The 109,307-nt window shown below is 38.4% G+C and overlaps 1 long non-coding RNA gene across 3 annotated transcripts; it reads right to left on the bottom strand.

Annotated features, from left to right (window-relative positions):
* Nucleotides 1–18,806: 18,806 nt before the first annotated feature.
* LOC148005685 (uncharacterized) lies at nucleotides 18,807–99,345 on the bottom strand. 3 transcript variants are annotated; one of them, XR_015620149.1, is made up of 7 exons: nucleotides 99,115–99,332; nucleotides 76,580–76,667; nucleotides 51,713–51,851; nucleotides 51,159–51,276; nucleotides 30,368–30,483; nucleotides 21,797–23,923; nucleotides 18,807–20,481 (listed from the first exon to the last, which is right to left on the bottom strand). It is a non-coding gene; the product is annotated as an uncharacterized LOC148005685 (long non-coding RNA). The 3 variants fall into 3 exon arrangements; XR_015620150.1 differs by having other exon boundaries at nucleotides 19,680–20,481; nucleotides 23,351–23,923; nucleotides 99,115–99,345; XR_015620148.1 differs by lacking the exon at nucleotides 18,807–20,481 and having other exon boundaries at nucleotides 21,692–23,923.
* Nucleotides 99,346–109,307: the final 9,962 nt, after the last annotated feature.

Here is a 109,307-nt window from a genome sequence, read left to right as displayed (position 1 = left end):
CTTGGGGTGGGATAAAAAGAAAATGGACCGGATGCTCTTAATTTTTAGCTTTTAACAAGAGAGTCAATTTGGGGAAAGTAATTCCTGAAATGTGACCAACGACTGTAACTGAGGGTCAGGAACTTAGTTTTGCATCTTCAAAACAGGAACAAACAATATTGAGGTATTAAACATTTGGAATGGTTTTGATAATCAACTGCTTTCTAAATTATGCTTTTACAATCCTGAAAACGCCTCCTGGAAAATGTTATAATCCGTAGGGTATGAGGCACAAACTAGAAGCAGTTCAGTTTATTTAATAACTGAGCAGACCACTGAGAATCAGCTGTGATTCTCTTCATACTGATGTAAACTAAATTTAAAACCAAGACGGTAGGAGTCGTAGGGGATGGAGGACACCAGGAGAACATGGCCCACCAAATCAATTAAGCAGGTCTCACATGAACTCACCGAGTTAGTCTGTGTGGCTGCTGCACGGGTCTGTGGCAGGCCCTCTGCATATGTTAGAACTGTTACTGTGTTCTCCTGAGACTCCTTACACTGGGAGCCAGCATGTCTCTCACCCTCTGGCCTGCTTTTGTAACTGCTATTGGGTTTCTTTGTCCAATCTCAATATGAGCGTTTTCACCTTGTGTTACTATATCATGTTTTGTCCAGTTTGGCTGTTGTCTCTTGGAGACCTGCTCTTTTCTGAAGAGGAATATGAAGGAGTGGATGCAAGGGAGGAAGGGGAACCTGTGGTTGTGATATATTGCATGATAGAAGAATCTGTTGTCAATCAAGACGTAAATATTAAGATAATAATATCCCTTCAACTGTTAAAAAATTTGTAGAAGGCAAAATATCATGCAAAAAGAATGTAGCTATGTATATAAAAATAGATTTTTCTGAAGTCTCCCATGGTATCATTGAGAAATGACACCCAAAATGTGATTATTTTCTATACTTTCTGGTATTAAGGATCTTTAAACCTAAACAAAGATAGAATTCAATAACACTAAATTAATGTTCTTAACAAAGCTTCGTGTGTAGTGTGTTTCTTGGAGGAGGGAGGAAATAGTGAAGCCCCAATGTATATGCTTCCTTGTTCAAATAAAATGGCCATCATGCTGTGACAAAAATCACTGGAATAAAAGGAGTATATTTTGTGGAAAATGACTTAATTTTCTAATCTTGCTGAACTTCCAAATTCTTCTTACAGCCTGAACTTAGAATGACTCCACCTAAAACTTTCTTGATTATGTGTAACCTATGCTCCCATTTCAGTTTCTTTAATCTTTTAAAAATATTTCATTCTGAAAGACTTATGATTGTGTAATAAGTATATTGTATAAATAAATACTGTTAGCTTTAAATAAATGTGGAGAATGGCTGTGAGGCACTTTTCAAACGCGTATTCACATAGAGAAAATGCCCTTGTTTGAATTTCTCACATGCATAAAATATACATTTAAGTAAATGTATTGTAGGCATGTAAATGTGTTATCTTTGGAATAAACACAGCTGTACGCTCCACATATGTATAGCTGCAGATGTTTGAGGCATTTGTTCTGATTGCTGGAACTCTCCACCTTTCTATTTAGTCACACATCCAGTGGAACACACTTGTGCTCCACCAGCAAAGAACAGCAAATAATGAGTCTCTGCCACTGAAATTCTGACTGTGAACATCCTCTAGAGAGGGACGTTGTTGTTACCTGCTGCACGAGCACTTCCTGCTATCCAAAGTGGCATTGGCCACTTTAGAGTATGTATAGTAACTACTACAAAGTAACCTTTAAAACAATTATGCTAAAATGTTATCTTCAACACATACACACACACACACACACACACACACACACACACACACACACACACATATATATATATATATATATATATATATATATATATATATATATATATATATTGACCTAATGTAAATGACCAATTGCCAGCCAAATAAACAGGCAATATATTCATTGCAAGGCACTGTGGTGCTACATGCTGCTGTTCTCAGCATATAGGAGGCCAGGGCAGAAGAATCCCTGCAATTTCTAGATCTTAGTTGATGTTCTTTTTGCTCTGAAAAGACACCATGACTAAGGCAACTCTTATAAAGGAAGGTATTTAATTGGGACCCATTCAGAGGTTTTTGTCCGTTATTATGATGGCTGGGAATATGGCAGCATGCAGGAAGGCAAGATGCTAGAGAAGTAACTGAGAGCTTTGCATTCTGATTCTCAGGCGGCGGCAGCAGCAGACAGACAGACACACACAAGGGCCCACGAGCATGAGCAAACACACACACACACACACACACACACACACACACACACATACACAGAGAGAGAGAGAGAGAGACAGAGAGAGACAGAGATAGAGACAGAGACACAGAGAGAAATTGATAGAGATAGAGACACAGACAGAGTCAGGGACACACACACACACACACACAGAGAGAGAGAGAGAGAGAGAGAGAGAGAGAGAGAACCAAAAAGACACATATAGGAGAGAGTCATGGACAGACACATAGAGACAGAGAGAGACTGGGAAATCTGGGCTTTCTCTGGCCGTGGTATGGACTTTTGAAATGTCAAAGCCCAACCACAGTGACATACCTCCTCCACTAAAGCCACATCTCCAATCCTTCCCTGAATGTTCAGCCAGGGACTAAGCGTGTAAATAATACATAGGCTATAAAGGCCAATCTCATTCAAACTACTCCAGTCAGCGTGGACTAGACAGTGAGTACTAAGACAGTAGAGAATACATAACTAGACTGTCCCAAAAACCCAAACCTGAAAACATCCAGATGGACATTATGAAGTGTTCTTTGTTTCTGACATTATCTGCTATGAAGCAAAATTTTCTGTTATTAGTATAATTATGTCTTGTGTCTTTATTATATTATATTATTATTATTATTATTAAGATAGGTTCCCTCATGTTGTAAAAATATAAAAAATAAAAGGATATCTTTTATCCCCACTAGGTATATACCGAAGTGCCCCAAGATATCTGCTAGATATCTTGGCGGAAACACATCTCAACTCTGAAGTGGTGGCCCAGTGTCTCCAGCCGCCTTCTATCCTGTACCTGCCCCACACCTGTATTTTACAAATTCAATGGGAGAGAAGGTTCTGGTGAAGTCACCTGAGACCTGAGTAAGTGACTAGGCACCAGTCCTTGGGACAGTGGAATATAGCCCAGGTTGACCTGGAACTCATTATGTAAGCCTAAGTTGACTTTGAACTCATAGAAATCTTCCTACCTCAGCCTCAACAAATAAAAGATTACATGCATGAGCCATCACACCAGGCTCTACCTTCTTTTGCACACTGTTGAATTATTTCAATTTCCAAGTTTACTTTAACCAGCCTGTGTCCACATATCTAAAAGTGTTTATGACTTCACTTACCATGTGATGAGGCGGTAAGAATTTCCCGATTAATACACTTCTTTAAATGGTTGGGTTTTCTTGCTTTCTTGTTATTTTTTCTCTCTCTCAGATCTTTGTATTTTTGTTCTCCTTTGTGTTCTATTAGGGAATATTCTTATAATCCAAATCTTTTTCTTTTACTGGTTTAACATGAATAAAATTTAATGGTTGACACATGGCTACAGACTTTACATTTACCCTGCCAGCACCTATCTGAGTAATATTTGTAATTTCGTACTTAATGAAATGAACTTCACTCAGTCCATACCATATTTTTAGCTCGTGATATGCATTTTGCTTTTAGATGTGCCATAAATGAATAATGCATGGGTCTACTGGGGGGAAGGTGTCTTCCTTTAAAGCAGTGGATCTCAGCTTTCCTAATGTTGCAGCCCTTTAATACAGTTCCTCACGTTGTGGTGACCCCTAGCCATAAAATAATTCTCATTGCTACATCATAACTGTAATTTTGCTGTTGTTCTGAGTCATAATGTAAGTATCTGTGTTTCCCATGGTCTTAGGTGACCCCTGTGAAAAGGTTGCTCAATGCCCACAATGGATTCGTACCTACAGGTTGAGAACTGCTGCCTTAAAGAGCATTTTAAAACCTGAAAAATGAATCTTGAGCATTCACCCAGACAGTAATCACAGTTCTTTTCATTACTTTCTGTAGATAACCATTACATCATGTAATATTATTTGTCTTCTACTTCGCTGGCTTCCTTGAACATTTAATATTGCATTTGTCTACAGCTGTGGTTTTAAGCCGTTTTGTGTGTTATAATTAGTTTTCATTTTACCTTTTATTTTTTTCAAGGATATTGCAGTTGAGCATAAAGTCCATGTGCTGGTTTGTATTAGTACCTTCAAGATCATGTCTAAATTCCTTCTGTCTTGTATATTTCCAACAAAACACCTGTTCCTTTGTAACTACTGAACCTTTTTTCTCTGCCTGCTCTGATTTTTCCCTTGAGCCCACCATGGAGCAGTGTTAATTTTTCTTGCCTTTTGTGTTTCTGGTCTGTATCATTTCTTACAAGGATTTATAATTGTCTTTGAATTTAAAAATATTCTAGTCACAATTTTAAATATTTTTATTCTCAGGGACAAAAATGTATTCTGAGTACTATTTACTTTCAGGAACTTTGACATGTGTGTGTGTGTGTGTGTGTGTGTGTGTGTGTGTGTCTGTGTGTGTGGGAGGGTGTGTGTGTATGTGTATGTGTGTGTGTGGGGAGTGTGTTTCTGTGTGTGGGGGGGTGGGTGTGTCTGTGTGTGTCTGTGTGTGTGTGTTTGTGTGTGTGGGAGGGTGTGTGTGTATATGTGTGTGTGTGTTTGTGTGTGGGTGTGTGTGTATGTTTGTGTGTGTGTGGGTGTGTCTGTGTGTGTGGGAGGGTGTGTGTGTGTTTGTGTGTGTGTGTTTGTGTGTGGGGGTGTGTGTATTTGTGTGGGGGGGTGGGTGTGGGTGTGGGTGTGTATGTGTGTATATGAAGTCCATATATATATTTGACTTCTTAGTTTTTACTTATCTCCATAAGTTTTAATAGTTTTTATTGTTTTATATTCAAGCTCATTGCTTTATCTCATTCAATGAATATTTTTATGCCATACATTGTTCATTCTTGTATTCATAACTTTGAAGTAGTACTGTTTAAATGACATACATGTTCTCTGCTTAACATTTCAATTGCCTTAGTGGGTTCAGATACTGAGGATCCATGAGACTTTGTATGCCTCATACTCTCTTGATTTTCATAATCCTGTATTTGTACCTTACAATTGCTGCAACTGTTCACGTGGATAAATCCTTCAGTTTACATGGGGATCTTTTCTTAGTAGGCAGCCTTCACTTGTAACATCAATCCCCTCCTTTACTTAGGGGGACAGAAAACAAACTAAACTGACATTGACAACTCAAAAATGTATGTGCTATAAAAAATATTTAGACTATATTTTAAAACTGTAAATCAATTGCTGTGAAACTGTCTCTCCTAGACACGGCCGCATAAATCAGACTGGAAAATGGCAGTATCAATGGACATGTTAATGTGGAAAAGGGAGAAGTTTTCTGGGTCTTACCATAGACAAAGAAATGCAGGAACTAATGACTACCAGGGCAAGAGGCCTCTCTTGAGTGAGTCCCCTTACATTGAGAAACACTGAGTGAGCGTTTCTCCAATACTCAGTCCTGAAGCCACATACATACAACCAACAAAAATAGCCTTAGCAAATTACATGTTTATATATCTGTGCATGTGTGTGTGTGTGTGTGTGTGTGTGTGTGTGTGTGTGTGTGTGTGTGTGTGATTGTGAAAGAAAAAGAATAAGATATATAAGAGGAGTTTGAGGGATGGTAGCTAGGAGGGTTTGAGGGAGGGAAGGGAAAAGGTAAAGTGATATAATTCCATTTCAACTAAAAACATATTTTAAAAATAGGCAACAATAAATAACGGAAGATTGCCCAAAAAAGATAAATGACTGAAACAACACTTTGTATTACATTGTATTAGTTACTTTTCTTGTGGCAGTGACAAAGTACCGGATGAAGTTAATTTGTGAAAGGTTGCTTCAGTTTGCCGTCTGAGAGGATACTATGGTGGTTCGAGTGAGCGTAGCCCCCAAAGGCTCGTGAACTTGGATGTGTGGTTACACGTTGGTAGGATTTAGAAGGGATTATGGGATAATTATTGGAGAAGGTGTGTCCCTGGGGATGAGCTTTGAGGTTTCAAAAGCCCATACCATATCCAGCCACTCTCTCTGTCTGATGCTTGTGGATTAGAGTAACCTTTCAACTTCTGCTCCAGCACCAAGTTGCGTGCCTTTGGCCATGTTCCCTGCCATGATGTCATGGACTAATTCTCTGAAACTGCAAGCAAGACCCCAACTCAACTGCTTTCTTTAATAAATTCCCTTGGCCATGATGTCTCTTCACAGCAATTGGAGGGTAATTAAAACAGAAGTCATACATCATGAGGGACTGTAGAGGCGGGAGCACTGCACAGCTAGTTATATTTTAGCTGCAGTTAGAGAACAGAGAGGGACACATGCTGGTGATCCACTAGCTTTCTCCTTCTGTTCAGCTTGGGCCTGAAGCACACTGGATGGTGCTGTCCATAATCAAGGAAAGCATTCCCTCCTTGGTTAATCTGCTTTTGAAATACTGTCAGAGAGGAGCCCAGAGGTGTCTCTCTCAGTTGATTCTGAATCCCATTAAATGGAAAATCAAGATTAAACATTATAAGCCCAACCCTTGTTAGTTTGACACAAAACACATCGTGTTAAATTCTAACACCCTAGCTCCCAACCAGCCCCCAAACTCCCATCAGACTAGATTATTAAGTCTTGTTTATAGATTCCAGAATGTCTCTAGCCCATCGTCGCAACCAATGTTAAAGGCCTATATTTGTTAACACTCTATTAAACCATGGCTCCATTCCTAGTGCCAATTTTCTGTATTAATCACAGTGCTTTTGCTATTGAAAGAAAATACCCATGAATGCTTTGTGTTTCAGGGTGGGTTTGAGCTAACCAATTTAAAAGGAAATGGTCTATCACTAACAAGAACGTCTCTAACTAAAGTGTCAGATTATATTGCATGTACAGTCAGGAAGGATAGAGAAGTGCACGTCTCCTTTCCATTCATTAAGGAGAGCCCTCTAGGATACCATAGCACTCCCTTCTTCAGTTAATCCTCCTGAGAAATAGGCTCAAAATCCAGAATGTATCTTGTAGATAATTTCAAAACCATCAAGCTGATAATCAGGACTAACCATCATATTTGTGATTTCTAGGAATCATCGGCAATTCAAGATCTGATATTATAAGAGGTAATTTAGAATAGAGAACTGTTGTCACAGTGTTCAGAACTGGTCAGAATGGGGCAAGAAACCCGGAATCACCTGCCAACCAGTGTAGCATGCTTATTGTTCTTTGATACAATGAAGTGACAGAGTTCATAAAGCGTTTCTCAAATGTTGGAGGCTTCTTGTCTTATTTGTCAATTTATAAAAATATTAAACTAACCAGAACATCTGTGGCTCTAAGTGTTCAGTCAATTATGTACTAATATGGATGCTATTTTTGCACTGATGCTCTTTTTCATACTCACTGTGTTTTATGTTTGTGTCTGCATGATGTTTTGTATGATAAGACTTGCCAAGATCAATTTGTATCATTGGTGTTTAAGTTAAAATGTAGAAAACATTTTTTTTATTTCTTGTACCAAGCAGGATCTGCTGATAACAAGTGAAAAAAAACTGATTTTGATTCAAAATAAAATGTATATGTGCGTGTATGTGTGTGTGTGTGTGTGTGTGTGTGTGTGAGAGAGAGAGAGAGAGAGAGAGAGAGAGAGAGAGAGAGAGAGAGGGAGAGAGAGAGAGAGAGAGAGAGAGAGAGAGAGAGAGAGAGAAGTCACTGGGGAATTCACAGAATTGCAAACCATGAAGGAGGTTTTGCTAGCTAGTTTTTATAAACTGGACCCAAATTATAGACACCTGGGAAAGGGGAACTTCCGTTGAAGCACTTCCGCCATCAGATTGGCCTATGAGTTGGTTTTTAAAGCATTTTCTTGGTAATGATAGGATATAGACTGCTATGGGTGGTGCCCATCCTGTACAGGTGGTGCTGGGTCATATAAGAAAGAAATTTGAGAGAGCCATGAAGAACAAGCCAATAAACTTTACTCCATGGTTGTGTCTGCTTTAGTGCCTCCTTCCAGAATATTGCCCTGAGTTAGTGTTGTGGCTGCCCTCCATGATGGTCTGTAAACTAGAAGCCAAAGAAACTCTTCCTCTCAAGTTGCTTTTGGTCAGTGTTTTATCACAGCAACACAAAACAAAATAGGATGAAGAATGACATGGACCTGGGGAGAAAGGACTCATAGACAAATGCAGCTAGCACTGGGGAGACACTGTATCCCTTTGCTCTCAAAGTCCTGGGATAAAGATTTCAATTCTTTAGCAAATCTTCATTAATTTGAGTAGTTTGTGTATTTTCAGTTAAAATTCCTAGGCTCCCTTGATATATGTAATAATCACCAAGTAACATTGTTTCTTCCAACCCTAATCATGTTGTATTGAATATTACTTTAAAAGTAATATAGAATAAATTACTTCGCTTCTCTATGTATTTGGCCTAGGTAATTCTTTCTCCAAGAGCTAGTCAAAGCCTATAGGATAGAGCAAAGAGCAAAACACAGGAAACTCTCTAATCTCATAATGTTCACATTTGGAGACTATGATATTAACCAGAAACTTAAATAAATAAATGAATAAATAAACACTAATGATGTTTTGCATTTTAAGTGTGAATAATAAAAATAAAATATGGAAAGTCAAGGCCATTGTTGCAAGTGAGCTGATAATGAAATTCGCAAATAATTCCCTGTTTTGTTTCTAATTTCAAAAATTAGAGTCTCACCATGTAGAATGACTGCTGCTTCTATGAAATCAATCTAACTTATATTTCATTAGTTTCACTTTATAAGTAAAGTCAGTGCATGTTGTCCAATTTTTACATTTGTCTTAAGCATAATCAAAATGTAATATATTGATAATGTTTAAGCTTATTCCTTGCCAGTTCTTTAGAAAGCATTAGGATCTTTTTCAGCAGCAATAGTAGCTAGCATTTATATGAAGCTTAACATAGTTCAGAGTTCCATTATTTTATGTATAGAAATGGTCCATCATCAAAGTAACTCAGATGAACACCATCAGCACCTGCATTTTATTGAAATCAGAGAAGTCACTCACCACATCTCCTTAACCATAAGGTTGTGACAGACTCGTTGGGTGCCTCACTCCTGGCTGGAAAATTGCTCTACTGGGGAGCAGCAGTCACCTCTAAGGAGAGCTATTTGATAATAGGATTTTATATTTCCCTTATGATCTACTCCTATGTTCTACCTCTTGAGCTGACACTAGTACCATATATTTTCTTAGAAAGGTACCAACTTCTGTTAACCTTCACTTTCAGAGCAAGTGTCATAACTTTTTTAATTATGATTTTTCATTGTTTTATATTTATTTTCATGTTCATATTCAAATCACAAGTACTTTTACTTTCATGGGGGTATTTAGCTAATTTTTCTCTCCAACAAATATATGTTCAATTTAGAATTTATTATTACATCCTATATTATTTAATGTTCTACTGCTTTATTAAATTCAGATCTGTGGTACTTTATTTTTATATTACATTATCAATATTTTAAAAAGATTGTAAGTCTATAATATTTCCTCCTCATAGAACTTTCAGTTTAGTTTCAGGACACCATGTTCAATGTCGCATTTTGCCTACTAGGTGGTAATAGTTTTATTTTCATAAATATCTTAGAACTACTAATTACAATGAATAATGGATTATAGTTAGTACAGAAATATTTTGGAATTTTATATTATTCTTGCATAATAGTGTATATTCTATACATATTGCATCTTTAAAGTTGTTGATGTTCTCCTTGTATCCAGTTCTGATTAATGAATCTACATTTGCCAAGAGTGTAAAGAATGAATAGAACATGTTATTTCACCAAGTTCTCTGTGTGTTTGCATGTGCAGGAACTCATAATTTTGCATAGAACTGCATTCTCTTTATTATTCATATATGTTGCCCTAGCTTCTGCCCCCAAGATGGTCCTTGGGGATATAGGGTAAGAAGGGACAGAATCAATGAAAGATTCTGGGAGTCAGATGATAAGCAGAAGCAAACTTGCTTATTAAAGTGGAGAGTGCCTCTATATCCTCCACCCATGCTTGCCTGCACAGCTGGCACCAGCTGATTGGCTGCCCAGTCACAAGCTTTCTGTCTTTGTCACTCGGTGTCAGGCAGGTTGTGGGGTTAGTAAATGCAGAAACACTGGGTGGGCATGCGTGGGCCACTGTAGGCCGTTTGTCGGAAAACGCTGAGTCACTCCTCCTACCCACATATTGATTTCAAAGAAAATAAGGAAATTTCACAATTTTTTTTTCTCGGAGGTGAGGACTGAACACAGGGCCTTGCGCTTGCTATGCAAGCGCTCTACCACTGAGTTAAATCCCCAATGAAATTTCACAGTTTAATATGTGTAATCATGACAGTTAAGAGTGCCAATCTTCAAGCTCCTTTAAACTGGATGTAGAGAGAGAAGACATGAAAAGAACTCAAAAGACACCAACAGAAACAAGATGGTTAGAGCAAGCCCACTACAGAATGCTGCGTTCCAGGATTCTTCTTGAGAGCAAGCTCTATCAGGAACAATAGTTTTGATTTCTATCATCTTCACTAATGTTCAGGTCCAGTGTAATCACATTTGTGTATGCTCTGAGACTCACAGGAAGAAGTGGGGTAGAACAGCATCACTTCGTCGCTTCATACACATCCACGGCACACCTGTTAGGTTTTGCCATTGTTTGGTGCTTCATCAGTACTGAGGAATCCTCTCGAAGATATTAAGCTCTTAAGCATGTGCTTTTGTTGGCTGTCCAGCAATATATTCAGTTCTAAATGCAATAGAGCAAACACTCTATTGGATGTTACTAGCACATCCTGAATGCATTCAGGTCCCCTCCTATCCTTTTCTTTCCTTTGTTCCTCCCCATGGTCAGGCAATGCCTAGCTCCATCAATGACTAAGGTAAAGATTGACTCATTAAGCTCCTGGCAAGAAATTTTCCTCAGTCTTAAGATCTCAGAATCAGAATCATTCCACTTAGTCAGTTTTCTTTTTGCCTGTACCACAGCACTGATGTACTCAACACAAACATACTCTGAAACATAAATCTTTACATCCCTATACTAGGAAGTAGCCCAGGGACTTAAGAAGCAAAACATTGGTTAGGAAATCTCTGTAGATACACAGGTCATATTTTTGGAAAATAGTTTGTCAATTTCCCAGCATCATCTTTGGATCCATCTCAAAAGGAACCCAAATAAATAAATAGTAAATCAATAATAAATAAATAAATAACAAAAAGTTTAAAAATTAAATTTGTTGAGAAGAAGAAAAAGGGCATACTTGGTCAAGCATTTACTGTGTGTGAAAACACTGCTTTAGTTCATGGTTGTCTTTCCACACAACTACATGTAACTGTAAAGTGAGAATGGCCTTTGCTTTGTATATAAAGGAACTGAGGAATAACCAAGCTGGAAATTGTGATTCTAGCATGAATGGTATTTGAACCCTGCTGAAATCTAAACTCCTGTCCTAATTCATGTGCCTTCTTCTGTCAAAGGTAATTTCGGGGGATGAAGTGAAGTGACAGAAGCAGACAGTCAAGAGTGGGAAGGAGAAGGCATATATTCATAAAATGGACAAAGAATAAGAGAGGCCATGAAGAATAAATAGTACTTGATGAGAAAGGCAAGGGAGAAAACTGGGAGAGCAGCAAAAGCTGATGGGAGAAAAATTAGAAGTAGTATGGCAATATGGAGGAATATAGTCCACAAAATTGAATAAATCAATTATCCCTTTGTAAGTCCTAAATCAAAGACCTTATTTAATTGGCAAAGGTTTTTTCTCTCCAGTTTTGCTTTTCATATTAAACATAGTCATCCTTCAGTCTTTTCCTTGTCCTATACAATATCTTAAACCCAGCAAATGCATAGGAATTGTCTGTGTCAAGGATCAGGTGTCATGCTGACAGGAACCTAATATTGCTGTCTCCCCAGAGGCTGACAAAGACAGAGGTGGATGCTCACAGCCAACCATTGGATTGAGAACGGAGTGCCCAATGGAGGAGTTAGAGAAAGGACTGAGGTAACTGAGGGGGTTTGCAACCCCATAGGAAGAACAATATCAACTAACCAGACACCTCAGAGCTCCCAGGGACTAAACCACCACCCAAAGAGTACACATGGAGTGGCCCATGTCTTCAACCGCATATGTAGCAGAGGATGGCCTTGTCAGGCATCAATGGGAGAAGAAGTCCTTGGTCCTGTGAAGGCCCCAGTGTAGGGGAGTTCCAGGGTGGGGAGGCGAGAAGGAATACCTCATAGAAGCAGGGGGAGGTGGGATGAGATATGGGGCTTCCAGAGGGGAAACCTGGAAAAAGGAAAACATTTGAAATGTAAATAAAGAAAATATCCAATGAAAGAAAAGAAAATAGGATTGGATGTCTAACATTTTATATGTGTGCTGGTCTCATCCATATATCAACTGGATAGGCCAAAGGTAAGCACCATCACAGAAAGATATAGTGCTTTTAGTATGGTGAGTTCTACAGAATATTTATTAATATCTAGTGCCATACACAGCAGTTCACACTCTGATGCCTAAGAAAAATCCAACTAGACAAATTACAAAAAAAGGGGGGGCTGGGCTTTCACTCTCTTTTGTTGTTATAATATTCAATTTTAATCCAAAATTCAGATATATTCCAGTCTTTTCAAGTACTTGGAGACTGATACAAAGACAGGAACCGAACAACAGTGACAGATCACCACTTGACACAGATAAATTAACTCCACATTGAGCTTAATGTTAACAGCATGTGCTAGTAGATTTGATGCATCAACCCCACCCCTCAAAGCAAAGGTTACAACAGGTTCCTGAATGCTGCAGTTCAGAGATGATGTCATCTGAGAACATGTTAAAAATGCAATTGCTACACTTCTCCCTGAATCCGTTGAATTAGAGAAATATGAACATGTGAACTCAGTATTCTGTGCTTTTCCAGACATTCTGAACAATTCAGATGCATATCAAATCTGAAAGTCACCAATGTCCTGGGTTATTTGTGGGAGGATTGTTGGGGGAGTGTGTGTGTGTGTGTGTGTGTGTGTGTGTGTGTGTGTGTGTGTGTGTGTGTGTATAGTGAAGGACAATGTAGGAAATACTACATTTTACACAAGAGGGAGCAACCAAAGTGGCCTTGCTAAATATGCCATGTTCTCTGACACAGTGTTTGTTCACAGACTTAATTAGTGAGTTTCAGCTCTCTGTGGAGGTCAGAGGGAAGAATAATATACAATATTCATAATAGTCTACCCTCAAAAATCGCCAATAAATAGAAAAACATTTAATGAGGACTTTAATAAGGAATGCTTTAAATATTTGATTTGACCCTCTCACTCAATGTAAAAAATAATTTTCTGGTCTGGAGATGTAGTCCAGTGTAGAATAAAGTCCAGTATGCCTAGGGCCCCTAGTTAAACGCCAGCATTACAAACAGAACAACAGCAAATAAACATAATCATGATTAGTGTATGTGTGTTTTGGCTTATCCTGGAAAGTAGGAATTACGTTGTACGGACCCAAAACATAGTGTGTTGTCAAAACTCATCCACTGAAAGAAGGACATAAAGGGAGGTGGGAAGAAATTAGAATGAAATAAATAAAACCCCCCAAAAAATTGAAGCAAGCAAGGAAGTCCAATAATGATTTTACAGTGGTACATGAATTTTATTTCCCACCAGTGTGGTCTGTGATAAAGGAGCTCCCTCCCATCACTCAACATATAATAAAGCTACAGAAGAAAAATCTGTAGGGAAGCAGATGCTCTCAGTGTTTGTAGATGCCAATTTTACACAACCCTTAGAAATATTATTCATGCAGTTTTCCTGCATGCTTTTTTTCCTATGAAACAATCCATTTTCTTAAACAATAATAATTGCTAGCAGCCTAACTTTAACAAACAACTGGACAGTAATAAATCAGGTTGTGCCTCTGCAGAGGAAGAAAGAGGATGGCTTCAGAAAGCAGATGTTAGCATTCAACTTCCAAGAATTTATTATAAACAGAAAAGAGGAAAGAACATGAAAAATTCTTTGGCAGAGCTATTTGAATACAAAGCTAAGGAAATGCCATTTTCGCCATCAAATAGATGCTAACATCCTAATGGCCAGAAAAGAGCCACTTTTTTTGTGGGAGCAGTAATGCTAAAATACTACTACACTTATTTAAAAAAATGGTTAAGCAAACTGAGAAACAGCGGAATTAACTTTCCACTGGGAAATCCATTGCAAGAAAATAGCATTCTGTTGTAAGAAATAGGAAATATATGCAAATAATGAATTAGAAATCAGTTTTAGATAAGTAAATAATGCCACAGAAAAGGAATTCCAAGAGCGAAGCTTGAGAATTAGCATTCCTTGTTTACTAACTCTTCTTCACTGTTCATTCCAGCAAATACTTTAACAACAAAAAGTAACAGACACATATAAGCCTACCCTAGCTAACTCAGAACAGTAATTTTATCATGGTTTTGTGCTGGCCTTTTTGCTCCATGAATAAACACTAGCAAAAAAAAAACTATCATGTTCATTAAGGAGAGTAATATTTTTTAAAACATAATTCCATCATGTAATTCTTTGAAGCAAATGTTTTATATTTCGCAGGTCGTCCTTCATACTAGTATGCTATTTTTATTGACTGTTGTTACTATTTGTTATTGCCCATGTTTCTGAATACCAAGTCAATGATACCATAAAAAGTAACTTAAGGAATTGTAATCACATATATTTCACACCCCAAATAGGCTATTCTAACAATGAGCTGCTTGAGAGACCCTATTACGATACATAGTAACATGGGGCGAGGAGATGCTACATTTATTTTAAGAGGGAGAGAAAGAAGCCTCTGGATTTCATTTGTTACACTGCTAACTTCACTTTAGGTAATTGCATTCAGCTTTATTATTGCCCAGAGCAATAACCGATTGTTAGTTATTGAAGTCTGAAATGATTTTCTCATTTCCCAGGGGAATCTAGAGATTTACATGGTGCACAGCAGTAACTAATAGATATAATCTGGTCATAATGTATCCATATAATGTGTTATTTACTTGTAGAGAACATAGATGCTCAACATTTTAACATTTCCTTCAGAAGGGTGACAGATTTTACTGAAGATATGTAAACATTGATTGCATACCACAGCACCTTTTAAGACTATCAGAATGGCAGAAATCTTTTGCAAAAGCGGGTTAGAAATAATACTTCGTTAGAATTTGTGAAATTACACATTCATTCACAAATGTATATTTTTATCCTTTGGTGACTTAAACCATTTTACATAGAAACTTTCAAAAGATCTTTGAACTCTGTTTTGTGAGTAACTCTGTGACTGTTACTCACAAAACATCTTAACGTATAAAAATCCCTTTATAATTCTAAGGTGTCTTTAATTCCAATCCCGTTTTGTGTTAATATAATCAAAGTAAATATTATCAAGTAATTTTATTTGTGGCTATGCAACAAGAATGCCTTTTAAAAATTAATTATTTCCTTTATTTCATATTTTAAATCATAATAACCACTTAGTTAAAACATTACATAAACATAAGCTTCTTCTGTTTCTTTAATATATTTTTTTAAAAAAATAACTTAAGTCTAAATTACCAAAAGTGTAATGTACAAATACATACTGGAAAGAGGATTGTCAGGCAAGTTTCTACCTAAATGCTCGCCATTTTTTTCTGTGGGAAACTTTTCCTTTACAAAATAATAATCCTGACATGCTCTCATTCTGGGTAAAATGCACATATCATTCAACTATATTGCATGTGATGTTGAATAAATAAAATTCTAAAGCATTATAATGTAATAGGGGCAAATGTTTTATTAAAGGAGGTTTTTCTTGGCCTTTTTTCCCTCTCCACATGTTATGAATGATTTATGAAGGCTTCAGAGTGTCCCTACTGGAAACATTATGTGGACTGTGCATTTCACAAAGCAGGAGACATTTTTTCATCTTAGTCTCAGTAACTCTGTGACTGTTACTCACAAAACATCTTGTATATTAAAAACAAAATTTCCTCATATTTTTCTCAAAGTAAAATAATGAAATAAAAAATTTGGGGTATAATAGATATTTGGTTTTTTCAGGATTGAACTTAGCATTGTGATGTGTGCTTCTGTTTATTAATTCTTCTCCTAATTTTTAAAGCCCTCACATAGAACTGATGATTCTCAATACTTGTGAGCAAAGATTTATTAGACGAGAACCTCAAGATAGACTCAACTTGTGTAACTATAAAATATAAGAGCTTAAGAGCTCTTCATAAATGATTTAAGCTAGAATACTTACTACAATAAACAAAGAACATTTTGTAAAACAATGCCCCTGAATTTTAAAAAGAATGCCGACTTGCTAATTCAAAAAAAGATATGTCTCCAGTATTGATTTCATAAGGAGTCTTAAGTCAGTGGGCACTTACTATTCTAATCAGAAATTATTCACTGAAACACGTAGACAGGGGCATATTAGATGCACAAAACTGATCTATCAACCATTTGTCTGCTTTGAAATTGTGTTGAAATCCAGTACAAAGTCTTTACCAGTTGGATGTTTCAAATATTTCATCTGTAGAGAACTCAGTCAAGTGTTTTCAAATTTTGGTCCTCCTTTTGGATTGTCAATCTTCTCAACTGTGAGGGGAAGCATCTCTTCAATGATGGTCAGAGAAGGAGGTACAAAGGCAGAATGACTAGACCAAAACCTAAATACTGGAACTAGGCTGGCCTTGGGCACTAGGAATATGGGTGGTACATAAATAGGTTGGCAGAGGGAGTGTGCCTTGCAGAAGTAGCACATGCAAAAGCCCAGAACTGGGCAGGGTTTTCCCAAAAGATTAAGTGGCCTAGCAAAGAAACACTATGACAGGCAAAGATCCTACTACATAAGGAATAATAAAGCCTTTAACGTGAATTCCTACGGTTAATATCATACACTAATTAAAGATAAACTTTCTATTTACACACTAGTGTAAACACAATTTAATAAAAACTTCAGTGGAAATTAGCTACAGAATAATCAATATATGGCACATTTATATAAGCTTGAAATAACATATCAAACAATGCTGTTTTATGGTTAATCATAAATGTGAAAAATTACACAGGCTAGGAACCTTTCTTTTTGAGAGAATGGAACAGAAACAGGATTTGAGGTGCATGGCAAGACCCCACGGGACTCCAGACTTTAGTTTAACAAGCAAAGAAATTAAAAATATAGGGCAGGATATCACAGTCTGGCCATGATTCTGATCAGATCTAAGTTGAACTGTATGGCAGGATTATAGGGAAGCAGGCTTCTGTCTACAGAAAGGACACTGGCCCCACAGCTCTGGGCCCACCCAGGTCACCTGTGCAGGGGCAAGGCTTCTTCCTGTCCACTCAATATTGTGTTGTTGGGGAGCAATGCCTGTATTTCCCGGGAATAGATTTATAAAGGCTAGGAGGGACACAACAACTAAATATTCAGACGATTCTCCCCAACAGAAACTACTTCCTCTCATAAAAGAGGCAAGATGCTGGAGACACTGCCTTGCCCTGCTAATGGAACTCACTTCCATCAGGAGGAAACAGCAGGAGTGGGAAGTCATTATTTCTCCTCAAAAAGGTTGACAAGATATCCCAAGCACCAAGAATAGGAGCTGGCACACAGTAGGTACTCAAATACATTTATCACACCAAGATATTATTCCTTATGAGTAAAGTAAGTATGGTTTACATATACATGGGCATACTATTCAGCATTTTAAAGGGGAACTTTCATTTTTAACAACACGGATGGCTCTGAAGGACTTTTTGCTAAATGAGATAGGACAGACACAAAATGACAAACACTGCTACCAACCTATGTGTCTGTCTGTCTATCTATTTATCTATCTATCTATCTATCTATCTATCTATCTATCTATCTATCTATCTATCTACTATCAATCATCTACCTTCTATCTTAGACCTATCTATAATCTATCATCTATCACTGTAAATAAATAAGTACATATACTTATTCTTATGTAATATAACATTACATATATTTATATTTATAAAATCTTAAAAAGTCAAACTCATAAATAGTAGAAAAGTGGTTAGCAGAATATGGACAGTGGGATGGAGGGAAATGAAACAGGAAGCACAATCTTTCATCTTTGCAGGACTAAGCTTTTGAGATCTACTGCAAAACATGAGAGCTGTAGTCAGTAGTTTCTGTCTCTGAGCTGTAGAGATAACACAGTGGAGAAAGCAATTGCCATGCAAGAATAAAACCAGAGTGTAGAACTCCTAGCACCCATGTAAATGCCTGTCATTTATTGCAGTCCACCAATACTTCCAATGCTCAGAAGACAGAGAGAGGATCCTCAGAGTAAGCTTGCTAGCTTGACTGGCCATATTGGCAAACATGGGTTGGAGTTTAGATACCCTGCCTCAAAATGAGTAAGGTAGAGTACAATAAAGTAAGACTCCTGAGGATAGCCTGGGACCGCTGTGAGATCAATCACATATGTGCACATGTACCAACACACATTTGTGAACCTGCATATATACTGTACATGCATAAACATGCAAGATAAGTATAATAATTATAATTATTATATATTGGAAACTGGTTAGAAAGTGTGTTCTTAAGCTCCTCACTATAAAATCTAAATTCATGAATTATGAAGATAGGTATGTTAGTTCAATTCATTATTCCACATTTATTAATAACATAATTCAGTAAAAATCAGCTGTCATAGTAATTTGTGGAACATAGAGTTAAACAGTGCCAAGACCAGATGCAACAAATGTGTTGATGTGCATAAGAGATGCTGTTTCTGCAGAGACAGTGAATAACCAGGCAATCACAAAGGCAGGAAGCACGCAACCCAAATCTACCTCTAAATCGGTCTCCAGGATTAACTTCCCTAAGTGTTTTCTGCTTTTAATTAGCTTCTTTTCTACTTGCTGAACTTCTGATCACTGAGATACTGAAGAGCCCAAAAGAAAAAATTATCGCTCAGTAAGATCACACAGATAAGCAAAACATCCCTCAAAGTCAAAGTGACCTGTCCCCTGTCCTTTTAAGCATTGCTCTGTCAAACACATCCTGACCCTGTGATGTAGAGAGGCTCTGAATTCAGTCAGGTTGTAACAAAATTCTGACCTCGACACTTGATAAAGAAGATATTGATCTAAGTATTTTAACCTTTCTATAGCGGTTTGCTCATTTATAACTGAACCCAATTAATAACAGCTAGTTATTGGTTTAGAACACTGAGTAAGTTAATTCCGGGTTGGTGGTATAGTTCACCAGCAGAAAACGTTTCTAACATGCTGGAGACCCTACATTTGAAGCCCAGCATCACCACCTGACTAAGTAAATACATTAGTTAACTATGGAGAATATTCTGCACATGATAAGTAGACAAATGTTGGCAAATGGGCTTTTTATTTTACACTATTAATAATAACCCGTGACTTCGCATACTATGTCATGTCCAGTCAAATTTGTATGTTAATGTTATACAAACTGCTAACAATGAACAAAAGGAAAACTAACCATATGATTTGAGTGCATGTTTTTTTAACTTTATTTAATTTAGTCAGAGAAGCAAGTACTTATTGTTTCATTCCTTATTGATAGAGCCTCATGATTGATATTCCTAGAGCCCCAAGCCTTGTCTTTATTTCATAAACAATTTGATATTTTGGCTAATATTCAGTATTTTTACATGAGTTTGTTCAGAAGAAAATGTATTTGCTATTAAATGTGGGTTTATACCTGCTTCTTAGAAAAATAGCAGCATTTTGAAAATAATCTACCTTTTTCTTGAACAAAGAGTACTAGCTCAGAAAATAGAAGAAGTTCCTTACCATACTGGGCAAGGATTAGAAGCAAATATTAGTAATTCAGTAAGTCTCACGCAGAAGGACACCAAAGAGCTGCATTTCAGCCATGGATAGTCATATCCAATACATGGCCCCACTATCTTTATCCCTGGACTTACATGGGCGGGCACTTCAGGTCAGGGTAACAGAAGATGTCTTAGGTATCACAATCAGGAAACCCTGTCTCTAGCCACAGTGACATCTTGTACTAATCAAAGTGTCCCCTGGATGAGAACGAATAGCTACACATTCAGTGGTGGTTCAGTCCTGGTTGGAAACAGAAGTGACAACATACAAAGGAAGGTGTTCAGGTAGACACAGAGGCTGAGGAGGAATGGTCCACTTGCAGCCAAGGCAGAAATGAAGTTAAATGTGGTAGGGTGTGAATTGGCGAAAACTGCATTCTACCAACCACAGTGCTTGGCATTCATGCATCCCTTTTCTTGATGAAACTAGTTCACTTCTCTGGTGACTGGATGATTCCTTAATCAAAAATAACACAAAAATTGCTTTAACATGGGGCTTAAACTGAGTACCACACATAAGTATTACATCGCTATTCCTATGTTTATTGATTAGAAAAATCATAATAATAGTGCTTTGGTACTGGGAAATTCCTTGTATGCTGTACAAGACCTCTTTCTCTGTTACTTGTTTTTGGTGCCCAATTTTTTAACATATTTGAGTAGACTTTCAGAAGCAGTCCACATTTTAATGACTTATGTGGGGATAAAAACCATTGGTCGGGTTGGGGATTTAGTTCAGTGGTAGAGCACTTGCCTAGCAAGCGCAAGGCCCTGGGTTCGGTCCCCAGCTCCGAAAAAAGAAAAAAAAAATTGGTCATCTTTTACTGACTTCATATTGTTCGTTTGTAATAGATCTATGTTTAAAAATAAAAACCTCATTGTTTCATTAGTCTACATCACAGAAGCTGAAGGCTAGAGAATTGCTAAACACACAAATGAACAAAACAGTATGCAATGACTTCTGGGTTTATAGATAGGAAAAGAAATATATCTCCTCAGCTCTAAAATATATAGATTACTGACAAATTACATAAAGCAGTTTCAACTGCAGATTTTGCTCATTTCCTTTAAATCTTTTATTAGCTACTCATTAAATACTTTATATATAATAGGAAGATATATACTCTAGATAAGTATGTATCTATACAAGGGAGAGACCATATAGCGATGCTTTTGTTTAAAATATACATGTGATGTGTATCTGTGAATGGTTTTGTGTTGTGTGTCTATGTGTGTGTGGGGGGGTGTAATTTTATTTTCAAATAAAAAGGAAAGGTAAAAGGAAGGGCTGCTTACCCAGTGTAAGAATAGGTTGTTTTCCCAGCTGATCCCATTGTATTATAGAAATTCCTGTCTCTCTTTTTGTTGTCATAGTATGCCTCTCAAACTATTTATGTGCTTGTCAGTGCCCTTCAGTAGCTAGGGCATTCTAGAAATATAAATCTGTGTCCCCTGTGTCTTGTATCCCCAGTATTAGGATCCTAGTGGGCATCCTATAAATATGTGTTAAGTTACACATGGGAAATACATAAAACATATATAACCGTGGTTTAAAAGACTAAAATTGCTATTCTAAGCAAGCCACTAACTGCTTCCAGGAAATACAACTTTTAAAGCCACTGTTGGACTTAGGAGGCCATTATGCTATGAAGATGACAATGACAGATAGAATGGTTCACTCTTTTATTTCAGGAAGGAGGAAAAAAAAGCAATCAAAATTTACTATTAGAGGGCTAAATTAATAGGGTATCAAAACATCATTTTAAACCTACCTTAACATGTACTCCTGTGGCGATTACAGACTTTAATTTCTGATGACACTCTTGATACTAGTGACCTTTGATATTGAGGAATGGGAAATATAGCAGAGCTTGCCTGCGTGCTCTTTCTTTTTTTGTGTTCATTTAATATGGAGAACTATGTTTGCTCGACTTCATGCTGATGGAGGTGGAAGGGGGAGACGGAGGTGGAAGCCTGCCACTGAATTTGAATTATGTAGGGAACATAGCCGTGTTGAACTGTCTTGTCAATATCTCCTTCCAGCTGGTGCTGACATAATTAGGCACATCAAGCACAGAAGAAGACATTTGAAATTCAAAGCACTGTTCCAAGTCCTGTGAGTAGCTATGAAAGGTGCCTAAAGTAATCAATGACACATGGTAAGGTGTACAGATCTCGTTGGTTATCCACCCACTTCCAAGTCTATTATAAGACGTGGAGAAGTAGAAAAGCCAAGATTTCTGACTTCTTCTGCAGTGGCCTTGTTGAAAGAGTTTGACTTATTAGAGTATGTTTCCTTTTGAAACACACACATACACACACACACACACACACACACACACACACACAAACACAAAAAAAAAATATGACACCAAATCCTCCTGCATAAACACAGAGCAGATAAATGTAATTCCTGAAGTTGGAATGACACCTCCATTCACCTCACATATTTCCCTATGTACTAGCATATATTAATTAGAAACATGCCAATTACTATGTGCTTCAAAGTATAAATATATAAACAGGGTGTCTTAATCCTATTTACTTTATAGACAAAGCAAGAGCATATCTGATCCTAGGGTATTAAAAAGTTGAAAGTAATTCAATAAACTAAAGTTTCTGTAGCACATATGTGACATTCCCTAAAAGGAAGCCCTGTGTAATTATACCAATTGGTTGAAAAGTTGAAAATAAGTCAATAAAATGAAGTATTTCTGCCATATAGATGATACTCTTTAATGAAAGCACTATGTGATTATACCAAGTGGTTGAAATTATACTGGTAAGTATCATCCATTTTGGATTTTACAAAAATAATTCAGGCTTCTACCCATCTCTGTTGCTTGACTCTTGTCTGCTCTTCTTTCTCCCAACTTTCTCCTGCTTCCTTGTCAAACTCTCTAGTCTTTATACATTTCTTTGGCACAGCAGGTTACTTGTCACTTTCAAATGTGATGTCAAAGCCCATGACTTGAGAGTCTCAGCTGCTAGTCTATAAAAGACTTATCAAAGTATTTTGCTAAACAAAGGCAATTGTCTCCCTAGAAGAACTTGGGTGGCAGCTTCAGATATGTAATGTCTACTGTCATTCATAGAAGGTTCTGTCACAGTTGTAAAAAGACACCATATGGAGTAAGGTCCGTAAATACCTTCCTCCAGCATGTGGGGGTATATAAATTTAGTCTGAGATTGAAAAGGAGGCAGTAATCTGAATGGCAGCTTTCAAACTTTAAGGTAAAAGTCTAAAAGCCCCTGTAGGAAAGAGACCTTGAATAGTTGAATACCAATATTCTTAAATATGAAAATTCTCTGTTTGCAGATATTACCTGTTTTACAGGAGATAATCCATGAACAAAGGAAAGATTTGAAAATCACCAGACTAATTACACAAAAGGAATAATCAGCAAATAGTAGTTTAGTAGAAATTAGCAGAATATAAGGTAAAGGTGTTTGATGGTCCTGTACCAATGTGTTCCAGGTTATTTTCTATTTTCTCTTCTATTAGATTTCGTGTATCCAGTTTCATGTTGAGGTTCTTGAACATAGACTTTTCTTCTATGCAGGGTGATAAATACAAATCAAGTAGCATTCTTCTACGTACAAAAATCCAGTTACACCAGCACCATTTGTTGAAGATTCTTTTTAATTCAAGTGTCCATTTGTGTTTGGGTTTATTTCTGAGTCTAATTCTATTCCATTGATTAACTTGTCTATTTCTGTACCAATATCAGGCAATTTTATCACTATTGCTCTGTAGTATAGCTTGAGGTCAGTAATGGTGATACCTTCAAAGGCTCTTCAGTTGTTCAGGATAGTCTTCGCTATCATGTGTTTGTTTGTTTTGTTTTGTTTTGTTTTGTTTTGTTTTCATATGAAGTTGAGAATTGATCTTTAAAGATCTGTAAAAAGAAAAAAAAGGTGTTGGAATTTTGATGGGGATTGTATTGAATCTGTAGATCGCTTTTGGTAACAGGGTCATTCTTACTATCTCACCTATCTATGATCATGGGAGATCTTTCCATCTTCTGGTATCTTCTTTAATTCCCATCCTTAGGGACATGAACTTCTTACCGTAGAGATCTTTTACTTGCTTGGTTAGAGTTATGCCAAGATATTTTATATTATTTGTGAGTGGTGTTGCTTCCCTACTTTCTTTCTGTACCTGTTTACCATTTGTACAAAGGAGGGCTACTGATGTCTTTCAGTTAATTTTATATCCAGCCACCTTGCTGAATGCATTGGTACAATTTCCTGAACAGAACACCAGTAGCTCGGGTTCCATTTTTCCTAAAGATCAACAATTGTTAAGTAGGACCTCATGAAACTGGAAAGCTTCTGTATGGCAAAGGACACTGTCGACAGGACAAAATGGCAGCCTACAGATTAGGAAAAGATCTTCACTAACTCTATATCTTACAGAGGGCTAGTATCCAAAACACATAGAACATCATGGTTTATATTATGTAATCTAAGGTAGAATCCAGGGCCATCAAATGGGTACATATATTTCTACAGCCTACCTTCATATCACCAATCTCTAAGTTGAAGCCAAACAACAGAATTATAGCTTGTCTGATAGATGCAGCACTGGTTTGTCATGGTTGTAAGTTGTATCCTAAAACATCTGATGCTCTCAGAAACCAGACAAATATGAGCTGGAAGGTACTCTATGTGTTTGCAGAGAAAGTCACAACCAGAACTGTATCATTTTGAGAGCTATGAATTCTCTTTTAGATAGGAACCAATTTACTAATACATAGATGAGCTAGCAGGAATCAGTGAACAAAGTTTTATGTATTACAGACCTATAAGACGTAAAGGTAACAGTTAAAATTAACGAGGAGGAAACTTGGGGAGGAAAAAGGGTAGGAAGCTTGGAAACACAGCCCTCAGATCCCAAGACCAATCTAGATATCTAAAAGAAGGACAGTCCTTATGCAGGAAGAGTATTGTTCTGCAGCATGAGCCTAAGAATGCTCTGGTGGATTCAGTGGAGACCCTCAGCCCAAACCACCCTTCAGAGGAGTCCTGACCCTTTTAAACTCTAGAAGCCCCTTAGGGAAAGAGTGTCCCTGAGCAAGCAGTGGCTGTGTGCAGTCAGGGACAGTAACTGGATCTGTCAGTCAACTTCTTCCTGTGTGCAGTCAGGGACAGTAACTGGGTCTGTCAGTCAACTTCTTCCTGGAAGAAGACCTATACAGTGTTTTTCCATGATCTCCATAGTTATCAAATAGGAAGAGGAGCATTTTTAGAGAGTGGTTAACGGTTGCAATTTGATGCACAATGAATCCAGATATGCATTCTTATCAGGTTGTAAAACAAACAAACCTCATTTCTGCTTTCCTAAAAAATTTTTTCCTCCACAAATAACCTATCCTGAAATAACAGAGTCTTCAACTGAGAACTGTAATTGTCTATATTTTCATATTCAGTAGAATTTGTTAGCCCATGGACACAGTTACTCACTTAACATACAGGCAAAGAATACCAAACACGAAGTGAAGTACATATCATTTATCTCCAATCATAAAGTTTATTAAATTAGCTACTATCATTTTCATAATTCAAATTCTAGAATGTACACCATTCATGAGCAGAAAGTGCTCAACATATATTAATGAACAGATGGCTCAATCAACACCATTATATAACATGCAATTCCAGTCAATGTAAATTCTTTGCACTGGAGCGTTGGTAACGTACTGAGAGTTCTGATAAAATTCTCTGCCTAGAATGTGCACTCAGATAGTATATTTTGAATAACAACTAAATAAAATGTTATTGGTGGTTAAGGTATATTATATTTTAACAATACTGTTCTGGGGGTGGAAAGCCCTATTTTTATGTTTATGTCTTTTACACTACATTTTATGGCTATGCTTCCTACAGTTTAATCTTTGAAAATAATATAAATCCAGAAAACAAACCACACACTGAATGGTGAGAGCTCCTTGAACGTGCAAATGATCATTATAAACCAAAGAATATTTCAGTCTGAACTGAGGACTTTTATTTTTCTGTTTTTTTTTTTTTCTTTTCTTTTCAGCTAACCACACCAGGCTTTATAAAGTTCTTCCAATAGGTACCTATTCTATTAAGTTTAACAAGAAACATTAATAAAATAAAACCATAACTTTAGAAGCTGCCATGACATATATTTGACAGTTGTTCTTTGCCAGTAATCCTTGTAGGAAACTTAGTGAAACTTCTATAAAAACAATATTTACTGCTTCTCTCAGCTCTGTTGACATTTAAAAGATGGGGGCGGGGGGCGTCTGTCATCGAAATGAGAGAAAAATTCAGAAGTACTAAAATCAACCTCTACGTTTACACACAATTTTACAAAAACTTACAGAGTTTCCTGCTTCCTTCAAGTAAGAATTCTGAGGGTTAGCTGTGACTTTCTAAACAGAAGGGCACGTTTTGTCTCTACAGGATTTGCACAAAGCATCAGATTCAACCAGGGCTTGTGAGACCATTTATTATGCATTCATCATTTGGCTCATTTTAGATCTTGTCATATAGATCTATACTTTTAAATAATAAAAATCACCACTCGGTAATGATCAAAGAGAGCTTGACGGAAATGTCTACTTTGGGAATTGTGTCTAAGGGCATCTTAATTGCTGTTTTGTGAGCTTCACTCATGCCTGCTAGTGCCTACAGAATAACTAAACCCATTTTGTAGTTAAAGTAAGGATATTTCCCTGCCGAAAATTGCCTGTTTTTATTATCGCAAGAATCGGTGCCCTGAACTAGCTCAGCTTCCAAAGTCTCAGAGAGAAAGCCATGATTAATGAGGTAGCCATTAATGTCAGTAGATTGAACAACCGAAATCTGATTATATCAAAGTGCTTCCCAAACATTAGGGTCACATTAACAGTTTATTGAAACAAGCTGATAAAATTTAAAATGGTCATCTAATTCCCTTGGGTTCCTAATTGTTGTATGATAAATCACTCTGTAGAGAAATCTATTACAATGTTCCAAATGAGAAAATATAATTTACTAGGGTGTTTGAAGCACTTCAGTTCTTTACCAGGAAGATTCTGCTAGAGTGGGAAGGAAATGCTCAGATTTTTTTTAAAGTGTCTGGCCTTGAATAAAAAAAACCTCTTAATGATAAATCTTCCAAGTATGAACTGGCTAAGAAAAATGATGCATTTTATAACCCTGCCTTATGTAAAAACAAATTACATTAAAGTTCCTTGTGAGTCGATTACCAAAAGTTCAGCATGAATGAGCTTTTATTGATGCTCCTCTACTCTTCTGAAGGAAATTGCTGCAAAAATCAACAGCGTCTTATAAACCAGTTGACTATTTCCTCTCTCTGGAAGTCTGAGAATGTCCCCTACAGAAATGATGTCTCTGCTTTGAAAGATAATTTGGGGGAATCTCAAGCATGTGAAGGTTCATGTTCGGAACATTCAATCTCTGAATGTTTTATTTCCAGGAATGGCCTAACGCTTTGATACTATTGTTATGTTGTTCACATTATGTCATTGCTTATTCCTGGAAAAACCACTGGCTAAGGCAGGGGAGGAGGTGAGCATTTCTGGGAATGGCCAGAAGAGGTGATGACTCCAACTGCTTTGCTATAATTAATGATGAAATTAAAGGAAATGAATGATCATCTATGAGATGCTCATATAGAATTGATATTCTGAGCTTAGAGATCTAATCTAATAATTATCATTAAAAACCAAAGGAAAATGCTCTCAAGATGCTTTTGCTGAATCTCTCTCCCTCTCTTGCCTAAGTTGAGATTAAGTTTTAGGCCTTCCTCACTGCTTTCCTAAACGAAGGGTTTCCACAATTAACAACAGTGTAACCACAAATTATACCACAGTAGTTTACGTTTCTACATTATCTACAGATGCTCACGCTTTGAATTTTTTTATAGCAGATCATTAAAACATCCAGATGTTTAACAAGTTCTTATTGAATAAAGAATGGCTTAGTAAATTAAAAAGTGAATGGATATCCAGAAGGATAAGGATAAGTAGCCCAGTGATTTCTTGTGATTTTTTGATGGACACTTTGCCATCAAGATATCTTAAATATTCTTTCTATAGTGTTCTGTACCCATCTCAACATGTTTTCACAAATTAGGACTCTGTTGTCCTTTCTTACAATGTGCTCATGTGACCTACCAAAAAATACTTCGTTGGGTAAGAGATGGTCAGTTTTAATCCATCTGGTGACTTTCAGAAAATAAGCACAGAGTGTCTCCAAGTAACGTATTTGAGAATATACCATGGCACCAATGCCATGCAGTGAGTTTGTGCAACAGTTACTGATGACAGAACACAGAAGTAGGCAGTTGTTGGAGAGGATGGTTGAGATACCTGAAAACTTACGGAGGCCGACCCTTAAATTACCTATTATAGCTTAAACATCCTCACAAACATTCAAATACACTTACTCTAACAGTTTAGGAATTTTTGGCAGAATGTATATGCTTTCTGCTAATATTCCTCTAAACCTAATATTCTTTAAGGTTTTTGTCTAGAGAAGAGAGGGATTTCAGGAAGAAAGGTGTTCAGAAATTATTGTGCTATGCATTCAAAATAAACACTTTCTCTTTGTTCAAAACAAACAAACAAACAAACAAAGGTGACTCACGCACTAAGCAAAATATCGGATCTTTTAAATCATACTCTAGAAAAAGATATTATGGGAATAAAAATTTGGTATATCTGTAAGGGATCTCTACTTTGTTGTGACTCGGGGCTGAAAGAATTGGCAAACCAGAAATAGAGAAGGTTGTTCAGAATTACTAAAGCCTAGCTCCTCCTCCTCCTCCTCCTCCTCCTCCTCCTCCTCCTCCTCCTCCTCCTCCTCCTCCTCCTCCTCCCCCTCCTCTTCCTCCTCTTCCTCTTCTTCCTCCTCCTCCTCTTCCTCTTCCTCCTCCTCTTCCTCCTCCTCCTCCTCCTCCTCCTTCTTTTGCCACTGCTTCTTCAGAGAAATATGCTCTTGCCAGACTGTGAATTTTTAAAATATCTTTTTTTCCGTGCTGGCATGCTGTCTCTGATTTTAGAGTTTAAAACTGGCATAGTGCTAACCTATGGTGTGTACATTAATAACAAACGCAGAGAATTCTCTTTTGCTAACTGCATTGCTTGACTCTTCCCTCACCTTAGGCCTGTACTCCAGTTTTTTTTTATCCAAAGCCCTACCTAAAATATACCTCTCCACCACTCAATCTCAGATTATTTCAATGATAGACTCTCAAAATAATCCAGACACGATATATTGTATGTGATTTCTTTTGCTCTTATATACAAACCTGGAAAACTGATATTTTCATGGCTAGAATATCATTGCCTATAACAATGTTTGACACACCATAGGTGCTCAGTAAACAAAAGTTACGGAATATTTAGAGAACAGTGTCTATCACAAAGATCCTAGTTTTAAAGCAAGTAACTTACAAAGTTTATGGAGCAAATTTTGGAAAAAGCATAGTGACCACATTTTTATTAAGGAGAAATCTTTTAGGTACCTTGCATAGGATCATTTGTCTTTTTATTGGCTTTAACATGTAGCTTTTAAATTTTATTTTATTTTTATGTGTATGCATGTTTTACTAACATTTATATCCATGTTCCATGTATATATCTTGTGTCCACAGAGGCCAGAAGATGGCATTGAACTCCCTGGGACTGGAATGACAGACAGTTGTGAGCTCGTGTGTGTTGGGAATTAAACCCAGCTTAAACTTCCCGGGGCCTCCAGTCTCTTGAGAGTTAGGTGCATCTTCTCTGACTGAACCCAAACCCATGAGATCTTACTTTTTAAAATATCATTCACCAATTATGAAATATTCCTATTATACTATTAGAGTTATCAATATTTTGTCATCTGTAATATATATTAACTATAGACTGTACACTCAAGGGTACTAGATTATTAAAGAAAGGTACAATGGGACATTGTATATCTCTAAATGGAAGAGTCTAGAAAGTACCCTTTCCAAAAGAAAGAAAGAAAAATTAACTTAGTCCTGGCAGCTTCTATTTAAATTACCAATGTAAAGAAAATCAAAAGGCAAAGAAATTGGAAAACAGTATTACAAATAATTTAGAGATTCTGGGCCATGAGAAATGCGATTAGAGAGATAACTTAGTTTCTTCAATAAATTATAGGAAAAACATGTCTATCTATCATTTTAAAATGTGAATGGCTAAATATATAGTTTAAGGTTTTAAATATTTTCTTTATTTATTTTCAAGATTCTTAATTGGCATATAGTTGTACTATTTCTGATATACAGTGTAATAATTCAGTTCATGTCTAAAGATATGTTTTGATCAAGTTAGGACAATTAGGGATTCTCTCACCTTAAACATTTAGCAGGTCTTTGTCTTGGGAAGCTTCCAAAGACTTAATGTTGACTTCAGAGTTGTTTCCAAATCAACAGAAACTGCAGTCACATTTCAAATTTCCAATCCCATAACTGAAAAAGTTTGTGAAATTATTATGAAGTTAACATGAATAGATTAAATATAAAGATATTTGAGTAAAGGAAAAGAGAGTAGAGAGATGCTCACTGTATGAAATATACATGATAGGAAATAGATTGCAATACATCAAGTTTCAAAAAATCATTGTTAAATACCAATAGAATCACAAGAAGTGTGTAGGTGCACACGTACATGACTTTGTAAATGTAATAAAAACCTCACATGACTAAGATCAGTCAACGCCATTTTTCCTGTTTTATTCTATTATACTTTGCACTTCAAGAAAATCAAGACTCACTTTCTTTTAAAACATCACCATTCACTCAAATTGTAACCCACCCACTTGGTGTTCAAATGTTCAAGTGTTTCACAAATGTAAAAATAATTTTATAGTTTTCAAATTCAAATAAGGTCCATGTATTTTAATTGATAGAGCATCTTTTTCCACCAAATGTTTTTCCTATAATTTATTGGCTTATTTCTAAGCAATGAATATTTAATAATAATTATTACTACTGCATCACCGGCCATTTGTGCTGTGTTGTGGTAGGACTAATACAATACCCTACAGCAGCTAAAATACAGAATCAGGACAAGAACAATAGCTGTGAACTGCTAGTGTATTCATTATGTTAGGTGTTGTCCTGTCTAATTACGTCAGTGTTTTTCTCCCAGAGATAGTTGCCCCAGCATGACTATTTTGGACCATTGGTAACTACTCTAAATACTAGATCTACACTTCTCTAAATAGAAAATACTATAACCGTGTGTGAAAGAACTCACTGGAGTTCATCCATCTCTGATGGCTCATTTTAAATGAAGTACCCTACTTCTGTAAGCTTTGATGTTACAATTTGCTACCACAGCAACGAGGGATGTCATAGAGGAAGAGGAGAGAGCATTGCCAAGAACATTGCCAGGTGAAAATACAAGATGCACAATGAAATTTTACTTTAAAATAAACAATAGGTAATAATTAGTTACAGCTATCTCTCAAACATTGCCTGGCCTGGTCATACACCTTAAAAACAAACAAACAAACAAACAAACAAACAAACCCCTTTTAATCATATATTCATTTGTGAACTCCTTAGGAGGCTATGGCAGCTGCTGGCAGTAAAAAGAATGAGAAATGGTGATCTTAGTCGTGACCACTTACAGCCCTAGATACTAACACCTAAATAGTGCCTGCCATGCCTTCCAGTTCTTCTCTGAAGTGCTAATAGTCTTTAGTTTGCTGTAGCTGTGGTGTTGCAATGCTATGCTAGGACAGGTGCAGCCATTTTGACATTGTTTCTGCCCTGTCTCGGGCTACTGCAAGCATTGGAAGCAATCCTAATAGAAACCAAAGTGCCGGTCAGTAGTAAGAAAAAACAGTGCCAACAGCAGCATCAAAAACCACAAGTGCCTCTTGGAGGCTGCTTCTCCACATCTATGTACAGTTCTCACATTTTAAATTTTACATAATGCGTTTGTCTTATTAAAAATGGAAACAAAGAGAGAACACTTTCATCCATTAGCCTCCTCCAGGTACCTTATCCTTTTCCTTCTCCAGCCGGTCCTTGAATCTTTATCTGTTCCTTGAAACAAAATCAACAATGAAAGTCAAGAAGCCATTAAACCAATGAAATCAGGGATATGGTTACAAATTTAAGTAGCACTTCATCTGAATTAGAGCTACTCTCTTAAATTAAGGAGACTGCTAGTTTATCGCAGAGTCTTATATATCTCTTCAGCAATCAATACCAGGTCATGGTTTGAAATCCAGTCAAACATAGAAAGCTTTGCCTTGACCTTGTACAGCCAATGAACCACCTCCTAAACGAAAATAATTTCCCATTCTATTCTTTTATCCAAGTCAAGCAAAAGCCAGCAAATCCATAGACAAGAATCGTATATATTCAGAGGGAAAGGTAGCACCATCACCCACCCCTAAGAGCTTTCCCTGGAGCACTCTGACAAAGTCCTCAGATTTGACAGTACGCACACTTGGGTCCTAGATCTTCTACTTGTTCCACAGACACAGCAGTTTAGTTAATATCCCTAAACTTTGGTTTTCTTACAGGGAAACTGATTGCAGGGGGTCTTTATCTTTGACAAGGCTACTTTAGGAAATGTTTATCTAAAACAACTGATGAAATGTAACATGCTATAATCATTTTGGGAACCATTTTGGAAATTTATGTAATGATAAATTATAAACTTGCTATGCCATCTGGTCATTCCATGCCTAAGTGTTTACCATACAAATTAAAATATGTAATCCTATTTAGCTTGTACATTAATAGTGAGAGCAAACTATCTATTGGCAATAGTGTGGAAATGACCCTAGTGTGCATTAACAGGTGAATGGGACAGTTTGTGATGTTCTCATATCATGTAATATGGGCTTACAAAACATAAAGCTATGTAATGACACATGAAACAAGATTATGAATCACAAGACAATTACACCGAGTAGAAGCCAGAATTTTGCTATATTACTCTATTCATAGAAATTTTTAGAAAATTCAAACTAAGGCATAGCCAAAAGAAGTCCTTCAGTGCTTATGTGTGGATTGGAGTGTAGATGGATGCCGACTTAAAGGGAGCACCAGAGAATAAGTGAATAGCAGACTTGTGTGTCTCCCAGAGTTTGCTGGTCTGAGGAACATACATCAAAGTGAGCAAAATATGCATTTAACACATTTTTCTAATTAGCGTGTCAATACATCCAAAAGAAACAATCTGCAGTGAGACAATTTTTAATAAGCTCAGATACAATAGCCAGAAGTAAATATGTTCTTTGTTGTTTTTATGAAAAATTGGGATGATAATTCTCCTATATATTGTATCCAAAAATTTTCTTATTTCTGTTTTATTTCTTCTCGCCTAAAACTTTATTAATATTTTTGCTTAAAACATGCCAAACAAATATTTTCATAAGGTTTTGGTTCGTTGTAATAATTTTATGCTAATTAAAGTTTGCTGTGTGTATATATTTGTCTAGGTATTTAATATACCAATATTATCACAGTCATAATGTTTATTTTTTATGGTTTCCTTTTTCTATTAAGAAAGGACTCTATTTTACCTCCTTAAAAGTTAATATATTCACTTCCTAGACTAATAACCTAGTATTCAAAATTCCTCTTCAGAAATCATTGTCCTTCCACCTGTAACTTATTCCTTCTGGTTCACGCAACACCTTTGACCTCTCTTTATAATTTCATCTGTCAAGTGACTTTTAATCTCTTCTCCTTCTCCTTCAACAACACCATGAATACAAGGATTCCTTTTAGTTGTCCCGTAAAACCTAGCAGAAGAGCTTGAGAAACTCCTTTTGACTTTCCGGACAACACAAATTTCCTAGGGGCACAACAGATTCTCTTTGATGGTCTCTTGTTGGTGATTTTTGTCTCTTAATGTTTTTTAAGACATGCTAACACTTATTAAGATAGAGGGAGAAACTAAGTGGAAGAAGAGGAAGATACACAAGAGACAAGAGGCCAAAGGAACTGCAGCCAAATTTCACCAACTCCATGCAGATACTGAGTGAGCTAAGCACATAAGCTATTTTTTGAAGTCAGCGCTTTTCCACAAAATTATGATTCCATTTACCTTTCTAGAATACCAGGTCCCTTATGTTTTCTGCTTGGAAGACTTCTGTCATTTCTTAGCTCTACTGACTTGCAAAGCTTCACTGTCTATATGCTCTAGTCCCAGCTTTCCTTTCACTGGCTTCTCCTCCTCACTATCATTTTCTACCCACTCCTCTTTTTTAAGAATACATTACAGCTTACCTCTTCCTTCCTTCTCCTGTTAGTCCTTTTTTCTCACAGTGTCTTAGACAGTGAACTAGGGCTTGATACTGACTGTATCATCAAGCTATATGTCCAGTTCCCCATTCTCCCCTTTTCCATTTTGAAGCAAGACCTTATTTAGTTGTCCAAACAGACCTTGGCATGTGGTCTTACTGTCTCTGCCTCAGGTGCAGTTGGTATCGTCAGGATTTTATTGCATCGTGATCTTTCCATCACTCAACTTTGGCCCACTGCTATTTACTCCTTTGACAAGCATTTCCATGAGTCTGTACTTCCTTCAAGCCTTTGTGGACACACTGGTCCTCTGACAAGTTCCTGTGAGGGGTAGAGATTATCTTTCTCCTCTCTGTCACTGAAAAACCGTTTTGTGTCACATGTGTTTGCATCGCTTTTGTTGGATGGCTGTCCTCCACCTGGTCTATTATATAAAGGGTTCATGATTCGTTTTTATTAGTTTAAATTTTTCAGTTTTTTAAATTTCTTTTTACTGTCCATTAAATTCATAGCCCTTTTTTAGTTTTGTGGGGACCAACATGGAAAGTTCGCTGACGGAGAAGGATCAAAAGATATTTGTTTAATGAGTGAATGAATTAATGGAAATGATGGAAAAATGATCCTGTGAAATAAATTCTTATCCCCTCATTACCCATGAGAAAATTGAGGATCAGAGAGTTTAAATTGCCAAGTTAATAATGTTCCATTATTTCTAAAAGAGTTAACAAGACAATAGGATGGTGAAGGGGGAAGGAAGGAAAACCTCTATGGAGAGAATAGACCCAGGCCATGAACATAAGCTTTATTACATGTTTAGTTGCATAGTACATGCTAAATCAGAGTCCTGATTATATCCATCATGGCTCTCTCAAAACCAATAACCCCAGACCTTTAGTTACATAACTCCCTGTTGCTATGATTCTCTGTCCTGGGTCACATCTCCTAATCCTGCCTGTGACTTCAGTTGTAACTGTGGTGAGGTGAGCAGTTCCATACAAAATCGCAGTCTCCTCTCACACTCTTTCTAGCCCTCGAGATTTTTTCAAACCCCAAGTTCTTACCTAACCCCCATCCAGACATGTTCAGGAAGCAAAGGGAAATTTTATTGATGATCCGAACATATATTCTACAAAGAATTTTCCTTGGGTTTACCTATCGTTTTGGCACACGTCCTTGCACAGCAGCATATGTCTCTATTTTACTCATATGCATAGCTTTTCAGGAATAACAAATCAAATCTTCCATGCCATGCAGGTGTCCAGATCTCTTATGCCCATTCTCTGAGACTGGACATGACATGGAGAATTACATGTAGGAAGTTTATTATGATGTGTTCCTATGCCGAAGAGGATAACATTAGATTATGCTGACAGCAGTTGTTCTAGATGGGGGGAAGCTTTCTATTGTGTGGCATTCATCACAAAGGGCTTAACTAGAGCTGAGGGGGCCATTCAGAGTTCACATGCAGAACCAAGAGAACAGGGCCAGGGTCAGTCCCGCTCCATGGACCAGTCTCTGAATGTGGACTCTTTCTAGGTGAAAGGAATAACCTGAGTCATAAGCAATAGCTCCTGCTTAAGACAGCCTGTAGAAAGGAGGTCAGCAGAACACTGTCAGCCACTGACCCACTAACCTAAAGAGGAATGATACAGGCTGATGGGGCATCAGTAGCACACCACAGGTTCACTGTGTTCTTATTGTTTGCGTTCTCCCATCCCTCACCTCCAAGAGCTGGTATGTCTCTGACTAATTCTTTTAGAGAGATTCTACACAATACAACTCGAGGGCTGTCAACAATTTAAAACGCAAAGACAGAATAAAATATATTTTTATGAAGCTATTTCTACTTAGTAATTGCTTTTGTTTAGAAAATAACCTGAAAATTCTAACTCTTACCAGAATGACTTTAAAGACTTTGCTAAAATCTTCTAAAGTGTCATAAACAACAAGAGAAAGAAGACACCATAGTGTATTTTTCCTCATTTTGTTCAATAGCGACCAGGTATGGTGATAAGAAAAGCTTCAAAAGGTAATTGGGATGTCTCCTGCAATGTTATATGGGTACTAAAGTTTCTAACTGCCTTAATAAAACCAAATGACTAGAGTTGAGTACTTTATGCCACCTTACTGACTAAAAATTAGTTCTTAAGTCAGAATTTTACAGTGTATTAATAACATTAAACTCTACCCTCCAAAAGATCCCCACACAGTTCCCCCAAAGAAGCACTTGAGCCATTAGTTTCTTGAGAACTTCCTATATTACTAATTTTCAAAGAATTTCCATCGGCAGTCTCAAGGCCTGCATTTTTCTGAGACAGGTTGTCCAACAACTCTCATCCTTATCAAAAAGCCATTCATTCTTTCCCGGCACCTTCAAAGTCATTCAAAGTATCAATAGATGTCTCTTCATAATTTGGTGTAAAAAAAGAAAAGCAAATTTTAAACTTTGTTTTCCTAAATATTTATTCCAAAGACTACATTTTCACAGTGGTTTTAATCCTAATGTCATCCCTAAAATAAATCATTATGTGTACTTCATGTGATCTTTTCAGAATGCAATAAAACAGATTGTTTTTAATGGCTGTTCCAGCGATGAAAAATATCTGTGTTAGGTGGGAACAGCAAATTGATGCTTTTTCAATTCCTTTTAATGGCACGAGGATCTTTGCAACCTGCTGTGAAAAATATTCTCTTAATGATAGGCCTGTGGCACAACTTAAGGAGTCATCAAGAAATAAATGTGCTGCTGTCTGCCTGGCAGCTTGGTGTCCCTTAATTGAAGTGTTATAAGATTCTGTGCAGAGGAAGCCTCCAGGGTTTCATAGCTAAATGGCACGGACACCTCTGATAATACATGCAGATGAAGATGTGTCAATACAATCTCCACCAATTTGCTGTAATAGCAGGGACTGATTAATTTTATAACCACGGGTGCTTCTATTAGCTAACCTAAGGAATGATTTAGACTTTATTAAGCAACTTATTTCTATCTTCTTTTCAAGAGACTACTGCAACATAGTTTATCTCTGAGTGCTACACTGGAGCACATTTTCTAATAAGAATTCTAAATGTATTATTAAAGAAAGGAACATGAGTTGGCCCTAGCTTTCAGGAAGCAGTAACCATAGGAACTTTGTGTGACTCCCACTATCTCAAATGCACTTGAGCAAACTTAGAGTTTCTCAAAAACAAAGTAACTTCATATTTGAAGCAATTGAGTTGGAAGCTCTGATATACATTTTTAATGTGCACAAAATAAAGGAACCGAATCCAAAAGCATGTGGCTGTATATTTTTATCTTTTTCGTGAGATAAAATTGCATTAATATTTTATGATAATTGCCCGTGGACATCTAACATCATTTGGTTACACATAATCAACTAATGCTTTATATTTTAAGGCTTTGTTCAATAAAAAATTAATCATCACGCATGGGTGGGCAATGTATTTGGATGTTTGACTACAAGATCCTATGCATAAAAAGGTTCTGGTTTATATACTGAAAATCAAATTGCAGATACATTCAGATAGCAATAAATTTGATAGAAGGACTCATTTAAAAATTGCAAAATATGAACTCAAGGACATACTTTTATAACTTGTGAAATCATAAACAAAGTGAAACTGCATTTTACTATAAGCTGAATGTCCACTACTTTATTTTTAAAGATGATGGAAAATCCATTGAAAACAATTGTACTATACAAACAGTGAGAGCATTATTGTTCCCTATTACTGACTTAGAGCCTGGAATTGAGGATGTGTATGGAATGTCTACAAGTAATTTCTGGGCAGAGCACTCACACTTCCACACCACTTGAGTACTTTATTTCCTTCTTCTACAGCATTTTGGGGTAAAGAGATTAATGACAGCCATTGAGGGAGAGCACATCCTCAAGTGCTTTCAAGACTACTTGCAATAAAAACTTTGTTTGCAGCAAAATTATTCTAAGCATTCTGGGTCTATTTTGCAATAATTATGATTACAGTGTGTTTTACATTCATTCTTTGAAAATTACTATACAATACAATTTTATTATACAACTTTGTCTACAATAGAAGATAAATGTCTTATAACCTCAAAACCTGTAGGAGAGATGAAAACTATATAACTGAGCAATACAGAGAACAAAACAATAAATTCTGAATGACATATGCTATCTAAGTAATATTAATCCCAGCCTGTTTTAACAAGTGTGATAGGTTAGGATTTGAACATACCTGCTACTCAGTAATGCCAGAATTGCTTTACAATCTCTAGTAGCTCTTTAATGTCTTGCTTATCATTTCCTACATTAAATAAAGCAGACATTACATCATATCTCCTTTGAAGTTACACTTCCCTTTGTTATTTTATTATCAGTCACAGCTACACTACTTTGGTAATATGCTTAGTAAATCTATACATGATTCAAAGGGACTGGAAATTTATATTACTTTTAGAAGATCACAAATTTTAGGTCACTTTTGCCTGTGGTACAAAGTCTTTCAGAGCTAAGAAAAATGCACACCAGTATATGACCATTTGTGTTTATGATCTTTATGTTTAAGATAACTGGCAAAAAAAAAAAATCCAGGCATTTTCTATCGCCAAAAAAACAAAATTATTTATTGGTTGCCATAGAAAAATCACACGAAGGTCACCAGTAGGTTTTTTTTGTTTTGTTTTGTTTTGTTTCATTTGCTTTTCTTTTATTGGATACCTTTTATTTACATTTCAGCACTGTTAAGACTGGTGGAAAGAAGCCTTGACTTCTGGGTTTGTGCATTTCTGATAATTTTCACTTGAATTTCAACCAAGTTTTCTCACCATCCATTTTCAATATGAAAAATTATCAAAATGCTTAACATTGAATAAAACACTTAGAAATAACAAGTGCTTGGTTTCTAGTGAATCAAAGATTCCAGGATTATAGAAAGAATAAAACTAAGGTTTGAGAAGACTGTAAGAAACCATAAGATGACATTTTAAAGGAAACATGGGAAGTGTAATCAACTGCACTAAAATAACTTTAATGTATGTCCCACTGAAAGTAAATATTTCGGCTACATTCACAGCATATCAATATGTCCTTATAAGATAGCCACATATCACTCGGGCACTTAAGCTGAAGGAGTGCTGAGGTCCAGACTGTGCCCAGATCTGAAGGGACCCAGTCAAACAGCTCCCTGCACCCAAATCCCGTGGGAGGGAGAGCTAGACCTTCAGAGAGGCAGACACGCCTGAGAAGCCAAAGGAGACTACTCTCTGCCCACATTTCTGATTCTAGAGGAAAATGCCTGGCGCCATCTGGGACCCTTGTGCACAGGGACCTGAGAGAAGGCAGGGCAGGCACTTCTGGTTGCTGCCCTCATGGAGAACTGAAGCAAAGCCCCAAGGAGCAACTTCAGGTCCAAGACCAAAGGTAAGACCAACTTTTCTGGTCCAAATGACCAGCCTAGTGGACTCAGGACACACGCCCACAGGAACAGCTGAAAACCAGTAGACAGGAAAGACTACAGGGCTGAAAGCAGAACACTTTGTTCCCATAACTGGCTGAAAGAAAACAGGAAAACAGGTCTACAGCACTCCTTACACACAGGCCTACAGGATGGTCTAGCCACTTTCAGAAATAGCAGAACAAGGTAATACCAGAGACAACCTGATGGCAAGAGGCAAGCACAGGAACCCAAGCAACAAAAACCAAGACTACATGGCATCATCGGAACCCAATTCTCCCACCAAAGCAAACACTGAATATCCAAACACACTGAAAAAGCAAGATCTTGATTTAAAATCACAATTGATCATGATGATGGAGGACTTCAAGAAAGACATAAAGAACTCCCTTAGAGAAATGCAGGAAAACACAAATAAACAGACAGAAGCCTATAGAAAGGAAAGACAAAAATCCCTGAAAGAATTATAGGAAAACACAACCAAACAGGTGAAGGAATTGAAAATGGAAGTAGAAGCAATAAAGAAAGCCCAAAGGGAGACAACCCTGGATATAGAAAACCAAAGGAAGAGACAAAGAACTATAGATACAAGCATCACCAACAGAATACAAGAGATAGAAGAGAGAATCTCAAGAGCAGAAGATTCCAAAGAAATCAACAACACAACTGTCAAAGATAATGTAAAACAGAAAAAGCTACTGGTCCAAAACATACAGGAAATCCAGGACTCAATGAGAAGATCAAACCTAAGGATAATAGGTATAGAAGAGAGTGAAGACTCCCAGCTGAAAGGACCAGTAAATATCTTCAACAAAATCATAGAAGAAAACTTCCCTAACCTAAAAAAAGAGATACCCATAGGCATACAAGAAGCCTACAGAACTCCAAATAGATTGGACCAGAAAAGTAACCCCTCCCATCACATGAGAGTCAAAACACCAAGTGCACAAAACAAAGAAAGAATATTAAAAGCAGTAAGGGGAAAAGGTCAAGTAACATATAAAGACAGACCTATCAGAATTACACCAGACTTCTTACCAGAGACTATGAAAACCAGAAGATCCCAGACAGAGGTCATACAGACCATAAGAGAACACAAATGACAGCCCAGGTTACTGTACCCAGCAAAACTCTCAGTTAACATAGATGGAGACACCAAGATATTCCACGACAAAACCAAATTTACACAATATCTTTTTACAAATCTAACCTTACAAAGGATAATAAATGGTAAAGTACAACAGAAGGAGGCAAGCTGTACCCTAGATAAAACAAAAAACTAATCCTTTTGCAGCAAAACAAAAAGAAGACAAGCACACAAACATAATCTCACATCCAAATATGAATATAACAGGAAGCAACAATCAGTATTCCTTAAAATCTATCAATGTCAATGGACTCAATTCCCCAATAAATAGACACAGATTAAAAAAACTGGATATGCAATGAGGACCCAGCATTTTGCTGCCTACAGGAAACATACTTCAGAGACAAAGACAGACACTACCTCAGAGTAAAAGACTGGAAAACACCCTTCCAAGCAAATGGTCTGAAGAAGTAAGCTGGAGTAGCCATTCTGATAAATAAAATCGATTTTCAATCAAAAGTCATCAAAAAAGATAAGGAAGGACACTTCATATTCATCAAAGGAAAAAACCCACCAAGATGAACTCTCAATCCTAAATATCTAAGCTCCATACACAAGGCACCTACATACATAAAAGAAACCTTACTAAAGCACAAAGCACACATTGCACGTCACACAATAATAGTAGAAGATTTCAACACCCCACTCTAATCTATGGAAACAGAAATTAAACACAGACATAGACAGACTAACAGAAGTTATGAACCAAATGGACTTAACAGATATTTATAGAACATTCTATCCTAAAACAAAAGGATATACCTTCTTCTCACAATCTCATGGTACTTTTTCCAAAATTGACCATATAATTGATCACAAAACAGGCCTCAACAGATACAGAAAGTTAGAAATAATTCCATGCTTCCTATCAGACCACCACAGGCTAAATCTGATCTTCAATAACAATAAGGAAAGAATGCCCACATATATATGGAAGATGAACAATGCTCTATTCAACGATAACCTGGTCAAGGAACAAATAAAGAAAGAAATTAAAGATTTCTTAGAATTTAATGAAAATGAAGGTACAACATACCCAAATTTATGGGACACAATGAAAGCAGTGAAGGGGAAATCTCATAGCTCTGAGTGCCTGCAGAAAAAAATAGGAGAGAGCATATATCAGCAGCTTGACAGCACAACTAAAAGCTTTGGAACAAAAAGAAGCAAATTTACCCAGGAGGAATAGAAGGCAGGAAATAATCAAACTCAGAGCTGAAATCAAAAAAGTAGAAACAAAAAGGACTATACAAAGAATCAACAGAACCAAAAGCTGGTTCTTTGAGAAAAATCAACAAGATAGATAAACCCTTAGCCAGACTAACGAGAGGACACAGAGAGTGTGTCCAAATTAACAAAATCAGAAATGAAAAGGGAAACATAACTACAGACTCAGAGGAAATTCAAAAAATCATCAGATCTTACTATAAAAGCCAATATTCAACAAAACTTGAAAATCTGGAGAAAATGGACAATTTCCTAGACTGATACCAGGTACCGATGTTAAATCAGGAACAAACAAACCATGTAAACATCCCCAAAACTCCTATAGAAATAGAAGCAGTCATTATAAAAGTTGCCCAACGAAAAAGACCCCAGGTTCAGATGGATTCAGTGTAGAATTCTATCAGACCTTCATAGAAGACCTCATACCAATACTATCCAAACTATTCCAAAAAAAATTGAAACATTTGGAGCACTACCAAATTCCTTCTTTGAAGCCACAATTACTCTTATACCTAAACCACACAAAGACCCAACAAAGAAAGAGAACTTCAGACCAACTTCCCTTATGAATATCGATGCAAAGAAACTCAATAAAATTCTTGTAAACCAAATCCAAGAGCACATCAAATCAATCATTCATCATGATCAAGTAAGCTTCATTCTAGGGATGAAAGGATGGTTTAATATACAGAAAACCATCAATGTAATCCACTATATAAACACACTGAAAGATAAAAACCACATGATCATTTCATTAGATGCTGAGAAAGCATTTGACAAAATTCAACACACCTTCATGATAAAAGTCCTAGAAAGAACAGGAATTCAAGGCCCATACCTAAACATAGTAAAAGTCATAAATAGCAAACCAGTAGCTATTATTAAACTAAATGGAGAGAAACTTTAAACAATCCCACTAAAATCAAGGACTAGACAAGGCTGCCCACTCTCTCTCTACTTATTAAATATAGTTCTCGAAGTTCTAGATAGAGCAATCAGACAGCCAAAGGAGATCAAGGGGATACAGATTGGAAAAGAAGAAGTCAAAATATCACTATTTGCAGATGATATGATAGTATATTTAAGTGATCCCAAACGTTCCACCAGAGAACTACTAAAGCTGATAAACAACTTCAGCAAAGTGGCTGGGTATAAAATTAACTCAAATAAATCAGTAGCCTTCCTCTACACAAAAGAGAAACAAGCCGAGAAAGAAATTAGGGAAACGACACCCTTCATAATAGACCCAAATAATATAAAGTACCTCGGTGTGACTTTAGCCAAGCAAGTAAAAGATGTGTACAATAAGAACTTCAAGACTCTGAAGAAAGAAATTGAAGAAGACCTCAGAAGATGGAAAGATCTCCCATGCTCATGGATTGGCAGGATTAATATAGTAAAAATGGCCATTTTACCAAAAGCAATCTACAGTTTCAATGCAATCCCCATCACAATACCATTCCAATTCTTCGTAGAGTTAGACAGAACAATTTGCAAATTCATCTGGAATAATAAAAACCCAGGATAGCTAAAACTATCCTCAACAATAAAAGGACTTCCAGGGAAATCACTATCCCTGAACTCAAGCAGTATTACAGAGAAAGAGTGATAAAAAAAAACTGTATTGTATTGGTATAGAGACAGGCAGATAGACCAGTGAAATAGAATTGAAGACCCAGAAATGATCCCACACACCTATGGTCACTTGATTTTTGACAAAGGAGCCAAAACCATCCAATGGAAAAAGATAGCATTTTCAACAAATGGTGCTGGTTCAACTGGAGGTCAACTTGTAGAAGAATGCAGATTGATCCATTCTTATCACCCTGTACAAAGCTTAAGTCCAAGTGGAACAAGGACCTCCACATCAAACCAGATACACTCAAAATAATAGAAGAAAAGTGGGGAAGAATCTCAAACACATGGGCAGTGGAGAAAATTTCCTGAAGAAAACACAAATGGCTTATGTTCTAAGATCAAGAATTGACAAATGGGATCTCATAAAAATACAGAGCTTCTGTAAGTCAAAGACACTGTTGTTAAGACAAAACAGCAACGAACAGATTGGGAAAAGATCTTTACCAATCCTACAACTGATACAGGGCTCATATCCAAAAAATACAAAGAACTCATGAAGTTAGAATGCAAGGAGACAAATAACCCTATTAAAATATGGGGTTCAGAGCTAAACAAAGAATTCACAGCTGAGGAATGCCGAAAGGCTGAAAAGCAACTAAAGAAATGTTCAACATCTTTAGTCATAAGGGAAATGCAAATCAAAACAACCCTGAGATTCCACATCATACCAGTCAGAGTGGCTAAGATCAAAAACTCAGGTGACAACAGATGCTGGCGAGGATGTAGAGAAAGAGGAATACTCCTCCATTTTTGGTGGGATTGCAGACTGGTACGACCATTCTGGAAAATAGTCTGGAGGTTCCTAAGAAATTTGGACATTGCACTACCTGAGGACCCAGCTATACCTTTCTTGGGCATATACCCAAAAGATGCCCCAACATATAACAAAGACACATGCTTCACTATGTTCATAGCAGCCTTATTTATAATAGCCAGAAGCTGGAAAGAACCCAGATGCCCTTCAACAGAGGAATGGATACAGAAAATGTGGTACATCTACACAATGGAATATTACTCAGCTATCCAAAACATTGACTTTATGAAATTCATAGGCAAATGGATAGAACTGGAAAATATCATGTGAGATAACCCAATCACAGAAAAACACACATGGTGTACACTCCTTGATAAGTGGATATTAGCCCAAATGCTCAAATTACCCTAAATTCACAGAACACATGAAACTCAAGAAGGATGACCAAAATGTGGATGCTTCACTCCTTCTTTAAAAGGGGAACAAGAATACCCTTGGCAGGGAAGAGAGAGGCAAAGATTAAAACAGACACAGAAGGAACACCCATTCAGAGCCTGCCCCACATGTGGCCCATACATAACAGCCATCCAATTAGACAAGATGGATGAAGCAAAGAAGTGCAGGCCGACAGGATCCGGATGTAGATCGCTCCTGAGAGACACAGCCAGAATACAGCAAATTCATAGGCAAATGCCAGCAGCAAACCATGGAACTGAGATCAGGACCCCCGTTGAAGGAATCAGAGACAGGACTGGAAGAGCTTGAAGGGGCTCGAGACCCCATATGAACAACAATGCCAACCAACCAGAGATTCCAGGGACTAAACCACTACCCAAAGACTGTACATGGACTGACCCTGGGCTCCAACTGCATAGGTAGCAATGAATAGCCTAGTAAGAGCACCAGTGGAAGGGGAAGCCCTTGGTCCTGCCAAGACTAAACCCCCAGTGAACATGATTGTTGAGGGGAGGGCAGTAATTGGGGGAGGATTGGGAGGGGAACACCCATATATAATGGAAGGGGGGTTAGGAGGATGTTGGCCTGAAAACTGGGAAAGGGAATAACAATTATAATGTAAATAAGAGATATCCAATTTATTAAAGATGGAGAAAAAGAAAAAGAAAAAAATATAGCCACATATAGTAAACCATTTCACGTTAAAATAAAATTTTAGAGATGAAGAAACTAAATCTAAATAATGCAGAACTAAGAATTTTATTTTTGTATTTTGAGAACTTTCCTCAACCATTCCCTGGAAGACATTCAGCCTGTTCTCGATAGCCCCATTGTACTCTGCAAGTGCAAGTTTATAGAAGTGAAAAGTAACAGGAAATACTGAAGAAATGTGAGAACATCTGGAAATAAATAGGGAGCATTATCACAGAGGAAATAAGGAAACGCTGCTTACCCTAGTCAGTGGTGAGCTGTAATCCATGTGGAAAAGGCTAACGTGAGAAGTGACGTGAGCATCACCAGGCAAGATGTTGAGTATCACACTTAGACATATGGAGCATGCTCTCGTCATAGAAAGGCTTTGCTTGACCCCCAAACAGGCGGAGCCAATTTCTATTGGGAAATCTGAATTCAAGCTTCCTAGTAAAGCCACCACGTAACAGAGAAATGCACACTCCAGAACTAGTGCACATCTCCCCTATCCTGACAGCCAAGAGCACGTTTTCACAGGTAATCATTTATGAATGACCACGGATTATTCTTTCAGGAGCTTCCTTGTTATAGTCTGTGCCTGAGAACACGTTTGTTGATTGTGCTAATAATGGGATATAGAAGGGAAAATAAAAGCTATGTCAAAACAATAATAATAATGTAAAGATCACATAAACACAGATTTTATGCCAAGGATTTTCTGTTGTTTTTGAGAGGAAAGAAAATTCCCTCTCCAGTCTTCAGAGAGTAATTCGCTAAGTGAACCTTAGTTTACGACAGCTTAGCTCCGTAAATGGTGAACAGAATAAAATGTTAGGATAAGCAGAGGTTAATTTGTATTAGGTATTCTTTTTTAACACTGTTGGTAATATAAAGAATTATGTCTATATCAGAGACACAGTTGGCCAGGATCACTGCTTACTTGAGCCTCAATGAAATAAAACCAAAGCCTTGCAGTTTTGTAAAAGGAAAATCTATTATGAAAATGAGATTTGGGGTATACAAATGATGACACAATTCATGACTTCATTCGGCTGTGAGCATATTTCTTAGTTGTTACCCTTTTATTTGTAGGAGAGATGGTCAGCGGTTAAGTGTACTTGCTGCTTTTACAGAGGACTCAGATTCACTTCCCAGCACTCTTATGGAGGCCCACAACCACCTCTAACTCCTTATCCATAAGACACAGCATCCTCTTCTGGTCTCCACAGACACTATACACACTGTACACGTACTCACAGGCATAAGCTCCAAACATATAAGATAAACATACGTCTGTAAAAGATAAAAGTTAACGCAGTGTTTTATCCCTTCAAATATTTCTGTTTCTTCAAAGTAGAAAGACAATACTTCTCAGATTCTTATTCTGAAAAGAAAAATGCTCTTAAAAATTGCACCAAGGGTTGGGGATTTAGCTCAGTGGTAGAGCGCTTGCCTAGGAAGCGCAAGGCCCTGGGTTCGGTCCCCAGCTCCGGAAAAAGTTGCACCTAACCCTCAAGAAACTGGAGGCCCCAGGAAGTTTAGAGGTCTGGTTGGGTTTGGGAGGTGGGGACATCCTCGTGGACATGGGGGGTATGGGGATGGGCATGGAAGAGGTATGGGATGTGGAACAGTTGGAGGGTAGACCAGGAGGAGAATAAGATCTGGAGTGTAAAAATAAAAATAAATAAATAAACAAACAAAAACAAAAAATTGTCATAGATAGTATTAATTCCCAATGTGGTTGTATCTATTTATAATTGCTATTAGTTTCATAAATATTTGCTTGTTAATTTAAAAATGATATTATGTATTGCTAAACTTTGTACTATTTTAAGTAATTATAAATGTATGACAAGACTGCTATACTTTTCTAAACAAGCAAATATAAATACAGTGGAGAATAATCTTTTTCATTATATTGAATCTCATTCATGTCTATATCAGTAGAACACAACTAGATTATACATTTGTGTCTCTATCTGATCACCTGATGATTTGTTATTTAATTGAAATATATCAAAAACCTCACTTCACACAGATAACAAAAACAAAGGGTATTTTAGGGATATTGTTTTGTTTGACTGGATGTACTTCTTTAGCATTCTACTGAACCTTATCAAACAGAAGCATAAGCTACTTGAATTGACTAGCTGCTGGGATATGTAACTGTCTCTCTGATATTCTGAATAAAAATCCTTCATGTATGTACAATGGAGTGTGACAGTTGTGTCACTTGGGAGTTCTGTTTCTTCTTTGGTTTTGTTTGTTTGTTTGTTTGTTTGTTTGTTTTGCTTTTTAATCTCCACAGTGGCTGTCCAATTTCCCATTTCCAATAGTAAATAAGATATGCTCTTTTATCCCTGTATCTTTACTACAATTTGTTGTAATTTGTTTTCTTAAGAGTACACATTTGCCTTTCCCTGATGGTTAGGGATATTGAATGCTTTTTCAACTATTTAATAACAATCTGTCTTTGTTCTCTTGAGACTTGCCTGCTCAGCTCAGTGGACTCTTTATCAATGTGGATGATTTGAAAGGTTTTTATTCAAGTTTTGTATTTGTTTATTCAAGTTCTGGAGATGAATCCTGAATCCGGTACACAGTTGGCAAAGATCATTACCTTTTGATAGACTATCTCTTTATGCTGGTGAAGGTTTCCTCTGCTTTACAAAGTGGTATTTTCTTAAAGGTTAATGGTAGTATAGAATAAAAACTAAGTCAATAGAATCTTTTGTTTCATGTTACAATGCAGCTCTCTGGTTGGTTCTGTTCCGTGCTTTGGGTGTTTTATTACATGGATGATTTTATAGCATCCTGCATTGACAAATCATCAAATCCTATCTTTGTATATTTATAAACATAGCATACCTTGCAAGACTAAGTACTGGTGTCAGGCCCAAGCTTAGAGAAGTGGTTATCTATACTTTCCTTTTGAGGTCTTTGTGACAAGGAAAAGCAGGCTATTTCTCTAAGAAGCAGACCATCATCCACTTGACCATGCATGCACGGTAGCTATAAATCCATTCTGGACCCTAATGCACTGAAGGCATTCTACTACATGTTTCCTGTTTTTACATAAATTGAATCTTTTCAAACAGAAAAAAGTCATTGAAAGCATCTTTAAATTATTTTTCTTCCTTTTCCTACAGACCTAAAAGCATAATATTCAGTATCTTTGAAGATGAAGATGGAGAGATTAAGAGGGTATGGAGGGGTGGCACATATGAAGACTATGTGTCAGCAGAACAGCTAAGTAGGTGTTTCTGCCCCTCACCTTTCATCCTCCAAGGAAACATCAACTCTGACAATCATCACGGGCAAAAGTAATTTTTAGGATCCTGAGCAGTCCCAATGGCAGAATACCTCAAGGCCAGTAGAGACCATGTGGTCCTGATATTTCTCCCATGAAGAAAGGTAAGAGAGTAGTGAGTGTAGTTTCCACAGTTACCTGAGAGACAACCTTCCTGTCTCACACTAAAAATATTGAAGCATCTTGTGGTTGAATAATATAAAGGCAGCTAATAATGGTGAAAGAGTTGGAATCTGATAGAGAATGGGACAGAAGAGTCAACATAAGACTGCGATATCTACTTGCCAGTTGCATCTAAAGCCACTCCCTTAAGTCTTCTGGGACATATTCAACCATAGGACATGCCTCAATCGAGCATCCCTGAAAATACTAAACATGAACATCAGTGGACTAGGCATGAACAGATGCATGTTTCAAGCTTGGTTGCTTGACTTGGGGGAGATATTTAACTTTGAACACTGCAAAGAAGCACCCTAGAGAAACTAATTAAGATTAGGGGACCGGCACAAGATAAATAAAAAATACACAAGTCTCTGTTATAGATACCGCTAATTGACAACTTGACTTAAGTTAGAATCACCTGGGAGATGAGCCCCTGGAATTGTCCTAGTGGGATTACCTTGATTTCATTAATTCGCGTTGGGGGTCATCAACTGATGATAGTACCAGACTGTAGGCAGAGAATCTTAGACCGCATAAGAGAAGAGAAAACAAGCTGAGCACTGGGACATATGTATGCATTCATTGCTCCACATTCTTCGTGTTGTATGTAATATGACAAGTTCCCTTCAGTCCCTGCTACTTTGATTTCTCTCCCACTATGACTGGCTATCTGAAACTGTGAGCTCAAAAAACCTTTCCTTTCTTTCTTTCTTTTTTTTTTTTTTATTAACTTGAGTATTTCTTATATACATTTCGAGTATATTCCCTTTCCCGGTTTCCAGGCAAACATCCCCCTAATCCCTCCCCCTCCCCTTCTTTATGGGTGTTCCCCTCCCAATCCTCCCCCCATTGCTGCCCTCCCCCCAACAATCTAGTTCACTGGGGGTTCAAACTTAGCAGGACCCAGGGCTTCCCGTTCCACTGGTGCTCTTACTAGGATATTCATTGCTACCTATGAGGTCAGAGTCCAGGGTCAGTCCATGTATAGTCTTTAGGTAGTGGCTTAGTCCCTGGAAGCTCTGTGCTTGGCATTGTTGTAGATATGGGGTCTTGAACCCCTTCAAGCTCTTCCAGTTCTTTCTCTGATTCCTTCAACGGAGGTCCTATTCTCAGTTCAGTGGTTTGCTGCTGGTATTCGCCTCTGTATTTGTGTATTCTGGCTGTGTCTCTCAGGAGCGATCTACATCCGGCTCCTGTCGGCCTGCACTTCTTTGCTTCATCCATCTTGTCTAATTGGGTGGCTGTATATGTATGGGCCACATGTGGGACAGGCTCTGAATGGGTGTTCCTTCAGTCTCTGTTTTAATCTTTGCCTCTCTCTTCCCTGCCAAGGGTATTCTTGTTCCCCTTTTAAAGAAGGAGTGAAGCATTCACATTTTGATCATCCGTCTTGAGTTTCATGTGTTCTATGCATCTAGGGTAATTCAAGCATTTGGGCTAATAGCCACTTATCAATGAGTGCATACCATGTGTGTTTTTCTGTGATTGGGTTACCTCACTCAGGATGATATTTTCCAGTTCTATCCATTTGCCTATGAATTTCATAAAGTCAATGTTTTGGATAGCTGAGTAATATTCCATTGTGTAGATGTACCATATTTTCTGTATCCATTCCTCTGTTGAAGGTGCTTTCGTCAGGATATTTTAGTTCAGCCACAGAAAAGAAATCAAGGCAACTTTCAACTCCAAAAAATCAGAAAGAGGGAAGTGGTGAGTCTATAGATATGATGTAAAAGATCAAACAATTTCTAACTTGTAAGCCAGTCTCCAAAGACTGGAATAGGTGACTGATCTTCCACATACAAGACTAGCAACAAGAATTCAGGAAACAAAAACCATTGGGAACAAAACAAAACCAATGAGTGAGATTAACAGGAACAGGTAAAAGAAAAGATGTACAATCTACATTAAGGAACAAAACACTTGTAAGCCTTTCAAAAAGGCATTCAACACAATAACAAAAAATGTAAATGATGGAAGGCATAGTGCTCCATCTACAGTGCTTGCTACATAAGCTTAAGAAAGTAAGTTCAAATCTGAGCACTCACATAAAAGGATAGGTGCCAGGTGTCTGTAACTCAGCGCTGAAGTGGTGGTGACTGGAGATCCTCAGGGCTTCTTGGATGTCCAGGCTTGCTTAAATTCCATGTTCAGTAAGAGACAATTCTCAAAAAATAAAGTGGAGAATGATTGAGAAAGACACCTATGCAGATTTTTGTCCACATTATGCACTCATGTCCACATGTACAAATACATCCTAATACATATACATACACAAATATGAATAATATGATTGAAATAGACACAATAGACTTAAGTAGATGTTTCTTTTAAGAGCATTAACAACCAGCCAGCATGGATATGAAAAGATGCTCAACATTATATAGTCATAGAGCCAGGCAAACCAAGAGCTAGACATGATGGGATAAGCCTATAATTCTAGCATGTGGGAGGGGACTCTGAGTTAAGGAGAGTGTCACAAAACTAGCATGGTCTACAAGTTAACTGTTTATCAGTTAGGACTGTATAACAAGGAAGGAGAAATAATGAGAAGAGGGGAAGGAGAGGGAAGGGAGAAAAAGAGAGACTATAAAATTATCACCTCATAACTATTAGAATGGCTATTGTTGAGAAATGATGACAACTGCCCATCAGACTGTGAAGATGAAGAAGCCTCTGTATACTGTTTATGCAAATGCATATCATCGTAGTCATATATTGTTTCCTCAAATGGGGTAGATCTGAATGTCCATCAGGATCAGCATGGTGAAGGAAAGAAAACACAATATACAACTGAATATTACTCAATCTTTAAAATGAAAAAAAGTCCCTTATTACATATTGAATTATAAACACAAACAGCAACTATTTAAAGTGAAGGATATGTCATTGTGGCAAACACATGTAAAATGTATATATGTATAAAATATATTTCACATACTAAAACTATGTAATTTGGATTTGTCAATTATACCTTAATGAGCTGGGAGGGGGACATGTATAAAGAGGGAATTAATTAGATATTAAGAAAGTGGTACACAGGTTTGATGCAATGTATAATTATAGTAAATTTAAAATTTTAAGTTATTTTCTAATATTTTAATATAATTCAATATTGATGAATAACTCACTGGACATAATTGTTGTTATAGAATTTCTGTGATGGATAGCAATACTATGTAGCTGGCTCAGTGTTGCCATTTTTCCCATAGTAGCATGACTTGTAGTAACAAAAGTAACTTTTAAACAATAATAGGTATGGATCAATATGTTATGCAAACATGTACTACATTTCTTGAGTTTGCTTTGGGGAGAAGGAAAGTTGAGTGAATGAATGAATGAGTGAATGAATGAAAGAAGGAAGGAAGGATTAAGGAACACTACCATTTCTTGTGTCACTTTCTGTGCATGACAGCATTTTGTCTAATTAAATCTAATGAATAATTAAGGTACTATGAAGCATAAACAGGAAGTAAACCCAAGCTCATACTAAGATTGTAGAAAAACACAATAAAAGGTTTATACTAAAATAAATGAGCCTTCTAATATAATTTTTGAAATTTGACAACTGACCAAAAGCTATTAAATACATTATATGGTTTAATAAAAATAACTACTTGGGCTAGGTCTGAAAAATCTCTGCAGCTGCAGGGAACTTCTTGGAAATAAAGTATGTGTTTACACAGGTGCAGCCATATTTAACAAAAAAAAATCATGCACTGTACAAACAGCTGCCTGTCTGCTTTCTTTGGCAAAGCTCTTTTCAACTGAACCGATCTGTATCAAGAACATCACTCTATGATACCTATGTAAACAGGACAGGAAAATTCCTGCATGTGGAAGAGACTTCTCAGAATGTGTCTTTTAGATAAACTCTTAAACGAGGAACAGCATAAATGGAGCCTGCTAAGAAAACTGTGCGCTTAAGTGAAATATTTGCCGTGGACTCTGCGTGCACATCTGCAAGAGAGACATTAAGCTTTCAGCGACGTGGTGAGCACAGACCTTATCTCACGCCAGTGATTTGAATGGAATAATAGTTGTCAGAGGGGCTCATAAAACCGAACATGGTTCCTTAAAAGTTTATAATTCTAATCTTAATTTTTGTATAATTTTACAGATTAAACTTAAAAATAACCCATTATGGGGGTTGGGGATTTAGCTCAGCGGTGGAGCGCTTGTCTAGCGAGCGCAAGGCCCTGGGTTCGGTCTCCAGCTCCAGAAAAAAAAGAAAAAAGAAAAAAATAACCCATTATGAAATATATGCTATCCCATCATTTCATTATTAAAATGAATGAAAACAATGTATGTTAATTCATGTGTATTTCTATAGTTATACTGAGGTTGATTTTTTTTATTGACTTTCTAAAACAATCAATGGCAGTAAGGCAATGTGGAGTTAATACTATTTAAAAATCAAGTTGGAATTCTTTAATGGCAATGAGAAAGATGGATTTCTCTCTCTCATCCATCCATCTGTTTCCCCTTCATAGTAAAGAGAGAAACCTGACCTCTCAGCAAAGCCCTAACAAGGTGCTGTAGTCAGAGAATTTTTAAATTAACGCTAACTGGTGCAAAACAAAAGCAAAAACAAAAAGAAAACCATTTACATATGTTGATATGCTCCACCTCGGGGTATTATAATTGCATTATGTTTAAATCAAGTTAAACATATTTCTTCAAATTGTTATCATTTTATGATTAAAAATGTTCAAAATCCTTTCTTTGTGCTTTTTTAACCCCATCCCCTAGAACATATATTAACATATTTACTACCCATTCGTCAGCTTCTCTTTCCCTTTTGCCAGCTAACTTCAGTTCCTGGTAACTACCCCTCAAATTCTGTGAGACCACCATGTTTTGATTTTACACATGACTTTACCCATTCATTCACTCAGTAGCTCTTACAGTGTTCCTGGGTACTGACTACTTCTGGTATGGAGACTAAGCAGAAAGAAACTCCTGCCCTTGAAGAATGGACATTTCCTCAGAACATTAGAAGTTTCTACTGGGAGCTATCAGGAAATATGAAACCTGAATGAGAAACTATGAATGACCTAGAGACTACGTACAGTGACTGGCAAAGAGCTGCCAAGTACAACTCTAACCACTGTCAGTAGTTAGGGTGACTTAGCTGCCATGGTGTTCGCCATTGATCACTTCTCCAATGATCTGAAAAAAGTCCAGGAAGTAAAAACTTGATATGTTCCTAAAGTCAAGCAACCATGTAAGTAATCTCAGCTGTTCATCTAGTTACAGGAAGAAAGTTACAGAAGCAGCGTCCTGGCTATGGTATCATTTACCTTCTTGAAACTTTAGACCAAGGCCAGGTTTCAAAGAACCAACTTTGTTCTGTGTGGAGAGATCCTGTTTAGGGCACAAGCACAACCTTAAACCTCTAAGTACCTGTAGCATTGACCTAGAAAAGCTCCATTGTACAAATTACAGACTTTGACATGCTCTGTGATTGCCAATATATTTCCATCAATATTATATTGTTAATAGCACAAATGTAAATATTTAAATACCTTAAACTGGTATAAGTTCTCTGGAATTCTGAGACTGCTGACCCCCTTCTTAGACCTAACTGCTTCAAATCCCATCATTCCCCATATACCACCACCCATAATAGTTCTTTAGAGTGTTCATCTGTGAGCACCTCCCAGGGCACATTTGATGTTCCCACCTACCTTCAGCAAGAATCCTCTGCATTTAGTTTAGATGGAACTGCCCTTCTTCCACTGGTTCACATGCTACTTGGTGACTCTATTTCCACAGCTCTGTGTTTTCTTCAGAAACGAGCCTGACTCCACGCAAGCATCTTTCTGTTTTTCTCAACAGCATTATTTCTGATTAAAATCTGAGTTTATTGCTTTTACTGCTGTTGTGCTATGGGTATTTTGTTTGTTTTGTATTTGTTTTTGTTGGTGGTGTATTACACTGAAATTTTTATTTGTGTCTTTTTGTATTTAAGCTCTACACGATTTAAGCTCTACGCAAACCAAGCCGATACTTGATTTCAATGTTATATTTATTCTTGGGCACATTTGAATTGTCTTTTGTTTAGTTACCAGATCAATCCTTGTTAATCCTAAAGCAAAACAAATTCTCTTCTTCAGTGTGGAGAAGGAAGACAAACAGCTGGCAGAGGGCTCTTTGCAACATTTTAACCCAGAGGAAACAAATTAAGAATTCAGTGTAGCTGCCCTGTGTAAATTAAATCCTAATCAGAAAATAATCTGATAAAAACCAAAGATGCTACATTATGGGATGAATAAAGAATTCAAATAAAACATTTAAAATTAGAATAAGTGGTTTATCCCATTAACTCTCTCATCCTCTCATCTCTCTCTCTCTCTCTCTCTCTCTCTCTCTTCCTTGAACCCCACCTAAAGGCAGCTTTCTCTCTGTGCCTATACCTCAAAAGCAAGTAAAACTGCTTGAAGACCTTTCCAGAAATTGCTAAGGTTTTTTTTCTTTTTTTTTAATTTATTTTTTTCTCCTCCTCCCCCTCTATATGGGTGTTCCCCTCCCCATTCCCCCCCATTACTGGCCTCCCCACAACAATCCCGTTCACTGGGGGTCCAGCCTTGGCAGGACCAAGGGCTTCCCCTTCCACTGGTGCCCCCACAAGGTTATTCATTGCTACCTATGAATTTGGAGCCCAGGGTCAGTCCATGTATAGTCTTTGGGTAATGGTTTAGTCCCTGAAAGCTCTGGTTGGTTGGCATTTTTGTTTTTATGGGGTCTCGAGCCACTTCTGTTTCTCCAAGCATTCAGGGATCATTTCTATAGTTCGCTAAGGTTTAATAGAGAAAAGATAACTGAATTCCAACAGGATTATGTGTGTCTTAGAATGTGCCCTGAAGGATCCTAGTCTCACAGAGCAATTCAGTTGCAGGGAGTAGGTAGGAATCGAAAGTTACGAAGCCACAATTACTCTTATACCTAAACCACACAAAGACACAACAAAGAAAGAGAATTTCAGACCAATATCCCTTATGAATATTGACGCAAAAATACTCAACAAAATTCTGGCAAACCGAATCCAAGAGCACATCAAAACAATCATCCACCATGACCAAGTAGGCTTCATCCCAGGCATGCAGGGATGGTTTAATATACGGAAAACCATCAACGTTATCCATTATATAAACAAACTGAAAGAACAAAACCACATGATCATTTCATTAGATGCTGAGAAAGCATTTGACAAAATTCAACACCCCTTCATGATAAAAGTCCTGGAAAGAATAGGAATTCAAGGCCCATACCAGAACATAGTAAAAGCCATATACAGCAAACCAGTTGCTAACATTAAACTAAATGGAGAGAAACTTGAAGCAATCCCACTAAAATCAGGGATTAGACAAGGCTGCCCACTCTCTCCCTACTTATTCAATATAGTTCTTGAAGTTCTAGCCAGAGCAATCAGACAACAAAAGGAGATCAAGGGGATACAGATCGGAAAAGAAGAAGTCAAAATATCACTATTTGCAGATGATATGATAGTATATTTAAGTGATCCCAAACGTTCCACCAGAGAACTACTAAAGCTGATAGACAACTTCAGCAAAGTGGCTGGGTATAAAATTAACTCAAATAAATCAGTTGCCTTCCTCTATACAAAAGAGAAACAAGCCGAGAAAGAAATTAGGGAAACGACACCCTTCATAATAGACCCAAATAATATAAAGTACCTCGGTGTGACTTTAACAAAGCAAGTAAAAGATCTGTACAATAAGAACTTTAAGACACTGAAGAAGGAAATTGAAGAAGACCTCAGAAGATGGAAAGATCTCCCATGCTCATGGATTGGCAGGATTAATATAGTAAAAATGGCCATTTTACCAAAAGCAATCTACAGATTCAATGCAATCCCCATCAAAATACCAATCCAATTCTTCAAAGAGTTAGACAGAACAATTTGCAAATTCATCTGGAATAACAAAAAACCCAGGATAGCTAAAGCTATCCTCAACAATAAAAGGACTTCAGGGGGAATCACTATCCCTGAACTCAAGCAGTATTACAGAGCAATAGTGATAAAAACTGCATGGTATTGGTACAGAGACAGACAGATAGACCAATGGAATAGAACTGAAGACCCAGAAATGAACCCACACACCTATGGTCACTTGATTTTTGACAAAGGAGCCAAAACCATCCAATGGAAAAAAGATAGCATTTTCAGCAAATGGTGCTGGTTCAACTGGAGGTCAACATGTAGAAGAATGCAGATCAATCCATGCTTATCACCCTGTACAAAGCTTAAGTCCAAGTGGATCAAGGACCTCCACATAAAACCGGACACACTCAAACTAATAGAAGAAAAACTAGGGAAGCATCTGGAACACATGGGCACTGGAAAAATTTTCCTAAACAAAACACCAATGGCTTACGCTCTAAGATCAAGAATCGACAAATGGGATCTCATAAAACTGCAAAGCTTCTGTAAGGCAAAGGACACTGTGGTTAGGACAAAAGGGCAACCAACAGATTGGGAAAAGATCTTTACCAATCCTACAACAGATAGAGGCCTTATATCCAAAATATACAAAGAACTCAAGAAGTTAGACCGCAGGGAAACAAATAACCCTATTAAAAAATGGGGTTCAGAGCTAAACAAAGAATTCACAGCTGAGGAATGCCGAATGGCTGAGAAACACCTAAAGAAATGTTCAACATCTTTAGTCATAAGGGAAATGCAAATCAAAACAACCCTGAGATTTCACCTCACACCAGTGAGAATGGCTAAGATCAAAAACTCAGGTGACAGCAGATGCTGGCGAGGATGTGGAGAAAGAGGAACACTCCTCCATTGTTGGTGGGATTGCAGACTGGTACAACCATTCTGGAAATCAGTCTGGAGGATCCTCAGAAAATTGGACATTTAACTGCCTGAGGATCCAGCTATACCTCTCTTGGGCATATACCCAAAAGATGCCTTAACATATAAAAAAGACACGTGCTCCACTATGTTCATTGCAGCCTTATTTATAATAGCCAGGAGCTGGAACAAACCCAGATGCCCTTCAACAGAGGAATGGATACAGAAAATGTGGTACATCTACACAATGGAATATTACTCAGCTATCAAAAACAACGACTTTATGAAATTAGTAGGCAAATGGTTGGAACTGGAAAATATCATCCTGAGTGAGCTAACCCAATCACAGAAAGACATACATGGTATGCACTCATTGATAAGTGGCTATTAGCCCAAATGCTTGAATTACCCTAGATGCCTAGAACAAATGAAACTCAAGACGGATGATCAAAATGTGAATGCTTCACTCCTTCTTTAAAAGGGGAACAAGAATACCCTTGGCAGGGAAGAGAGAGGCAAAGATTAAAACAGAGACTGAAGGAACACCCATTCAGAGCCTGCCCCACATGTGGCCCATACATATACAGCCACCCAATTAGACAAGATGGATGAAGCAAAGAAGTGCAGACCAACAGGAACAGGATGTAGATCGCTCCTGAGAGACACAGCCAGAATACAGCAAATACAGAGGCGAATGCCAGCAGCAAACCACTGAACTGAGAATAGGACTCCCGTTGAAGGAATCAGAGAAAGAACTGGAAGATCTTGAAGGGGCTCGAGACCCCATATGTACAACAATGCTAAGCAACCAGAGCTTCCAGGGACTAAGCCACTACCTAAAGACTATACATGGACTGACCCTGGACTCTGACCTCATAGGTAGCAATGAATATCCTAGTAAGAGCACCAGTGGAAGGGGAAGCCCTGGGTCCTGCTAAGACTGAACCCCCAGTGAACTAGACTGTTGGGGGGAGGGCAGCAATGGGGGGAGGATTGGGAGGGGAACACCCATAAGGAAGGGGAGGGGGGAGGGGGATGTTTGCCCGGAGACCGGGAAAGGGAATAACACTCGAAATGTATATAAGAAATACTCAAGTTAATAAAAAAAAAAAGAAAGTTACAACCCAGCTTAAGACCAACTGATAGTTGACAGCAACCAGAGGAGAGAGAGTCCCTTTTCCTAGAAATATGCTTACAGATAGGTTGCCCAAGCCCCAGTTGGTAAGTCACACCCATCCTCACATAGTCAGCTCTAATTGGACTCAGTGGGCTATTAATAATGACAGAAATGATGATTACATTTTTAAAATGAAATGAACTCCAGAGGAAAGTGAATTGGTGATACCAAGGGGAGTTAGAGGGGCCAGAAGGTGATGGGTAAGATCAAGAGACAATGTACACTTGTGTAGAATTTTCAAACAATAAATAAAGTTTATTTAAAATGGAGTAAGATAATTAACATCACTAAGAATCTTCTAACTCCACTTTAATATGTCTGAATTTTGATCAACTTTCTCCCAATATCACCACGGTGAGTCTTGGTGTCATGGTACTTTTTCAGTAGCCTTAGTAAGAAAATAAAAATGTGGCTCTTCCACAACCTCCACAGATAACTTTGTGTGTTCATGCCTGGACATGTGATGTGGTATGTGTCTATAACTGTGTGTGGGTGCACGGGGGTGGGGGGTGAGCATGTACAGAGGCCAGAGAAGAACAAAGGGTGTCCCCCTGTGTCTGTCTCTGCCCTTTTCTCTTGTCACAGGGCCTCTGGTTAGATCAGGGTAGACGTGAATACACACGGGCTACAACCAGCTTTTTGTGTGGGTTCTGGAGATGCGACATCATCAACCTTATGGTTGATGAAAAAGTGATCTTTTCCGCTGAGCCATCTCTCCACCTGCAGTAACTCTTTTTATAAAGTGAATGATACTGACTCCTAATTATTTCTTTAAATGGTTTAAAAATTACCTTTCTCTCTCCTTTCTTCTGCTTCCAACTCTGTCGGTGTATACATGGATGCAAGTCATGCTGTGCATGTAGAGGATAAATAAAAACTTATGAAGAGCCAGTTATCCTTTCATTTTATATGTCGGCAAGATCAAATTCTCATCATCAGACTTGGCAAGAAGTGCATTTACCTTCTGAACGATCTCAGAGACCCCTGACTCATACTTTCTGTCTTAGGAAAAAATACTGAGGGGCCCTGTGGTCCAGACTGCACCCAGATCTGAAAGGACCTGGTCAAACAGCTCCTGCACCCAAATCCCGTGGGAGGGAGAGCTAGACTTTAGAAACTCCTGAAGAACTTTAGGAGAACTTTTTCTAGAACTTTAGAACTCCTAAAGAAATAGAAGCAGGCATTAAAAGTCTCCCAACCAAAAAGAGCCCAGATCCATATGGGTTCAGTGCAGAATTCTATCAGACCTTCATAGAAGATCTCGTACCAATACTATCCAAACTATTCCACAAAATTGAAATAGAGGGAACAGTACCGAATTCCTTCTATGAAGCCACAATTCTTCTTATACCTAAACTACACAGACCAAACAAAGAAAGAGAAATTCAGACCAATTTCCCTTATGAATACTGTTGCAAAAATACTCAATAAAACTCTTGCAAACTGAATCCAAGAACACATCAAAACAATCATCCACCATGGTCAAGTGGGATAGAATTGAAGACCCAGAAATGAACCTACAAACCTATGGTCACTTGATTTTGACAAAGTAGCCAAAACCATCCAATGGAAAAATATAGCATTTTCAACAAATGGTGCTGGTTCAACTTGGAGGTCAGCATGTAGAAGAATGCAGATCGATCCATTCTTATCATCCTCTACGAGGTTAAGTCCAAGTGGATCAAGGACCTCCACATCAAACCAGATACACTCAAAATAATAGAAGAAAAAGTGGGGACAAATCTCGAATACTTGGGCACTGGAGAAAATTTCCTGAACAAAACACCAATGGTTTATGCTCTAAGATCAAGAATTGACAAATGGGATGTCATAAAACTACAAAGCTTCTGTAAGGCAAAGGACACTGGTTAGGACAAAACGACAACCAACAGATTGGGAAAAAATCTTTACCAATCCTACAACTGATAGAGGGCTCATATCCAAACCATACATGAACTCACGAAGTTAGACTACAGGGAGACAAATAACCCTACTAAAAAATGGGGTTCAGAGCTAAACAAAGAATTCACAGCTGAGGAATGCCGAATGGCTAAGAAGCACTTAAAGAAATGTTCAACATCTTTAGTCATAAGGGAAATGCAAATCAAAACAACTCTGAGTTCCACCTCACACCAGTCAGAATGGCTAAGATCAAAAACACCGGCAACAGCAGATGCTGGCGAGGATGTGGAGAAAGAGGAACACTCCTCCATTGTTGGTGGGATTACAGACTGGTACAACCATTCTGGAAATCAGTCTGGAGGTTCCTCAGAAAATTGGACATTGAACTACCTGAGGACCCAGCTATACCTCTCTTGGGCATATACCCAAAAGATACCCCAACATATAAAAAAGACACGTGCTCCACTATGTTCATCGCAGCCTTATTTATAATAGCCAGAAGCTGGAAAGAACCCAGATGCCCTTCAACAGAGGAATGGATACAGAAAATATGGCACATCTACACAATGGAATACTTCTCTGCTATCAAAAACAATAACTTTATGAAATTCATAGATAAATGGATGGAACAAAAAATATCATCTTGGGTGAGGTAACCCAATCACAGAAAAACACACATGGTAGGTACTCATTGGTAAGTCGATATTAGCCCAAATGCTCGAATTACCCTAAATTCACAGAACACATGAAACTCAAAGATGACCAAAATGTGTCTGCTTCACTCCTTCTTTAAAGGGGAATAAGAATACCCTTGGGAGGCGATAGGGAGGCAACATTTAGAACAGAGACTGAAGGAACACCCATTCAGAGCCTGCCCTACATGTGGCCCATACACATACAGCCACCAAACTAGATAAGATGGATGAAGCAAAGAAGTGCAGGCTGAAAAGAACCGGATGTAGATCTCTCCTGAGAGACACAGCCAGAATATGGCAAATACATATGCGAATGCCAGCAGCAAACCACTGAACTGAGAATGGGACCCTTGTTGAAGGAATCTGGGAAAGAACTGAAAGAGCTGAAGGGGCTCGAGACCCCATATGAACAACAAAGCCAACCAACCAGAGCTTCCAGGGACTAAGCCACTACCTAAAGACTATACCTGGACTGACCCTGGACTCTGACCTCATAGGTAGCAATGAATATCCTAGTAAGAGCACCAGTGGAAGGGGAAGCCCTGGGTCCTGCTAAGACTGAACCCCCAGTGAACTAGACTGGTGGGGGGAGGGCGGTAATGGGGGGAGGATGCGGAGGGGAACACCCATATAGAGGGGGAGGGGGAGGGACTACGGGGATGTTGGCATGGAAACCAGGAAAGGGAATAACATTTGAAATTTAAATAAGAAATACCCAATTTAATAAAGATGAAAAAGAAAACGAAAAAGAAAAACTGTTAATCTTATCCCTGCCAGAGTGTATACTTGTAAGTATTTTTCTGGATCTAAAGTTATTTAATTTTTCATTTTAATTATGAGAAAGTTACTTATTTGCTATGCTAGTAGTTATTAATATATTCACTAAATCTTTTCTGTCAATGTGTTTTTCAAATATCGATTCTTACTGAATGTTTTCATAAGAGTGATATCGCCATTTGTATTTTTACTCCATCAATTTTAGTGGTCAGGTTATTAATATGCACACAGCACAATGGGTTTATTTTATTTATTTTATTTGGGGCTTTTAATTTTTTTGACACAGCCCTGAATTTATCTGGAAATTTTAATAATTCATAATCAAGGGAAACATGCCTTATAGAAAAATTAGCCATTCATTTTTGCTTTTCATTTTAAATGTCTAGTGAGACTAATACATTTTACATGTCAAATATTACCCTCGATGATTTTATTTCAAAACAACACTATTAAAAAACATTTTGGTGCCTCATACAAGGATTTTCTAATTTGTGTAAAAATGACTTAATTATATCAATTAAAACTTAATTATATGATTAAAGCTTAATTATACCAATTTTATTACTAGTGTATATAAACTCAATAAATTTGTAGACATTTTTCTCTCTTGGGAGGATGAAAGCTCATATATATACATACATATATATATATATTTATATATATATGTGTGTGTGTGTATATATATATAAAATTCAAAATATCAAGGTCATTTCTTTAAATACATTCACTTTTCAATATGATATTTGAAGCATCACTAAGCCTTGAAAGATGATGCTAAATGAATGTTCCTTGATGAAACTGCTGAAGGATTCTGCCAGCGAGACAAAACCAATTCACTGTTGCAAGAAAAAGAATTAGGCATCCTTTATTAAAATGAACAGAAACTGTTCAGTCCAGAAGAAAGATCATGGATTTGAAGTTTCTAAATCTTTCAATATTGCTTTTCTGAAATCTAAGTTCTCCAAGGAATTTTGATTCATTTTCAGCAATCCTTAAGCAAACACTGCAGTTGTGCAGGAAGAATGCAAGGCAGAGAACTAATTGTTTGCAATGAAGTGAAATGTAAATTAAAGTGGAAACCCTCCTTGACTTCTTAACTGCAGTTTACTAGTTTCAGTTGATGTTATAAAGCTATTTACCTAATATCAAACACAAGTTCTTGTTAAGAGAGGACTCCAGCATTGATCTTTCTGGTATGGAGACTAGAGTTCTGCCTTTGTATCTTACCACCCAAGTCGTTGCAAGTGGGTAAAAGACATTTGTTTCTTAAGCAGAGATTGCCATATATTTCATCTAGCTTATCAGTGTTACTTTCTCAATGAGCAGATAGCATGTACTTATTTAATAAAAATCACAAGCATGACTTAATTTTATTAATCATATACCAGCAACTGTGGTATGTAATTACTTTGACAAATCCTTTCATAATCTCATCATGTATTAGGAATCTGAGCCCCAAGAGGTTGATTTTGTTTTGTTTTATATGTCTTCCAGGGTGACTTGTCTGAGGCTATGATCTGAAGGTTTGTTTCCAGCAAAAATTCAAATGCAGACATTTAACCTCTAAGGTGATCCTTTTAGCAGAGAGGGAATTTTGTAGGTGACTAGGTCATAAGGATGAAACCTTCTTGAGGAGCTCCTTACAAGGAATGCAGTCAAGGGAAGTCTCACTCTCCTGCCATTTGAAAGTACAAAGAAATGTTCTCCACCAATAAAAAAGAGCCCCCTCGAGCACTGCCAGTCACTCTCTCTGTTACCTCTCACCCTTCAGAGCTGTAAGCACTAGCTTTGTAAGTCACATGAGTTGTGAGTGACACTTTGTTGCAGCATCCCAGAGGGACTAAGACAGTTGGCAATCTTTGTTGGGCTCAAATGCTGAAATTTCTGCCACAGTCATACATGATGCTTCGACTTTATTCTATCCAGACTGTGATATTTTTATCACTCAGTGAGAAAGGTAGCATCAATTTAAGGTTCAGATGCCCCTAGCTCATTTTTTTTCAAAGAAATAAAACTGTAAGTTAAGAAATACATGCTTGATCTGTAATGCAAGTGGGAATCTTGCAGGACTTCCTGACACGCACATCCCTCCCTTCCTGAAGAAATCAAAGGGGCAACTTTCTCACACCCGTGGGAAGTTCTGGCATGCTTGAAAACATCACAATTTCAAGCAGCTAAATTGAAGTATTTCCAGGATTATAAATGGAAACCAACCAACAAACAAACAAACAAAAACAAAACTTAAAAAATGGCATCATCACTGCAACTGGCATAGTACACACACACACATGCACACAGACACACACACACAGGTACACACATAGGTATACACCCACATGCATACACACAGGTATATACACACACAGGTACACACACATGCACACACACACACACACACACACACACACACACACACACACACACACACTCCTATATGCAAGCATCACTTCAGGGAAAGAAGGGAGGCATGATCCAAGAAAGGTGAAGAGTGAAACTTGAGACCTAATAGAGAGTGTGCCATCTTTGAGAGCACTGGGTCACCTCCTCCAGGGACTGGCCTCCTGATTTACACTTTGTAGACATTTCAACATAGTAAGATTCATGACCCAGAACTGTTACAATAAAAGTGAATTCTATTAGCTAATAAATAGAGTTCAGGGTGAGTCTAAAGGAAAAATAGATTCTATTGGTGGAGGATGTAATGCACACAGGACCTCATTTACAGAAACATGTTCTATTTACTACAGAATTAGGCCCTAAACAATGCTAAGGAGATGGTGGGAATCTGGATGGAGGTTGACTCCTAACAGAATAGGAAGGAATCACCAGGGTGATTGACTACTTTTGACTCTTGGCAGTCCAAAGTCATTCATTTCTGTTGAAGAGAATAGGCATGCCCACATGATTAACAATCCCAGTTTCTCCAATGGTTATTGTAAGTTGTGCTTCCTAATGACATCTTAGAGATCATTAGAAATGATCTAACAAACAACCACTCATTGAAATCTACTCTGTACAAGTTTCTGGGCTGGGGTAAGATACAGAGAAGAGGCCTGAATAGGAGGCCTCAGAAGCAATGAGGACTAATTAACTATCAGACAAAATGCATTATATATTGTTCTGGAGTGAAAGATAACCTTTGAATGGCCAAAGCCATAGTGGCCTCTGAGTCAGCCATGAAGAACAGCTGGAAAGAAGAAAGAGACCCAGGAGTTGTGGGATTAGGGCTTTGGCCTGAGTATGTTACCATCTTGGTTTCTATTGTTACCTGGTCTAACTTCAATGCCTATGTCTGACATGTTTTTTCCAAGAGCATCAAGAAGTGATTGGGAGCAATGATAGTGGTAGAAGGGGCAACGGAGACTGCTGCTTCTTTATATAGCAATGTACTAAAGACAGCACCATTCATATGGCTCCATGCTGTACTGAAGCCTCACACTACAGCACTTCTCATGTTGATTCACACTTCTCCCTGTTTCCATACTGAAATACTCATTTTCTCTACTTCTAGATTTTGGCACTGATTTCCTAACCTATTTTCACAGTGGAAGATCTGCCTATATCTGGGTGGTTTAACACTTGACTATACAACTTATATGTTAATTATTTTCCTTGTCTTTTACTTGTCTTTGAAAGACCAAAATTCTAGATGAACTAGTTTTTTTTCTCAGTAGCTGGCTATACTTAATCCGTGCAAGTTTTCTACTTTTATGCCTGGCTGGACACTGAATTATTTTTGGTTCTTCCGGTGATTTGTGCTCTTCTTCACGCTGTCCTTTGAGTTATATCATTGCCTAAAACCTTTACACTGCGACATCTCTGCTTTGACTGGGCAACACATTTGTCTTTTGGATCCTTGTTTAATGTCACTCCTTATTTTTGAAGACCTGGCTTGACATCAATATTGAGATTAATTTCCCCTTTTTTGGATACTACAATTCCTTTATAACTGCCCGCCATATTACTCTATATTATAGTTTCTCTTTCACTTTCCTATATCGTCTACAAGACTGAAACTTACCATGCCTTTATGAAAGGAAACACAGAGGGAAGAACTTAATATAGTAGATATTAGACCCAAGGCAATATGATAGAACAGGGCATCCATAGAATCTTAGAATGTGTCTCACAAGACCTATATTCTGTGGTGCATTCTACTGGCAAATTGTTGTATGTCATCCTCCTAATTCAAGAATAGAGAGTAGAATGAATACTGTTTACATATCTATTCATGATGTTAAGATTTGCTTTGAGTTTATTATCTAGACTTTATTGGATAAAGGAGAAACAGAACAAAGATTTCTGTATACTAAATTGTATAAATTGAAAACAAATTCCTTGTGCATGAGTGTTGTTCATGGAGTTCACAAGACAAACCTGTTTACAGATGGATTAAGACTTTTCCTTAGTCACTCTGAAGCCCTTTATTAGTTTGTGTGCTGTTTTGTCTGAAATGATTATAAGGAATGTCATCCTACTGGTCTCTATTGATTTTGTAAGACTTAGTTTAGTAAGGCTTATAATCATCCATCCAGTAGAAGTAACTTTCCTTGACAACATGGGTACCATCTTCCTGTCTCTGGATTCTGACTCGTGTTGTTATCTGTTAGCCTTTAGGACTATATCAAGGGACCCACGCCAGCTCTTGGCAGACTTTATTAGATCATTTTCCTCTGCTCAAACACATCAGCTTTGTGGAACTCTCAACAACATCTTGCTGTCTCATTTGGCAAAGTCTTTCATCAGTAACAAGGACATTAAAGGAGGAAAAATGACAAAGAAAGAAAAAAGCATGTGTTTTAAAAAAATTTGAATAAGATATTTTAGTAAGTCGATTTCATGTCACCATCTTGAAAATTCACAGCAGTCAGCAATGTAAACATATATTTGACAAACAGCAGCAGCTTGCAGCCTGCAAAGTTCATCTCCTCATTCAGGAAGGCAGCTGTTTCCTTTACTACTCTTCATGTTATAGATTGGGATTATTTTTTTCTTTCTCTCTCTTTTTCCCCCTCCCCCCTCTCCCTCTTTCTTGAAAGGAGGAGGAGAAAATTCCCTGACATGCTACTAATATCATCTCACACTGTGGGCCAGATGGTGAAAAATGCAAGGATTGCAGCTCGGTTTACGGACTATGTTGTGGGGGGAAGGAATTTTCTTTCAGAATGACTTTCAGATTGTTTGTTTCTAAAATCTAAACATGAGTTAATGAGCAAAGTAGTACCAGCCCAACTTCAGAAAAGTTCCTGCAAATAAGTGCTTTAAAATGCAGTGCATCTGGAGAGTGAGCCCTGAACACCCTACCCTCCCACATCTACCAGAAATAGACAGTTGGTAGGACATTTTACATCCTATGATCCTGTTCTTTTGTGTACCAAGATTTTTGGAATGTAGCCACTTTTGCTTTTTATATGGTTTTATTTGTACTTATATGACTAGCTTTAAAGGTTTATCCAATTTCTTGCATCTTTGTCTTGATAAATGTAGGAGATGAACTATTGTTACGGTCTCCCTTATTAAACATTGGGAGTATTCAAGGGATCTCAGAGATCCTGGCCTCACATCTTCATATGTCTGAAAACACTGAAATAATAAAATTTTCAGTAACATGTACTGCTTTGAAAGACTTAGAAATAAATGAAATAGAAGCCAATCCTTGTCCAGTGTGCATGGTCTGCTATTCTTTTCAAATGCTATACTTGTCTAGAACACTTTCAAATGAAGTCATGGCCCTATTAAGATTAATTTAAAAACTAGAGTCTAGCTACACTGATGTTGTGATTGACCACATCTCATAGCTTTCCATAAATATTCTTATCACTATAGAACAGGTAATGAATGTTAAAAAACTATAGTTTTCCAAAGTCAAGATTTGATATACTACTTAGGTATATGAATGTATATATCCACGTGTCTATGTGCCTGTGTATCTGTGTATGACCTGTCCCTCAAACACAACGGGGCAAATCTTTATATTTTGGAACACATTTATTTATTGGGCCACAGTGATTGACTGCATTTATTTAGGACTGCACTGAGGGAAGCTCCAGGACCACATTCTTTGTGGGGCAAGCTAGTGTTCCATGCTTACAACCATATGCCTGAAAATAAGCATCTTTTCTCATTACTCTTATCTTTTTTCATGACCTAGATAGCATTTCCAAACAAGTTGTCTTTAAGTGTTGGTTTTATTTCCTCAGATGAAGAGATGAGATGAATTATATACCACATGAAGTTTTGTGAATACATGGCTTGGGCTGACCAAAGAGTTTCTGTCTAAGTATCCCTAGGTCTTGGCCTGAAAGCTTCCAGCCTCCATACAATCTAGTCTTCTGCAAGCATGGACCTTAACAGATTCAGCTTCCAGCCTAAGCCAGAATGTTTCAGCACCCAAGACTTACTGCAGAACAAACTCAGCTTTTCTAGCTCTTTTTGAACTTTAGCTGGCTCAACTCTGTTGTTCTGGCTCAAACTCTTCGCCAAGCTGACTGATTCTCATGGCTTCTGACTGAATTGATCTGCTTGGAGAAACTGCCTCTGAATTCCATGAACTGAACCACACTGACTTCAGGAACAGAACTGAACTAAAAGGAACTGCATGAACTTAACTGAACTCAACTCTATTCAACGAACTGCACCAAACTCAACTGAACTCCCCTGCATTAAACTTAACGGCACCAAATTTAACTGAACTCAACTATCACTCCAACTCTGTCTTTGCACTGCTCTTAATTAGTCTTTCTCTTGAGAGTTTGGCATCTCCTATCCCTTATTCATTTTGTCAAATCTTTCTCTGATTCATTACTTTGTATGCACCTCAATAGACATCATTACGGTTTAGGATTAAAGGTGTGTGCAAAAGGTATGTGTATTACAGACAGAGATATTAAAGGTATTTATGCTAAGAGGCTGTCTGCCTTCCAGCTGGATCACACAAACTTAGGTCTTTGGATGTGATCCAAATATGGCAAGAGTAGCCGTATTTCTGGATTAAAATTTTTCCACAGTTGTCAACCTGTCTGCCTCCTCATTCTTGTCACAAAACATTCTGCATTGTACTATTTATCCCTATTTTTTCTACTCTAAGGGAAACATCAGATTTTCAGGCTTGGTTTTCACAAGCTCTGAATTGTTGAATCAGAAATGGAAAGTGGGAGAGGAGAGGAAGAGTGTGGGAAGGAAGGAGAGAGGTGAGAATGAGAGGGGAGATAAAGAGGGAGAGAGCAAGAGGAACAGATAGAGAGGAAGAAAGGGAGAAAGAGAGAGAGGAAGAGAAAGAAAGAGGCAGAGAGGGAGAGAGAGAAGGAGACACAGAGGAAGAGAAGAGAGAGGGAAAGGGAGGAAGATGGAGAAGAGAGAATCAGAGACAAAAGAACAAATGATTTAAAGGTTAAAGATTTTGGCAATGGTGCTGCATAAGAAAGCAATGAAAGGAGGAAACAGGGAGCATGTATATGAGTGCCTAGATAGGAAAAGTCTTTTATAAACTCTAAGTGATATATGGACATCAGTGTGGATTTTTGAATGAAGAACATGTTGTTTGACATATCTGCCTGTCCTAAACTCATCTTCTCTTACTGATAAGCATGCAGAAGATTCATGTCAAGATTGCCAGCCATAAATGATTAGGAGGGGCGGAGGTTCTTCTCTGCCCAGATGAAGCTATTTTGGAGATGTAACTGACTAGGTTAAGATTTGGAGCCTGAGAATATTTATAGCAGCAGTTTTTAGGGGCTTGCCTATTTTAGCAAACCTGATTGTGATTTTTTTTCTTTTCCTGGATTTTTTTTAATTTACATTTCTTTTTTTTCCTTTTATAGCTTCTTTTTTTTAAATTTAGAGAATACTTTATTAGTTTTTGTAATCAAACCCACGTAGATAAGACCTTACATATTTAATACAGTGTGTTACCCCTGTACAAATGGAAAAAACTTAAGTTCAACATTTCTAGACCAATATGGCTGTTAATTTCTGTACAGTGCCAACTCAACACAGTAAACGGGGATACTTTTTTCCAAAGTTGACAGCACAGCTAAAGTTTCAAAAAATTCAAATTATATATCTGTATATATATATTTATATTTATATAAAAAGACCAATAATAGCAGTGTGTTATGCATCAACAGCAGCAACAGCTTTTCCAGGTTCTGCAGTCATCTGAACAAAACTGTAGAGACATCCAGCACACTCCATTAAAAAAAAAAAAAGTAAAAAAACAAAACCCGAGAAAACAGCACAGTTCTGTTACTCTTGTGGTACCTGGCACCATTTTTTTTTTTAGATTAGCTTCTCAATCATCATCTGGAAAGAAAACATTCTGAGCAACATCATTAAAAACAGCTCTGATAAAGCACGGTCACTACTACGTATCATAAAGCAGGTACAAGCTATTTTACATCCACAGAGGTATGATACAGTACTGTCCTACATCTATAATACTAGAGGATACAATTTAAAAGGCATTATTTGAGACTTGATTCTACTTTTCCAGCAGAGGGCCCAAAGGATGGTGTGACACAGCTTTGTAAAGAAACATACTCTAGACAGGATTTCCTTTCACTAGTGGCACAGTTCTAAGGATTCATTCTCTCCATGAATGTCAGCTAAAACCGTTATTAAAAAAATGAAATATCCCTAGAACAAAACCGTATAGCCACCGGATTCACATGAAGATGACCTAGTGGAGACAAGCTGGACCTCACCTTACCAACAAGCTATCAAATCTGTTATGTTTAAACAGTGAGACTTCCAAGGAAGGAGATGCCAAGTAGTGCTTCAAAGCTTCGGACCACAATCAAACACAGCATCCTTTTCAACAGAAGCAGAAGCTCATCTGAATATGCTCAAGGATGCTGACATCAACATTTAATCATCTCCTCACTCATCCAGGAAGAAGGGGAGATCAGTTACTACTGTACTTTATTGTGTTCAACCAAATCACCATGTTACAAAAATAGCAAGCTGCCATAATAAAAAATAAGGCTCCTCTATCCAGCACCAGATAGCATCATTTTACTTTCAAGCTTAGAAATTGCACACTTGTATATAAACCAACCGAAGATGAGGATTGAGAGTTCATCTTGGTGGATTTTTCCTTTGATGAATATGAAGTGTCCTTCCTTATCTTTTTTGATGACTTTTAATTGAAAATTGATTTTATTTGATATTAGAATGGCTACTCCAGCTTGCTTCTTCTGACCATTTGCTTGGAAAGTTGTTTTCCAGCCTTTCACTCTGAGGTAGTGTCTGTCTTTGTCTCTGAGGTGTGTTTCCTGTAGGCAGCAGAATGCAAGGTCCTCATTGCGTATCCAGTTTGTTAATCTATGTCTTTTTATTGGGGAATTGAGGCCATTGATGTTGAGAGATATTAAGGAATAGTGATTATTGCTTCCTCTTATATTCATATTTGGATGTGAGGTTATGTTTGGGTGCTTTTCTTCTCTTTGTTTTGTTGCCAAGATGATTCGTTTCTTGCTTCTTCAAGGGTATAGCTTGCCTCCTTATGTTGGGCTTTACCCTCTATTATCCTTTGTAGTGCTGGATTTGTAGAAAGATATTGTGTAAATTTGGTTTTGTCATGGAATATCTTGGTATCTCCATCTATGGTAATTGAGAGTTTTGCAGGATACAGTAACCTGGGCTGGCATCTGCGTTCCCTTAGGGTCTGTATGACATCTGTCCAGGATCTTCTGGCCTTCATAGTTTCTGGCGAAAAGTCTGGTGTGATTCTGATAGGTCTGCTTTTATATGTTACTTGACCTTTTTCCCTTACTGCTTTTAATATTCTTTCTTTATTTTGTGCGTTTGGTGTTTTGACTATTATGTGACGGGAGGTGTTTCTTTTCTGGTCCAATCTATTTGGAGTTCTGTAGGCTTCTTGTATGCCTATGGGTATCTCTTTTTTAGGTTAGGGAAGTTTTCTTCTATGATTTTGTTGAAGATATTTACTGGTCCTTTGAGCTGGGAGTCTTCACTCTCTTCTATACCTATTATCCTTAGGTTTGATCTTCTCATTGAGTCCTGGATTTCCTGTATGTTTTGGACCAGTAGCTTTTTCTGCTTTACATTATCTTTGACAGTTGAGTCAATGATTTCTATGGAATCTTCTGCTCCCGAGATTCTCTCTTCTATCTCTTGTATTCTGTTGGTGAAACTTGTATCTACAGCTCCTTGTCTTTTCTTCTGATTTTCTATGTCCAGGGTTGTTTCCATGTGTTCTTTCTTGATTGCTTCTATTTCCATTTTTAATTCCTTCAACTGTTTGATTGTGTTTTCCTGGAATTCTTTCAGGGATTTTTGCGATTCCTCTCTGTAGGTTTCTACTTGTTCTCTAAGGGAGTTCTTTATGTCTTTCTTGAAGTCCTCCAGCATCATGATCAAATATGATTTTGAAACTAGATCTTGCTTTTCTGGTGTGTTTGGATATTCCGTGTTTGTTTTGGTGGGATAATTGGGCTCCGATGATGCCATGTAGTCTTGGTTTCTGTTGCTTGGGTTCCTGCGCTTGCCTCTCGCCATCAGATTATCTCTAGTGTTACTTTGTTCTGCTATTTCTGACAGTGGCTAGACTGTCCTATAAGCCTGTGTGTCAGGAGTGCTGTAGACCTGTCTTCCTGTTTTCTTTCAGCCAGTTATGGGGACAGAGTGTTCTGCTTTCGGGCGTGTAGTTTTTCCTCTCTACAGGTCTTCAGCTGTTCCTGTGGGCCTGTGTCTTGAGTTCACCAGGCAGGTTTCCTGCAGGGGAAAAGTTGGTCCCACCTGTGGTTCCAAGGCTCAAGTTTGCTCGTGGGGTACTGCCTAAGTCCTCTCCGCTGTGGCAGCAACCGGGAAGATCTGCGCCGCTCTTTCCGGGAGCCTCCGCACACCAGGGCTCCAGATGACGCCTGGTGTTCTCCTCTGGTGTCTGGACGTGCACAGAGTGCAGTCTCTTCTGGTTTCCCAGGCGTGTCCGCCTCTCTGAAGGTTTAGCTCTCCCTCCCACGGGATTTGGGTGCAGAGAACCGTTTATCCGGTCTGTTTCCTTCAGGTTCCGGCGGTATCTCAGGCGCAGGGGTCCTGCCGCTCCTGGGCCCTCCCCTACGGGAACCCAGAGGCCCTATACAGTTGCCTCTTGGGCTAGGGATGTGGGCAGGGGTGGGCAGTGTTGGTGGTCTCTTCCGCTCTGCAGACTCAGGAGTGCCCACCTGATCAGGCGGTGAGGTCTCTCTCCCACGGGGTTTGGGAGCAGAGAGCTGCTGCGGGCCGGGATCCACGGGTGTGGGACTTCCAGTAAACACAGGAAGTGCCCGGTCCCAGAGGAATTTTGCCTCTGTGTGTCCTGAGTTCACCAGGCAGGTTTCTTGCAGGGGAAAAGTTGGTCCTACCTGCGGTTCCAAGGCTCAAGTTTGCTCGTGGGGTACTGCCTAAGTCCTCTCCACTGTGGCAGCAACCGGGAAGATCTGCGCCGCTCTTTCCGGGAGCCTCCGTGCACCAGGGTTCCAGATGGCGTTTGGTGTTTTCCTCTGGCGTCTGGATGTGCACAGAGTGCAGCCTCCTCTGGTCTCCCAGGCGTGTCTGCCTCTCTGAAGGTTCAGCTCTCCCTCCCACGGGATTTGGGTGCAGAGAACTGTTTATCTGGTCTGTTTCCTTCAGGTTCCGGCGGTGTCTCAGGCACAGGGGTCCTGACGCTCCTGGGCCCTCCCCTACGGGAACCCAGAGGCCTTACACAGCTGCCTCTTGGGCCAGGGATGTGGGCAGGGGTGGGCAGTGTTGGTGGTCTCCTCTGCTCTGCAGCCTCAGGAGTGCCCACCTGATCAGGCGGTGAGGTCTCTCTCCCACGGGGTTTTTAATTTACATTTCTAATGTTATTCCCTTTCCCAGTTTCTCGGACATAAGCCCCTTCCTCTCCCCCTCTCCTTCTTCTATTAAGTTGTTCCCCTCCACATCCACCCCCTTACCTGCTTCCCCCACAACATTTCCCTACACTGGGGGTTCCAACCTTGGCAGGACTAAGGGCTTCTCTTTCCATTGGTATCCAACAAGGCCATCCTCTGCTACATATGCAGCTGGAAACATGGGTCTGTCCATGTATAGTCTTTTGGTAGTGTTTTAGTCCCTGGGATCTCTGGTTGGTAGACATTGTTGTTCTTATGGGGTTGCAAGCCCCTTCAGCTCTTTCAATCCTTTCCCTAATTCCTCCAACAGGGAACCCATTCTCAGTTCAATGGTTTGCTGCTAGCATGCTCTGGCTGTGTTTCTCAGGAGACATCTGTATCCGGTTCCTGCCAGTATGCACTTCTTAGCTTCATCAATCTTATCTCATTTTGGTGGAGATATATATATATATATATATATATATATATATATATATATATATATATATATATATATATATGCCACGTATGGGGCAAGCTTTGAATGGCTGTTCAGAAGAGGCTATCGGGCCAAAGGAAGAGGCAGATATAAAGCTACACAAATCACAATTCACTGTGAACTGGCAGCAGCAAGTCTGGTTTGTAGGACCACAACATAGGATATGTGTTGCTTCTTAAGACAGAAGGTTTCATAAAAGTCCTTGGTCCTGCCAAGGTTGGACCCCCAGTGCAGGGAAATGTCAGGGGAAGTAGTAAGGGGGGTGGATGGTGGTTACACCCTTATGGGGGTGAGGGAAGGGGAGGGTGTAGGAGGATTATGGACAGGAAACCAGGAAAGGAATTAACATTTGAAATGTAAATAAAGAAATATATCCAATTAAAAAAAAAAGACAGAAGGCTTCATACACTAAGATGAACAAAAATAGGTTGTTGGAAACCAGGATGTTCCTGGCCTTTCTCAAAGACTATTAGAATACACAAACATCAGGTAAGAAAGAGTCATAGAGAAGGACTCACAGGTGTCAGGGGTGCTGCACATGTATCATTAATATTGTGTATCAATGTGTGCCCATATATGTGTATGAAAATAGACATACATGTGTTCACAGAATACCTGTGGATGTCAACTTGTGAGAGTTGTGTCTGTCCACTCTGTAGGCCTCTGGGATCAAATTGATATTGCCAGCCTGGTTGGAGGGGCCCTCACTCATTAATCTATCTGGTCAGCTCATTAGTGACTTTCTTAATCCTATTGAAGGACCCCCCCAGACCGGGGAGATCCTCACTCAAGTCTTGAGATGACGTGAACCCCCAAGAATTCATGAGAGACCAATCTTGATGCAATCAACAAGAGGTTTATTGATAGGGATGACAGAAACCAGTGCACTGGGGTTGACTTGTATCCCACACAGGGGTAGAGGAGTTCGACCTCGAAAGGTTGGGAGAAGGGGTATTTAAAGGAAAAACCATACCGAATCACAAGGAAGAACCTCCTGTTTCTCATGATTGTTCTTTAAGATTTTAATCTAACTTTATGGTTAACCAGTTCCTGCTACTATGGTCAGCTGCTATTATAGTCAGCTGCTATTATGGTTAGCTAGTTTCTAGAACAAAGTGGCTGAACCAGCTGGTGCAATTACTCTTTCTGTGATCAGCTAGTTTCTGGAACAGTCAGTTCCAGGGCCCGCTTTTGGCCTCAGCTTTTGTCTAGGGGCAATTTTAAACTTTTTCCTTTCACTATGTAGTTTAACATGGCTAGCATGGGAACCTGGTAGGCAAACAAAGTTACAAACAAGATCTGGCCTAAACTGACCAATAAGATTTCAACTAGGTCACAAAGCAAAATGTGAAGAAAAAAAAAGCCATATAAATTTACACCATGATGTTGGGATGGTGAAACAGTATGAAGACAGAGGAAGAACTAGATGGGAAAGAGAGGGTAACTTTTATCAAAGCATAATTCATGCATTCTTTTAATATAAAAATACTTTTAAGTTCCAAGTTAAGTTGGTTTAAAGGACCATATTTCTAGATTTTATAGCAAAATCATATCAAACAACATTGGTGGAAGGTGATAATGTTATTAAATAAAAATATATGTTATCTAGCCTTTTACAAATTGCATATGTTCTTTGATTCTTCCTCTCCCCCTCTCTATATATGTATACCACATATGTATGATACATGTACATATACATATACATATACACATATACATAAATATATACATACATACCAGAAGCCTAGAAACCACTGATTCAGGACTCTACAGCTAAAATTACTAATGAGCCCGATTAGCATATCTTCCAATCAGCAGCAGAGTCCTGTAAAACAAATCAAATACACAGACATGACCAAAGGTGAAGGTGAAAATCTTGAGAGATAACTGTATTTGCTAACCAAAGAAACAACCACTATTGGGTATAGGAAGCATGTGAGAGAATAACTGACAGTTTAGATATAAAGCATTAACTATATTATAATGCACTGAGAGCATTTGACTGATCTTAAATACCTAAAATGCCTGAAGAAGTGAAGTGGTCCATTATCTCTTCTTAATGAAAGCTCAATGAAGGAACATACTTCACTGTAGAGAATTCTCAGGAAAAGATGCAATTATTTCACTAATATTTTTTATTATCAAATATATTTTAAAACATGAAGGGAAATTCAGGCAGTGACTTGAGCATCGACACACTTATCTTAAAAATTGAAACTTGGCCTTGCTTCTGCAGCAGCACATTTTCTCCTCCTTAAGGAATCAACACTGATGCTTAAGTTCCTTTATCTCTGTTGATTGCATTATTTCTTTCCTCTTGAGAACTAACCCCTTTTTCCTGAAATTAGGATGCATCACTCCAGGTACACACCATTGCAGGCTATTTTAAAAATAAATGTATCTATAAATAATACATGGCATAATTTTTTCATGCTTTAAAATTTAACTAAGTAATATCACTTTTGTTATCCCCCTTCAACTAGTTCTTTATCAACTACTGTAGTATCTATTACTGTAAAGTAAAAAGAAAAATCAAGTTAATTTATTTCAACCTCTAAATTATTTGGTAGTAAATTTATCTTACCTATTTTTTCCATTGTTAGATTACCCTTCCCCAATTTAACTTCTAGACAATGATAAAGGAGCTGAATTTATACATCCCTACGTTACAGTTTATTATTGAAAGACTTAAAATGTTTATAAGTCTAATAGTTATAAAGTTTTTCCTTGCCGTTTCTTTGTAGAGGAGCAGTGACTGCACAGCCCCTGCTGTCCTCCCTTTATTTGTGTCAACAAAATTACATAAAATGTCTCCACCACTAATTATGAATCCATGGTTGTCACATCTCTCAACAGCCACTGGATTTTAATAACTTTGCATATACAGCAAAGAGTTTCCTTGAATTCTATACTGACTCGTTCTGGTCTTTGTTGAAATTGCTTCAGAGAAGGAGAACCTCATTACATGGAAACTACAGGCCAGAGAGAAAAACTGAATGTCTGTCAATTCAAGTGTGAGAAAAACTCCAAACACTTTTGCATATTATTTAATTAGAAAATAATGGATCAGATATTCAAGGGACTAATGAGACGTGTTCACATTTTAATAAATATAGTCATTTTAGTGATGATTACTAAATTTTTATATTTATAGAGGAAAATAATTCTGAAAATTAAAACTGTACTACTGCCATATGCTCCGATTTTTTTTTACCAATGTAAAAATCTAATTATTACAGAACCACTCCCTGAAATTAAGAAATACTGTCTATAAATAAGGACTAGGAATGCCACTTATTTCTTAACATTCTAAAGGCAAATATATCTACTTATTATCCTTTTCAATAACCTGACACAATGACAATGGAATAGAAGGTTGTCACAGCATAATAATACCTGGCTGAGAAATTATGCTGAGGTGAAGCAGAAGCATTTATCAAAAATAACTGTCGGAATGGAGGAGAAACTGTTATTTTTTTTCAGGTGAGAGACATTGATCCTGTGATAATGTTCTATTAAAATAACTTTATTTTTGTTACACCAATTGATGGATTTTGACATAATTGTTTTTAGAAATAGAATTTGATTTGCTCTGGTCCAATTCCTTTCTTGGGTTATATTTACCAACTTGTGCCTCCCTTTAATACTGTGAAATGCATCTTCAGAACTTTACCTAAGGTGAGAACACAACACCTACATTCCCTTCTGTTGTGGTTTGCCCTGGAGTTATCTGTATTTTGATGCTAATTCCACTTCCCCAAGGACAGCTGCCTAGTCAGTACTCAGGAATCAGGTGACTTCACCAGAACCTTTTCCCCATTGAATTTGTAAAGTACAGGTGAGGGGCAGGTACAGGATAGAAGGAGGCCTGTCATTGGAGGAGAAGGAAGGATGGGCGGGAGAGAAGTTTGAAGGAAGAGGAGGAGACTAGGACAGAAAGGAGGAGACAGAGGAGAGGGTGAGAAGCCATGGCAGGTGATGTTAAGATTCTGCTCTGTGTATTTACAGGTTGTTATTAATGTTCCTAAGGGATGGATGGTACTGGGCTTTGTATGTTTGAGTGGGCAATTATATCTTACCATTTGGGTCAAAGATTATTGTGTTGTGTGTTCTTTTATGTGACGGTTTGAGTGTAGGAAAGTGTGCGCTGGGATGTGTTTCCGCCAAGATATCTAGCCGATATCTTGGGGCACTGCGGTGCAGGACCTAGCGAGGTAAAATACAACATATTTTTTTATTTTTATACTTTTGCAACAACACACTTCTTACTCATCTTCTATCTAGTCCCTGCATCTGAAATCTAATTCCACTCTATACCAAGAAGAGTTGGAAGGATGGCATTTCCTCATTTGGGCACCAGCCTGCAAGCTTCTTTCCTCATTAAAAGTCTCTTTCAATTTCCCTTTGAATGAACTATTCAAAGGGACTAGAGAATTCCATGATACCATTTACAGTTGTCTCTCTGGGGTTTGGAAAAAGCATAATATTGCTTCATGTTGAGATTTGGTCTGTTGCTATACATTGTAATGCAAAATTCTGTACCTGAGGATCTAGTTGCCTGCATGAATTCTCCTGTTTACCAAGTTTTGATGTGCCAAATTTGTTCCTTAATGCAAACCTATTGTTTAAATGAAAATGGCTACAGCCAAATACTGGAGGAATTAGAAGTAGGTGAGTTTTGAGTCATCTGTTTCATCGATTGCAGAGAGAATGGGAGAAGGAGGACACAGGAAATGAGGAAGCCACCATGGAAGGAGATGGACCATGAGCGCCAGGGAAAAGAGCGCATATTTGGGGTACACCACTGGAGAAGTAGCGAGGCCAGCAGTTAGAAAAGTAGGTTCGTAATTGTAAAGCCAAATAAAATAACCATAGTCTGAGTCTCATTCATTCATTAATAAACTAGCCAGGGATAACTTTTTATTCCCCACCCACCCACCCCCTGGAGCTGAGGACCCAACCCTGGGCCTTATGCTTGCTAGGCAAGTGCTCTACCACTGAGCTAAATCCCCAACCCCCAGGGATAACTTTTAATTGGATAGACTACAACTTCATTCTTACCTCTATTGTATTTTGCAGATGAAAACGTAACCTTCAAACGTTAAAGCTAAGGACCACCTCACGCTGGCCAGCTTAAGCCTCTGCAATTTGTATTTTCTAAAAATTAGTAGCTAGCATTTTTTGTACTTGAAAGACTATAAATGCCTCTAGGCAGTGTTTTCCTAAAGGCCCATGTGATTGATAACATTCAGATTTATAAAAATAATGTGGAAACATTAAGATCAGGATACTCACTTATCCTCGAATTGCCCACAGAGACTATTGTATGGGGATGCATGTAATAGAGTCTCAGCAAATATTAAGTAGATACTAAAAAGAAATGCTCACAAATGAAAATTCTGAAACTTCACCCAATGCTTGAGCGAGTTACCTGAGATCCTTAATGCCCCAGAAACTCTTAAAGTGTGATTGCTAAGCTAGGACAAAGAAGTGTATCATAAGTCTAAGATTCTAGCCTGGAGTGCCCCTGAGTTAGAGAAATATGTCAATAACTCTGACTTATATTTAAATATTTTTTTGAAAAATCTTATGGAAGCATCAATTTAATTACCATAATAGGAAAGGACAATTTCATCTCTTCAGAAGAACTTTATTTTTATGTTATTAAGGCAGCATTCTGATAGACAATTCATAATTGTAGTTCAATCAACCTCTCTAAATTTTAATTTAGAAAAAGAATGTCAATGATGTCAGTAAGACAAAAAAGTAGATTTTTGTTTTAATTAACATACAATAACAAAGAGCTTGCCTCAGTCGGTTTTAAGCCAGGTTGAATGTTTTACATAGGCACATATGTACTTATGTACAAAATATGCAAAGGTAATTCTAGAATTGTAAGTCTAATGCCTCATTCCTTTTACACAGGGACATTTTTATGCAAACCCTGAAAAGTTAGATGCAATCACTTGGTCGCGCAAAAATATTGTAAATCTACATAAAGTATAATTTATAGCAAGACATTTGTTGTATAATTATTTTCTAGTCTATTTGTAACACCTACCCAGTTGGTGCCCAATAAATATTCATTTATCATAATGATCACTTGACAAAGGGACTGAACTTGCTCCAAGAAATGAAAAGCTAATGGCTATCTGCTATGTGAGTGGTATTTACCTGCAGGAGAAGTTGATAAGCAAGGCAGTGTGGTTTGTTTACAGTTGATCAGCGGCTGCCGGTGTCACATGAGTTAGATTTCTTTCTTTGTACCATTGCGTTTTGTACATTGAACTTCACACATTGCCCACCTCCTGCGTAGAATTTACACAAGCACTGAAGATTGTGGAATACCCAAGGAAATCATTTTTCAGTCGATTGAGTTCTTAATGGAAAAAGCTCTCTGAATGCCATCTGACAAATTAGAAGATCCCCTGCTTTCTAAATAGTTCAGCTGAAACCAGCCTTGGATTTATCCTTCGGGTCATTCAGGCTGAAATGATGTTAAGTCTTAAGTCCAAAAGTCAGACTTTTAAAGGTAAAATGTCAGGTCCTTTTAGGCTTCCTCTGACCTTTTAAACCAGCTTAGGGATTTGAAGCATTGCATGTGGATTTCCACATTTTATATCCCCATATTTAACAAATGATCAACTGTAACTCCCAAGAATACTATTTTTACAAGCTTGACATTTTGGGCTTGAGAGGTGGTTGTCCGACTCTTTTTACATAAATTTATTGGTAGGGGACTTCAGTGACTCTTTGGTCTTTTCCATCCACATTATTAGAAGAAAATAAAAGTTTACTATACGGTTGACAGTAACTAATGCTTTATAATAGTCACTACAACATACAAAACTATAACTTTGTATCTCTTTAACTTAAGAGCCAATATTGTGAAAGGAGACACAATAAACTCCATTTTCTAATGATGATGGTGATAATTCCGTTATATGTACCACCAAGATGGTACATTCCCTGAGGACTTATTCATCAATATTTAGTTCTCTGAATGCTGTTACTTATATGTTTTTCATAGTATTGCACCTTTGGGTTCATTTATTCTGAACCAATTTGCTATTGTAACATTTTAATATTGATTGTCAACCTAATTGAACATTATTTATCAGGAAAGAATGAAACAGAAAGAACTAAGTTACCCAGGCAGAGTTCCAGTTAAAGTAAATCAGGAACTTTGACATTGAATGAAGCATCAGCAACTTCAAATTTTTCTCTGTAGTTTCTGTGCATGCCCAAAGTTTTGTTCCATGCCATAGAATCCCAAAAAACAAACTGATAATAGGTACCTCTATAAATTAATTTATTATTAAATACATCACGAAAGCAAGAAATGGGACATTTTATTTGAACCCTTTGTGCTTAGTTTCTAGTTTTTGGCTTGACACGAGGAAGGTCTTATATATCTTTATATTTTTAATAATGCTTGTTGAGAGCTTTCTATGTAGGGCAGTAATAAGAATGAACTGGTACATGCCTTGAAGCAGAGCATGCGTGTGTGTGTGTGTGTGTGTGTGTGTGTGTGTGTGTGTGTGTGTGTGTGTATGAGAGGGAGAAAGAGAAGAGAGAGAGAGAGAGGGAGAGAGAGAGAGAGAGACTGAGAGAGGGGGGTGATATAAGGGTATTTCACCAACTTCTACTCCTATGTTTACATGGGCTGGGGCTTGAGTACCTCACATTTTCAGATATCTCCAATTAAAGATAGAGAAACTAACACTGTCTCCTACCCCCATTCACACACTGTTGTCTGCCATTTTGCTAGCTCGTTTTCATGAAATAAAGTTAAACAGGAAGTCCCAAATGATAATGGACACTGAATCCTCATGACAATCTCATATCTCCTATTTATTTAAAAAAAAAATGGTGGTTGTGATTCTTTCTTTTTTTTTTTTTTCAAAGCTGTCTGAGGGCAGAGAATCCTTTAGGAGCAGGAGTTAAGTAAAGGGAGAAGACTGAATCTAATGTCACTGATTGTAAGTGGGAATCAGATATATAAAGCTATCAATGAAGGAAAGCAAACTTCGAGTAGCTATAGTAGTGAAAGACTATAAATTTGCACTATAGATTAGCTGTTGCAGTGCCAGAAAAAAAAATTATCTGTTGTAGCTCAGGTCATCTGAATACCCTTGAGTTCCATATGATGAGCCTTGTTTCTGGGTTGATTTCACATCTCATTTTAAATCCTCTAGACTTTTCTTTTTGATATCAGAAAAACCAGAGATTTTCCAAAACACCCTTCAAAAATCACATTTTAGCTTATGGAGCACTCATGGGCTATTGAATAAAATGCAAATGTTAGAGTTTACATTGATTTGTATCTTGAATAATAAACATTCACTTCAGAATAACACAGACAAAGGCCTTTAGGTTGCCAAGCATTGAAACAGGAGTTATTCTAAATAGGTGAATTGAAGCTGCAAGTGGTAACTCACACCTCTGACCTCAGTACAGGAGAAGCTAAGGCTAGAGATTCACCATGAATTTTGGCATCAGCTTGGCCTATACTGTAAATTTCAGGCAACCCTGAGCTAGAGAATGAGACTCTCTTTGAAAGAAACTGATGCAATAAAATGATGAAATAGAACAATAGTGAATGAATGAAGAGCAGATTGTTTTCCTAATGAACTCCTTTGTCCATCCCCAGTTTATTTTCCTGAGGCCTTCACTCCTTTCCAGTCTATCTAAAATTCTTGAAATAGCAAGCTTTACAGGCTGATGCCAATAGGATCCCTCTGATGTAGACCTGAGATAATGATCGACAACACAATTTGACCATGTCCAAGAGTCCAGTAATCACTTCCTGTCCCTGCTCCATGTCCTCATCTGTGTAATCCAGGAGGGATAGCTAGCACCTGAACACAGCACCCTGGTCTCCACGTACTTTGTCTGTTCAGGGCCAATACAACAAATATATTTCCTTCCTAGTACCTGAGTCTGTTGTTCGATTCTTAAAGCAAATCTTGCCTGCTGAGAGTTGAACTTAACCCTAGAAATGGAAGAGGGTGAATTCAAGAAACTCAGAATTATTCATACAACAGCACAGCTTGGCACAGTGGTATTAGTGAACTGAAAAGCAAAGAAAACAATTTTGCCTTATTTTATTAGACAACAATTCAGTGTTCTTCAATTAGTTTCTGTATATTATTTTGGGACATAACCAAAATAGATAACCTAATCCAACCCAATTGCACGGCGGGTAGAAAATCCAGGCCAAAATAGTCACAATCAGGAAAGAAAATTTGGTAACTCTAGTGATGAGAAAACCAGAAGCAAAACACAGGCATCTTCAGTTTTTCCTCTGAAACACTGAAATTCACTGAAATCTGAAGTTCACTGGGACACAATTCTCATTTTTGGGTCATGCCAGAGGTATGCAAAACTCCACATGTTTCTGAGAGAAAAGAATTCTGAACAGTCTCTTAAAAGAAGAATTATGATTGAGACAGTTATAAAATCTTCACTTCTAACAATAACAAAACGATCACTCATGCCTTAGAGAAGCCATTTCCAGTCCCACTCCCTGTTTAGACCACCCACTTGCAGATGACTGGCTTCTTCTGGAGAACACAGTCATCCCCTGGATGGTCTCCTTATGTATTAACAATGATTTGCTCATCGGAGTTTCGCAGAAGGCTTTATCACACTCAAAAGAAAAATATATACACATTAATCAGTCCCCTCATGAGTTTTGCCTCCTTTTCATCTTATTGGTTACTCTAACATTGTCTTTCTAGATTCCTTCTTACGTGTCAAAAAAGATAGGCGTATAATTGAAAGCATCTAAACTTCAAAAAAGATATATGTTTTGGCTTACCCAGAACAGGGGGTCTGAATTTGTATGGTCTGTTTTTAATGTATGTAGTGAAATTCTCAAGTTTTCTGAGTACTAAGGAACCTTCTGTAGAAGACAAAAAATGGAGATTGTAGATCAGATCAGAAAGGATAACTTTCTAAAAGTTGGAGACAACAAAAGTTCTGAATGTGTTTGTCCCGTTAAACAATTGTAAACACTTCATTCTGTGGTTATGTCACATGCAGTTGTAGGTGACAGCAGATGAGAAGGATTAGAGGAAATGGAATTCCTAATGGCCTTGGAATAGTAGATGCCTTCTCTTACTTCAATGTTTTCATCGACCTTACCTCCTTTCTTTCCTTTGGCCAGGGCTTAGGGATGTTATAGGTGAAACAAAGGATGTTACAATTGTTATCAAGAATTATCAGCGCATGCTAAAGTAATCCATTCAAGAGGATGAAGCAAGAATCATTTGAGAATACTATAGATGGTACCCTATGAAAAAGCTGTCTGGCTTTCATCGCTCACCCCAAGCTTGGGAAGAAGATTTGAAGCTGCATGGCCAAGGTTTGTAGGCTCTGCCAGCCAAAGCCCAAGGTTCACACCAAGGCAGAGGTCAAAGTTCCAGCTAAGGCCCAGGCTTCAACCATAGCTCAGGCTCTCAACGGTGCCCAGGTCCCTGTGAAAGCCCCACAGAAAAGGTTCCTGCCAATGTGAAGACAGAAGGACCGCTGTGACGCACCTACCCACACACTATTTGCAGATGACCACAGTGTCCTATGCTGTTTTTACAAAAAAAATACTTGAGACAAGAAAAAAATTATCATTTTGACAATTCCTGTGATATATGGTGTGAGCTAATGGCATAGAAGTGGTTTAAGTTACCAAATGATTTACCTTCCCTGTACAAAAAGTGGGAAGGAGAGTCATGATATGTAATCAATGCCTTTTTGATAAATAATGTCTTATCACAGTAAAAGAGGAAACAAAATACTGCTGTTTGCTTTATGTCAAATTAAGTAGTCAGAGTATTAGCTATGTACAGTAGTGGGGACTATGGATATAAGTAATACCTTCCATCTGCCATTTTTATGAAACTCAGAATGGATAGGGCAAGGGGTAACTGATAACTGGAGTTAATACAATACAAAAGAATACCAGCCAATCATTCAGACTTGGGGTGGGAGTGGAGAGAAATTGAAGTCTGGCCTTTGTATTTGCCTGGTTTGGGCAGACAGCATCCCTCTAGCTCAGTGCCCTCACGAGTATCACGAGTGATATGTACAGAGGCTTTACAGCCTATCAGAAAGTCCAAGAATGCCTGTGTAGTCACCACAACATCCTTAAAAGCACCTTCCATTGCTCTGATTGTATAGATGAGGCACCAAAGCATATGAAGTTCAAGTAACTCTTCTCGGCTAGGGAAGCTAGGAAACTGCAGAGCTAACGTTTGGACAAAGCGGATCACCTATAAACAACAGAACCTGCCTCCTAAAAAGGACAGGGGAGGATGAGGTCAGAGTGCACCAGTGCTAAGTACATAGCTTGGTACAGACTAAGCAGGGTAAGCATGGCTGGTAGCTACCCATGTTGACCTGGTTGCTGTTGGTCAAAATGATAAGGAAGCAGTTGCACATTAATACAGCTGATGTAACTAACCATCTAGTACATTTTTTCTCATTAGAATGATGCTGATTCTTAATAGTTTGAGCAAATACAAAGGAATTTACACTTCAAAGGCTTCTTTTAAAATTAAAAAAAAAACTTTTCTTTAAATCCAGGACATCTCTCTCCTTGGGGGGCATTTTCTTCTCATAAGCACTTTTGTTTAAAAAATTATTAAAAGAGTTCCAACTTAATTATAAAGTGATCAAGTTACAGAAAACTGCAACAGCAACAAAAAACCCAAGCTTGAATATTTTACCCAGGAATCCCAGAGCTGTGGAATGCTCTCACTTAGGGGCTTTCAGAATTGCTGAGCATAAATAAAAATATCCAAGCTCTTACCAAATTCTGATAGATCAATAAATGAGGAATATCCCCTAGTTTCTAATCCCAACATTGGTCATTTTGTGTCCTTTAGATGCAAGTAGAAGTTTTGATTTGCAGCTCAGTTTCTTGGTTTGGTGAGAAACAAAGGGAAAGAGAAGGAAGAAACAAGCAGTGGTCTCCTCTCAGGGTCATACATAACAGCGAGGTCTGTCAGGACAGCCTCCAGAAGAGCAATTTGCTATCTATAAGATACAGTAATTCTCCCTTCAAATATAGTAGCATGAGTTTTAATTAAGTAGTATTAGATAAATGCCATGAGATCCATGCATGAAAGATGTTTCAGAGTGTTGAGAATTATTTTTTTATTATTATATCCATCCTGGAAGACCTTAGCGGGTTGATTTCCTCCTGCTAATCCTCCTCTTCCTTCAGAATTACCGGTGGTTCAAGCACACTGACACCACAGGGAAGTGATGAGCCAGCTGGGAGAACGGCTTGACTCTTCCAGCTTTCCTTTCTTTAGTCTAAATGTTTCAGACAACACATTTCCTGCTGTTTCTGGTCTGTGGTTTAAAAACACGACTTAGGAGTTTTCATTTCCTTTCTCTCTTTAATTAATGACCGGTTTTAATTGTTATCATTTTCTGTTAAGTAAAGAAATCACACATATATTCATACATGTGAATCTACTTTTTCAGGATAGAAAAGTCAACATTGGTATTAGTTCCAAAGTCCAGGCTAGGTAAAGGGATGGTACCCTAAGGAAATCAGAGCAAAGAGAAGGGCTGTACACTCCAGATGTGCTGGACATGGGCTTCCTAGCAGTGAGAGGCTTTTAATTCTCCTGAGACAACAAGATTTCCCTAAAAGCACACCATTTAAAGGGATTCCAATAATTTTATAGAGAGATTCTTGTGTTTAGAAAATTTAAAGTGACAAAGTGACAAACTAGAGGTTTTAGGCAGCACTGTGTTTTACACCCATCTGAATTTATGTCAGCTATATTGAGGTTGACATTCAGCATTTCTTAAGCTTAAAAAACTGGGCTGCCTTGAGTAGCCTCAAGAGAAGATGTCCCTATTCTTACTGCCACATGATATGCCAAAGTTGGTTGATATCCATGGGAGACCTCCCTTTTCTGATGAGAAGGGGAAAGGAGATGGATTGAATGGAGAGGGACTGAGGGGTGAGGAGACTGAGGAGGCATCCAACAGGACATAAGTAAATAAATAATTAATAAAAAATGGAGAATTTAAAAAATATCTCACCAACGTCTTCCCTCCTTAACACTCTCCTTTTAGGTAAAATCGGCTACTTCCCAAATAATGTACAACTTACATGCTCCACCATAACACGATATATTCTAAGGAGGTGGTTGTCATGTGAAGAAGTTCCTCTGGAAACAATAAGATGGGTTTAATCTTCCAAAAAAAAAAAAAAAGTTGACATAGGCAATTTGAATGTCAACTAGAAAGTTTATTGAACATTTTCACAAATGAATTATGCATCCAGGGCAGTGTGGATACCGGAAATGTCATCCTAGGCATTTAAGATGATGAGATGATACACTGAGCCTCTGTCCTATCCACTTCTCTTCCACAGCTTTATCTTCCTGGAAGTCTGGGGAAACTGAACACATATGTTTGACCGAACCCTACAGTGTGGTTCCGGGAATGGACCATATGCAACAGTAGTGTGGCTATAGGCCAAGGTTCTATTTTGACTCTCTAAAACATTTGTTTTCCAGTCTCATGAAATCTAAACATTTCCCCTGCTTTCTTGTTCATGTGGCTTCCTGCTTCCTCACTTGATGTCCTCTGTAGTTTGGTGTATACAATGGGAGAACGCTAAACCAAAAAAAAAAAAAAAAAAAAAAGCAGCAATCATTTTTAATTGTTAAAATTAATTAATTAATTAATTGTTTAATTGAGATAGATTTCTTCTACCCAGGTGTTATGGTTTTCTTTGGTGACTTGGAAAAAGACTTCTTGCCAAAGACAACAGGGATAATAAAATTCTAACCCAAAGTTAACAAATGGGACTAACTCTGCCTTCCAGAGTCATCCTGGGTACTAGTTGCCCCCACTGCTATGTCTAAATATGGTGCAGATACTTCGAAATCAAAGCTATTAAGTACATAGCTTTGAGATTCTTTCTCATCATATCTAATTTCATGGACTAGCAGACACAGCTCAAATAAGTTATTCTCATAATTATGGTTCACAATTTATAACTTCAGTCAGTACGGTGAATATGCATATCTGTCAAGATTTTCAAAACAAAGAAAATAGAACAGTTTGCAAAGAAAATATTATCATGAACTCCATCCCCAACTGTCCAATAAAAGGCTGATTCTACCAAAAGATTAATTAGTATCTTATAACTATTACATCAATACAGTCTTCTATTGAGGTCTTGTCTTTGTGAAAATAAATCATTTATGTAATTCTTGAAGTTGTTGGTTAATATTATCTACTATGGCGATCTGAAAAATTCTCTCTTAAGCCTCACTGGACTACAAATGAGTACTGGCAGTTTCCTAATTCTTTTGTATTTAATGCCAGTATTAGAAGGCTATTCAAACACCTTATATGTTGCTTCAGATAGCTTAAATTCTGAAATAAAATGCAAGGAGAAATTTTTGGAACAGGCTCCAGGAAGTGTTAAAATATAATAGTATTTCTATCAATAAAATATTGGAAAAGCATGAATATTAATTTACTAATGAAAAAATAGGCTCATCATAGATAGAATTTGACCCTAGAACTCTACTTTAGCTCTCTCATTCAGGATACATGTTTAGTAAGTCCTACAATTCTAGTAAACAGACAGGCAGTTGGAGGTCACCACAAAGCACTACAATTGTGAATTCCCCCCAAAAATTAGAAGTATTTTTTAAGGTTTTTATTGAAAAGAAAAGGATCTTTGAGGAAATAGATGTTTATTATATAAATATTGTGTGATATCTGGGTTCTAAGAAATCATAGTGCCCCAGAACTGTGTGTAGTTTTATGTCAGTTTCAAAAATAAAGGGAGATAAATTCTGATTTTGCACAAGTGGCTGTATGAAAGGTGCACAAATTAACTGACAAGGGTCATGCCAAACTCTCCAAAATCTAGAGTCAGTTTAATGTCTTTCAGCCACGGAAGTAAATCAAGTCACTGTGGGAAACAGCCTTGTGGAAGGAAGGCATTATTGACCAACGTGCTCAGCTTGGCCTGAAGATACAGAATTACTAAGGTGCAAAGGAGGATGGCACTTTGTAAGATCAGTTGTGAGAAAATGGCTCAACAGGCATAGTAGTTACAGTGACAGCAGGGATTGTGAGGGGCAGATGAACTTGTAGGCACAGTGACACTGGGACTCCATCCTATCTACTATTGTACCCCTGTGCTATGGTAACAGTCCCTAATAGCTCCTTGTTGCTTAATAGAAACACATCAACTCCACATAAACCTCCTTAGTCTAAATTTTTGGGATTTTCCCACAGTACAGGAAGAAGTCAGCTGGGACAAATCAGAATACCATATATCTTTGTAACTATTTTGCAAATCTATAAGATTTCAAAATAAAAGGATTGGATTTTCAAGTTTTGCTATTGAGAATCAAGAGAGGCGACAATAAGCAGGGAGAACTAGAGACTCTCTGCCTCTCTCCAAGACCTTTGTGACGGGGACAGCATTTGTTCAACAAAACCCCAGAAGCATCCGAACAGAAAAACAACAAAGAACAGTAAAACCATGACTAGCAAACTGCATGATTTCTTCAAGGATCTGCAGCAGAATGGGAAAAGCCTAACTTACAGGGCAATTTTCTGTACTTTTCTATTGTCCGTCTTTGTGTTTGGATATTACTGTCAAGACAGCTCTTAATGACTATGTAAGCAAATAGCCGAGATTGTATTTAAATCAGTCACATTGGCATTATTCAGTATAGGAAGTGGGTAGCCTTGGGCTTTCCTCAGAGTGGAGAGTAGCAATATTTAAGGAAAGAAAGGAGAAAGAGAAGGATGCAATGAAAGAAGAAAGTGTGCAAGAAATGAATGTGTTAGAAATGTGCTCTCTGGGACCATCCTTACTCTTCTGAAGGGATGGGGCTAAGTGGGTACAATACCACTGGAGAAGGCTTGTACCACGCTGTTCTCTTTATTACGTAATAGTTAAGATAGAACTAAGTTCGTGCTCCACTATGTTCATCGCAGCCTTATTTATAATAGCCAGAAAATGGAAAGAACCCAGATGCCCTTCAACAGAGGAATGGATACAGAAAATGTGGTACATCTACACAATGGAATATTACTCAGCTATCAAAAACAACGAGTTTATGAAATTCGTAGGCAAATGGTTGGAACTGGAAAATATCATCCTGAGTGAGCTAACCCAATCACAGAAAGACATACATGGTATGCACTCATTGATAAGTGGCTATTAGCCCAAATGCTTGAATTACCCTAGATCCCTAGAACAAACGAAACTCAAGACGGATGATCAAAATGTGAATGCTTCACTCCTTCTTTAAATGAGGAAAAAGAATACCCTTGGCAGGGAAGGGAGAGGCAAAGATTAAAACAGAGACTGAAGGAACACCCATTCAGAGCCTGCCCCACAGGTGGCCCATACATATACAGCCACCCAATTAGACAAGATGGATGAAGCAAAGAAGTGCAGACCGACAGGAGCCGGATGTAGATCGCTCCTGAGAGACACAGCCAGAATACAGCAAATACAGAGGCGAATGCCAGCAGCAAACCACTGAACTGAGAATAGGTCCCCTATTGAAGGAATCAGAGAAAGAACTGAAAGAGCTTGAAGGGGCTCGAGACCCCAAAAGTACAACAATGCCAAGCAACCAGAGCTTCCAGGGACTAAGCCACTACCTAAAGACTATACATGGACTGACCCTGGACTCTGACCCCATAGGTAGCAATGAATATCCTAGTAAGAGCACCAGTGGAAGGGGAAGCCCTGGGTCCTGCTAAGACTGAACCCCCAGTGAACTAGTCTATGGGGGGAGGGCGGCAATGGGGGGAGGGTTGGGAGGGGAACACCCATAAGGAAGGGGAGGGGGGAGGGGGATGTTTGCCCGGAAACCGGGAAAGGGAATAACACTTGAAATGTATATAAGAAATACTCAAGTTAATAAAAAATAAAAAATAAAAAAAAAAAGATAGAACTAAGTTAAGATTTGGACTCATCTGCTTTCTTTCTTTTTACAAAAGTTCATTTTTTTTAAAGTAGCAAATGCCCCCTCTCTAAACACCAAAGCTGAAAGGTAACCAATCGACCAAACATAATGTTATTTTTGGTACATAATATCTTGTATTTGCCAACAAATCAATTGGCCCATCCTTGATGAATGAAAACCTTAGTCCTTCATTACACTGACATTTGGAAAGTCAGTTTCCCAAGTTGAATTACCTCCGCAGGTATGAATTTGGTCTTCATCATTTATCTCTCCTCCAAACTGGATAGCATTGCTTCAATATTGTTGACATTCATTTTGACTGGATTCCCTGGCATATTAATGTACAAAGCAGATATATTACACATATAAGCATGGAGGATGTTATAAAGATCTTTATCCTTTGAGAATTTCGTATATGCGTATAATTGCTGTGGTAAAAATAAAAAAAGGGCAGACAGCTCCTGAACATACCCTGTGTGACTCTCTCTTTCTCTCTCTCTCTCTCTCTCTCTCTCTCTCTCTCTCTCTCTCTCTCACTAGTTCCGGCTCCATGGGGCCATTGGAACTAGCACTAATTTGTCTCAGTGGTTCCATGCTGCCCCCAAGTACTCTCTGACGAAGGCAGGTAGCTGTTATGCCAGTTTCATACAGAGACCGTCTATCTCTCGGCTTACTATAACTCTCTGCTGCTATTCTGTTCACATTCCCAACATCCACCCCCTAATAATTATTGTATAAACTCCCAACAACCCGTTAATCAAGACTTAACAAAATACAATCCAACAATCCGATTTATATGCTAAATTCTCAATCCATAATACGTCCACACAATAAACTCACAACCAATTGATAAGGATGTAAACTGCCCACCTAGATAAGATAAATTTGCCTACAGAAATCCATCCCAACTACCTTGGCAATTCAAGACCACCCAGATCTGGGTCATGCTTCCCTGTCCATGCTCCTTCCTTCTTCTCTTCCGCCTTACAGAAACTTTGTCCCTGCCTTATATTTTTACTGTCCAATCATGGCCTTGACCTAATTTGTGCCAGCCCTCACCTGCATGTTGACATCAACCTACATATAATGTATTTTAAACAAATTCACCTATCAATCCATCCTCTCCAATTCCTCTTTTACACCTCCAAGTATTCTCTACCAATGTCATATGTTATTTAGTTTCACCCACTGAGTTTCTGTGGCATTACTACAGTGTGTATGGGTAAGGGTATCTACTGAATCATGGGTGACCTCTCAGGGGCCACATCCTTAAAAACTGACCTTCCTTCCAGCAGTTGTCATCAACCACCAAAATGTCTTCAGCTAGGGGTATGACTTTGTGTCATTTTCTCTCCACAGAGATGTCATCTAATGGGATCTTGTTCAACTCCTATGCATGCTGTCACAAACACTGTGACTTCCTATGTGCAGTTACTCTGTTGTGAATGGACAGCACTGCTTTTCTGTTCTCATCCACTGCCCTGGCTCCTACAAGCACTCCCTGTAGAATTTTTTTAAACACTTTATTGCTGTTATACTCAGGGTTGGCGTATTCTGTCTGGGGGGTATATTTGGATACAATGTCCTTCATAGAAATGGTTATTATTCTTCAAAAGCCTTAGGCTGAATTGATAATGAGTAATTTGTATTTTTAAGTGAAGAATAATCATGGGTGGCCTGTCAGTGTCTGCATCCTGAGAACTCCTAAATATAAATAAATAAATAAATAAATAAATAAATAAATAAATAAATGGAACTCCAGGAAGCAGGGTCCTTTTCATAGTCTATCATGAACCCCCAGTACAAGCAATGTTGGATTAACTCCCAATTATTCAAATTCCAAAATAACCTACAAGGAATTGACTATTCTTTTATTCATGGTACCAAGCGCCTTCTTATTTAATTGGCTCTGGAGGCTCTCACACTGTGGGTACCCTTCCCCAGATTTACCTCATTTGGCACTAATCTCTCTCATCTACTATCATCAGGAGCACATGCGGACTCTTGTCCATACAACCTATGTCTTCATTTTTCCACTCTCAGACACGCCTTATGTAATTGGTGAAATCCCTCATTTGTAACTGCGAGCCACTCCTCTTTTGACTTTATCATCTGGTTTTTGTTGTGTTTTATAAAAAAGAAAATGAAGCCAAGGATATGCTTGGTGGAAGCACAGTATGGTGTGGGGAAGCGGGTGCTTCTGTGGGCCCATACTGACGCATCCCTTCCCCCTGAGGAAACAGCCACACTACGGTATAGTATAGTATAGTATAGTATAGTATAGTATAGTATAGTATAGTATAGTATAGTATAGAGTTTATTTAGGGTATGGGGAGAGGAGTTGAGGGAGTCATAGAGTAGTAGAGACAGAGAAAGGTAGGGGTGAGAGGGACAGTAGTAGAGGCCAGTCATGAATATGTGGAGAGAGAGAGAGAAGGGGAGAATAATGAGGACAGAAGGGACAAAGAGGGAAGAGAAGAAGGGAGTAAGAGAGCAAGAGCATGAGAGTGAGGAGGGGACGAGCAGCCCCTTTTATAGTGAGTCAGGCATACCTAGCTGTTGCCTGGTAACTGTGGGGTGGAGTCTAGAAGAAATGCTAAGAGTTTCATCTACCTAGTGCATATTCTAGGTTAAAACAGAATTATTCTAGTTGGCAAGTTTAATGTTCCAATTACTCAACATCGGCAGTCGTAATGAACAGAGTCTTGCCTAATACATTAGTGGCCTGAAGTTACAGTTTTCATGAATTTCATGACTGAGAAGAAAACACATTTATGCTGCAAGTTATAGATGTCAGTCCTGGGACTTAAGTTTTACTGGGTGACAATTCAGGTGTCAACAGGGCTACATTCTTTCCAGAAGCTCCATGCAATAAGGAGAAAGACTTCTGTCTTTTCTACTTCCTAGAACACTTTCCTTGGAATCTCATCTTCAAAGTCAGAAGTGGACTCCCTTACTTCAACAGTCACATGTCTTCTTCTGCACCAAATTTCCCACTGCTTCTCTTTCATTAAGGCATCTGCGATTGCATGTGGTTCAGAGTCATGCCCTGAAGATCGCTCATCATGTCTGAAATATCCCATACCAAGTAACATTTGCAGGTTATGGTGATCAGAGACCATATATGTTTGGGCCAGAGAGCAATTAATCTTACCATCAATGGCAGAAACAAAGTAAGACAGTGAATATTTCTAAAACCTCCTCTGAGCCACAAACAATAAATGGTTAAAGAAGAAAGCGGTGGTGTGGGGTTTTGAGTATGATGGGACCTTTCACAGACCAACTGTGCACGACTCAAACCTGGGCCAGTAGCTCCAAGTTCAGTCTTACACCAGCGACGATTAAAGGATACTGTTGGAGAAGTATGTAAAGCGAAATCCAGCTTTACTAAGAAAAAATATAGAACAGTGAGAATTGAGGGAAAGTGAGAAAAGCTTCCAGAAATGGGAGTGGTTTCCAAGAGAGAAGAAGGTATCAGGTTTCCTTTCTAGGTTATTTTTATAGAGCCATGGTAGAAATTGAACAAGGGCTGAAGGAACTGCAGTGAGGTTGGTTAGTCCTCTGGTGACAGGGGCACACCCATACACTTTATGCATATCTTGCTGGCCCAGCTAGAGGTAACTATGCACCCATTAGTGATGCTCACCGAGACTCCTTTGAAACTCCCTAGCTTCTTTGATTGACTGTGCTCACTGGCTGGTCTTGCTGCCTCCAATCTAGCAGGTGTCATGATCACTATTAATTATGCTAAGCTCTCTTCATTCTCACAACTATCAAGAAGTAGCCAGGTGTGTTCTTTCCATCACTCTGTCTCTGGGGTGGTCTGAAGTTTCAGCAAATAATTACTTACAATTCAACCTGGAATACAATCCTGGAAAGATTCACTCTTGGGGTGCTGAGATGCTAAGACTTACTCTTCAAGTTTCTATCTGATCCTACCTCAGACAACATCAATGCTGTTTCCTCTCAAGACTTGCTTTCAGGTAAACTTTAAAACACCTAGCTCACTTTGTCCAGTATCATCACAAATTGTTCCAGTCAGAACTCCAGTTAAGCCCTGAACTTTCTCAATCCATAGAGAGTGGACAACAAATGCTACAGCTAGCTTTCTTAACCAGTTTTTAAATTTTCTTGGGTTAGAATTCTACATCCAAAATCGGCAGGAAGCAATGATAAAAAGACCATTGTCCCAGTACCTTAAGTTGGGAAACCAAGAAATCTCAGGTCAGATAGAGAAACTTAAAAATAAAAGCTTTCAAAGTTTACAGCAGCGACTCAAGGAATGGCCATTCAGAGCCTGACCCACATGTGGCCCATATATATACAGCTACCAAAACTAGATAAGGTTGATGAAGCTAGAAAATGCATGCGGAAAGGGACCAGATATAGATGTCTCCTGAGAGACACATCTAGAGCATGTCCAATACAGAGGTCAATGCTAGAAGCAAACCACTGAACTGAGAACAGGACTCCCCTGGGGGGAATTAGAGGAAGTATTGAAAGAGTTGAAGGAGCTTGCAACCCCATAGAAACAACAATGCCAACCAACCAGAGCTTCCAGGGACTAAACCATTATGGAAAGACTATACATGGACTGACCCAGGGCTCAAACTCCATATGTAACAGAGAATAGCCTTGTTGGGGCACCAGGGGAAGGGGAAGCCCTTGATCCTGCCAAGGTTGGACCCCCAGTGCAAGGGAATATGGGGGTGCAATAAGGAAGATGTATAGGGAAACACCCGTATGGGGTAGGGGGAGGGGAGGGAATGGGGACTTATAGACAGGAAACTGGGAAGGGGAATAACATTTGAAATGTTTAAGTAAAGAAATATATCTAATAAAAATTAAAAAAAAAAGAAAGGAAAAAAATGAAAGCTTTCTTTTGTGTACATGCATGGAGGCAGACGGTTCAGAATCTGTACCTTGTCCCCAAAGTAAGACTGTGAAACATTTTTATAGGATAAGAACACAAAGCAGAGCATGTTGAAGGCTGTCTCATTGACCAATCATATTTTGACACAAGGGATTAAGTAAGGAAGTGAGGGATTTGGTGACTGGGCCTTATCCAGGTTTCAGGGTCCTTGATTCAGCCAGGTCCCCTCCTGGACTCTGGCTGGAATTTCAGAATGATGAGGAAACAAAGGATGGTCAAGCTGCACATAGTCAATTAAGTCAAGTCAGGCAACACATCTGTGACTTGTGTGCCTTAGTTTAAATAACAGGATAACAGCATTATCTTACCTATTTACACACTTTACTGGTTAGCAGACAAACATGAAACACCTGAAGAACCAGAATAGCAGTTGAGTTCTGGGGCTTGGGAACATGAACTCAGTTTTGATCCTGCCAGGGAGGTGGAACTTGTTTGTGAAATGGCTGAACTCAGGAAATGATCTCCTACCACTATAAGCATTTACGCTAGAAAGACGAATATCTAAAATGCAGTGGTGCCAAACACATATTCCCCAGGGGCTTTAGGGAGAGCAGTCATCCTGCTGTCACTGGACCCAAACCTTGCCCTCCTAAATTGGTCTGCTTGGTCAGTTCATACACAGTCACTGGGATCCTTCATCTCTCTTAGTTTTCCAGAGTCTGCCATTTTGATTCCTAATCTGTCCCTTAACCCCAACCTCTGCTCTCCCTGTGACACATACAAAACCTTTGCAGTTCTTAGCACAGCCCTTTCTACCTACTACCTACTGAAAACTACAGCTATGATCAATAAGAATGACAATCAATACATTTCCCTATAATAACATCAAATCCATTCAATGGTAAATGGTGATATTCCCTTTTTTTGTAAACTGAATCTGGCAGGTTCCTCTTCGCTTTCCTTCTCTGTGCTTACCACATAGAACAGTATGGGTTCTTTACAACACTTTATTCACTAAACCAGCCTTTCTGCCATTTGCATACAAACTATGAATACAAAGGAATTCCACAATCAAGACTAAAAGGAAAGCAAGAAATCAGTCTGGACTATCAGTATGATGTTTCAGCACAAACAGGCTATGCACTTCATTCAAGCTCTAAGGTATTTGGTCTTTGAATCAGTACCTCAAAAACTCATAGTTTCTTAAAGTACTTGGTAAGTCTTTCTGAAAACATTTTCAATTCTTCTAAAACTCAACTCAAGTTAGAATCCTCTTCATATTTTAAACTTTACTTAAGATACATCTAAGAGTTACCTAATGCAGTTGTGGCATGTAGATTTTTCCTCTGAATTAAAACATTGCCTTACAGAGGAAGAAGGGAGGCTTAAAAGCTGACGAAACTTACAAGGCTCAGAAAGTTACTGTAGTCACAAGCCCCTTCCTCTCCCCAGGCAATAGCAAGAGTAAACAGCTGTCCAGGGAGAACATTCTCCAGCTGCTGGTGTCCTCTACAAGTTGCGCATGGAGGATGCCGTTTCCATGAGGTGTCACACATGTTAGGATGGGCTTTATGGTGATGGAGGTGATTGTGAATCATCCATGAATAAGCCTGAAACCAACTCTTCTCCAATGCTTCTGTAATTATCCCCAGTTCACTAAGCTAGACTTGGGTAGAATCCTCCAGAAAAGACATGAAATATTTAGAAAGTAATCTCTGAAACTTAGGGTTTTTTCATTATGCTTCGTTGTTATCCCAGTTACATACATAAGGTAGTCTTCAGATTCTCATATTTCAACATGAAAATAATGAAAAAAAAGGTAATGTGGGCTTGTACGTTAGAAATAAGTGACTAAATGTAGAAGATTTGGGAGGTAGAAATCCTTCTGCTTTGATGAAGATCCTTTGCCTTCAAGGCTCCTTTGCTCCAAATGCTAATTTCACATGCATTAATTTAAACCACTATAGTCCTATTGCTCTCCATATATTTCTGATGGGTATAAGCAAACCTTTGAAAATATCTCCCCAAAATGACCATAAAGAAGCATGAAATGAATCAGATCCTTAAATATAACTATTACACTGTTAACAGAAAATACAGAGGACTCTGAATCATTGATGTAGGTTGGGATTTTTTTTTTAAATAAGACGTGCAAAGCAAAGACAACAACGGCAAACACAATAGGCAAGAGAATGATGCATCAAAAGAAGACACTTCAGCACAGAAGTCAAATGGCAAAAAATGTCCAGCAAACTGTGAGGAAATATTTGCAAAACATACATATGATGAAGAATTAACATCCAGAGAACATACAGAATTTAAATAACTGCAAACAAGTAATGTTATTCTTAAATAGTATAGATGATTTTCAAGGAAAGACACACAAGTGGCTAAGAAGTATATAATAAAATGTTCCATACCACTCTCTGCACCCAAATCCCGTGGGAGGGAGAGCTGAACCTTCAGAGAGGCAGACAAGCCTGGGAAACCAGAAGAGACTGCTCTCTGTACATACATCTCTGACGCCAGAGGAAAACACCAAAGGCCATCTGGAACCCTGGTGCACTGAAGCTCCCGGAAGGGGCGGCACAGGTCTTCCTGGTTGCTGCCACCGCAGAGAGCCCTTGGGCAGCGCCCCGCCCGGTGAACTCAAGACACAGGCCCACAGGAACAGCTGAAGACCTGTAGAGAGGAAAAACTACACGCCCGAAAGCAGAACACTCTGTCCCCATAACTGACTGAAAGAGAGGAAAACAGGTCTACAGCACTCCTGACACACAGGCTTATAGGACAGTCTAGCCACTGTCAGAAATAGCAGAACAAAGTAACACTAGAGATAATCTGATGGCGAGAGGCAAGCGCAGGAACCCAAGCAACAGAAACCAAGACTACATGTCATCATTGGAGCCCAATTCTCCCACCAAAACAAACATGGAATATCCAAACACACCAGAAAAGCAAGATCTAGTTTCAAAATCATATTTGATCATGATGCTGGAGGACTTCAAGAAAGACGTGAAGAACTCCCTTAGAGAACAAGTAGAAGCCTACAGAGAGGAATCACAAAAATCCCTGAAAGAATTCCAGGAAAACACAATCAAACAGATGAAGGAATTAAAAATGGAAATAGAAGCAATCAAGAAAGAACACATGGAAACAACCCTGGATATAGAAAACCAAAGGAAGAGACAAGGAGCCGTAGATACAAGCATCACCAACAGAATACAAGAGATGGAAGAGAGAATCTCAGGAGCAGAAGATTCCATAGAAATCATTGACTCAACTGTCAAAGATAATGTAAAGCGGAAAAAGCTACTGGTCCAAAACATACAGGAAATCCAGAACTCAATGAGAAGATCAAACCTAAGGATAATAGGTATAGAAGAGAGTGAAGACTCCCAGCTCAAAGGACCAGTAAATATCTTCAACAAAATCATAGAAGAAAACTTCCCTAACCTAAAAAAAGAGATACCCATAGGCATACAAGAAGCCTACAGAACTCCAAATAGATTGGACCAGAAAAGAAACACCTCCCGTCACATAATAGTCAAAACACCAAACGCACAAAATAAAGAAAGAATATTAAAAGCAGTAAGGGAAAAAGGTCAAGTAACATATAAAGGCAGGCCTATCAGAATCACACCAGACTGCTCGCCAGAAACTATGAAGGCCAGAAGATCCTGGACTGATGTCATACAGACCCTAACAGAACACAAATGCCAGCCCAGGTTACTGTATCCTGCAAAACTCTCAATTAACATAGATGGAGAAACCAAAATATTCCATGACAAAACCAAATTTACACAATATCTTTCTACAAATCCAGCACTACAAAGGATAATAAATGGTAAAGCCCAACATAAGGAGGCAAGCCATACCCTAGAAGAAGCAAGAAACTAATCGTCTTGGCAACAGAACAAAGAGAATGAAAGCACACAAACATAACCTCACATCCAAATATGAATATAACGGGAAGCAATAATCACTATTCCTTAATATCTCTCAACATCAATGGCCTTAACTCCCCAATAAAAAGACATAGATTAACAAACTGGATACGCAACGAGGACCCTGCATTCTGCTGCCTACAGGAAACACACCTCAGAGACAAAGACAGACATTACCTCAGAGTGAAAGGCTGGAAAACAATTTTCCAAGCAAGTGGTCAGAAGGAGCAAGCTGGAGTAGCCATTCTAATATCAAATAAAATCAATTTCCAACTAAAAGTCATCAAAAAAGATAAGGAATGACACTTCATATTCATCAAAGGAAAAATCCACCAAGATGAACTCTCAATCCTAAATATCTATGCCCCAAATACAAGGGCACCTACATATGTAAAAGAAACCTTACTAAAGCTCAAAACACACATTGCACCTCACACAATGATAGTGGGAGATTTCAACACCCCACTCTCATCAATGGACAGATCATGGAAACAGAAATTAAACAGAGATGTAGACAGATTAAGAGAAGTCATGAGCCAAATGGACTTAACGGATATTTATAGAACATTCTATCCTAAAGCAAAAGGATATACCTTCTTCTCAGCCCCTCATGGTACTTTCTCCAAAATTGACCATATAATTGGTCAAAAAATGGGCCTCAACAGGTACAGAAAGATAGAAATAATCCCATGCGTGCTATCGGACCACCACGGCCTAAAACTGGTCTTCAATAACAATCAAGGAAGAATGCCCACATATACTTGGAAATTGAACAATGCTCTACTCAATGATAACCTGGTCAAGGAAGAAATAAAGAAAGAAATTAAAGACTTTTTAGAATTTAATGAAAATGAAGGTACAACATACCCAAACTTATGGGACACAATGAAAGCTGTGCTAAGAGGAAAACTCATATCGCTGAGTGCCTGCAGAAAGAAACAGGAAAGAGCATATGTCAGCAGCTTGACAGCACACCTAAAAGCTCTAGAACAAAAAGAAGCAAATACACCCAGGAGGAGTAGAAGGCAGGAAATAATCAAACTCAGAGCTGAAATCAACCAAGTAGAAACAAAAAGGACCATAGAAAGAATCAACAGAACCAAAAGTTGGTTCATTGAGAAAATCAACAAGATAAATAAACCCTTAGCCAGACTAACGAGAGGACACAGAGAGTGTGTCCAAATTAACAAAATCAGAAATGAAAAGGGAGACATAACAACAGATTCAGAGGAAATTCAAAAAATCATCAGATCTTACTATAAAAACCTATATTCAACAAAACTTGAAAATCTTCAGGAAATGGACAATTTCCTAGACAGATACCAGGTATCAAAGTTAAATCAGGAACAGATAAACCAGTTAAACAACCCCATAACTCCTAAGGAAATAGAAGCAGTCATTAAAGGTCTCCCAACCAAAAAGAGCCCAGGTCCAGACGGGTTTAGTGCAGAATTCTATCAAACCTTCATAGAAGACCTCATACCAATATTATCCAAACTATTCCACAAAATTGAAACAGATGGATCACTACCGAATACCTTCTATGAAGCCACAATTACTCTTATACCTAAACCACACAAAGACACAACAAAGAAAGAGAACTTCAGACCAATTTCCCTTATGATTTCATCACCTCTTTTTTTTTTTTTTCTTTTCTTTTTTTTCGGAGCTGGGGACCGAACCCAGGGCCTTTCGCTTACTAGGCAAGCGCTCTTCCACTGTGCCAAATCCCCAACCCAATTCCCCTTATGAATATCGACGCAAAAATACTCAACAAAATTCTGGCAAACCGAATCCAAGAGCACATCAAAACAATCATCCACCATGACCAAGTAGGCTTCATCCCAGGCATGCAGGGATGGTTTAATATACGGAAAACCATCAACGTGATCCATTATATAAACAAACTGAAAGAACAAAACCACATGATCATTTAATTAGATGCTGAGAAAGCATTTGACAAAATTCAACACCCCTTCATGATAAAAGTCCTGGAAAGAATAGGAATTCAAGGCCCATACCTGAACATAGTAAAAGCCACATACAGCAAACCAGTTGCTAACATTAAACTAAATGGAGAGAAACTTGAAGCAATCCCACTAAAATCAGGGATTAGACAAGGCTGCCCACTCTCTCCCTACTTATTCAATATAGTTCTTGAAGTTCTAGCCAGAGCAATCAGACAACAAAAGGAGGTCAAGGGGATACAGATCGGAAAAGAAGAAGTCAAAATATCACTATTTGCAGATGATATGATAGTATATTTAAGTGATCCCAAACGTTCCACCAGAGAACTACTAAAGCTGATAGACAACTTCAGCAAAGTGGCTGGGTATAAAATTAACTCAAATAAATCAGTTGCCTTCCTCTATACAAAAGAGAAACAAGCCGAGATAGAAATTAGGGAAACGACACCCTTCATAATAGACCCAAATAATGTAAAGTACCTCGGTGTGACTTTAACAAAGCAAGTAAAAGATCTGTACAATAAGAACTTCAAGACACTGAAGAAGGAAATTGAAGAAGACCTCAGAAGATGGAAAGATCTCCCATGCTCATGGATTGGCAGGATTAATATAGTAAAAATGGCCATTTTACCAAAAGCAATCTACAGATTCAATGCAATCCCCATCAAAATACCAATCCAATTCTTCAAAGAGTTAGACAGAACAATTTGCAAATTCATCTGGAATAACAAAAAACCCAGGATAGCTAAAGCTATCCTCAACAATAAAAGGACTTCAGGGGGAATCACTATCCCTGAACTCAAGCAGTATTACAGAGCAAGAGTGATAAAAACTGCATGGTATTGGTACAGAGACAGACAGATAGACCAATGGAATAGAATTGAAGACCCAGAAATGAACCCACACACCTATGGTCACTTGATTTTTGACAAAGGAGCCAAAACCATCCAATGGAAAAAAGATAGCATTTTCAGCAAATGGTGCTGGTTCAACTGGAGGGCAACATGTAGAAGAATGCAGATCGATCCATGCTTATCACCCTGTACAAAGCTTAAGTCCAAGTGGATCAAGGACCTCCACATCAAACCAGACACACTCCAACTAATAGAAGAAAAACTAGGGAAGCATCTGGAACACATGGGCACTGGAAAAATTTCCTAAACAAAACACCAATGGCTTATGCTCTAAGATCAAGAATCGACAAATGGGATCTCATAAAACTGCAAAGCTTCTGTAAGGCAAAGGACACTGTGGTTAGGACAAAACGGCAACCAACAGATTGGGAAAAGATCTTTACCAATCCTACAACAGATAGAGGCCTTATATCCAAAATATACAAAGAACTCAAGAAGTTAGACCACAGGGAAACAAATAACCCTATTAAAAAATGGGGTTCAGAGCTAAACAAACAATTCACAGCTGAGGAATGCCGAATGGCTGGGAAACACCTAAAGAAATGTTCAACATCTTTAGTCATAAGGGAAATGCAAATCAAAATAACCCTGAGATTTCACCTCACACCAGTGAGAATGACTATGATGAAAAACTCAGGGGACAACAGATGCTGGCGAGGATGTGGAGAAAGAGGAACACTCCTCCATTGTTGGTGGGATTGCAGACTGGTACAACCATTCTGGAAGTCAGTCTGGAGAATCCTCAGAAAATTGGACATTGAACTGCCTGAGGATCCAGCTATACCTCTCTTGGGCATATACCCAAAAGATGCCCCAACATATAAAAAAGACACGTGCTCCACTATGTTCATTGCAGCCTTATTTATAATAGCCAGAAGCTGGAAAGAACCCAGATGCCCTTCAACAGAGGAATGGATACAGAAAATGTGGTACATCTACACAATGGAATATTACTCAGCTATCAAGAACAACGAGTTTATGAAATTCGTAGGCAAATGGTTGGAACTGGAAAATATCATCCTGAGTGAGCTAACCCAATCACAGAAAGACATACATGGTATACACTCATTGATAAGTGGCTATTAGCCCAAATGCTTGAATTACCCTGGATACCTAGATCAAATGAAACTCAAGACTGTTGATCAAAATGTGAATGCTTCACTCCTTCTTTAAAAGGGGAACAAGAATACCCTTGGCAGGGAAGAGAGAGGCAAAGATTAAAACAGAGACTGAAGGAACACCCATTCAGAGCCTGCCCCACATGTGGCCCATACATATACAGCCACCCAATTAGACAAGATGGATGAAGCAAAGAAGTGCAGACCAACAGGAACAGGATGTAGATCGCTCCTGAGAGACACAGCCAGAATACAGCAAATACAGAGGCGAATGCCAGCAGCAAACCACTGAACTGAGAATAGGACCCCCGTTGAAGGAATCAGAGAAAGAACTGGAAGATCTTGAAGGGGCTCGAGACCCCATATGTACAACAATGCTAAGCAACCAGAGCTTCCAGGGACTAAGCCACTACCTAAAGACTATACATGGACTGACCCTGGACTCTGACCTCATAGGTAGCAATGAATATCCTAGTAAGAGCACCAGTGGAAGGAGAAGCCCTGGGTCCTGCTAAGACTGAACCCGCAGTGAACTAGACTGGTGGGGGGAGGGTGGCAATGGGGGGAGGGTTGGGAGGGGAACACCCATAAGGAAGGGGAGGGGGGAGGGGGATGTTTGCCCGGATACCGGGAAAGGGAATAACACTCGAAATGTATATAAGAAATACTCAAGTTAATAAAAAAATATAAATAAATAAATAAGAAGAAAAAAAAATGTTCCATACCATTAGATTTAAAGAAAATTAAAATCAAAACCAAAGATAATTAACATATTCCCTTAGTATGACTAGTATCAAAAAGACTAAAAAGAGGAAAAGCACTGATTCTGGTGAGGACGTAGATAAAGAGGAATAGATACCTAACACAGTATAAATATTCTTTTAAAAACTAAACTGAAAAAGTAAAGTTCTATATGATCCAAAACTTTATCTAAAGAAACTTTATCTAAGTTTTTTAATTGAATGTTTTATGTATAATATTTCAAATATTATCCCCTTTCCCTTCCCCCCTGCTCTTATGAGCATGCTCTGCCTCCCACCCACCCACTCTTCCCTCTACGCCCTGCCATTCCCCTACAGTGCAGAAATAAGCCTTCATAGGACCAAGGGCTTCTCCTCCTACTTATGCCAGACAATGCCATCCTTTGCTACATATGCAATTGGAGCCATGGATCCCACCATTCGTACTCTTTGGTTGGTGGTTTAGTCCCTGGGAGTTCTATGGGGTCTGGTTGGTTGAGGTTGTTCTTCCTATAAGATTATAAACCCCTTCAGCTCCTTCAGTCCTTTCTCTGACTCCTCCATGATGGTTAGATACAAGCATTCTCATCTGCATCAGTAAGGCTGACATCCATGTCAGGCTCCTGTCAGCAAGCACTTCTTGGTATCAGTAATAGTGACTTCATTTTGTGGCTGCATATGGGATGGATCCCCAGGTGAGGCAGTCACTGGATAGCCTTTTCTTCAGTCCCTGCTCCACTCTTTGTCCCTGTATTTCTTCCCTTGAATATTTTGTTCCCCCTTCTAAGAGGAACTGAAGAATCCACACTTTGGTCGTCCTTCTTCTTGAGCTTCATGTCGTCTATGGATGGTATCTTGGGTATTCTGAGCTTTTGGACTAATATCCAATTCTCTACTCTCATGGTTATTGCAGCACTATATCAAATATCTAGTAAATCAATGAAGTTATCAGATAAATGTACAAAGAAAATATCACATACTAACACATGGAGAGGAATGAACACACACACACACACATATGCATGTATACACATGGCAAATTTGTCAAGCATAGGAAAAATATGAGATCCTGTTATTTGCATCTAAGTAGGTTAAGCCGGGGATATCCATGCTAAGTGAAATAAGCTACACACAGAAAGACAAATTCCTCCGGTTCTTACTAATTTGGACAAAAAGACGAAGGTGTCATAGCTGGGTTCAGGAAACACTGGGAAGGGGATACAGACAAAAGATGGAAAAAGGTTAAATAATAGGAATCAAAATACAGCATGAAAAGAATCAGTTCTGATGCTGTACAGCCCAGTATGGTACTCTGAAACGACGGATGTGCATTTATGTACATAAACAGCCAGAAGAGTCGAACAGTCCCAACACAGAGAAAGCATTAATGTTTGGGAACTATAATCGCTAATTATGCCAACTTTCCCCTTACATTGTTTTCAAATTATTGTACTGTATCATAAATAGGTATAAATATGACTCATAAATTACTCATGTAGTAGTTTTTACATATCAGAAAATGCCTTTACTTTCATTATTTAATGATAATATGCTAAGTATGCATTCACATAATTTTCTTTCCACATTTGGATGCTGTCCCACAGTCTTCCGGTGTACACTTTCTGTCATATGAAGTCTGTTCCATGGCACAGCTATGATGCACATACCTGTGCTTCCAGCATTTGCTGCGAGGGGAAGCAGAAGAGTCAGAATAGTTAAGGAAGGAAATATAGAATTGTTTTACACAGAAAAATAATTTCCCTTACAAAACATCACATCATTCTCAAGCCTCTTCCTTTTGTAGTTCTGGAATGTAAAGACTTTCTGGTGGGTATAAAACCCAAAATCTGTGTGCGTTTGGAATCTGTGAGCTCATATTGTTCAAGCCACATTTTTTCACTATTTTCTCTTTCATTATTGACTCCCAGTTGTCTTCACTCTTCCCTGAAATTCTTACTTATGTCTTATGCTTACATTTTTCCCCTTATTTCTTATCTTTGTGTTTTTCTATATGATGCCACCCACTCTCAAAGGCTTGAATTTCTTAAGTCACTTTAAATTTTGGATTGTGAACGTTGTCTCTTATCCAAGTGCCCAGAATTTATGTCTTGGTCTAACTCCTTGCCTTGTACAGGCCTGGAGCAGTTTAAGTTGCTATACTCTCCCACCCTAGATTGAGCAGCTTCAACAGAAAACACTCGTCTCTTAGAGCTCTGGAGAAAATTGGAAAGAAGTGTGCTAGCAGATATGGGTCCAGTCAGGGCATGCTTCTTGACTTAGAGAAGTCATGATTTTATTATGTCATAATGTGGAGAAAAAGGCATGAAAAGCATGCTGTTGTCTCCTCATTAAAGCACTTTTCCCATTCAGAAAAGCGTTTCACTAGGCTTAAATTACTTCTCTGGGGCTTCACCCCCCCAAATCCCCTGCACAGGAGTTAAGAACCTCAACACACACATGGAAATGAGTGAGGCATGCACATCCCTGTCAGCATTGCTCTGAACAAGGCTTTAGGCTGCTTGTAACCTCCAGAGATTAAAGTCTAAGCATCCGATGCCTATAAGTTAATCGGCATAAGCATGGTATGAAACTAAACTTCCAAATTCTGTTTCTTTGCTTCTGTCGTTGCTACGATGTCTGTATATTTGGCAACTAAATATCCAAAATTAAAGATGGTTGGTGCCATGCTGGTTTGTAGCTATTTCCTGTAGAGAGGAAGCACATTAAGTTCATGAAACTGGTAATGAACATGCAAGATTAAGAAGTCTCCTCACACTGGAAAATATCATCCCGAGTGTGGTAACCCAATCACAGAAAAACACACATGGTATGCACTCATTGATAAGTGGCTATTAGCCCAAATGCTCGAATTACCCTAGATGCACAGAACACATGAAACTCAAGAGGGATGACCAAAATGCGAATGCTTCACTCCTTTAAAAGGGGAACAAGAATACCCTTGGCAGGGAAGAGGGAGGCAAAGATTAAAACAGACACAGAAGGAACACCCATTCAGAGCCTGCCCCACATGTGGCCCATACATATACAGCCACCCAATTAGACAAGATGGATGAAGCAAAGAAGTGCAGACCAACAGGAACCGGATGTAGATCGCTCCTGAGAGACACAGCCAGAATACAGCAAATACAGAGGCGAATGCCAGCAGCAAACCACTGAACTGAGAACGGGACCCCCGTTGAAGAAATCAGAGAAAGAACTGGAAGAGCTTGAAGGGGCTCGAGACCCCATATGAACAACAATGCCAAGCAACCAGAGCTTCCAGGGACTAAGCCACTACCTAAAGACTATACATGGACTGACCCTGGACTCTGACCTCATAGGTACCAATGAATATCCTAGTAAGAGCACCAGTGGAAGGGGAAGCTCTGGGTCCTGCCAAGACTGAACCCCGAGTGAACGTAATTGTTGGGGGGCGGGCGGTAATGGGGGGAGGATGGGGAGGGGAACACCTATATAGAAGGGGAGGGGAAGGGGTTAGGGGGATGTTGGCCCAGAAACTGGGAAAGGGAATGACAATCGAAATGTAAATAAGAAATAAATTACTCAAGTTAATAAAGAAAAAAAAGAAGTCTCCTCACAGGGTTCATATAAACATGAAAGAAAAAGACTGATGTGGAGTAGGATATTCTGGTAGAGTAGCTACTTGTCAATTGCCCAGGGGACTCTGTGATCTAGCTTTTCTGTATCATCATACAAGCTGAGGTGGGCATTACCATGACGTGCACAGTGATGATACTCCTGTCAGTAACCCAAATCATCTCACTGGTTCACCAAACTACGTGTGGATTTGTTGTTTTATGTGACAGTGATGCCTTATCTATGATAAAGCCAGATTGTCCCCAGGGGAACGGTGATGCCACAATAGCATCTTAAATATAAAATGTTCTTGGGGTGTACAGCTAACAT

Source organism: Rattus norvegicus, chromosome 5 (genome assembly GCF_021556685.1).
Source record: "Rattus norvegicus strain SHRSP/BbbUtx chromosome 5, alternate assembly SHRSP_T2T, whole genome shotgun sequence".
Taxonomy (NCBI): Eukaryota; Metazoa; Chordata; class Mammalia; order Rodentia; family Muridae; genus Rattus; species Rattus norvegicus.
The sequence above is the reverse complement of the archived record's forward strand: the minus strand, read 5'-3'. Positions and strand labels throughout refer to the sequence as shown.